Here is a 144179-nt window from a genome sequence, read left to right on the forward strand (position 1 = left end):
TTCCACCCACCAGTTCACTCCCCAAATGGCCCCAATAGCCAGGGCTGGGCCAGGCCCTAGTCAGGAGCCAGGAGCCAGGAGCCCGAAAGTGCAGGGGCTCAAGGACTTGGGCCATATTCCGCTGTTTTCCGAGGCACGTAACAGGGAGCTGGATCGGAAGCGGAGCAGCTAGGACTCAAATGTCGCCCACAGGGGATGCCGGCATTGCGGGCAGCAGCTTAACCCGCTACGCCACAATGCCAGCCAGCCCTTCCTTAACACTTTTCCAATATAGAACTTAATAGGTAGTATCTACAAATGAAGTGGTAAAACAGAAATATCCCAATACATTAAAACACCTAAAAATTGTTATTTTAGGTGAACAAGGGTAAAAACAAAGTGCTGTAAATGCTGTCATTTTAGCATGTACCGTCTGGGCTCTGCAAAAAGGCACGTCAGCTTTCTCTAACACGGACCAGTTAATATTCTACATATTTCCCATTAAAATTTAGATGTTCAATAAACGCCTATTCGATTGTTGGTGAGAAAGTCAATTTCTGGAAACCTTTTCATGCTTCCGTTAAGTAGAACATTTCTTTAATTTTTGTAAGGAAGCCAGAGAAAAGTTAACAACTTAGGTTAAGAGTGGATGGAGGGGCCAGGGCTGTGGCTTAGGGGACGAAGCCACCGCCTGCGCCTGCAGGCGGTGGCATCCCATTTGGGCGCTGGTCTGAGTCCCGGCTGCTCCACTTGGGATCCAGCTCGCTGCTGTGGTTTGGGAAAGCAGAAGATGGCCCAAGTCCTTGGGGGGGCCCCTGCACCTGCGTGGGAGACCCGGAAGAAGCTCCTGATCATCTAGCTCCTGCCAATGCGGCCATTTGGGGAGTGAACCAGAAGAGGGAAGACCTCTCTCTCTCCCCCAATAAATAAATCTTAAAAAAAAAAAAAGTGGATGGACCCACTAGCTTCGAAAAGCAGCGTCAAACTAGATATGTTTGTCTATCCGTTTGAAAACTTCAATTCTTTATGCACGCTGTAAAGAGGAAAAAGTGACTTAATAATTGAGTGCCCTTATAAATACCCCTTTAAATGCAGATGCTACCTACCTAAGAGAATGGACAACTAAACTATATTCGGAAGTTGACCCAGGGTTTACCGGGAGCTCCACCCAGGTCTGCCCCGGGGCTTCCCACTCCCCCACGACCTCAGGACCCGCTCCGCCCCCCGGAGTCCGCGCCTTCCCACTCCCCCACCACCTCAGGACCCGCTCCGCCGCCCCCCTGAGTCCGGCGCCTTCCCACTCCCCACCACCTCAGGACCCGCTCCGCCGCCCCCCTTAGTCCGGCGCCTTCCCACTCCCCACCACCTCAGGACCCGCTCCGCAGCCCCCCTGAGTCCGGCGCCTTCCCACTCCCCACCACCTCAGGACCCGCTCCGCAGCCCCCCTGAGTCCGGCGCCTTCCCACTCCCCCACCACCTCAGGACCCGCTCCGCCCCCCAGAGTCGGCGCCTTCCCACTCCCCCACCGCCTCAGCACCCGCTCCGCCCAGGGTCCGGCGGACCCCGCACGTCCCCAGCGGTCACTCGTCACTTCAGAAACGAGCGAGGCTCGGGAGGCGGGAAAAGCCGAGAGCAGGTCGCCTTCCGCCGGCCCCGCTAAGTCTTTCAGGAGCCCTAAGTTCTCGGCGCAGGGAACCCAGCCCTCGGCCGGACGCTCGCCCCCTGGGGCGGACGCCGGGCCCCGCGCACCCCGCGCACCCCGCGCCGGCGGCCGAGCGCCCCGGGCGGCCGAGCCCGGCGTTCAGCCCCGCGCGCCGCGCACTGCGCCTGCGCGCCCGGTCACGTGGCGAGGGGCCCGCGGCGCGCAAAGCGGGTTAAAAGTCGCGCCCGGTCGGCCGCCTCGGCTCTCTCCGAGCCCCTAAAGCCGAGTCTGACGGAGGCCGCTCCGCTGTTCTCGAACACCTCCCGGCCTCTCAGCTCCATGAGGCGAGCGGAGTCGCCTAGCGCCCTCCAGGGCGGAGGCGCGCGAAATCGCGGCTTTCAACTGACAATGAAGCCGCTCGGCGGCTCGGGGCGAATGGGCGCGAGGCCCGGAGGGGGAGGGGCGGGCCGTTGGGGAGGCGGCGGGCGGGGGCCAGCGCCGCCTCAGCTCGCGCCCCCATTGGCGGGCGCGGCGGCTCTGGGCCCGCCCCCTAACGGACCTGTCGCTTTGTGACAGGCGGAGGGGCCAGTTCCTGTTGGGCGGGGGGCGGGGCCAGAGGCTGGCCGAGCTCCGCCCGGCGCCAGGGCGCTCCTCCCCCTGCTCCTGTCGGCGGGGCGGGCGGCGGGCGTGAGGGGGAATGTCATTGCCTCTCCGGGCCGCGGGGCCGCCTGCGACTGCCGCTCTCCCTCCTCCGGCGCCCTCGTCCCGCCGCCGCCGCCGCGCCGGGCACACGCATGGCTAGTGGGGCGCGGGGGCCATCCGGGTCGAGAGCGCGGCGGTCGCGGCCGCTGCTGAGGCGGAGACTCCTCGCCGCCGCCTCCACCCCCCGTGCCCCGGCCTCGCGGCGCTGAGGGCGGGAGCGCGCAGAGCTCGTCCCTCCTCCTCTTTTTTTTTCTTCCTCCTCCTCCTCCTCCTCTCCTCCTCCTCGGGTCCCCGCCCAGCAGCCCTCGCACCAGGCGGCGGCGGCAGCGGCGGCGGCGGCCAGCGAGACCCGCCGCCGGGGCACAACATGGCGGAGCCCTCGGCCCCGGAGAGCAAGCACAAGTCGTCCCTCAACTCGTCCCCGTGGAGCGGCCTCATGGCCCTGGGGAACAGCCGGCAGGGCCACCACGGGCCCGGGGCCCAGTGCGCGCACAAGGCGGCGGGCGGCGCGGCGCCCACGAAGCCGGCCCCCGCGGGGCTGTCCGGGGGGCTGTCGCAGCCGGCCGGCTGGCAGTCGCTGCTGTCGTTCACCATCCTCTTCCTGGCCTGGCTGGCCGGCTTCAGCTCGCGCCTCTTCGCCGTCATCCGCTTCGAGAGCATCATCCACGAGTTCGACCCGTGGTGAGTGCCCGCCGCCCCTCCCCCGCCCGGGACCCCCGCGCCCCCCAGCGCCGCTGCCCGCCGGGGCGCTGCGCCGAGCCCCCCGCTCGCGTCCCGGAGCCGCAGGCGCGCCCCCTGCCCGTGGGCGAAGTTTGCCCCGAGCCGCCCGAGGCGGGGCAGGGGCGTGGGGGGTGGTCAAGCGGCGCAGCCTAGACCCCCGGCCGGGCCCGCCGGACTCGTGGCCGCCTCCCCGCCCGCGGCTTCCGTGGTGTGTGCTGCGCGCGGTGGGATCGGCCCGGGGGCTGCCCTGGTGCCCGCTGGAGGGGAGTCCGGAGGGGTCGGAGCCCCGTGCGCTGCGCCGCGCGCTGTGAGGCTGTCCTGCTCCCCCGATACGAGACGGGAAACGGAGAGGGTGGCGGCCGAGGCAAGGAAATAATACCCCTGAAAGTGATCTGAAAGCCGGCGACTCGTATTTATTCAGCATTAGGTATTTTCAAGAGTGGCTTTTTTTTTTCCCCCTAGGGCCTTAAGTGCACTCAGCACTTCAGTGTTCCACAGTCATCTTGGGTTGCTGTGTAGAGCCGGATCATTACTCTATTAGCCCAACTGCCTCCCTCCGTGTGCTGTGCACGCGATCCGAAAGCATTGCATTAGTTCCTGTATTGGCCACTGCAGGAAGGTTGTGGGTTAGAGAACCAACTGCAGCACCGTGATAGGAGCCCTGGGCTGTATCCGATCGCCAGGGTTCCCCCCGTGCGCGAGACCTGCGTGGTGTCGGTAGGACGCGACCCCGGCTCCCCAGCATCGAGCCAGTGTCGACACCCCGCTGCTCCGTGAGTTAGCTAGGTAGCAAGATTGCCTTCGCTTTCCCCAGCTCACGTTAAGTTTTTCCCACCTGAGAACATGCCTCCTAAACTAGTTAACCTATCAACCTTGAGCTCATCGTACTCCCTTTAATTAGACGTAACGAAACTTTAGGAGGTTTGTTTTCAGCATTTGAACTAAAGAGACCGCTCTTGAGAGTAACTAAATCTATAGATGTTTTGGAGTGAGTTCCCCATCTATTAACATGCCGGAGTTAACCGTCTGCTGTTATGGAGAGAAAAATTGATACCGCAACATCCAGTGAACACCAGAGGGTTCAGTTTGGATAAACAGTTAATTACTGTGACATTCTTCCCGAGATGTTTTTGATCCCTCTTTTTTTGAGGCTTTGGGTTTTTTTTTTTTTTCCCTAACACTTTGTTTAATAACCTTTCTATTACTTGGAATCACAGAAGAAAATATATTAATGTGGAGTATTTGTGAGCCTAAGAATACCTCTGAAACCTGTTAACGAAACACAGTATTCTGTGTAGTTTTGGCATTAAAACACTTAAGCAAATTAGATAAAAATGAAATTGGAACTAGAAAGTGAAAAACTGCTTACTGAACAGTGAGAACAGAGAAAGTTCTGTCTTTCCAAATTACAACAGAAGTGTATGGTTGACCAAACATTTTGGGTAACAAAAAAATTGTGAATTTTCAAAGACTACCATTTTTACAAGTGGAAGACTAACTACTGTTTAATTTAACTTTGAGGCTGAAATTAAAGATTGCAGAAAAATTCACAGATGAATGAGGATATGGTTTTTGTCATCTTTCCCTTATTTTGAAGGAAGGTTATAAATCTGCATCAGGTCAGCCAGAGCTCAAGACTAAAATTGCATAAGGTAATCATGACAAAGTTTACCTGGTTGTTTCATGGATAATGTAAATATATATCTAAATTTTCTTAAAGAGCACATGGCTAAGAACTAAAAGTTGATTTCATCAGTTTCAAGAATATCCTTGGAGGACATACTCATTCATTCACATGAAAATGGTTCACTCCTAAGTTTCTATGTATGAAAACACATTTCTGATACATTTCTGATTCTTCCTCTAAGTCTGTACCATTTGAATGCTAATTCATATATATCCACCTAAAAGTACAAATGTTTCTTTAGCCTTAAAGGACTCTTTAGGTATTCATATTGATAATAATATTACATATTTTAATGTTTACTTTTTTTAAAAAAGATTTATTTGAAATCAGAGTTACATAGAGAAGGAGGCAGAGAGGGAGAAGTCTTCCATCCGATGGTTCACTCCGCAAATGGCCATAACAGCTGGAGCTGGAGCTGGACTGATCCGGAGCCAGATTCTTCCCGGTCTCCCACGTGGGTGCAGGGGCCCAAGGACTTGGGCCATCTTCTGCTTTCCCAGGCCATAGCAGAGAGCTGGATCGAAAGTGGAGCAGCCGGGACTCGAACCGGCGCCCATATGGGATGCCGGCATTGCAGGCGGCTTTGTCCACTACACCACAGCACCAGCTCCCATTTATTCATTCTTGATTAAATGTTTATACTCATAATGTTAAGTAATTTTGGTTAGTAGGAAAAATATTTATGGACTGAGATCTGTCCCTGTACCTTGCTGTGAATGGAGGTTTGTCAGTATGAATCTATTGTGATGCCTGATTTGGGTGACTTGTGAAACAATCAGGTTTCAGATCCCAAAAAGTACTTTCTCCCCCTTCTTCTTCTTCTTTTTTTCTTTTTTTGAAGAGCTTAAGTGGTTAGACATGTCATTCATTCTTCTCATCTCATTCTTCTCATCATTCTCGTTGAGGAAATTTAAAATTGAGGGTGTGTAGATTGCCTAGCATCTTTGGATTTATAAAGCAGTTTTTCTCCAAAGCTTACTAATAGTACTAACAGTTTAATTGGTCTGAAGTCTGACATTTTAGTGTTGTGTGCTATATGAGAGGTGTTCAGATTACCATTTTATCATGTAGCAATGGCATACACCTTTAGTGATATTTAACTATTTCTCTCAAGTTTTGTGTGCACAAACCAAGTTGTGCAGGCTTACTCACACCTTCCCAAATCCCCTTTTTCATGTCTCTCACGGGTTTCATTTCTGAAGTCTTTAGTGAGAAGTTTTTCTTCCTTTGTGAGTTGTTTGTGTAATTTTTACAGTCGTTCTTGTATTGTGTAAATCTTAATGTTATACTTGTTTTTTAAAATTTGTCACCCAAGTTATTTTGTAAATCTTACCAGCTGTTATTATAAGGGGTGGCATATGATGTTTAATAACATGTTTATTGAACACTGTCCTTTTTCAGAATTTAGCAGTGTGTTAGAATTTAGCAGTGTTACAGTCTCACCACTTTAGGAGTTTTCCTCTCAGTTGAGTTGATCAGACATGAGGAAGCAGTTTGAGACTGTTTTACTTGCCAAACACTTGGTTGATCAACTAATTTAACAGTGCCTAGCTATACCTTTTTTTATTGGGAGCACAGTGTAATTTTTACATGTTTTTATTGTAACTATTAATACGTTTATATTATGTAAGCCAGGTCCACCTTTTCGATAACTGGTATCTTGTTAAATTGTTGTAGATTTTTCTGTAAAAGCTCCCTTTTAGTATAGAGCACTGTCTTTTTCCTGCTTTCACACGTTAAAGTGGGTCCTCCCTATAGAGAATTATGAGCCTTGGGTTTTGGCTGCATTTACCAGAAAAGCAGCAGATGCCTTTTTGGTAGGGCAGAAAGTTGTAAATTGAAAAATGGAGTGCAATTTTTCCCTAGAAACTCTGGTATAAAGATGCTAATTAGTACAAACATGTTTTCTTATTTTATTTTTTTTTTAAACTTGATATGTTTTATTCTTAATTCCTCTTCTTATTTATTTTTAATATTTTATTTATTTGAGAAGCAGAGTTCTATACAGAGAGAGAGACAGAAAGGTCTTGCATCTGCTGTTTCACTCCTCAAGTGGCCTCAAGAGCCAGAGCTGGGCCAATCCAAAACCAGGAGCTTCTTCCGGGTTTCCCACATGGGTGCAGGAGCCCAAGCACTTGGGCCATCTTCCACTGCTTTTGCAGGCCATAGGTAGAGAGCAGGATAGGAAGAGGACCAGCCAGGACTCAACCAATGCCCACATGAAACTCGGTCACTGCAGGCAGAGGCTCCGCATACTCCGCCACAGTGCCGGCCCAGTACAAACATGTTTTCAAAGGAATGATAAACCTTTGGGACATAAGCTGTTAGGGACAACTTCCTGTACTTTGAGCTCTCCATGTTTTTCTTTACTTTGCAGATGACAAAAAAGAAGCTTCAGACCTCAGTTCTGAAGAAGACTAAATGGATTAAAAAGAGTTTTAGAACATAAACAGCCCCAACTCTTAAAGTCACTTTGTGAGATTACTAGCAACAGTAGTCCAGCCACACTTCAGAATAAGTATACTACCATAGATTTCATTGTAATTTATAATTTTTCTAGGCTTTAGCATTTGAGGTCATTCTAGGTTTCAAGTACAGGCAGGGAAGAGGTGCAGGGAGTGCCTTGAACTGTTGGCTTGGATGGTGGAATTGAACCTGTTCTCATGCTGGGTCAGTGTGGTGGCTCCCATGGGTAGTAATCATGGAATGGGTCCTGGGGTAGTTAGGGTCTGTCTTCAGACAGTGTTCATCAGCACATGCATGCTTTCAGAAATAAAGAATGGAAAGGGTAATATTCTCAACCAAATCACATTTGTTTCTATTGAAAACTAGGTGATCTTAGGGAGCAACAATACTAAAACTAACTTGAAATACAAAGTATTAAAGTTTTCAAACATATTCGCAGGCTAAAAGAATTTTACAGTGAATACCCATGTGCTTGCCACCTAGATCCTATGTACTTATTGGGGCAGGCGTTTGGCACAGCAGTTGGGACTCCTACCATTGGTATTGGTTCCAATGTGTACCAGTCCTGGCTCATCTTCTGATTCCAGGTTTCTGATAAAGCACACATTGGGAGGCACTAAATGATGACTCAATTACTTGAGTCCCTGCCACTCATGTGGGAGACCCCGATTGAGTTCTGAACTCTTGGCCTTGGCCTGGCCCAGTCTTAGCTGTTGTGGACATCTGGAGAGTGAACCAGCCCATGGAAGATTTGTTTCTCTCTCTCTCTGCTGTCCAAATAAAATGAAAATAAATAACAATACTTTATCATATCTGTTCATTGCTGCTTTTAAATTCTGCTTAGACACCTGGCTCCTGGCTTCAGATTGGTGCGGCGTGGCGCGCCAGCTGTAGCAGCCATTTGGGGGATGAACCAATGGAAGGAAGACCTTTCTGTTTCTCTCACTGTCTAACTCTGCCTGTCCAAAAAAAAAAATTCTGCTTAGAGACAGACATAATGCGTTGTTAACTGTAATGTGAAGAATGATAATGCTTGTTCTCCATCTCCATAGTAAAGAGGATATCTTATTTTTGTGTAGCATTTGTGTTCTATAATGTTTGAACACTATGAGTATCAATACTGTTGTTTTTTTTTTTTTTTTTTTTTTTTTTTTTTTTTTTTTTTTTTCTTAAATCTATTGAAAGAGTTACAGAGATGAAGAGGTAGAGAGAGATCTTCCATCTGCTGATTGACTCCCCAGATGGCCACAATAGCCAGGGCTGGGACAGATGGAAGCCAGAAGATTCTTCCAGGCCCCCACGTGGGTGCAGGGGCCCAAGCACTTGGGCCATCCTCTGCTTCTTTGCCAGGTGCACCACTAGGGAGCTGGAACTGAAGTGGAGCAGCCTGGGCTCCACAGGCACCCACACAGAATGTTGTCGCAGTCAGTGACTTCCCACTACACACCACAACGCCAGCACCTAAATACTGTTTTTGTGTTGTCATTTGAACTGCAAGTTAAAATCAGATTGTATCATTACACGTTTTGGTTAGTAATTTGAGTATGTTATAAGTCAGTACATTAACTTTGGCCTGTTAAGTGACTTGACTTTGCTGAATCTGGTATCTTGGGTGAAACTCTGAAGTGTATTGATGTTGACTTTATTAGGATCAGTTTATGTGGTACTCCAGAATTGCTTTGAATTATTAGGGGGCTTTTATTGGCCAACCTGTTATGTCTGACATGTCTCATCCAGATGTAGTGTAACTGCAGAAATGGCTATTGTCAGACTACTAAACAGGAAAAAAAAAACACTTTCAGATAATAGAAGATGCACAAATACACTTTATGGGCCAAAGTCTGTTGGAAGCTGAAAAAATGTAAATGGCTAACCAGCTACTCTGTCTTCATCCCTCTGCTTTCTATGATTCTGGTGGATGCTTTATTTTTAAACCACTTTTAAAAAAAAAAAAAAAAGATTATACATTTGACAAGCAGAGTTAGAGGCAGAGAGATTTTCCATCCACTGGTTCATGCCCCAAAAGGCTGAACCTGGCTGAAGCCAGGAGCCAGGAGCTTCATCCAGGTCCCCCACGTGGGTGCAGGGTCCCAAGGACTTGGGCCATCTTTAGGTGCTTTCCCAGGCTCATTAGCAGGGAGCTGGATCAGAAGTGGAGCAGTGGGGAACTCAAACCAGTGCCCATATAGGATGCTGGTGCTGCCTGCTGCTTTACCCTCTATGCCTTAAACCACTTTTCTGAGAAGGTGGCTTTGTCCTGACTTTACCTACTTCTGACTATGAATAATTATCGGAATTTCAAAATGGATAGAAAGTGGCAATACAGTTTTTTAAAAAATAATTGTTAAAATAGGAGCAGTTGTCCTAAAAGCTCCCATATTTTAGGTAAATCTAGGTTAACCAACATTTGTAGACTTCTCAGGATATCTCACCATTATTTAGAATTTTTTGTCTGGAAAAATGCTTCATAGACTCCAGTGAGACATCTACACATATTTTAGAGCATAACTAGTACGTAAGCTGGTGGATGCTTTCATGTTTCCTGTTTTACTGTTTGTAGAAAGTCCAGTTCTAAAACTGACCACGTCATCTGGGACCATTTTTTCTTTCTGTGGACCTTAGTGTTACAGGTTAACTTTGTTTTAAGTGGTAATGCATAACATAATTTTCAGTGTCTTATACAATATGATAGTATCTTGGAATTAAGATGTTTTATTTCCATAGATGAAAATACAATTTGGTATTCCCCCACAAGAATTAAAGAATTCAGGTCTGACTCCAAAGCCTGTTTTATTTATTTATTTTTAAAATTGCACCTTCTGTCTTCAAGGCAACCTTAAATGAAAATGTCCTCCATTTAGTTTGTTTTTAAAATCATCTGCACTGATTTAAATCTTAAAATATTGCCCTATGAAGATGCCTGGTCACCATTCCTGCTCTATCCAACTGAGCTCACTAGTTGAATGATGGCTAATTACTTTGCTTTGATATAGGAAAGGGGGAGTAAAATTGATATGGCCCTTAAGTTTTTTGTTGTTGTTGTTCCTTTTTAAACCTGAATAAGGAGAATTTTTAGAAATGGGGCTTTTACTGGGAGTAGCTGAATGAATCCAATTGAATGTTTTTATTGAGATTTATTGTGTTGGTAAGAAAATGATAGTAAATAGATTGCAAGTATTAATAAGACATTCCTGTTAAGGGAGTTAGGAGGGGATAGCTGTACCTTCAGAGAAGGCTCAGGATTCTGCAGCCTGAAGAGTTTTTAGAGTATCTTTTGGGTTGCCTATGTAAACTGAGGACCAGAGGGATGAATGCCTAAGGTGGTATAGTTGTAGCCTGCCCAGATTCCTTATCCCCCCACCCCACCCCCCCGCCCTTTCTTGTTGTTGTTGTTGTTGTTTTGCACTGTGCTTACCTTGGAGGCAGTAGTTTGAGAAGTTGTTTGAAAATGTCAGATGAGGAGTTACTTTGTACCGCTCACTCTAAGTTGACAATTCAAGTTTAGGTAACCAAATAGAGCTTTGGGGTTTAGTTTAGCGTCCTTGGAATTGGTGATTTAAAAAATCGTGTGCACCTCGACTGTAATGACTGTTAATTAATAGTTTAAACTTTATTCTGTTCATTTTTTATTGAAAGGGAAATGTTATTGCATAAAGACATAGTTAAAGAAATTTTGTTTATATTAGGGAAATATTAAAAAATTAATGATTAATTGACAACCAGATTAATACTTTTTCTTTTGGAGTTATCTTAATTTTTTTCATGCTTTACAGGTTTATTATTTTCAAGTAGTTAAAGATTTCTCTTCAGGAGTGATATTCTTTTGTGATATCTAGCAGTCTTTCCAATCTACAAAAAACTCAAATGGATTTGTTTTCTAAAACTTGAAATACGGTATTTCTTTGTTTCCTTCAGTTATAAATAATGTAGCATATGATATATAGCCACCCTAATGTTGAAGTTAAAGTTTATGCTGTTGTCTACACAGTTAATAGTTAGAATGCAAATAGCAATTTGTAATTTATACATTCTGAAGTTTCAGTACATGCACAGCCTGAATTATTGTTTATTGCTGGTCAGATTTGTTTTAAGAAGATCATAGCCAAATTGACGGAGTAGGATTGGAGAAAAGGACCATGACTGGGAAAACTAACTTATGACCACCATTCCAATTTTGTTACTTCATTCCCATTCCTTTTTTTTTTTTTTCTTCAAAGATTGGTTGATTGATTAGAGCAAAGAGTGAACTTCTAGCCTCTGGTTCACTCCCCCAAATGGCTTCAGCAGCCAGTTTTGGGCCAGACCAAAGCCAGGAACCAGGAACACCATTCTGGTCTCCCGTGTGGGAGTTTTTAAGTAGCCCGAGTACTTAAACATCATTTGCTACCTTCTCAGGTGTGTTAACAGGGAGCTGGATCAAAAGTGGAACATCTGGGATTTAACCCGTACTCCGATAGGGAATGCCAGTATTGGAAAAGGTGGCTTAATCCATTGTGCCACAACCGCTGGCCCTTTCATGCCTATTCTTAGAACACTGGTAACTCCTATAAAGTAGACTATAATCTATTTAAGAAGGTGTTATTGTTACAGTAGATAATTATATCATCTTGTAATCTACAGCAAAAATAATGGAGTACAGGATTATTGGAAGGCAGGATTCTTGTAATCTTTGAGATAGTCTTTGAAAATAAGTCATAACATGTTTATATAAACAGCAGCCAAGAAATGTGTTCAGCAAAGGCTTTTCTTATGGGTGAAAAGGTATTCAGTTTTGGTCATTTTTTTTTTAGTGATAATTAACACATCCTGAAAGGTATAAGTCTGATGAACAGGAGAATGAATGCCTCCATGACCATTACCCAGATCAAGGTCACTGCACTCACTCAGAAGTCCTGGTGTTTGCTCTCTCAATCCCTTATCTCTTCTTCTCATAGGTGATAAAACTCTGAATTTCTAAGTAATATAATTTTATTTTGCCTTTTAAACAATTTTAAACCAATGGAATTATGACAAGCCTTGCTTTTTTGCTCAGCAATTGTTTTTGATTCATCTTTGTTAGTCAAAGGATTTTTGAGAGTATGTAGGTCATAAAATTCAGAAGTAATTTGACTTAACCAGGCTTTTTGTCCACCTGAGGCGGTTGCCTGCCCTTTTTCTTTTTTTTTTTTAAAGCTGGAACTGCTTGTTGGAAAGAGGAGAAGGCATCTTTCTCATCACTTGAGATAAAATTATCTGAAAGCTAGACTCTGGAACTTGAGTTTAAATTGTCTCCAGGTAACCTTGCCGTTTTCTGCTGGCACTAACTGACCAGAAAGATTGACTCTTTGGGTGGATACTGAGAATAAAGAAGCAGTGAGGGGGACATGTAACTGTCTTTCAAGAGACAAATGGTAATCTGATAAGTGCAAAATTACTAGTTTTTAAGTGATGCCTTTTGCCAACCACTGCTCATTTTAAAGTTTATGTTAAAACTGATTGGGCCAGCACTGTGGCATAGTAGGCTAAGTTTCCACCTGTTGCGCTGGCATCTCATATGGATGCCGGTTCAAGTCCTGGCTGCTCCTCTCCCAGTCCAGTTTCCTGCTATGGCCTGGGAAAGCAGCAGGAGATGGCTCAAGTCCTTGGGCCCCTATATCCAAGTCACAGACCTGAAAGAAACTCCTGGAACTCCTGGCTTTAGACTGGCCCAGCTCTGGCTATTGTGGCCATCTTGGGAGTGAACCAGCACATGGAAGATTTCTCTCTGTCTTACTGTCTCCTCTCTCTGTAAACTCTGCCTTTCAAATAAATAAATAAATCTTTAAAAAATAATACTAAGCATACTTCTTTTAGAAATAACAACCTAATATAGCATATTTGCCTTATGTGTGAAAGAAAGATACAGGTGTTTTTAGTCACAGTATAAAACAAACTTTAAATTTTGCTTAGAACTGTTCATTTGACTAAATAGAATGTACCATTTTGAAGAAGACATTAACACATAAAATGTAAAAACACACAAAGAGACCAAGTTGTCTGTTCTTGTTCTAATCATGTACTGTTGGGGAGTGGGAGTCGGGGTCCATGTGTGGGGTAGCTTTACGATGCCTCTTGGGATATCCACATCCCATAGAGGAGTGTCTGGGTTTGAGGCCTGGTGCTGCCTTCACTTCCTGCTTCCTGCTAACCTGTATCTTTGGAGGCAGCAGGTGATGGTTGGCTCAGTAGTTGGGTCCGGGTACCACATGAGAGGCCAGGGATTGAACTTTGAATTCCATTTTTTTGCCTGGCCCAGTCCTGGTATTTGGAGTGTGAACCAGCATATGGGAGATCTCTCTCATTTGTGTCTTTCTGCCTGCCTGCCTTTCCAAAAAAGAAGAAGAAAAAAGAAGCGCTGTGATGATTTTGTTCCTCCTTTCCTCTCTAATGAATAATACTAACTCATTGTCATTATCATTATACAGAAAAACTAAAGATCATTTATATTACCTATAATATCCTATATGGTATTAGTTACGTAGTACTCAAAGAAGATTCAGACAGACACTTTATCATTGATGATAAATACATTTTATGTTTTGGTAGTCAATAATATAGCAAGACTGTATCATGTACTACTTTGCCAAATCTTGGACTTGACTGTGATGCCAGTAAAATCATATGTGTAGTGAATGTGTATCATACTCTTACCTTTCATAAAGGTATCATTTTAACCTTACAAAAGTTAATGTTGAAGAAAGGAGATGATAATGCTTACAAGAGAATGATTTTTATGAGTATTGATTGTCTTCAGCGGTGGGAGATGAGTTGCTTAGATACCCTTGGAAGAGCTTTGATGGAGATTGTAGTTTCATGAGTATGCCTTCCAGGTACAAAAACTTGAGTTTAAATTGTTTTAACATCACTTTTAAGGAACTAGTTAATTAAGAGAAGACAGATTTGATAATATCTAAAAACCATACGAGCTCTAAAGGTTTCTTTGTCATTTTTGAGGTTATAAATGAAAGAAGACAATGTCAGTGATGGAGGTAAAAATTTAGAAGCTGGTATTTGAGTTGAGCATGAGCACTACATCCTAGTTTGAAGGAAAAATAAGAATTGAAGGCCGGCGCCGTGGCTCAACAGGCTAATCCTCCGCCTTGCGGCGCCGGCACACCGGGTTCTAGTCCCAGTTGGGGCGCTGGATTCTGTCCCGGTTGCCCCTCTTCCAGGCCAGCTCTCTGCTGTGGCCCAGGAGGGCAGTGGAGGATGGCCCAAGTGCTTGGGCCCTGCACCCGCATGGGAGACCAGGAGAAGCACTTGGCTCCTGGCTTCGGATCAGCGAGATGCGCCGGCTGCAGCGGCCATTGGAGGGTGAACCAACAGCAAAAAGGAAGACCTTTCTCTCTGTCTCTCTCACTGTCCACTCTGCTTGTCAAAAATAAAAAAAATTAAAAAGAATTGAAATGATTGTATGTATAGGCATTAGTTAGAATATACCAAATTGATGAAATGATGAATTTGGGTGGGGTTTGGGTTAATGAGCCATTTGGCTTACTGGGCTTTTGATTTAACTTTATTATAGGCAATTAGTATGCAAATTAAGCAACACCTTAAGGACCCATCGCAGCTATGACTGATCTCATTTAAACTTTACCATAAGAGGTTAAAGGATACTAAATTAAAGTAGTCATTAGGAATGAAGTGGGTTGCTTGTCTCCAGTAAAGTGTCTTTGCAATGGAAATAGCTTTGTCTGTGTCTAATTACTGGGGGGGAATCATTGAATATTGTAGATGCTGAGTGTCAAATAAGCCATTATATTCATTTTTTACCTTTGAACCTTGCAAAATGGCTGGTTGGTGCTTTAATTATGTATTATTCCATATAATAATAGCCATATAATAATCATGTGAGTCCTAAAACGGATATGCTGCAATGAGCTCAATTGTTTTTGCTTAAAAACTTAATAATGTGACTTAAACAATCTAATATGGAGCTGGCATTTGGCCCAGTGGCTAAGACCAGTTAGGATGTCTGAGTCTCAGATCAAAGTTCCTGTTTTTTGTTTTTTTAAATAATTAACCTATTGCATTCCTTTTTTTTTTTTTTTTTTGATTTATTTTATTTATTTGAAAGACAAAGATACAGAGAGAGAGGTCTTCATCTGTTGGTTCACTCCTCAGATGGCTGCAATGGCTGGAGCTGTGCCGATCTGAAGCCAGGAGCCAAGAGCTTCTTCCGGGTCTCCCATGTAGGTGCAGGGACCCAAGCACTTGGGCCATCTTCTACTGCTTCCCCAGGCCATAGCAGAGAGCTGGATTGGAAGAGAAGCATCTGGGACTAGAACCGACGCCCATGTGGGATGCGGGTGCTTCAGGCCAGGGGTTTAACCTGCTGTGCCACAGCACTGGCCCCTGTCCCTGTGTTGAAGTCCCAGCTTCATCTCTTAATTTCAGTTTACTGCTGATACAATAGGCAGTAGTGAGGGCTCATGTAATTGAGTCCTTGCTACATACGTGGGAGACCTGATTGAGTTCCCCACCCTGGTTCAGATTGGTGCTTCGTGGATCTTTGGTCAGTGAACCAGTGGATAGGAGCCTACTGCTGCACACTAATTTGTGCATGCTCTCTGCCTCTCAAGAAATTTTTTTGAATAAATAAAAATTTGAGAATCTATTGTTGAACAGTTGAATATATTGACACTTAAAACTTTGTTTTCTTAATTTTTAAAATTAACTTGCTCCACAGAAGTTTAATTTCAATCCTAAGATAATTTTTACTCTAGACATGACTAAAGAAGGCTTTTATTTTAACATGCTAAGCAGCTTTCTGGCATTTAAAGGAGCGGAATAATGAAACTATATGAGGTAGATGAAATAAATCTGATCTTAAAGCTGTAAAGGCCAATCATGTGTTCAAATAGAAAAATGAGCTTGAGCAACTAGAATCTGCTTAAATAAACGATTTCTTTGAAGGTTGTTAAAATGAGTCAGTTCATTAAAAAGGGAAACTTTTTCTCCTGTTTAGAATACTTTAGTTGGCTTAGAATTTACTATTTTTAAAATGAAATGTCCATTACAACCAGCCTTTATATGAAAAGTTTTCCTTTTGAAATAAAAACCATTCTGGATGTTTGTGTAACTTGGGTTTGATACTATAACTTTGGTATGACTCATAACAGTTGCAAATACATTCTTAATGCAGTATATTTTAAATGCAACATGACTATAAAATAGAATGTGTATACTGTCTGTTATTGTGAAACTTAATGAACACCTGTGAACCTCCTATCCAACTACCAAGCCCAGTGGTTATTACCAGTTTCACATCTATCCATGTTCTTCATGTACCCTATTCCCTTTGTTTTCCTAAGGCACCAGGAAATCATTATACTGAATTTTGTTTTAATATTTCCTTTCCCATACTTTAAAATGTCCTGGTGTGTATGTATCTGTAAGCAATAGATTGGTAAGTTTTACTTTGGCTATTAAAGGATAGTCTTCTATAAATACATTGTTTTTGACTTGCATTTTTACATTTATTAAGTATTTGGATTTTTTTTGCTATTAGGAACAGTGCTATTATGAATAGTAAAACTTTTCTGATGTGTGTGTGTGTTAGGATATATGACTGGGAGTAGAATTTTGTCATAATATATTAGATATTTATAAAAGTAATATCACCACCATAAAACTTAGTGACAGAGCAGCACTTTATTATTTTACAGTTCTGTAGGTTATGTGGGAAGTTCTGCTTCATATATCTGCTTGGGTGCTTGCATGACTACAGTAGTCTAGATACACCATAGGCTGCAGTCAGCTGGAGCCAGAATGTGTTGAATGCCTGGACAGCTGTCAGTCATCTAGAATCTTAATTGGTAGCTCAGCTAGGGACTTTGGCTGGTTTATGTAGCTGCTTGGGCTGCCTTGCAACATGGCTGCTGTGTTAGAAAAAAGGGAGCATTATGAGAGGGAGGAAGCTGGCAAGTCACTAAGGGCTTGAGTGGGTGTGTATATAGCATCATGTCCGCTGTAGGATACTGTTGAGAAATAGGTGTGCACTTGGCTCAGTGCCAGGAAAAGCAGGCTGCTTATGTAGGCAAGGTTGGGACTGCTGAGTGGCCATCTTTGGAGGCTCTTCCACAACATAGTTATTTTTATTTCCTCTGAAATATCTGTTCATGTCTTTCAACAATTTTTTTAAACTGAGTTTGCTTTTTTCTTATCTAGTGGAAAACTTTATACACACACACACACACACACACATATATATATATGTTGCAGATGTCTTATTCCAGTTTGTGGCTTATTGGTCCTTAAAACAGTCCTGAGAGATATTTTATTTCCCCTATTTTATACATGAGAAGAGGGAGTACTACTTGATATGTTAAACAATAAAGTCAACATCGAGAGTGACTTTATCTTTTCTAAAGATTTATTTATTTGAAAGGCAGTTATGGAGAGGTCTTCCATGGATGGTTCAATTCCCCAGATGGCCACAACTGCCAGAGCTGGGCCAATCCGAAGTTAGGAGCTTCTTCCGCGTCTCACATGGGTGCAAGGGCCCAAGCACTTGGGCTATTTTTTACTACTCTCCCAGGGCATGTGCTGGATCAGAAGAGGAGTAGCTGGGACTTGAACTTGTGCCCATATAGGATGCCTGCACTGCAGGTGGTGGCTTTACCCACTACGCCACAGCACAACCACCTGTTAGACCCATTCCTCTCTGAAAGATTGAGGCTTGGAAAAATTTTCAAGTGTTAATTTTATATTTTGGTCAGTTACAGTGTTTCAGAAAAAGGGAGACTTGTTATGAGGAGAATGAAGATAGGTACTGACTAAAGATGGTCCCTGACATGCCTAGAGTGACAGTCACAACCAGTGCTCAGCCCTAATTTTTTCTAGACTTACCGTTTTCCCCTCTAAATTATTCATTTGGATCAGTCCATCAAAATCTACCAGAACACTGAAAATCCTTATGTGTTTAGATAGAATAATTGCTATTGGTTTTCCCTCTCTGAGGATATGCTGGAGTTCCTAGAGAATAGAAAGGAATTGGCTAATACTTGATTTTCTAACCTCCTACCTGCAAATTTTGTCATATGGCAGGAGTTGAGATTCATTCTTTTTTTTCTTTTCTTTCTTTCTTTCTTTTTTTTTTTTTTTTCTTTTTTGACAGGCAGAGTGGATAGAAAGAAAGAAGTCTTCCTTTGCTGTTGATTCACCCTCCAATGGCTGCTGGGGCTGGCGCATCTCGCTGATCCGAAGGCAGGAGCCAGGTGCTTCTCCTGGTCTCCCATGCGGGTTCAGGGCCCAAGGACTTGCTTGGGCCATCCTCCACTGCCTTCCCGGGCCATAGCAGAGAGCTGGCCTAGAAGAGGGGCAACCGGGATAGAATCCGGCACCCCAACCGGGACTAGAACCCGGTGTGCCGGCGCTGCAAGGCGGAGGATTAGCCTGTTAAGCCACAGCGCCGGCCAGGAGTTAAGATTCTTAAGTGCTCTAATCAAAATATTTTTTCAAAAATTATAGTGGAAGCCAGAGATTCACAATTAGTATTTGCCTACACATTTTATAAAGACACTGAAGGCATGTGTCAGATGCAACTGAGTTGCTTCAGAACTGAAAATGCCATAGAACGATTTCAAATTCTAAAATAGAAGGCCTTGTATAAAATGAAACACCTTTCATTTCTGAACAAATACAAAAAGATAGAAATGAACTAAGATACTTGTTTACCTTAAAGTTAGGAAAATTTGTTCGATGGATGAAAGTATAGTTTCATGTTATTAGTTCTATATGTTAACCACTTTCTAGTGTAAAAGTGATGCTTTATGCAGCATGACTTCCTTTTAAAAATTTGGGCCCTTCCTCTTTCCCTCCTTTTCCTTTCTTCCTTTTTTTTTTTTTTTTTGAATTTTATTTAAGGAATACAAATTTCATGCATTTCATATATGCAAATTTGGGGACATAATGATTCTTCCCACCCTTCTTCCTCCTCCTTCACTTATTCCCATTCTTTTTTTTTTCCACAAAGATCTATTTTCAGTTAATTTAATTCATAAGATTAACCCTGCACTAAGTAAAGAGTTCAAAAAATAGTATGAAGAAAAAAAACAAAAAACTTCCTCAACAGTCAGAGTAAGAGCTGTTTAAAATCATTGCATCTCAAAGTGTCAATTTCACTCTTATAGGTTACCTTTTAAGTATGCTAATAGTTACTGCAGATCAGAGAGAATATATGGTGTTTGTCTTTTTGGGACTGGCTTATTTCACTAAGTATAATTGTTTCCAGATGCATCCATTTTGTTGCAAATGACAGGATTTCATTTTTTTTGTACTGCTGTATGATATCCCATGATGTACATATACTATAATTTCTTTATCCAGTCTTCAGTTGATAGATAGCTGGGTTGATTCCATATCTTAGCTATTTTGATTTGAGCTGCAATAAACAAGGGTATATGGGTAACTCTTTCATATTCTGATTTCTTTACATTTGGGTTAATTCCCAGGAGTGGGATGACTGGGTCATATGGTAGGTCTATATTCAGATTTCTGCAGTATCTGCATACTGTCTTCTACAGTGGTTTTACCAGTTTGCATTCCCACCAACAGTGGATTAGGGTACCTTTTCCCGCACATCCTGGCCAACATTTGTTGTTTGTTCATTTCTGAATGAGAGCCATTCTGAGGGGAAGTGGAACCTGCATATCTTAGTTTCATATCACCTTAATTTCTTGAATCTAAGATTCAGAGGCAGAAGTGGAAGTGATAATAGTGCATATAATGAAGGCTATTTGGAAAGTTTGTGGAAAATGTGTACTATGATAAAATCACACATGGATTAGATATTGGAGATGACCCCTTAAATATGTATGAAAATGTGGTCCCTTAAAGTTCCCCAGAAGTCCCCTCTGGGGTGCCACATATGTTATTGACATTTGGGGTGCCATACAATATCACCATATGTTTATTAATAAATCCCCAATATTAATAAGCGTGAGAGGGTTCTTGCCTAATATTTAGAGAAGAATTCTAAATACTGGCATAAATAAACGAAGCAGCATGGTACATTTTAAGTTTTTATTTTAAGCTTTTTTAAGTGAGAGAAATCATAGGAGAGTGAGAGCTTTATCTGAGAGAGAGAGGTAAATCTGGGTTCATACCGAGCACCAGGAACCAGCCACGTGGAGGAGCAGGTAAGCCAGGAAGCCTAGGGCGGATGGCCCAAAGGCCACGCGTCCTGGAGGCGCAGGGCTACAGCAAGCCCCCTCCTGGCAAGAGGCCAGGGAAAAGGAGCGCACAGACACACCATGTCCCAGGCTTTTAACCCACTTCCAAAGGGGAGTGGTTAACTAACCTGATTGGCCGGTGGGCACCCAGGTGTGGCCAGGTAGGGGCATGAGGTCACACAGGTGCATGGTGAAGGTATCAGGGCTTGGGGTCACACAGGGGCGTGGTGAAGGCGTGGTCTTCCAGCTCACAGACCTAATCGATTTTAAACTGTATGCCTGCCTACTTCAGATTTAGAAAATTCTTTCACCAAAATAAGTGTAATTCCATTTTCCACAAACTTTTTAAAGCATCTTTATACTTGTTGGAAGGGTTCTTTGACATGTAATGGGATATATAGCATCTTAAGGCTTTGACCCAAGAATATTTTCACACTGGTGGTTCCAGCCATTGCATGACTGAGCCTCTCATTCATTTTTATTCCTTCCTGCCCAAATTCTTAATCTTTTAGTGTCATAATTAGTTACTTTGTCTTCAGAAGTAAACAAGTATAACATCTTGGCTATAATGTTGATAGGTTACCGTGATAAAATGTTGTGTCAAAAAAATTATAACTGTAATGCTAGATTCTACCAGGTTGAGCGTGTATAATGCTATTTATAAAACATAGGGAAAAATTAAGTCCATCTGAAATTCTTTGAATGTATTTGTGACATTTATAATTCTCAAAATAAGTTTTAAAATGGAGTTGGTAAAATATGCTAATCTCTGAGGAGTTAATGTATTATTTTTCAGAAATGAATAAGGTTACTTTAAGTATGTTTGAGAATGCTAAGCTGTCATACAGTTTGATATTATCACCTTCTTCAACATGGTTAAACAGGTAGAGAAAACTAGTATATTCTCCTTGTATTCTTTTTAACTTGCTCTTTAGTATATTTGCTGATACTTTGTTAGAAAAAAATAAAAAACGGGATAGTTTTTCTAGAATGTAGAATGACTTTCATAACCGAAAAAAGAATGTAGAAATTAAGAGTGCTTGCCAAAGTGTGTTCTGCAGGTGATCCCAGAAATCGCATTTCAAAACAAATAACTTACAGTTATTTTAAATTTGAAAAAAACCTGCTTGCCACAATTTTAATGTATTCTGCTATTATAATATTCATATTTAGGAACACTGTAGGATTTTTTTAAAAAAATTGTAGTCCATTTTGTCTGCTATAACAGTATTTTGAGATGGGGTCACTTATAATGAACAGATTTATTTCTTAAAATATTGAGGCTGCAACTGATGAGGGCCCTGTTGCTGCATTACTGCGTGGTGGGAGGCGGAAGAGTAGGGGCAGAGAAGGAGAGTTTGGAGAAGGAGCTGAACTCATTTTTTTAATGTGTAACAAACGCACTGTGACTGAACCCTACCCTGTGGTAACATTAATCTTCATTTATGCATTTGCCTTTTGAAAGCATCTTCTTTTAAACACTCTTGGACTGGAGATTGAGTTTCCAGTGTGTGAACTTTGTAGGGCACCTGTAAACCATAGCAGTATTCCTTGCAATTCATTTTGGGAAAAGAATGATCTGGTTGCTTTATTTTGTGGATGAGGAGCCTGAAAATGTTAAGTGACTTTTCCGAGGAAAACTAGAACTGACAGCCTTGCAGGTTTTGTCTTGATTCATTTGAATTACTGCATTATTAAATGAAGCATATTCACATTATAATAGCATTTTTTAAAAGAGTATCACTTCAGATTTGTCTTTGTGATTCAGCTATCATGGCACTAAACTCTTAAACACTGTCAGCTTGTAAATATGCCTCCCCTTAAGTTTTAAAGGCTAAAGATGTCCCAGGAAGACTAAATATACATTGCTTATATTAAGTGATTATTTTAGTTGATCCCTTGTTAATTGCCCTACATGCCAGAATATTCTCTGCAGATTGTTGTTCGTTTCACTTTTGTGCTTATTAGTTGGCCAAGTGACTGTTTTTCTTTTCTTATAACAAGTTAAGGGTCATAGAATATTATTGCTATGAATGATGTTTCTTATAAATCTTGTATAGTATGATTATGTCCTTACATTTATTTACTATTTATTTGAAAGACAGAGTGACAGACACAGAAATCTTACATTCTTGGTTTACTCCCCAAATGGCTGCAACAGATGTGAATGGACCAGGCCAAAGCCAGAAGTCCAGAGCTCCTTCCAGGTCTACCATGTGGGTGTCAGGGCCATCATCTACCTACATTCCCAGGTGCATTATCTTTGAGCTGGATGGGAAGCCAAGCAGCTGGGACTGGAACCAGCAGTCCAACATGGGATGCTGGAATTGCTGTGTTGCAATACCAGTCCCCTAATGGCTCCTTAACTTACATTATTATAATACATGTTTATATATCTAATGACTCTTATAAATCCTATTTGTATAGTACATTATACATAATTATATAATGCCTAATGAGTTAGCTAGTACCTAATAATAGTAAATAAATGTAAATATAATGTTGATATTTTTCTGTAATATATGAATATGTTGATATGTATTTGTGCTATATAGAGAGAAAACACATAAGCCTGTCTCTTTGGCCTAGGTTTTTTAGATTGCAGTATTAGTTGGACTGAGCTGAGTAAAAAGTATCACTGGCAAAATTTTGTCAAGTATACTATTTTAAATGTGATCCTAGACTTTTTTCAGATTGTTTTTGAGGGGGGGTTAAAACACTATCATTTTCTTATTGATGTAAGTTTTTGTTATCTTCTCATTTTTTTTTCCTTCTTTCCAATTAGTTTATTACATGTGCTATACTTCTTAAGGTTTTTAAATGTGAGAGAGAGACTGAAAGCCCTTATACTGGTTCATTCCCCACATGCTTTCAATAGCTGAACTGGGCCAGAAGCTGGGAACTCAGTCTGGATCTCCCATGTGGTTGGTGGGACCATCTACATGGGCCATCACCACCGTCTCCTAGGGTGAGCATTAGCAGGAAGTTTGAATCAGATGGAGTCAGGACTTGAACCCAGGCACTCTGATGTGGGATACAGGTATCCTAAGTAGTGAATTAATCACTAGTTCAAATTCCCACTCCTAAAGTTCACTTTTGATTACATACTTTCACTAATTTTTTTGCAGTATCCACATACACCCACCCACGTGCTTGGAAGTTTTGTTGTTCTTTTTGATTTGTACATCTCACTTTAAGTGGGAAGATAGTAGCTGTAAAAAGTCTGCAAAATGTTTTTAGCATTTGAACAACTCTGATGCTTAAAAGTAGAGAAAGAAGTATTTTGTCTGATACATATAGCTTGCTCTCTGCTCATGGAAGATCTTGAATCCAAATGAGTCACATGTATGTAAGTGCAGAGGTTAGTGAGAGAGGCCTGAGACTCAGTTGCAGATGACTTGTACATAAATGAATACAGTATTCTTTCTGTGTATTTGGATCTTTTCCTTCAGAGTTGACCTAGTAAAAATTTTTAAAATTGATTATTCCTTAGGATTTGTATTGCTGTTGTTACCACCACTGATGTCTTTTTTTTTTTTTTTTTAAAGATTTATTTATTTACTTGAAAGGCAGAGATACAGAGAGAGGGTGAGACAGAGATCTTCTGTCTACTGGGTCACTCCCAAGATAGCCACAACAGCCAGGGCTGGGTCAAACCAAAGCCAGGAGCTTCATCCTAGTCTCCCAAGTGGATGGCAGGGGCCCAAGCAGTTGGGCTATCCTCCACTGCTTTCCCAGGCTGTTAGCAAGGAACTGGATCTGAAGTGGAACAGCCAGGGCATGTACAGGCATCAGCATCACAAACGACAGCTTTACTTGCTACACCACAACGCTGGCCGTACAACCATTTATGTTAAAGGTCTATAATTATACTAGGCTTGAACATATTCTCACATACGTTAACATACTTTAAGTTATAAAATAGGCTGTAGCGTGATTTTTTGGACAGTTTTCGTGTGATCACTTGGTGAGATGGGATTTAGATTGTTTTAATAAAATGTACCCCTGCCCCATGTGTATTTAATATATAGTTAATCCATCTGTCATGCTTATTTTTGTTCTGATCTGCCACTAGATGGCAGGATTTATAAAAGGTTGATTTAAACACAAAACTGTAGCTGGGTGACCTTTAACAGGTTTGCACTTTTTGTTTACCTTAGTTGCTTTCTGTCCCCATTAGTGATGAATTTTGGTTATACATGAATTCTCTGAACTAGGGAGACATAGCCCTGTACACAAGATTTGGTACTTTATGTAGCCTGACAGGGCTTAGTAACAGGGTAAAGGAAAAGGAATAGAAAACCTTTAATTCTTGAAGTGCTTACTGGTATTATAATATGCTTTTTTCACTTTTCTGCTTTTATTCTCCCTTTGTTGAATTTTACCCCTTACCTTTAGTTTTATTTCCTGATTGTCATGCATATGTTGTCATTCATAGTAGATAATTTCTGTTAGTGACGTTAGTATGTTTCCCATTTACTTGGTGAGTAACAGGTGTTTCAAAAGATTGTGGGGAAATGGAATTAAATATCAATTTATTTTAGTACAAAGAATTTGAAACTCTCAAAGAGTGTTAAAGTTCATGGAAAATGCATTTTATGAAAAACTACATGGATTTCAAAATTTTTTCATACTCAAATCAGCTTATCTTTTTTTTTTTTTAAAAGATTTTATTTATTTATTTGAGAGCTAGAGTTACAGACAATGAGAGGGAGAGGTGGAAAGAGAGGTCTTCCTTCCGTTGGTTCACTTCCCAGATGGCCACAAAGGCTGGAGCTGTGCCGATCCAAAGCCAGGAGCCAGGTGGTTCTTCCTCATCTCCCACGCAGGTGCAGGGGCCCAAGGACTTGGGCCATCTACTACTTTCCCAGGCAGTAGGAAAGAGCTGGATTGGAAGAGGGGCAGCCGTGACTAGAACCGGCAGCCATATGATATATGCCTGCACCGCAGGTGGAGGATTAACCTATTGTGCCACGGTGCCAGCCCCAGCTTATCTTTTATTTCTGTTTTTCTGTAAACTTTTTGAAGTACCCTCACATATGTTAACCTGGCAAGTTTTGATATCTATTTATGTAAAACATTAAGCTACACTTTGCAAACAAATTCTTGAAGTTCTAAGTGTCTATGTACATTTTTTAACAAGATGAATTCATTTCAGATAAGTATGTTTCTTGATAACTTTTGAATTTGAAGAACAAAGTAGTGTACGAAGTCTGGGTTGTTGGCTTATGTGAGTAACGTTCATGATTATGTGACATAATTCAACACGTGTCTTAATGGCTGTCTTGGACCAGACTATGCTTGCTGGTTTCATGAAACAAGCATCAGTATGAGTGAGGCCCATGCTCCAGGGATTAAAGACAGCCTCGCCTCTAAGATGCTCCAGTAAGAGACAAGGGCTTTTAGTCCTGTAGCTTCAGAGAAGTATTCTGTCTGAGACTTCAGTAAACTTAGAAGTGGATTCTCCCCTAATCAAGGGTGGGCACCATTTTTCTGGTAAGGGTGTTTTGCATATTTGTAATGTCATTTGTGGGCCATACAAAATTATCAACTTAAAAATTAGCCTGCTCTAGATATATTGAATTTTGAGACCTGCATTCAGTTGTTTTCGCAGGGCCAGGCCATGTGATTTCACAGGCCTTGGACATTCCCCACCCCTACATGAGAACCCAGCAGTGGAGACAACTTGATTGCAACCATGGGAGACCCTAAGCAGAAGATCTAGTTAAACTGTCTGGATTCCTGACATGAAATTATGAGATAATGAATGTTATATTTGTGGTAATTTGTTATGCAGCATTGGAAAAACTTGTAATAAAATACCCTTCAGAAACCTTTCTTCCTGTCTCTGAATGCTACTGCTTAACTTTGCCCCTGATTCCAGTAATCAAGAAATGTTTGTCAAATACTTCTCCTGTGCAAGGCACTGTGGATGTGGAGGTGTGAACCCAAATAGACCAGGGGAAATAGACTTGAAACAAATGACAGGCTCTGAAGGCACACAGGATAAAATGACAGCAATATAGTAAGGAGACGGAATTATCACAGGTAACCTTTTCAGGTCTTAATTTTTTTAAACTTGTGTTTCCTATGTTGCTTTCACACTTTTTTTTTTTTTTAAAGCATAATCCTGCCATCACAAAACTTGTTCTAGCTTTATTTTTGATAGCATTATAAAAACTACGTATGCGCATTTTTTAGCCCTTGTATACACTTTTTTCCTCTTAGACACTTCTGCTCTTTACCTATCATTTTGCTTAGTAATTCATCCAGGTTTAAGTTAGATGTCAGTTATAGGGGCCTCCCATAAGTCATTTAGACAAGCTTTTTTGAGAGCAGGACAGTCCTGTTTACCAGTATCTATAGCACCCAGTGCAATGTTAAGATTAGCCCTTAAAAACAAATATGATACAGAGCAACTGGAATTCTTAAATACTGCTGGTGGGAATCTGAATGGTAATTACTTCAAAAAACAATTCAGTAATTCCTTTTTTTTTTTTTTTTTAAAGACTTATTTAATCATTTGAGAGGCTGTCACAGACAGAAAGAGACTGGTCATCCATCTGCTTGTTCACTCCGTAAATGGCCGATCTGAAGCCAGGAGTGTCTTCTGGGTCTCCCGCACAGGTGCAGGGGCCCAAGCACTTGGACCATCTTCCACTGCTTTCCCAGGCCATCTGCAGAGTGCTGGATTGGAAGTGGAAAAGCCAGGACTTGAACCAGCATGCCCATGTGGGATGACAGAGACTTAACCTACCACAGCACTGGCCTTAGTAATTTTTTTTTTTTTTAAAGATTTACTTTTTACTTGAGAGAGTTACGCAGAGAGAGAGAGGTCTTCCATCCGATGGTTCACTCCCCAGTTGGCCCCAACGGCTGGAACTGTGCAGATCTGGAGCCAGAAGCTTCGTCTGGGTCTCCCACGTGGGTGCAGAGGCCCAAGGACTTGGGCCATCTTCTGCTATCCCAGGCCATAGCAGAGAGCTGGATTGGAAGTGGAGCAGCTGGGACTAGAGCCGGCGCCCATATGGGATGCTGGTGCTTCAGGACAGGGCATCAACCTGCTGCATCACAGCATCGGCCCCCTCAGTAGTTCTGTAACCTAGGAGTAAAATTGCTAAGTGTTTACCCAAAGAATGAAAACAGTTATTAAAAAGACCTTTCTAAGAGTGCTCATTTACATTTTATAAGAATGGACAGTCTTTTAAATTACTACTTCAACTGGAATCAACTCTCAGACCCTTCAACAGGAAAATGGATTGCAATGCTCATAAAATGGAATACTACCTAGGAGTAAGAAAGAATAGACTGCTACTTCGTGTGAATGAATCTCAGAAACATTAAGTGGAAGAAGCCAGACTCATATGCAAAAGTAGCATTCTGATTCCATTTATATAAAACCTGAAAACAAAATGAATTTGTGGTGAAGTACAACTATTTGAGAAAGAGCAAATGGATGGAAGAGTGCATGTGAGAAATTTCTGGGATGATGGTTTTGGGTAATACTTAAAGAGTGATGTTATGCATTACTTGTCAAAACATACTGAATCAAATATGTGATTATATATTTTAATATATAATTATATTTAAGTTTTTTAAAATGGGAGGAAAAATAGCAAGGTATCCATTGACTACCCCATTTGTTACCTTCTCTGCTTGATTGTATTTGCTTGTTGCCTCCTCTTCTTGAAAGATTGTTAACTTTGTGATGTCTGGGACTAGGCTTGCCTTTGATTCCTAATTAAAAATGTGTACCTCAGCCGGCGCTGTGGCTCAATAGGCTAATCCTTTGCCTGCGGCGCCGGCACACGGGGTTCTAGTCCCGGTCAGGGCACCGGATTCTGTCCCGGTTGCCCCTCTTCCAGGCCAGATCTCTGCTTTGGCCTGGGAATGCAGTGGAGGATGGCTGATGGCCCAAGTGCTTGGGCCCTGCACCCCATGGGAGACCAGGAGAAGCAGCTGGCTCCTGGCTTCGGATCAGGGCGATGCGCCGGCCGCAGAGCGGCGGCCATTGGAGGGTGAACCAATGGAAAAGGAAGACCTTTCTCTCTGTCTCTCTCTCTCTCACTGTCCATTCTACCTGTCCAAAAAAAAAAAAAAAGTGTACCTCTATGTGTCATGTCTAGGTTTATTGGCTTTGAGTGAAATGTTATTTGAAAACTTTTTAATTTATTTATAAGTTCATATCTATTTTATGATTGCCTTTACAAGAAAAATATTTGCATTGTTACAGAATCTTGTATTCAGTCCTATGCCTTGTGTAATTTTTTTAGTTTTTTCTGCTCCAGAATTTACAAAAGACATCTGTTTAAGTTTTGGCAGAGTAATCCTGCTCCAACTACAGTTTTGCCAACCACAGTTTGAGATAGTACGATACTATATTTGTAAACCAACTTTTTAAATTTTGATTTTAAAAAAGATGGTTTCTTTGACTCCCCAGAAACAAATGAAAACTCCATGTTAATCTAGGTTTCTTTTAAATCTCCGTCTGCTCTCCCTTCTTAGTTTTTGGAGACAGTGAAAAAAAAAAAAAAAAGACCAGATTTTTTTTTTTTAAATCTTTGATAGAAAAGCCCATAAACACAAGTGTAATTTGAAAAAGAATCAGATAGTTACATAGCATTTCTGCCTAATTAATACCATCCCTTGTTTCTGTATTTTTAGTTTTTCTGATGAAAATAATAATTTTTTTTTAAGAATTATTTATTTGAAAGAGTCATAGAAAGAGGTAGAGCCAGAGAGAGGTCTTCCATTCCACTGGTTCACTTCCCAAATGACTGCAGCGGCTAGAGATGAGTAGATCCGAAGCCAGGAGCTTCTTCCAGGTCTCCCACGTGGGTGCAGGGGCCCAAGGACTTGGGCCATCTTCCACTGCTTTCCCAGGCCATAGCAAAGAGCTGGATCGGAAGTGGAGCAGCCGGGACTCGAACTGGCACCCATTTTGGATGCCGGTGCTTCAGGCCAGGGTGTTAACCTGCTGCAACACAGCCAGCCCCAGTAATAAAAAATTTTAAATGATTGCATGACTGTGTCAAAAACTAAGTCTGGATTTCCCAAAACTGCCTTAGCAGTTTCTTCTCTTTCATAGGGGATAATTTTTCTGTCACTCTTAAAGAAGGTAAGTCAGGTTTTTTAGGTTTGTTTCTCAAATGTTTAACTTTTTATATATATATATATACACACACACACACACATATATATATATATATATATATATATATATATATAAAATATATTTATTTGAAAGGCAGAGTTAGAAAGTGCTTTATCTTCCATCTGGTAGTCCACTCCCCAAATGGCTGCAAGGACCAGGGCTGAGCCAGGCTGAAACCAGGAGCCTGAACTCCATCCAGGTATCTCACAAGGGTGCAGGGACCCAAGCACTTGGCTATCCTCTGCTGCCTTCCCAGGCAATTCAGCAAAGGAGCTGGATCAGAAGTGGAGTAGCCAGGACAGGAACTGGTGCTCATATGGGATGCCTGCATCGCAGGCAGCGACTTACCCGGCTGCACCACAATGCTGGTCCCGAAATTCTGCAAAGCTTTCTCATGCATTTTTCTGGTAAGAGAATCTGTATTTCCATCAGGTTCTTGGAAACTCTCATCCAGAAAGTTCAAAGACCCTGCCTTTGCCTCTGTTTTCTAGGAGATTTTTACATCATCAGCTGCTGTTTTTGTCAGCTTTTCAGAAACATAACCAACCCTAAGGTCAGTGAGAAATTATTCCATGTTGAGTGTTTACCTGAATACTGTCAACGTGTATTTGGTATGTTTGTTGGGTCTCTTCTTCATTGTTGTTTTCATTCTTTCTCTGACCTTTTTGGTTGCAGAACTGGATCATAATTACTGAGTTCCATTGTCTGGCCTTTGTTTTTGTGTTCCAAACCATTCCAGACATAGGGATAAGAATGATGGAGTAGCAGTATTCCCTTCAGCATACCTGATTTTTTTTTAATGGAATCTCTGATCAGAATATTGTTCTCAATTATTGCATTTTGATTTCTTTATTTTAGTTTAAGAATGTCACCAAATATCAATATACTTTCCATCAAAACTTACTTTGATTGAGGTGGTGGCATTTCTTATTCTTTCTTTCTATTGAAAGTTCTGTTACTCTTGCCTCTTTTTGGCTCTAATTAGTGGCAAATTCAGTTTTAACATTTAAACTCAGGCCCATATAACCTGTATTGTGTATTGCCTTATGCTTGTTCTGTAATCTGTATTACCTTTGTCTTTCTATGTATTTTGATGGAACAAGAAGATAATAAATCATCATGCAATTACAGTTTTTTGAAGTTTTTTTTAGTGGACTTTGGCATATCTGAACTATGGTAGAACAAATGCTTTTTAGGACTAACAATATCTTTAACATTCATTCACTTAGTAGTTACTATGTGATGAGTGTGCCCAGCACAGTAGGGTCTCTGTTGTAATGGAGCTTATTTTCCAAGAACAAAATAATTGATAAAGGCTGTGAAAAAAATAAAAATATTGCTAACTAGTGTCTAACGGGTGTTTGTAGAAAGTATGGGTAGGCCACCACCACTGTTGATATGAAATGAGAGAAGGGCTTTTTGAATTCTTGGAAGTAAAAGCAGAATGACAAGGAGTTGGTTCCGTGAAGATCTGGGTTGAGAGCTTTGCCTGCAGCAGAAAGAAGCCTGATAATGCTGAGGAATAAAACAAGGTCCTTATGGCCAGGCTGTGGTGAGAAACGTGGGATGGATAGTAAGACTGGATCACGTGCTGACATTGGGAATTGTGGAAATGAAGCCCGTTTTAGACTTTTCCTTTTAAAAGAATGAATGGAACAGAAATTGATTTGGCTGCAGCATGTTTTTCATTTCTGTGTGTAATGCTGAATGGTTTTGTGAGTGATATAGAGAGGATTGACGAAAGACTTTAGAGGCCAGAATATAAAGAAGGACCCAAATGGCATTGAATAAAGTATGTGGAGTGTTCATGAATGAAAATTTAATTAAACTAATTATACAGTTTTTTATTACTCTCTACCTGAATAGTGTATTGCTATAAAAATGGTGTAGTAGAAAGGGAATGTTAATGTTAACACATTAAACATTTTACACAACTCATAACCTCATACTAGCATAAAACATAGGATGCAGCTATAAAAAATGTTTTAAGCAAGGTTACATAAAAAAAAATTCTAGAGGAGTTTTAGCAGATATTTGCTAAGCTATTTAAACTCAAGGTACTGTACTTGGGTTTGGAAGATTGATTCGTATTTGCTTAGAGATGGAATCACATGAGATAAATTATCTTGACTTTGTAATTCATTAGTTGAATAACCTTGAACAAGTTATTTAACCTCTCTGTGCTTTTGTCTTCTCATCTGTAAATTGGGAATGGCAACTATACTGACCTCGAGTTGTGTTGAAGACTAAATGAGCTAGTAAAAATAAACATACCTATCGCAGTGCATCATGTGTAATAAGCACTCATTAAATGCTAACTGGTTTTGGCTTTATGATTCATTTAAGTTGGGGATTTCTGCTGTCAAGGACCTTCAGTGCAGTGAAGGAGATGAGTTGCAAATTAATACTACATACTGTATTGCAAAGAGTGGAATACGGAGTGCAAGATCCACTTAGGCCTGTGGAGGAGGGAGTGTCAGTGCTATCTAAAAAGGATAGTTAGGGACTAGAAAGAGGATTTACTATTCATTCAACAAAAACAGCGTATACACTGCGGGCTCCTCCTGCGAGGCCTGCACATTGTGGGATGTGGGGCGTCGGCGTTCTTTGACAAGCACTGGAGACAAGTTTCAGTGACCATGTCTGCTTTCTTAATGACCAAGCACGCCTTTTAAAGGGCAGGCAGAGGGGGCGTAACTAATTCTATAGGATGAGGCCTATATTGGGCGCCCCTCTGCTTCTCCAGTCAGCTTGAAGGTCACATAGTAGGATAGCTTTCCAGGTGGGCTTGGGCCACACACGGCAGCTGTTTACCTGTTTGGCCAGGATGGGGGAAATGTGACTGAGGCTTCTGCTGCCTGCCAGCAGTCAGATTGTGGAGTCCATCCCGGGAGGCATGGTGTGCCATGTCCTCTCAGCCTCCTGCATGGGCAGGGCAGACAGTCTCACAGGATCACCCACAATACTATATAAAAGTATGGGAAAACATTAATAGTACCAGCACATGCTGGTCCATGAGCAGGGAGCTGGATCAGAAGTGGAGCAGCCAGGACTCCAACCAGCACCCCTCTATGAGATATTACCATTGTAGTCCAACATAGGCCCCAGATTGTTGGCTTCTTTATATAATTTTTTTCTTAAAACAGAAGTCCAGCTGTTGTACTGTTTTCCAGTCTCTTATTGTAAAAGTAGTATGTCTCCCATATAGAAAGAAGATCAGAAAACTGAGGGCTCCAAATGAAGGTACAACTCATAATGTTGTTAATGATACTGTGTTTTCTCTATAAGAGAACAGTTGAAGATAACTAGTATTCAGAAGATTCTATGATACTTTCTGGGAATTTGAGATTTCAGAAATTTGCTTCATCGTGGTATAGAGATTATCATATAGCAAGTCAGTCTCTAAAGTACTAATGTGTATCCTGGGATCTGTGAGGTAAGTAAATAGATTGTATTAGAACTATCCTGTTTTGTTTTTTTAAAGATTTATTTATTTGAAAGTCATAGTTACAGAGAGAGAGAGAGAGGTCTTGCATCCGATGGTTCACTCCCCATTTGGCCGCAATGGCTGGAGCTGTGCTGATCCAAAGCCAGGAGCCAGTAGCAGCTTCTACACCACACCTTCCATGTGGGTGCAAGGGCCCGAGGACTTGGGCCATCTTCTACTGCTTTCCTAGGCCATAACAGAGAGCTGGATGGGAAGTAGAGTAGCCTGGTCTTGAACTGGCGCCTGTATGGGATGCCAGCGCTTCAGGCCAGGGCGTTAACCCTCTGCACCACAGCGCTGGCCCCAGAACTATCCTGTTAACTGTAAAGCATGAAATATGTCAGAAAAGGCAGTATTAAATGGAAAGAGAAAATAGTGGTCAATTTGAGGGACATAAATTACAGTACAAACCTTTGAGTGCTTGCCATAGGTGAAATGTATCGCATTTGGAATTCTGGTATTCAGATGTTCTCCATTAGAACAGAGTCAGGTTTTTTATATAGCTTACCCATACTTTGTTTTTTAGCTTGATTCTATAGATTTTCATATATATATATTTTAAATACTTTAGACATAATAAGGCACCTATTTCTATATTTATATTTGTTTAGCTGTAGATTTTCTTTTATTTATTTGAAAGGCAGAGTTAGAGAAAGGAGTCTTCTACCGAAATGACTGCAATGGCTTGGGTTGGGCCAGGCCAAGGTCAGGAGCTTCTTCCATGGATACAAAGGCATTTGGACCATCTTTCATTGCTTTCCCAGGTGCATTAGCAGGGAACTACGTCAGATATGGAGTAGCCAGGACTCGAACCTGCACCCGTATGGAATGCTGGCACTATAGGCAGTGGCTGAACCTGCTATGCCACAACACCAGAAATTGAATATCATTCAACCCAGGATTCTTTACAAAACACTGTAAAACCCTAAAATTAGAAAAATTTGTTTTTTTAAATTTATTTGTTTCGTAGAGTTACACAGAGAGAGAAGGAGAGGCAGAGAGAGAGAGAGAGAGAGAGAGAGAATTCCATCTGATGGTTCACTCCCCAGTTGGCTGCAACAGCTGGAGCTGCACCGATCTGAAGCCAGGAGCCCAGGAACTTCCTCTGGGTCTCCTACACTGGTGCAGGGGCCCAAGGACTTGGGCCATCTTCTGCTTTCCCAGGCCACAGCAGAGAGCTGGATTGGAAGTGGAGCAGCCGGGACTCTGACTGACACCCATATGGGATGCTGGCACTGCAGGTGGTAGCTTTACCTGCTATGCCACAGTGCCATCCCCCAAAAATCTCTTTTCTATAAAGCCAGTATATTTTTAAAGATAGTGGTTTTTCACAAGGTTTTCTTGTATCATTTTTCTTGCTACATTTGAAGAAGTAGGAAGAGTCTTTCTCCCCTTCTAGACTAATGCTGGAGGCTAGAAGAACAAATCTAGAAATGTGTAATGAAGGTGAACTTCCACTGCTTCCCTTAATGTGAGACCGAGACGTTACTTGTAAAATCTAATGAAAAGCTAAAGAAGCTACAAAGTTTTAGTATTTTTTCCTTCAGAAGGAGAAAATTACTTAAGACAAACTAAGTCTCAAGTGGGCTTTATTTCTTTGATTTTTGAATGTGAGTATATCAATAACTTTATCAGTAATAAGTAAATTGTTGAATGATTGAAGGAAAAACTGGGGGTAAAAGTAAAATGTGACTTTTGAAATTCAGTAAAGAAATTTATTGAATTATACTTAAAATTACTCTAAAGTTAGAAAGTACTTGATAAGGGGAAGGGGAAAAGATTCAGAACTAATTGTTACACTTTAAATCCCACAAATAGTCTGTCCAAATCAAAGTACTAACAGATGGTTATAGTAATAATCAATAATGAAAATTTATATCTCCTGGAAGATACTGCAATAATGACCAATAGCTCCAACTTCTTAACGTGCCTTCTTTCCTTCCCTGCATTCTTCTGCAGATAACGTTTTGATCCATTATTTAATAAAAGTAAACTGGCCTTTTTAGATCAAGTAGAAATTCTTAATTTTTACCTCATAAATAGGATTCTAAAAGCAGGAAGGAAAAATTCTGTGAGAATAAATGCTTTCTTATCCTTTCTTTTTATTACACATAGTACTGAAACAAAAGCAGATATTTTTATCATTAGACATTGTCACAAAGTAGTTCTTTAGTATTATGTTGCATGCTTCTCTGTGATGGTAGGAGAGTTTGGGATAAAACAAGCCTTTCTTGGGTGAGGAAGTAAGGTTTAGTAGAGTAAAAATTAGAAATCATAGCTTCCTTAAAAGAAAGAATTATCGGGAGACAGCAGTTGAATTGGTAAAGAAGGGGATAATTTTTAAAGCTCATAGAAAATGGAATTAAAGATTATTTTAGTGCAAAAAATTTTCAATCCATATATATTAGAAGTCTTTTTAAAAGTTTTTTGATATGTATATTGTGAAAACTATGAATTTCAAGTTTTTTTCCTTCCAAAAATAAATTTAACTTTCTTTAAGATTTATTTATTTGAAAGGTTAGATACAGAGAGGAAGAAGAGCAGAGAGAAAGAGCTTCCATAAACTAGTTCACTCCCTAAATGGCCATCATAATGGGGACTGGGCTAGGCTGAAACCAGGAGTCAGGAACTCCATTCAGGTCTCCCACGAGTATGGCAGGGGTCCAAGTACTTGGAGCATCTTCTGCCTTCCCAGGTGCATTAGCAGGGAATTAGATCAGAAGCAGAGCAACTGGGACTGGAACCTGCGCTCTCATATGGGATGCTGGCATCTTAGGCCACAGCTTAACTTGCTGGCCCACAATGTTGGCCCCTAAATTTGACTTTTTTAAAAAATTAATTATTTTATTTGAAAGGCAAAGTGACAGATCTTCCATTTGCTGTTTTACTCCCCAGATGCCTACAATAGTTGAGGCTGGTGCCAGGCTGAAGCCAGGAGCCTGAAATTCCATCCAGGATTCAACATAGGTGACAGGACCCCAAGTACTTGGGCCATCATCCACTGCCTTCCCAGGTGTATTAGCAGGAACCTGGATCCAGAAGCAGAGAGGCTAGGCCTTGAACTGGCATTCTGATGTGGCATACAAGCATCCCAAGTGGCAGTTTAACCTGCTGTGCCACAGTACCTGCCCCTGAATTTGATTTTTGGTAATGTTTTCCATGAACTTTATGAAGTATGCTCACATGAAGTACAGGAAAAGTCTCAAGACAGAAATTTTAGGCAGGGGGCTAGGGACCACTCACTTTACTTCTCCTTTGTGAGAATAGTACTTGAACATTTTGGTTAAAAAAAACACATAATTACGTGTGATCCTCCTTATAAGCAGTACTAGTAAAGGTTTCTAGCTGTGATTGTTGAAGAAGTATTATGTATGTACCAAAAAGTTGAAATCTGAAATGATAAGATCAAGCATATAGTGGACTCCTGTCCTTTTGTTTGCAAAGTAACTCAAAGAAGGCGTAAGCTTCAAGGTTCAAAGTTGTATCTTAACACATTTTAAGAGCATCATGCCAGTGTTTTTTATTTATATTTTACATGTGTACACCATTCTTTATTTCAGACATTTGTTTTAGCTTTTGAACCTTTTCATCAATTTAGAGTTTACAAAAGAGCTCAATATATAAACAACAAATGTAGATTAAATGAATGGTGCCCTATACCTCACCTTGTCAGAAGAGTATTCCCAGAGAAACCTTTGAAACCTTTATAGTCCCTGGGGTGTCCTGGGAACAGTTTGAAATGGCACTTTTAAGATTCATAGTGCCCAGAAGATAGTGCAAATGATTAATTGCTTTGATTTCTCTGTTGCTGTTTGGAATCATGTGATCATGCTTAAGAATGTGGGGACCAGAGTCAGTTGCCTGTTTCAAATCCCATCCTGACTACGTAACTGTTGAGTGACTTTGGACAAGTCATGTAACATACTTGTGCCCTGCTGTAGTCGTTTATCTCAAAGAGTTCTGTGGATAGTGGTGTGATGGTTTGGTGACTAAACTTATATGTTAGTGTCTGACAAATGTTAACATTAAAAAAAAAACCTGAAAATAAATAGTGCTCAAAATGTATCTTATTACCAGTCCACCTCTCGGACAACATTCTTTTCCTTAAAGATAACGGTGCTCCTCTCTCAAGGCCTTTGCATTTGGATGTTCTCTGCCTAGGACAGCTCTTTTCCCTAACTGAGTGATTGGCTCCTTTTAAAGGCCTCAGTAGATGTTATAAGATTTCATTTCTACCTTGTTTAAAGCCATCTCTACCTTTTTTTCTTTATGCCCATCTTACTTCGTTTCACCAGGCCTTTCCATATCTTCAAAAACTGTTGTTTTAATCTGTTGTTATCTGGTTTGTGTTGATTGCATTTAAGTTCCAGGAAAATAAATGATTACCATTTTGTAAAAGTAAAACCCAGTGCCAGACTTAGAATAACCCTTTATAGAGGCATATATTCTATTGTCAGGCATGATTTTGGGGGCGTGTTTTATTGATAAACTGTAAACATATGCTCTTTCTCTATCTGAAAGAAACAGCTGAGGGCCCTCATTTGGAATCCATGTAATCCTGATTTTTGATAGAAACTAGTTGACCCAGTATCTCAACCCAAAGCAAATTAAAAATCAGGTGATTCAAGGTTTTGCCCTGTCTTAAAGGGGACTTTGTTGACAGTGGTAAAGCAGTACTCCACCCACCTACCCCCTTTTACGTTACTGCTGTCTCTGTCTCTCTTGCCATCCTCTGTTTAAATGTGCTGCTCTTTATCACCATCATTGATCAAAAGCTTTCTGTCCTTAATTTTGTTTGTTTTTGCTGTATTGTGGTCCTGATTGTTTCTTTATTTCTTGGATTTTGTTTGGTTTGGAAGCGCTAAACTAGAAGTGTATTGGCTTGTGAAAATTAGATTTGAAAACAACACTTGTGGCATGTGGGTCACTTGTCTCCCAGTTCACTGCTCCCCATATTGAGTCTGTGTTTTCACTGCCAAAAACTTTCCTTTTGCCTTTGTTTTTTGATTACTTCCTAGTCTGAATTATTCTATGAAGCCTAGTTTCTAAACTACCAAGTTGTCTCCTGTATTCATCTCAATGTGTGTTAATCTTGGATCTATATATGAATGTAGTAAATGGGCCAGCTTTGTGGCACAGCAGGTAGCCACGCTGGTATCGCACATAAGAGCTGGTTCGAGTCCCAACTGCTCCACTTCTGATCCAGCTCAATGCTTATGTGCCTGGGAAAGTAGCAGAGGATTGGCCCCCTGCCACTCTTGTGGGAGACCCAGATGAAGCTCCTTGCTTCAGCCTGGCCCAGTCCCTGCCTTTCTGCCATCTGGGGAGTGAACCAGAGGATAGAAGATCCCCTCCCCAACCCTGTCTCCCTGTTTCTCCCTCTCTCTATAATTCTGCATTTCAAATACATTAATAAATACATAGAAAAGAATGTAGTAAAGAAGTAAAGAGGGTAAGAACTATTAAAACTGTTAACTATTATTTCTATTAAAAGAACTATTAAGACAATTTTCAGATAGTCATTTTAATCCAAGACTTCATTTTTTAAAAAATGCAGGGACCAGCATCATATATGGGCTCTGCTTGGAGGCCCAGGTGCTCCACTTTCAATCCAACTCCCTGCTGATGGCCTGGGAAAAGCAGTGGAAAACAGCCTAAGTGCTTGGGATCCTGCAACCAACCACTTGGGAGACCAGGAGGAAGCTCCTGGCTCTTGGGTTTGGAAAGGCAGAGTTACAGAGAGGGATGGAGGGAGACAGAGAATATTCCATCTCCTGGTTCATTCCCCAGATGGTCACAACTGCCAGGGCTTGGGCCAGACTGAAGCTGGGAGCTTCATCTGGGTCTCTCTTCATCTGGGTCTTGGTGCAGGGGCCCAAGGCTCCTTAGCAGAGAGCTGGATGGGAAGTGGAGCAGCCAGGACTTGAACTGGTGCCCATATGGAATACTGGCATCACAGGTATCAACTTTATCCTGTATGCCACAATGTTGGCCCCCTCTTCACTTTCTTTAGCATATGTATTTTTTTGTCTTTACTTAGCTATAAATTTCAAGCTCAAATTCTACACATGCCTTATATATTATGTTGAAACATTTAGAACATAATTATTTTATGAAATAAGTATATATGAAATGATTTTAAAAGCTCCCTTCAGGGGTCATGGGTGGCTTCAGTTTGATCATGGCGTTACAGCTAGTGATATACTGTTTTTCATTTTCTTTTCCAATTAATATTTCTAATACAGTTTTGTGTTTTAATAAGGACTGAAAATGTTAAACATACACAACCCTTTACTACCTCAAAGATTTCTTTTGATGCTATGGAAGCCTTAGGTTAATTTTAGGACTAATGCTTTCTTTTTAGAAAAAAGAAAACTTTCAAGGTTAAGGGTATATTGTATAGTATCTTGCGTGAGATAGATATATAGTCATGAGAGTGCTTTGTTGTGGCTTTGAGTATGTGTTAGGTATTTTAGTAAAATCTAGATGAAATAAATCTGGTACCAGATGCATCAGATGATTAAGTATTTAACAAAAACTGGTTCTTATTCAGGGGCAGCACTTGGTGACTTTCCCTCCTTTTTCATAAAAGCAGCCGTAGTTCGCAAATAGGTTTGTGCCTAGCCTTTGTTTTTCTTAAGGAATCAATACAGCATATATTGAATAAGTCTTAGACCAGCTCATCAAGCCCTGTTTAAGCTTTAATTGCTTTGAATCAGCATGGTACTAAATTGTTCTCAAGAATTGTAACCATTTCTCAACAGATGGAATTGCATAATTTTGTCTCCTGTTTCTACCTTAGGAGTTGGTCTGTTCTTCCTGAATCAAGTGCCTAGACTTTTCTTGGCCTAGACTTTTGTTGGGATGAAGAAATAAACCATGGGATTTACAAGAATTTTAAAAACATGTGGCTTCTAGCAAGTCCTTTATTCTTTTAACTGATTTGTTAAGTACAGGCAAAGGCAGTTGTAATGCAATGTATTTGAATAGCCAGTACACACAGTATTTCTAACATATGTTGCAGAAGAAAAAAAAGCTTATGTGTTTTAGCCTCTTTGTAAAGGAGAGTCTGTGAGACTTCTCCCAATTTGTAATATGGCTATTTCTCTTCCTTAATGCCTATATAAAAATCCATTTTATTATCTAACAATTTACATGTTTAAACTGTTTTATGGCTGTTTTCAAACTATGCATGTGACACTTAGTCATTTTTAATCTTTTCTCCATACATAGTTGGAATTGCAACATGGGCCTAGAGATGCAGATTGAGACAATTTAGGGGGGATATTCTCCTTTGAAACTTCTATGAAAATTTCAAATAAACCAAAAGTCTAGAGAAAACCATAATGAATCCCATATATCTACTAATATTTAATAGTTAACCTTTTATTGTAGTTAATGTCAATACAAATCCTTTTACTGTAGTTAAAATACTGAAAGTTGTTTTGACAGTATAAAAAGATATATGAAAATACTTCAAGTTAATGGAAAATGGAATCAAAAGCTAAGTTATTTTGGTGTACATTTTTTTTCATTTCCTGCATGTGAAATATCTTATATTCATGTAAAATGCATATATTTGGAAAACAGTATACTGATTTCAAAAAAATAAGCTTCTAATAGATTTTTCTACCAACTCTTTGAAGTACCCTCATATACACGTACATAATTTGCTGTGAAACATTTCAGATAGACAGAAAAGTAGAGCTAATACAGTGAGCCTCCTTGATATATGGCACTTATCCTCTGATTATACAATTACTATCCATCTATAACACCTCCTTTTCCTGGCTATTTAAATATTTTGTTTTTTTTTTTTTTTAAAGATTTTTATTTATTTGAGAGGTAGGGTTACAGACAGGGAGAGGGAGAGACAGAGAGAAAGGTCTTCCTTCCGTTGGTTCACTCCTCAAATGGCTGCAACAGCTGGAGCTGAGCCAATCAGGAGCCAGGAGCTTCCTCCCAGTCTCCCATGCAGGTGCATGGGCCCAAGGACCTGGGCCATCTTCCACTGCTTTCCCAGGCCATAGCAGAGTGCTGGACTGGAAGAGGAGCAACCGGGACTAGAACTGGCGCCCATATGGGATGCCGGTGTCGTGGGTGGAAGATTAACCTACCACGCCATGGCGTCGGCCCCTTAAATGTTTTTTAAAGTATGCAAATTGGCATACCAGTATTGGAGATCATTTTTGTGTTCATAATGGCTTGAGTTAAGTGAAGAGTGGGCAAAACTTTTAAGTCTGTTAATAGGAGTAATGGACTAAACAATTACTAATTAAACCTGAGGAGTTATGTGCCAGGAGCCATATCTCCAGGATGCAAAAAATAACTAAGAAAAGATACTCCTGTAAAGTGAGCTAAAGTAGAGGTTCTAACATGTTTTCAAAGCACAAATGAAAGTGGAATGGGAGGATAAGATATTAGAGAAGGCTTCTTCAGGAAAGGTTAGGAACTTCAGCTCTGAGATCATTGCCTGAGGGGATTTCATTGATAAGCATATAGTTTTCAAATGATTTACTATAATAGAAAAGAATATTTACACGGTCCGATGCTATTCATATTTGCTTTGGATTTCTTAAAAAAAATTTATTTTTTGAGAGCTAGCAAGACAGATACAGACAGATATTTCCCTGGCTCATTCCCCAAGTGCCTGCAAGTGCTGGCGCTGGGCCATAGTGGAGCCAGGAACTGCAGGGATCCACCTGCTTTGAATCATTACCACTACCTCCCATGGTGCACATCAGCAGGAAGCTAGGATGGGAAGAAGAGCTGGAACTTGAACCCAAGCGCTCAGATGTGAGATGTGGGCATCCTGAACAGCATCTTAACTGCTGCACCACCTGCAGCACCTGCTCCTGGTTGATGCCTTTATTAAGATGAACATACAAACTTGAGAATTTCTCTTTAGATCTTAAAATTTTTTTGTGATACTGTTTGTTTTGTGTTCTAATTGGATCTTCATTCATCCTTTATACTATTTATCCTTTTATGTTGATAATTATTTTTCTAATCAGTATCTTAAATATTAAATAGATCTTTGGAAGTGTTTCACTAATCATAGTTTTCAGAGTTCACTCATAACTACCTTATATGTATATAGTTTGGTTATCACTGTTTTGCAGATGAAGAATCTAAAATACAGAGAACATAAGTAACTTGTCCAGGACATAATAACCAGTAAGAATGGAAACAAGACTGAAATGAGTTTAGAACCTGTGCTCTTAGCCTCTAGGTTATACTTCCTCTCAGGCTGCTGTGGCTTGTATTAGTCCTCTGAAGATACTGGTTTTGTTTCCAGTGGCATTACTTTTCATATTTGCTGATTTTGGTACTTAGCTTTCATAGGGTGCTTATTTTTCTCAAATATTTGATTTTTGGATGTATACTTGTTTTAGTACTTGGCAGCTGTCTAAACATGCTATAGAGTTTGCGTCTACTGGTTGTTGAGGAGAGGATTATAACTTAGAGCTGGAAAGGATTTTGGGTATGAGGATTTTCTTAAAGATTGTTTTTTTGTTTGTTTGTTTGTTTTAATTTATTTGAAAGATAGAGTTACAGAGAGAAGTAGAGTCAGAAAGAGAGAGGTCTTCTATTCTGCTGGTTCACTTCCCAAATGACTGCAACGACCAGAGCTGAGCTGATCCAAAGCCAGGAGCTTCTTCAGGTCTGTCACACGGGTGCAGGACCCCAAGGAGTTGGGCCATCGCCTGCTTTCCCAGGCCATAGCAGAGGGCTGACTCTGAGAGGACCAGCTGGGACTTGAACCGGTGCCCATCTGTGATGCTGGCGCTACAGGTGGGGCTTTAACCCACTGCACCACAGTGCCAGCCTCGGGTGTGAGGGTTTTCTGTGAATTCTGTTTGTGTACAGTACTGCTCAGCTTGTTGACGCATTTGGCTGTGTGTAATACTCCTGCCTCCGGTAGACACTTGATACCCACTCCTTGCTTGGCAGCAGAGAAGGGATTCCATCTTCCAGGTTGTTCTGAATGCCTTTACCCTGAGGATTGCTCCATGGTTCTCCTCTGCCTCTTTACCCCATAATAGCTGCTTTTCACTAGGCATGCAAAGTCTCTGGAATTCCCTCCACAGTTTAGTTTTCTTGTGCTTGCATTTTAGACTTTGGTTTCTCCAGTTTCATTTCTTCTTGTCTCTTTGTCTTTTAGAAATTATCTCTTTCTTTAAGGCCATATTCTTATTTTACAATATTGATAAAGTCTGTTTTTTAGTGCTGTTTATTATTCCTGTAATTTTTAGAGTTATGGGATTGTGAGTATTTAGATCCCATATATATGTTCCTTCCGTTTTGATGCTGTCTTCTGTCATTGCTTAATCTTTTGACAGTCGTGTACTTCATTGAGCATTGATGAAATTTGTAAACCCTCACCTCCCTTTTTCATCCAGATTTGTAGCCCTGTATCACCTGAACTCCAAACAATAGCCAAATGTCAATTTACACATTACTAGTTTTGTAGATGTATTCTTGTAAGGGGAAAGGGGAGTTATTTTTAGTTATATGTTAGAGGCAAAAGTATATTCCTTTGATATTTTCAGGCTGCCTACCTGTTATTGAAGATTACTTTGGAAGAGATATTTAAGTAGCTGCAGTTTAAAGAAAGCTATTCTTCTCCATTAACCAGTTTTATAACATTTCTTTTTTTCTCTCTTCTCTAGGTTTAACTATAGATCAACACATCATCTTGCATCTCATGGGTTCTATGAATTTTTAAATTGGTTTGATGAAAGAGCATGGTATCCACTAGGAAGAATAGTAGGTGGTACTGTAAGTATTAGCAGTTATATATGTTAATTATGAAATTTTACAGTTATTTAGTTATTAGTTGCTGAGATCATAAGATTCTTGAAAATTTTGTGTAGGTAATGTATTTTTCCATGGCTGATTATCTTATATTTAATTTACTTAGGCTCTACTTGTGACACACACACATCCTCCTATACTCCTGCCTGTTTTTGGGTTATTTCACCCTAGCCACTATTTCTGACAAGTAGTGAAGACTGGATAAGGATCTACTGTCACAGTGTATTTTGAATTCAGATTATTTGTATGTTTTTGTTTTATTCTGTAGCAACTTGGTTTGAAAAAAAATTTTGGAAGGACATAGAAATTCAATATAACCAGATACTTCTAATTTTTTTGTAATTATTTCTTTGGGAGACAGCATGCTTGCCTGTGCATGGAGAGAAATGTGTACTTCCCCTCTTTGCATTCATATCCCCTGGCTCCCAAATACACAGTACATGTCCTAAGTCCAGGTTTCCCATGTACCTGGCAAAAACCCAATTACTTGAGCCTTCACTACTACTGCCTTCTAGGATCTACATTAGTAGGAGGGCTGGAGTCTGGAGCCAGGAATCCAACCCATGTCCTACAGAGTGGAACAAGTTATCTCTACTGACATCTTAACTGCGAGGCAGAATGCCTGCTGTGTATAATTCCAATTTTTCAAACCTCAGATCTCCTAAGTATTAGGTAACTAAGTATTGTCTAGACTTCATGGAGAATTCTGAGATATAAGGAGAATTTAGAAGAACAGGTGAAGGGCAAGGCAGCTATAAGGGAGATAAAACATGTATTTATTATGTTTTTCCTTGATGAACATTGCCACAGGTTTATCAATTTTATTAGCCGTTTTTCTTAGCCTGAAGAAACATTTTACTCTGATTATCTGTTATTTCTGTTTTACTAATTTCAGTTTATTCTTTCCTTCTATTTTATTGAGTTTATTCTGATGCTTGACTTGCTTGTAAACCTTTATTCACTACTGATGCATAAATTTCTTTAAAAATAATTATTTATTTATTTTGAAAGGTGGAGTTAGAGCACTTCCATCCACTGGTTCATTCTCCAGATGGCCACAACAGCCAGCAGTGGGCCGACTGGAGCCAGGAGCTTCAGCTGGGTCTCCCACATGCGTGGCAGGTCCCCAAACACTTGGACAATCTGCTGCTGCTTTTCCCAGACCATTAGCAAGGAGCTGGATCAAAGTGGAACAGCTGAGTCTTGAACTGGTGCTCTCATGTGAGATACCAGCACAGATGTTCATCAAGTAGAAACTTTCCTAGCTTTGCATTTCTTACACCCAGTATTATAGATGTGCAATGTACATTCACACACATTTGAATGAGTTCTTTTTCGTTCAAAGCTTGGAAGGAACGAAGCTTGCTTCCCTTGATGGTTAGGTAGAATTTGTCTACTATACTTTCATAAACAGCCTGACTTTGTGTTGGGAATTACATCTTAGCCCAATGTTTTGGGTGAAAACTCCCCAACCTCCCATCCTTACAACCGTTATCAGGCCTGGGTTTTTTGGGGTTTTTTCTCTTCCTCTGTGTGGGCTTCCATTACATCAGTTACCTACTTTGAATTTCCTCTTCATTTTTGGCATCTGAAGAATTCTTGTGAGGTTGAATATACCTTTGTGGTGTTGTTGCTTTGTTTTTGGTCCTTTTAAATTCATCCTAGTCCCATTTGTGCTGTTTTTTGTGTATTAGCTCAGTCTGCCATATATTTTACTCTATAGGTATGTTGGTCTACCTTGAAAGATGTTTTCAAATTTTCTTTGAATATTATTAGCAGAGTCATGTTCTGGGACCTAGAATAGAATGTAAAATGAAACAATTTTTATTTTTAAGCACGATGCTGAATTAATGTACTTTTTTCCTTCCCTCCATCTATAATTATTTTTGAAAAAGCAGAGAAAGAGACAGACTAACACAGAGATCTTTCCATCTGCTGGTTCACTCTCAAAATGCCCCCACAACCAGGGATGAGCTGGGACAAATCCAGGAACCTAAAGTCCATCCAGGTCTCCCATGTGTGGACAGTGGACAGTTACTTAAGTACTTGACCCATTGCCAGTGCCTCCCAGAGGGCACATTAGGAAGAATCTGGATTGGAAGTGGAAGAGCTAGAATTCAGACTGGGCACTCTGATAAGAGATGCAAATACCAAGGGACTTTGTAACCCCAGTGCCAAATACCCTGCTTCTCTGAAATTCAGTCTCTTTCCTTCCCATACATTCAGTAGGTATTGAGCATCTGTTTCATGTCAGTTAATGTTAAAGACTAGGGAAAAAATTCTTGCTATTCTAGAGCTTATATTCTTGTAAAGGTGAGCAGTTAGTTGATAATATATAAGTAAAACAGTTTTAAGCATTGTGGGAAAAAGTGGGTTAAAGATCATGGTGGGGGTGGCCTTGAAGTTTCTAATTCTGTCTGTTAAAAAATAATAATAATATAGCCAAGAAAAGAAATTCTTAACATAACTGCAGTTTCAGTACTGGAGTGGAATAAGAAAGCAGATGTAAATGCACATTTTTTTAAAAGATTTATTTGAAAGGCAGAGTTACAAAAAGAGGGAGAGGCAGAGTCAAAAAGATCATTCATCTACTGGTTCATCTGCCAGTTGGCCACAACACCCAGGATGGGGCAGATGGTAGCCAGGGGCTTCACCTGGGTCTCCCACGTGGGTACAGGGATCCAAGCACCTGAGCCACCCTCTGCTGCTTTTATTTATTTATTTATTTATTTTTGACAGGCAGAGTGGACAGTGAGAGAGACAGAAAGAAAGGTCTTCCTTTTCCATTGGTTCACCCCACAATGGCCGCTGCGGCCGGTGCACCGCGCTGATCCGAAGCCAGGAGCCAGCTGCTTCTCCTGGTCTCCCATGCGGGTGCAAGGCCCGAGCACCTGGGCCATCCTCCACTGCCTTCCTGGGCCACAGCAGAGAGCTGGACTGGAAGAGGAGCAACCGGGACAGAATCTGGCGCCCCGACCGGAACCAGAACCCGGTGTGCTGGCGCCACAGGCAGAGGATTAGCCTGTTGAGCCACAGCGCTGACCCCGCTGCTTTCTTAAACCATTAGCAGGGAGCTAGATCAGAAGTAGAACATCCAGGACATGAACCAGTGCCTATATGGGATGCCAGCATCATAGGCGACAGCTTAACCCAATATACCCTGTAAGTGCACATTTTGATTACTGAGTAGTAGCTCAAAAATAGTATCCTATTTAATGTTTTTTTTTTTTTCTTAAAGATTTATTTTGTGTTTGAAAGACAGTTACAGAGAGAGGTAGAGACAGAGAGAGGTCTACCACTCACTAGTTCATTCCTCAGATGGCTGCAACTGCTGGAACTGAGATGATATGAAGCCAGCAGCTTCTTCCAGGTCTCCCACATGGGTGCAGAGGCCCAAGGAATTGGGCCATCCTCTGTTGCTTTCCCAGGTGCATTAGCAGGGAGCTGGATCAGAAGTGGAACAGCTGGGACTCAAACCGGCACCCATATGGGATGCTGCCACTGCAGGCCTGAGGCTTTAACCTGCTGTGCCACAGTGCCGGCCCCTATGGTTCTTTTAATCTTCTTATTGTTTTGTTATTTTCTTCTTCCGTAAGGGTGAGTATAACTGTTACCTGGTTCTTCTGTTACCTGATTCTTCTATTTTGTTTTTTTATTTTATTTTATTTTTTTTTTGACAGGCAGAGTGGACAGTAGAGGGAGACAGAGAGAAAGGTCTTCCTTTTTGCCATTGGTTCACCCTCCAATGGCTGCTGCGGCCGGCGCATCTCGCTGATCCGAAGGCAGGAGCCAGGTGCTTCTCCTGGTCTCCCATGGGGTGCAGGGCCGAAGGACTTGGGCCATCCTCCACTGCCTTCCCGGGCCATAGCAGAGAGCTGGCCTGGAAGAGGGGCAACTGGGATAGAATCCAGCGCCCCAACCGGGACTAGAACCCTGTGTGCCGGCGCCACAAGGCGGAGGATTAGCTGTTGAGCCACGGCGCCGGCCGATTCTTCTATTTTATTATATTCCTTCTGTTCCTAAGACCTTTAAGTGGTGTAAAAACCTTAAGCTTTCAAGAGTCTCAGAACATCTCTAAGTTGACCATCTGAATGGTCTTCTTTTCCTAGAGTTGTTTACATTTCAAATCTTGAGCTTGAGAAGAGGGGAGAGTTATTTATGAATACACTTTATTGTGCTTTCTCCTTTTCTCATTCCCTTAGACATAAACAAGTATGAAAAGAATGGATTGTATTATAACCCCAACCTTGAAGATAAGTTAGAGTTAGGACACTGTTGAGGGCTGAAAAAGTTATGAGATCAATGAGAAAGTGATCTATAGTTTAACATTGTTAAAACTCTTCCATCTGAGTTTCATAGGCACTCTGATCTTTTATTTAGATGTGTTTTCCTCCATATATGACGTAACTTTTAACAATGGAAAAATGAAACTAAAAGATGCATTGGCGTGGGCATTGTGCATAGTGGTTAGGATCCCACTTGGGATACCTGCATCCATATCAGAGTGCCTGGATTTGAACACCAGCTCTACTGCTTCTTCCAGCTTCCTGCTCTTGTGCATCTTAGGATGTAGCAAGTGATTGCTCAAGAGGTTCTCAGATGAGTTCACTGTGCCTGGGTTTGTCTTGGACCCATTCTGGCAGTTGGAGGCATTTGGAAAGTGAACCAACAGATGGGAGATCTGTCTATTTCTTTCAAGTGAATTTTTCTTTTTTTACATACTTTTCAGTTTATTTTATATTCATAAGACTAACCCTCCACTAAGTAAAGAATTCAACAAATACTAAGAAAAAAATCACTACTCCTCAGCAGTAGAGACAAGGGCCATAAATAACAATATAAATCCCCAAAATGTCCATTTTGCTCATATACATCACTTTTTAGTGCTCTTTTAGTTACCACAGATCAGAGAAAACACACAGTATTTCTCTTTTTGGGATTATCTTATTTCACTAAGTATAATGATTTCTATTTGCATCCATTTTGTTGCAAAAGACAGGATTTCATTATTTTTTACAGCTGAGTATAGTATTCACATTGTATATTTACCACATTTCTTTATACAATCATCAGCTTATAGACATCTGGGTTGATTCCTTATCTTAGCTATTCTGAATTAAGCTGCAGTAAACAAGGGGGCACAGATAACTCTTTCACATGCTGATTTGGGGGAGGGGGTGCTAAATTCCCAGGAGTGGGATTGCTGAGTCATATGGTAAATCTGTTTTCAGATTTCTGAGGAATCTCCATACTGAATTTCACCATGGCTAAACTAGTTTGCATTCCCACCAACAGTGGATTTGGGTGCCTTTTTCTCCACATCTTTGGCAGCGTTTATTGCTTTCTGATATCTGTATGAGAGCCATTCTAGCTGGGGTGAGATAAAACCTCATTGTGGTTTTCATTTGTTTGTATTTCCTTGATGACTAGTGATCTAAGCATTTTTTCATGAGTCTGTCAGCCGATAATTTTTTCTTTTGAGAAATGTCTGTTCAAGACCTTTGCCCATTTCTTAACTGGTTTGTTTGTTTTGTTTTTGAGTTTCTTGAGCTCTTTATAGATTCTGGATACTTAGTCCTTTACCAGTCATAGTTTGCAAATATTTTCTCTCAATCTGTTGCCGCTTCACTTTTTTGGATGTTTCCTTTGCAATGCAGAAGCTTCCTAGCTTCATGGAATCCCATTTGTTTTTGCCTTTATTGCCTGTGTTTTTGGAATGTTTTCTAAGAAGTTTTGTGCCAATGTCTTTCTTCTAGTAATTTGTTTTCTTCTAGTAATTTGATGGTATCAGGTCATAGATTTAAATCCTTACCCATTTTGATCTGATTTTTGTGTATGGTATAAGGTTGGGGTTTTGTTTTGTACTTTTGCTTCCAGAGATCCAGTTTTCGCAGCATCTTTTGTTGAAGACACTGTCCTTTCTCCAGTGATTGATTTTAGCTCCTTTGTCAGAGATTAGTTGGTTGCAGATGAATGGATTGATTTCTGGGGTTTCTATTCTGTTTCATTCATCTATGTGTCTGTTTTTGTGCTGGTACCAGGCTGTTTTGATTGTAACTACCCTGTAGTCTGTCTTGAAATCTGATACTGTGATGAGGTTGGCATTATTTTTGTTGTTTAAGATTGCTTTAGCTATGTAGAGTCTCTTGTGTTTCCATATGAATTTTAGTTTAGTATCATTTGTTCTTGATCTGAGAATAATATCATTGATATTTTGAATTGTATCACATTAAATCTATAAATTAGTTTCATAATATGAGCATCTTAATTAATTAATTCTTGCAATCCACTAACATGGAAGATTTTTCCCTGTTTTGTGTCTTCTTTTTTTTTTTCTTCAATGGCTTGTAATTTTCATTGTAGAGATCTTTCACCTCTTTGGTTAAATTTATTCCAAGGTATTTAATTTTTTGTAGCTATTTATTGTGAACAGAATTGATTTTAGAAATTTTCTCAGCTGTGGCATTGTCTGTACACAAAAGGTATTGATTTGTTTGTTGATTTTATATCCTTCAACTTTACCAAAGTCTTTTATGAGTTCTAGTAGCCTCTTAGTGGTGTTTTTTGGTTCCCCTATACGTAGGATCATTCATCTGTAAAAAAAGGATAGTTTGACGACTTCTTTTCCAATTTGTATCCCTTTGATTTCTTTCTCTTGCCTAATGGCTCTGCCTAAAACTTCCAGAACTCTATAGAATAGCAGTGGTGAGAGTGGACATCCTTGTCTGGTTCTGGATCTTAATGAGAATGCTTCCAACTTTTCCCCATTCAATAGGATGCTGGACTTGGGTTTGTGATAAATTGCTATGACTATGTTGAGGAATGTTACTTCCTTTTTTTTTTTTTTTTTTTTTTTACAGGCAGAGTGGACAGTAGAGGGAGACAGAGAGAAAGGTCTTCCTTTTGCCATTGGTTCACCCTCACATGGCCGCCACGGTAGGCGCGCTGCGGCCGGCCCACCGCGCTGATCCCAAGCCAGGAGCCAGGTGCTTCTCCTGGTCTCCCATGGGGTGCAGGGCCCAAGCACTTGGGCCATCCTCCACTGCACTCCCTGGCCACAGCAGAGAGCTGGCCTGGAAGAGGGGCAACCGGGACAGGATCGGTGCCCCGACCGGGACTAGAACCTGGTGTGCCGGCACCGCAAGGCGGAGGATTAGCCTAGTGAGCTGCGGCGCCGGCTAGAGGAATGTTACTTCTATGCCCAGTTTGCTTATAGTTTTCATCATGAAATGGTGTTGGATTTTTCAGATGCTTTCTCGGCATCTGTTGAGACAACCATATGGTTTTTATTCTTCAGTTTGGTAATGTGATGTATCAGAACGATTGATTTGCCAACGTTGAACCATCCCTGCATACCAGGGATAAAATCCCACTTGGTCCAGGTGAATGATCTTGCTGATATGTTGCAGGATTCGATTAACTAGTATTTTGTTGAGGATTTTTGCATCTATGTTCATTATTGATCTATAGTTCTCTTTCTTTGTGTTATCTTTTTCCAGTTTTGGAATTAAAGTAATGTTGGCTTCATAGACGGAGTTTGGGAAGATTGCCTCCCTTTCAGTTGTTTTGCACAGTTTGAGAAGAATTGGAGTTACTTCTTGTTAAAGTCTGGTAGAATTCAGCAGTGAAACCATCCAGTTCTGGGCTTTTCTTTGTTGGGAGGGTCTTGTTTACTGATTCTGTCTCCATCTTGGTTATTGGTCTCTTTAGGTTTTCTTTCTTCCTGACTCAATTTTGTTAGATTATGTGTGTCTAAAATCTGTCCATTTCTTCTAGATTTTCCTTTGTTGGCAGACAGCTCCTTAGTAATTACTGATGGTTCTTTTTATTTCTGTGGTGTCTTGTTATGTTTCCTTTTTAATATTTGATTTTATTGATTTGGGTCTTTTCCCTTATTTTTTTGGCATACAGCTCTTTGTAGTAATTCCTGATGGTTCTTTTTATTTTTATGGTGTCTGTTGTTATATTTCTTTTTTTAAAATCTCTCATTTTATTGATTTAGATCTTTTCCCTTTTCCCTTTTTTTTTTTTTTTTGATGGGTCAATAAGTGTATCGGTTTTGTTTATTTTTTCAAAAAGCCAGCTTTTGATTTCATTGATCTACTGTATTTTTTTGTTTCAATTTTGTTTATTTCTTTATATCTTTCCTGCTAATTGTGGTTTTGATTTTGTTGTTGTTTTTCTGGGCCTTGATATGACATTGATAGTTAATGTATTTTATGCTTTTCCAATTTCTTGATGTAGGCACTGACCTGCTATAAATTTCCCTCTTGATACTGCTGTTGCTGTACCCCCCAAGTTTTGATATGTGTATTGTCATCTTCATTAGTTTGCAGGAAATTTTTGGATTTCCCTTTTTATTTCTTCTGTGGCTCACTGTTCATTCAAGAGCATGTTGTTCAGTTTTCATGTGTTTACATATTTTCTAGAGATTTTTAAGGTGTTGATTTCTAGCTTCATTTCATTGTAGTCAGTGTACATGGTATGATTTTGATTTTTTTGAATTTGCTAAGATTTGCTTTTTGTCCTGGTATATGATCTATCCTAGAGAAAGTTCCATTAACTTAAAAAGAATATTATTCAGGCCGACGCAGTGGCTCAACGGGCTAATCCTCCATCTTGCAGCGCCGGCACACCAGGTTTTAGTCCCGGTCGGGGTGCCAGATTCAGTCCCGGTTGCCCCTCTTCCCAGGCCAGCCCAGCTCTCTGCTGTGGCCCAGGAGTGCAGTGGAGGATGGCCCAAGTGCTTGGGCCCTGCACCCCATGGGAGACCGGGATAAGCACCTGGCTACTGGCTTCGGTTCAGCACGGTGCCTATCTCTCTGTCTCTCTCTCTCTCACTGTCCACTCTGCCTGTCAAAAATAAACAAATAGGCCGGCGCTGTGGCTCACTAGGCTAATCCTCCGCCTTGTGGTGCCAGCACACCAGGTTCTAGTCCCGGTCGGGGCACCGATCCTGTCCCGGTTGCCCCTCTTCCAGGCCAGCTCTCTGCTGTGGCCAGGGAGTGCAGTGGAGGATGGCCCAAGTGCTTGGGCCCTGCACCCCATGGGAGACCAGGAGAAGCACCTGGCTCCTGGCTTGGATCAGCGCGGTGCGCCGGCCGCGGCGGCCATGTGAGGGTGAACCAACGGCAAAGGAAGACCTTTCTCTCTGTCTCTCTCTCTCACTGTCCACTCTGCCTGTCAAAAAATAAAAATAAATAAATAAATAAATAAAAGAATATTATTCAGCTACGGAATAAAATGTTCTGTAGATATCAATTAGGTCCGTTTATCCCATAGAGTAGATTGGCTCTCTTTTTTTGTTGTTGATTTTCTATCTAGTTGATCTGTCCATTATTCAAATGGAGCGTTAAAGCCCTCTGTTACTGTCTTATTGGAGTCTGTTCTCCCTTTAACTCTATTAACAATTGTTTTAAATAGTCAGACATCCTGGCATTGGGTCAGATACATTTATTAAAAGTCACATGTTCCTTTTGAATAGATCACTTAATCATTACATAGTAGCCTTCTTTGTCTCTTAAAAATTTTTGTTTTAAAGTCTATTTTGTCTGATACTAGCATGGCTACACCTCTTTTTTAATTTCCATTAGCATGGAATATCTTTTTCCATCCTTTCGCTTTCAGTTTGCATGTATCTGTTGGTGAGATGTGTTTCTTATAGGCAGCAGATAGCTGGGTCTTGTTTTTAAATTCATTTAGACAGTATGTTTCCTTTAATTGGAGAATTTAGGCCATTTACATTCAATTTCTGTTTTCTATGGAAGTTTATTTCATGTACATTCATAAATGAGAGTTTTTCAGGGTACAGTATTATGGGTTGACAGTTTTTTTCTTTTAGGACTTGGATTATGTCTCTCCATTCTCTCCTAGCCTTTAGGGTTTCTGATGAGAAATCAGCTGTCAGTCTAATTGGAAATCCTCTGAAGGTAATCTGGCGTTTCTCTCGTGCATATTTTAGAATCTTTTTTTTCTATATTTTACTGTTAAAAGTTTGCCTGTTATGTGTCATGGTGAAGATCTTTTCTGGTCATGTCTATTAGGAGTTCTATGTGCTTCCTGAATTTGGATGTCCCTTTCTCCAAATTAGGATAGTTTTCTGTGATTACACTTAATAGGCTTTCTGATTCATTCTTTCTTTCCATACCTTTAGGAACTCAAGACCCCTATGTTGGGTCATTTTATAGTATCCCATAAATCTCAGATGCTGTTTTTAATTGTTCTTTTTTATTTCTTCTTTTTTCTTTTTCTTTTAATCTATCAGATATTTCTTCTTTTTTATCTATCAGATATTTCCAAAGATTTGTCTTCTAGCTTGAATACTTTTTCTTTTTTGCCTCACCAAGTCCATTAAGGCATTCCACTGCAATTTTTTTTTTTTTTTTTTTGACAGGCAGAGTGGACAGTGAGAGAGAGAGACAGAAAGAAAGGTCTTCCTTTTCCATTGGTTCACCTCCCAATGGCCGCTGTGGCCGGTGCACCGCGCTGATCCGAAGCCAGGAGCCAGGTGCTTCCTCCTGGTCTCCAGTGCAGGTGCAGGGCCAAAGCACTTGGGCCATCCTCCACTGCCTTCCTGGGCCACAGTAGAGAGCTGGACTGGAAGAGGAGCAACCGGGACAGAATCCGGCGCCCCAACCAGGACTAGAACCCAGTGTGCCTGCGCCGCATGCGGAGGATTAGCCTATTGAGCCACGGCGCCGGCCAAGTAATTTTTATTTAAGATATATTGTGGCTGGTGCTGTGTGCAGTGTGTTAGAGCCCCAGCCTGAAGTGCCTGCATCCCATATGGGCACCGATTCAAGTCCCAGCTGCTCCTTTTCTGATCCAGCTCTCTACTATGGCCTGGTCAAGCAGTAGAAGATGGCCCAGGTCCTTGGGCCCCTGCACCTGTGTAGGAGACCTGGAAGAAGCTCCTGGCTTCAGAATCGCAGCTCCAGCCATTGCAGCCATTTGGAGAGTGAACCATCAGATGGAAGACCTCTCTCTCTCTGCCTCTCTGTAACTCTTAACTTTCAAATAAATAAATAAATTTTAAAAAGATTTTTTAAAAAATTTATTTATTTATATGAGAGGTTGAATTATAGAGAGAGGGAGAGAGAGCAAGACAGAGGTCTTCCATCCACTGGTTCACTCCACAAATGACCGTAACGGCTGAAGCTGGGCCAATCGGAAGCCAGGAGCTTCTTTTGAGTCTCCCATGTGGATGCAGGGTCCCCACCTCTTGGTCCATCTTCAGCTGCTTTCTCAGGCCATTGGCAGAGAGCTGGATTGAAAGAGGAGCAGCTTTGACATGAACTGGGGCCCATATGAGATGCCAGTGCTGCAGGCAGTGGCCTAGCCTACTATGCCACACTACCAGACCTTCCACTGTGTTTTTTCATTTGAGATAGTCATTTCTTCTTTTCTAATTTCAATTTGATTTTTCTTCAAAATGTCAATCTTGTGGGAAAATATTTCCTCCATTTCATGAATGGATATCTTTAACTCATGAATTTATTTCTCATTGCTTCTGAGTATTCAATAATCATTCTTTTTAATTCCTTTCAGGCATTTCATCAGTCTCTTCATCTTTATGTTCTAATTTTGTAGTGTTGTGTTCCTTCGGGGGAGTCATATTGTCTTCCTTGTTCTTGTTTCTTGTACTTCTATACTTATTTTTAGGCATTTGTGGAAACACTTGTTGGTTTTCTCCACTGATGTGTTTTATCTCTAAACTATATCTCTGTGGCTTAGTGGAGTGTCTGCTACTTCAGTGAATTCCTGAGGTGTGTACTGGGTGGGGCCAGGGAGCTCTGGTCAGTGCTTAAGTATGGGTTGACAATCCGGGGTGACAGCCATGTTGGCATTGTAGGTCTTCTCTGTTGTCTGCAGAGGGCAGAGTTTGATCCGGCCTGTGGTGTAATCTCAGCATTGCCTCCTCTCTTCTAAGGTGATCAGTGCCCAGCTTTAGCCACAGCAGGTACAACTCTCACCCACGCGGCCCAACAACCGCATGAAGGATCTGCGCAGTCTTCAGTGTGAACACATAACCCTGTGCACTGACCCACTGCAAACAGTCAGGGAGCGCTCAGCAGTCGACACCAGGCAGTTATTGCCCAGAGCCCAGCTAACCGCATACCCTGTTGTGCAGACACAGAATTCCCACAGTCACAGTGCGCAAGGCTCTCGTAGTTATGGAATGTAGAGGATCCCCTCTCAGCCCACAAGTCTGCCCATCCAGAGAGACAGCGACAATTCCCAGAGCAAACTGCCTGTGGGTGCTCCACCTTGGCAGTTTGTGCTCAGAGCAGAGCTGTGATCGGTTGAGAGGATGGGAGCACCTCCGAATCCTGAGTGGATGCTTGGCCCCCTGTCAACCCTCTCAGGGAGACTCGAAGTCACTGGGAACTAGATTTTTCCCTCTGGTAAAAATACCCTGGCTGCAGGTGAGAGCTGCCACAACCTCTGCTGGTATCAAGATAGCACCTTCCCTCTGGTGATTGCTGGGCGTCCTTGTGGAGGGATGTGGTTAAAGAAATGTGCTTCTCTCCCCCACCCCCCACCCCCAACCTCAGGGCTCCAGACTGGGCTCAAAGTTTACGTGATCCTCAAGGCCCTCCCTAATCCAGTGGCATAGGCTACCACAGTCTGCACTCACCTCGCTCTCAGAAGCTGGAGTCTCCTCCAGCCCCCAGCCACAGATGTCATGTGTGGTGTCCCTGCCCACAGCCTTGCATCCACTCTGTCCACGCTGCTCCACAGTGTCCTCCTTCCTTCTGTAGAATTCCCACTGCAAACTTTCCTTGAACTCTCCCCTGGGAATGCATTTCTTCCCCTTTCTTCTGCTGTCTTCCCCTGTAATTCAGAAGGTTTCCTGGAGCCCCTCAGCAGAAGAGCACACGTGACAGTGGTATATCCCAATGTGTTCTGCAGGAGCAGTACCTCTAAGTGAAGTCCATGGGAGAAGAGAGACTCTTAAATAAATTTTTGATGCAGAGCATTGCATAGTTGTTTTCATAGTGCACTTTTTGTGAAGACCCAATCTACGCATGAATTACAAAATGGTTTGCACCAAAGTAAATATCTTTTGTAACCATTTTCCATGAACTTTTTGAAGTATTTTATTCTTTATATTTTTGTATTCCATCTAAAAAAGATTTTATTTTGTAGTATAAAAAGAAGGCAAACTGTTCTGATGTCTTAAATTTACTATAAGTAATATGTAATTATAAAAAAGAGTAGATATATTCAGTTACATCATTTTATATGTAATTATCAATTTTTTTCTTCTAGGTTTATCCAGGGTTAATGATAACTGCTGGCCTTATCCATTGGATTTTAAATACATTGAACATAACGGTTCACATAAGAGATGTATGTGTGTTCCTTGCACCAACTTTTAGCGGCCTTACGTCTATATCTACTTTCCTGCTTACCAGAGAACTTTGGAACCAAGGAGCAGGACTTTTAGCTGCCTGTTTTATTGCAATAGTGCCAGGTTATATATCTCGGTCAGTAGCTGGATCCTTTGATAATGAAGGCATTGCCATTTTTGCACTTCAGTTCACATACTACTTGTGGGTAAGTAACACTTAATATGTTGTTACCATTAATACCATATGACCTTTCTGCTGAAATGCTTTAAGTTGTACACTTGTCTCTTAACAATTTTAGTTGCATACAGATAGCTATCTTGCTGTTATAATAAATATAATAAAGGGTACCATTTTAAAATACATCAGGTACTGTTTTCTTTCTTTAGTTATAGATGTAACTTTAATGTTATGCCTGATTTACAGATAATGATTATCTCCATAATAGGGGCTATTAAAAAGTAACTTGTTGATTTTATTTGTTTCTTGGTTTGTTTTCAGAGAGAGGGGTAGAAATAGTTACCTAGGAAAATTGACACATGGTTTGATGGCTTGAGATTTTAAAACATTTAAATATTTTTAGACAACTAGATAAATGGCAGCGTAATTTTTTTTGCTAATATTTTATGACTTAAAACCAATTGAGTAGTAGACATTTTTGTTTTGATGTGTAATTCTAGAATGTTGATAAAGCCAATGTAAACAATCTCTTAATGTTGACTTTAAAGAAAAACACCTATGAAAATGAAGATTAGGGCAGGCTTTTGGCACAGTGGTTATGATGCTTCTTGGGAGGCCTTTGTCTTTTAATGGAATGCCAGGTTCATGTTCTGGGTCTGCTTCTGATCCAGCTAATACTCAAAACTTCAGAAAGCATCAGATGATGCCGAAGATACTGGGGCCCTTCCCAACCATGTGGAAGACCAGGATTAAGTTCTGGCTTCTGGCTTCCCCCTGGCCCAGCCCTAGCTGTTGGAGGTATTTGGGCAGTGAACCAAGGGATGGTGTTTCTGTCTGTCTGTCTCTCTCTCTCTCTCTCTCATTCTACCTTTCAAATAAATAAATCTTAAAAATAAATAAAAAGAGCAAAACAGGCCCCTCGTCACTCTTTGGCTTCCTCTCATCATTGTGATCTCTTCCTCTGGCATGTCCTTGTGCCCTGATGCCCTCTACCATGTGACATATCCGAAGGGGACTCTCACTATAGCTCCATGCTTTTAAACTTCCAAAACTGTAGTAAACATCTTTTCTGGTGCTTTTTGACCAGTGTTATATATATATATACATATACATATATATATATTTTTTAGAAATACTTGTTCAAGACCTTTCCAGTTTTGAGTTGGGTTCTTTGTTCTTTTTTATTGTTGAATTTTAGGAGTATTGCATATATTTGTGATATTAAGCCCTTATTAGATACATGATTGGCACATATTTTCTCCCTTTCTGTGGGTTGCCATTTTGCTCTGTTGAAAATTTTCATGAGGTCCAGTTTGTGTTGTCTTTTGTTCCCATGTCGTTAGTGTTATATCCAGAAATCATGGTAAGTTTCAGTATTGTGAAACTTTTGTTCTATGTTTTTAAGAGTTTCTTAATTTTAATTCTTACATTTAGGTCATTCTTATATCTTGAGTTAATTTTTTTATGTGATACTATGTGAAGGCCTAGATTCTTTTTTTAAAATTTATCTTATTTATTTGAAAGAGTTAGAGAGAGATTTTCTATCTACTGGTTCACTCCCTAGAATGACTGCAATGGCCAGAGCTGAGCCTAATCAGAGCTAGGAGCTTCTAGGTCTTCCAGGTGGGTGCAGGGGCCCAAGGACTTGGGCCTTCCTTATCCAGGCACATTAGCAGGGAGCTGGATTGGAAGTCGAGCAGCTGGGACTTGAACTGGCGCCCGTTTGGGATGCCGGCGCTGCAGGCCAGGGCTTTAACCCGCTGCGCCACAGCACCAGCCCCCAGATTCATTCTTTTATAGGTAGACTTTCAGTTTTCACTATTTGTTGAAAACATTGTCATTTCTCTGTTGAATGATCTTGGCATGCTTATTAAAACCCACCATGTGGGGTCTGGCATTGTGGTGTAGTGGGCTAAGCCTCTGCCTCTGGCTCCAATATCCCATATGGTTGCCAGTTCTAGTCCTGGCCGTTCCTCTTCCAATCCAACTCTTTGCTGTGGCCTGGGAAAGCAGTAGAAGATGACCCAACTGCTTGGAGCCGTGCACCTGCGTGGAAGACACAGAAGAAGCTCCTAGCTTTACATCTGCCCAGCTTTAGCTGTTGTGGCCTTTTGGGGAGAAAACCAATGGATGGAATACCTCTCTCTCTCTTCCCCCCTCTCTCTGTAACTCTACTCCTCAAATAAATAGTAACATACATGGTCAGTTTTTTTAATTAAATATTTTATTTTTGAGCTCTGTGTTCTGTTTCTTTTATCTATATGGAGGTACTTCAAATGGCCGATGAAAAGATTGAATTATGAGTATTTTGGATAAAAAATTTTGAAATCCACATGTAGCTTTTCCATAATATGCATTTCTGTGAACTTTTGGAAAATCTTTTATACATGCATTGCACCAAAATAAACTTATTTTTTAATTCTATTTTCCATGAATTTTTGAGGTACTATCATATGTCTCTCTTTATGCCAGTACTATACTGTTTGATACTGTACCTTTGGTAGTATAATTTTAAAATCATGAATTGTTGAGTCTTCCAGCTTTGCCTTTTTTAAGTTTGTTTTGAGTATTTGGGGTTCCTTGAAACTCTATATGAGTTTTAGGATGAGTTTTTCCTGTAAAAATAAGTTTTTAGAATTTTTAGTAGGGATTACCTTGAATCAGTAGATCACTTTGGTTGTGTTGCAATCTTAACATTATTAAATTTTCCAGTCTGTAAAGATGAGATGGATGTATTTTCATTAGCGTATGTCTTTAACTTCTTTCAGCAGTATTACAATTTTCATTGTATAGGTCTTCCAAACCCTGGTTACCTTAATTACTAAATGTTTCATTCTCTTTAATGCTATTGTATATGGAATTGTTTTCTGAATTCAGTTTTCAAACTTCTCATTTTTAGTGTATAGAAATGCAGCTGATTTTTGTTGAGTTTGTGTCCTGTTGATTTTCCAAATTCACTTATTCTAAAAGGTTTTTTGTGGCATCTTTCATGTTTTTTAGCTATAACCTCATTGGAAAACACGGCTTTTATTTCTTTGTCTTGCCTAATTGTTTTTGCTAGAACTTTAGTGCTAGGTTGAATAGAATTTGTGGAAGCATCATCCTTGCCTTGTTCCTGATCTTAGAGGAAAAGCTTTTATTTTATGTAATTTTTTTTTAAAGTTAGAATTTATTCTATTGTCATGACTAGAAACATTACAGGGCAAGATGAGTAAACAAGACACATAAAGCAAACACTGTTTCTCCCCCTGTATAACCAGAAGCAGTATTTTGGAGTTTTTATGATGTGCAGGTTGGGTTTAATTCAAGATGGATTAAAAGCTGGCAACAGCAAGTCTTCTGCAATTTAGTTTTCCTTCATGGCTACTCCGTGTGCCTTAATTCCTAAAATACACTGTGAGCTCTGAAATGGTGTTCACAGCTACATTCTTGAAGGTTTCACATCTTAATCTGACACATCTTATTCAAAGAAGAAACTAATTATTAAAAACTATTTCCCTTTTTGCTAACACAGACCTACCTTCAATCTTCACTGTTATTTTATAAAAATAAAGTTGTGCTCCCAGTCATTGATTGCAACTGTTGTGCACAGATACCTTGTCTGAGCATTAACTCCCTGAGAGAAAAAAATCTCTCACCAATTGCTTTCATAAACAGAGACCCCAGTACTGTGTACATAATGTCTTTTACAGCAAAAATTAAGTAGTCAGGTAACCCTGATCTTCTGGCTAGTTTTTTGTTATTTACCATCAGGTATATTTAAAGCTGATTCTAGACCAAGTATTGTACCCAGGATCCCAAGAAATTGTTCAGTTTTACCTGATTCTAGAGCAAGCTGAGAAATCTCAAAGCAAAGAGTAATAATGGCTCCTCATCATTTACAAGTGAGAGGAAAACACCAAGGAGGAAGAGATGAAAGTCCCTTTTCTCATCAAATTCAGTGGCTACCTTCATAACCTTAGTTGGCAAACTCTAGAAGCCCTCAACTTCCTGATTTGAGTAATCAGTCCATTTTCAAGGTGATCATTCAAGGTCAAGAAGAGTTTTCAGACTTTGTTTTTCATGGCTCTCCGAAGCCCAGTCTTTCAAAAAGAATCTCTGCTTTCTTTTTTTCTGAACATCCTGCTGGTAACTCTTAAAGAGTCAGTGCACAGATCCAGGATCTAGAGGCTTTCCCTTGGAGGAACTTTTTAGCAACCTCAAATTGAAGCACTAGTCATATTCAGGCTTCACGTCGGTAACTTCTTTCCTTCCTGGTGCTATTTGTGGTGATGGCTGCGTCTAAAGGAAAGCTTTCAATTATTCACCACTGAGTGTTCATGGTAGGCTGTCTGTATAGGTTTCATTATGTTGGGATGATTTCCTTCTATTCCTGGTTTCTTGTTTTTTGTTTTCTATATTTATTCAAGATTCAGAGACAAATTCCTGTCTGCTGGTTCCTTCCCTGAATGCCCACAATGGCCAGGACTGATCAGGTTGAGGTGTGGAATTCAGTCCACATCTCCAATATGGATGGCAGGGAACCAAATATTTAAGCCACACTTGCTGCATTGGTAGGAAGCTGGAATCAGAATCCAGATGCAGGTGTCCTAACTGGCATATTAACCACTAGACCAAGTGCCTGCTTCTACTAAGCATTTTTATCATGAAAGGCTGTTGAAAATATTTTCTAGTTTTTTTTTCCTTTATAAATTGAGATGGTCATGTGGTGACCCCGCCCCTCTTCATTCTTCTAAGATGGTATCCTCATTGATTGATTTTTGTTGAACCATCCTTGCATTCATTCAGGAATAAGTACCACTTGGTTGCAGTGTATAATTCTTTTAATATGCTACTGAATTTGGTTTGTTAGTATTTTGTTGTATTCATGGTCTCAGCACCATTTGTTGAAAAACTACTCTTTTCGAGTCAAAGGGATCACACAAACAAGACTAGTGTCTTCTAATACTAACTGATAAAACCAAAAAGGGAGAGAAGGATCCAACATGGGAAGGGGGAGACACAGCAGACTCATAGAATGGCAGATGTCCTAAATAGCACTCTGGCCTCAGAATCAGCCCTTAAGGCATTTGGATCTGGCTGAAGAGCCTATGAGAATATTTTAGGCATGGAAAGCCAAGACACTCTGGGGAAAAAAAAAAGACGACGACGACCTAAATGAAGGATCTCAGCGAGTGTGATCCCAGTGGAAGGAACGGGGCCATCAAGGTAGGAGGTACCTTTCTCTGAAAGGAGGAGACAACTTCCACTTTGACTATGACCCTGTCGGAATAAGATCAAAGTTGGCAAACCCTAAAGGCTTCCATAGCCTCAGCAACTCATGACTAGAGCCTAGGTAGGGAGATTACTGACGCCATAAACAAGAGTGTTAAATTGTTAAATCAACATCAAGAGTCACTGTGTACTTACATCCCATGTGGGATCTGTCCTTAATGGGTTGTCCAAGGTGAAGTAATGATATAGCTAGTACTGAAACAGTATTTTTACACCTTGTGTTTCTGTGTGGGTGCAAACCGATGAAATCTTTACTTAGTATATACTGAATCGATCTTCTGTATATAAAGATAATTGAAAATGAAGAAAAAAAACTTGGTGTTAAATTGGAAATTACATAGAAAATTAATCAATTTTAAAAAAAAAACATCATGTAGGATCTCTGTCATTAATGTGCTGTACACTGTTATTTAATGCTATAACTGTTACTCGAACAGTATTTTTTCACTTTGTGTTGCTATGTGAGGGCAAACTGTTGAAATCTTTATATCTACTAAACTGATTTTCTGTATATAAAGAGAATTGAAAATGAATCTTGATGTGAATGGAAGGGGAGAGCAAGTGGCAAAGGGGAGGGTTGCGGGTGGGAGGGAAGTTATTGAGGGGGGGAGCCATTGTAATCCATAAGCTGTACTTTGGAAATTTAGATTCATTAAATAAAAGATTAAAAAAAAAAAAAAGAAAAGAAAAACTACTCTTTTCCCAATGGATGGTCTTAGCACCCTTGTCAAAAGTCAGTTGACCATAGATGTATAGTTTTTTCCCCTTGAGCACTCAATGCCATTTCATTCCCATCTATATTTCTGGCTGTGTTTATGCCAAAACTCAGTTTGTGCTTACTGTAGTTTGCAGTGAGTTTTGAAATCAGGAAGTATAAGTCTTCCAACTTCGTCTGCTTTTTCAGAAATGTTTTAAGTCTTTGAGGATAGTTTGAAATTCCGTATGAATGTTAGGATTAATTTCTCCATTATATCACATTTTTTAAAATGGTATACTATTCTTTTATTCATTCAGCAGACATTTCTCTAGAATGTAGTATGAAACAGATGCTGTTTAAATGTTAAGTTGATAACCTGGAAAGAGAAATAATGGGTATTTGTATTGCTTTGAGGGATTATAGGTTGACAGAATAATATTCTCAGAAACCAGAATGTTGTGAGATTTTTGTTGTTCTTTTAAAGCAAGATTGAGTAAATTGGGTTTAAAGTAGAAATAGCTTCAGTTTTTCAGATTAGAAGAATTGTGTTTGAGTTCTGACAAAAAAATTACTTTTCTGACTCTTGACAACTTGTTTGACACTTTTGAATCTCATTCTTGTTTGTTCATAAGTAAGACAGATAAAATGTTTTGGCCTAGAATTAAATATGTAATTGATATTTAGAGTTAGATTATTATCCATTGAAAATGAAAATGATTATAGTTCTAACTACTTTGAGAAGTTGTTTTAGCCAAGATGAGGTTATGAAGGTGAAAGCAGTTTGTATTTGCTAAAATAGAAATCTACATTGTCTAGTTCTTCATCTGATGTTTTTATTTTTAAACTATTAGACCTTTTTTGCAAGGTAGATGTTTTTAAAATTTAAAAGAGGAAGTATTCTGTCATTATTTTTAAAAGCATTATTGCTTTTAAGAGGCTGGTGTTTATACACATTTTTGTATCTATTTTCATCAGGATCCAGTAAATTACAGTTCAGTCTGGGGCCAAACCACCATGGTTTGGTTACCTTTCGGTTTGATTTCCAGCTCTACCACTTGAAGTTGTTTAAACCCACACCCTGTGCCTGTTTAATTAACTGTAAAATGGAAATAATAATGGTACCTCTCTCATGGCTTAAGTGAGTTAATACATGTAAAGTTATAGCACATGGTGGGGACATGTTGAGAGATGAGTACATTTCACCAACATCAAAGCACACAGTTTAGAAAAGTGCTTAACTAATGCAGATAAAATAGTACTTGGAATGGTGTTTATCATATTGCCTCTGTCAGTTGCTTTTGTTTTTGTTTTTTTAGGTTCCCTGCTATGCCTTTGTAATCAGTCCTTTCCTTAGCTCATATTTCTGGCAACCCTGATAGGATTTCTGTTTGTTTACGGCTTTCAAGGGTTTCTTTTCCAGAATGCCACATAAATAGAAACAGTAGAGAACCCTTTGTGTCTGTGGCTTCCTTCACTTAATATAATCATCCGTGTTGCTGCATGGTTTAGAAATGTGTTACTTTCTGTTGTAGTATTCCATTGTATGGACATACTACAGTTTCATTTTGGGGCAAAAATTATTTTATCAAAGAGAATATAAATACTTACATACGAATCTTTGTGTGCAGATGTTCTGCTATTCCTCTTATGTAAGTGTTTAGGCAGGAATGCTGATTTTTAATGATAGGTATATGTTTAACTTATATTAAAAGATGTCAAATATTTTTTCAGATTGCTTTCATTTTGCATTTCCTCTACCATTACGTGAGAGTAGTACTTACTCTGTTTACCTAGCACATAGTATGTCAGATTTTTAAATTTTAGCCATCCTGGTGGGTAAGTCATGGTATCTCATGGTTTTAGTTTGCTTTTCCTCAGTGGTTGATTAGCATATTTCCATATGCTTATTTGCCTTCCCTATGCTTGGATGATGTCAGTTCAAGTCTTTTTGTCCATGTTTTGATTAGATTGGTTTCTTTTATTTTGAATTCTAAGAGTTCTTTATATATCCTAAAAATAAGTCCTTTATCTAGGTATGTGTTTCACAAACATTTTTCTACCAATGTGTGGCTTACCTTTTTAAAATTTTAATTTGGTAAAGTCTAATGTATCAGTGTATCTTTTTAATCTTGGTACCAAAATAGACATCCAAATCTATAATTAACACAAAGTTAATTGATTTCGATAAGGCTACTATGGTAGGTAAGTCTGGGGAAAGGATTATCTTTCCAACACAATGTTAGAACAGAGGCTGACACTGTGGCTTAGCAGGGAAAGCTGCCACCCGCGGTGCTGGCATCCCACATGGGCCCCGGTTCATATCCCAGCTGCTTCACTTCCAATCTAGCTCCCTGCTAATGCACCCACGAAAGCATTGGAGGATGGCCCAAGTCCTTAGGCCCCTGCCCATGGGTGGGAGACTCAGAAGAAGCTCCTGGCTCTTGATGGGCCCACCTCTAACCATTGCAGGCATTTGGGACTGAACTAGCGGATGGAAAACTCTCTCTCTTTCTCTCTCTCTCTCTGCCTCTGCCTTTCAAATAAATAAATCTTTTTTAAAGAAAGATGTTAGAGCCACCAGATTTCCACATCCCACAAAAAAGGACCCTCAACCCTTATCTTGCACAGAAACATAATCAACTCAATGTGGCTCACAGATATGAACATGAAACTTAAAGTTACTTTCTAGAAATAAACATATGAGAATATCTTTGTGACTTTGGAGTAGGCAAATATTTCTCAAATAAGACATCAAAACCAAGATTCTGTTTTGTCTTCTGTTGGTCTGTATGTATCTGTCATTACAGCAGGATGCAATGTTCTGAGTACTTTGTATTAACTCTTAAAATCTTTCAGAAAATATACTTGGACTGTTATCTGAATTCACTTAAATTTTTACTGGATTTTTACATTAGAAAGGAGCCAACCTATTTGTAGATTTTATGTCATGTCCGAACTATAGCTAGAGTTTACTTTTATTAAAATTTTGATTCTTTTTGGAGTTTAAACTTTTTAATTTTAATGATGGGTTGTCCATTTGAGGTTATATCTTTAAAAAGAAAATTCATCACCAAACCCAGAGTTACTCAGATTTCTATGTTTTCTAGGAATTTTATAGTTTTACATTTTAGATTTATGAGTTAATGGGTTAATTTAAGGTCTCTGTCTAGATTGACTTTTTTCAAAAATATGTGCATGTCCAGTTGTTTTGATACCATACTATCTTTCCTCTATTGAATTGCCTTTGCTGCTCTGTCAAAGGTCAGTTTATATTCATGTGGCCATATTTCTGGGCATTTTACTAGTCCATTTATATATTGTTTTCCCAGTCCCAAAGTGTTTCAATTATTGTAGTTGTATTGATAATATCAATCCTGTGATTTGTTCTTGTTCTTTAATATGTTGACCGTTCTGGGTCTTTTGCCTTTCCATGTAAGCTTTCAAATGAGCGTCTTCATATAAACATATACTATCATTCCATTTGTTTAGATCTTTGATTTCTTTGAGTTTTTCTATATGGATTCTATACCTCAGTATTGCCACATTTTTATGTGCTAAATGGTATGTGTCTTAAATTCCAGTTCACTGCTGGTATGTTAAATTGGCTTATACTAATTAACCTTATATTTTTCAATGTTGTCTGTAATGGCTTCTCAATTCTGGTAGTTTTGTTTGATGCTTTGTGATTTTCTACATAGATCGTCATATTATCTGGGAGGAAAAAAAGCTTTATGCTTCCATCCTAATGTATAGACCTTCCCAATCTATGTACCTTTTCTTTTCTTTTCTTTTCTTTTCTTTTCTTTTCTTTTCTTTTCTTTTCTTTTCTTTTCTTTTCTTTTCTTTTCTTTTCTTGTGTTATTGCTTGTGGTAGGTGTTCCAGTACAATGCTGAATAAAAAGGTTTGAAAATGGACATTCTTGCCTTGTCTTGATCTGAAGGGGAAATCATGGGTTTAGTTTTGGACTTTATTCTGTTCCTTTGGTCTAAATAGCTATACTTAGAAAATTGGCACACTGTTTGCATACTACACTTTAAAATTTGGAAAACTATAGATTTTTATATATTGTTCATATGTATCCTGTGACCTTACTGAAAGCTTTCCTATTAAAATTTGCTTTCTAGTTTTTGGATTCCAGAGAATTAGTTATATACAAGATCACATTACCAGAAAGTATTTTGCTGCTTACTGTCCAATCTGTGTACAGTACTTGTTTCCTTGCTTGGTTATATTGGCAAAAACCTTTAAGTCAGAGTTGAATGCAAGTGGTAAGAATGGACATTCTCTCCTGTTCTGGCTTTAAGTTGAGGGAGTTCTTTATCATTATGGTGTTAGTTATAGTTTCTGGACAGGTGACCTTCATCATATTCTAAATACTTTTCTGAACTTTTCTTACAATTTGAGTGGTTTTATGATGAAGGGATATTTTCTCCAGTGCTTTTTTGTTTGTTTTTATCTATTGAGGTGATGACATGGTTTTCTCATTTTATTAATTTCAGGATTTCTCAACTTCAACAGTATTGACATTTTGGGCTGGCAGTTGTTGTGCGTTATATATATCTTGTATATCGTAGGGTGTTTAGCAGCATCACTTGCCCTTACATTCTGAATGCCAGTAGTATTCTCTACCTCCCAGTTTTTACAACTGAAAATGTCTTCAACCATTGTGTCCCCTGAGCGTCAAAATCACTCCCAATGGGGAAGCAGTTCATTGGTTTATTTTCAGATGTGAAAATAGTTTTGCCGGAGATAAATTCCAGTTTCACTTGTTCATAGTGAATCATCCTTTGTTTACACTTTCCTCGATTTGTATTGCTTATATTATGCCAGTTCTGTATTGATGACAGATATCAGCCTGTAGGGCTTTTTTTTTTTTTTACCATTATAATATATATTTTAAGCAGTATATCTATGAAAAATTGTTTTATAACATTCTACCTCCTTTAATTATATTATAGTAATAAAAATTATCAGTATTACTATCTAGCATGTATTGAGTGCTTACCATATACCTTTTATTATTCTGAGGTTTTTCATACACCAACTCATGTATTTCTCACACTAGTATTATCCTATTTTATATATGTGGGGACTGAGGTGCAGACAGGCTAAGTAACTTATCCAGAGTCTTTCCACCTTAATTTGTGATATATTCTGAGCTAAAACATTCTGCTCCAAAGTCAGTACTTTCTGTCATCTTCAGTTGCCTCACAGAGTGCTAAAAAATGAAATGCTTTTTTTTGGCTCGTATTACTGTTCTCACCTAAACTTACTTATTAGTGATAATAAGAAGTTGTGATGCTGTAAATTGGTAACAAAAATCTGACTAAAAACTATTTTAATCTAGTTTCTACTGACTTATATCCTGCAACCTCTGGCACAGGGAAATTATACATAATATTAGAAATACTTAAGTGGATGTTATACTAGGTAAATGCCAACAACAGCAACAAAAAAAACCCTGTTCCACTTTCCTAAATGAGTGTTGAAATCCTTCATTCAGAATCCTAAGAGGGTGACCATCAAGGCTTAGCCCATACTGCTTGCAATCCCCAACCAATCAAGAAAGAGCAATTATTTGTCCTTGCCTGCTATCCTCCCATCCTCAAACCTTGCCCACTTCATGCTTCACATTGTCTCACCTTATCTGTATATACTTGTCATGTACAACTATTAAAAAATGATGATGTTTTATTTTCTTAGCTAACAGATTAGAAAGTTACATTCCTATGGATTGGTTTGCCCAGGTCCACAAGTTGCAGTGCATAGCACAGAATGGTTTTCCTTGCTCTGTGTCATCTGCAGCCTCATGTGGGAAGGCTGAGGCTGGAGTTACTCGGGTGATCTGGATTTCTCTGGCGTGTAATCTGCAACTCGGTCTGTAGTTTTCTTTTCTTGTGAAATTTTTGTCCATCTTTGGTATCCAGGTTATACTGGGCTCCAGAAATTAGTTGGGATAGTATGTCCTCTATTTTCTGAAAGAGTTTTTTTTTTTTTAGAATTACTATTATATTATTTTTTTAACTTTTTTTTTTTTTTAATATTTATTTATTTGAAAGAGAGAAGGAGAGGCAGAGAGAGAGAGAAAGAGGTCTTCCATCCGCTGGTTCAATCCTCAAATGGCCGCAACTGCCAGAGCTGCGCCAATCCAAAACCAGGAGCCAGGAGCTTCTTCCGGGTCTTCCCAGGGACTTGGGCCATCTTTGACTGCTTTCCCAGGCCCTAGCTATGCCACAGCACTGGCCCCTCTGTCTTAGTATTCACCGTTGAAACTGACTGGACTCAGAAATATTTTTAATAATTCAGTTTTTGCATTATATGGTTCCGTTGTAATTTCTTAAATGAGTTTACTAATATGTATATTTCAAAATTTTTTATTTCCTCTAAATAGTTTTAATTTGTTGGCACAAATTACTCCATTTTCCTTTATATCTTCTCTCTTAGTGTAGCTAATTTTTATTCACCTTCTGGTTTTGTTGAGTTTTTTCCTATGTTGGTTTCTGTTTCTTATTGTAACATTTATTTACTAGACAGAGAATGTGAATGCACACATGCTCACATCACTGGTTCACAGTCCAAATGCCTGCAACAGCCAGGGCACAGTTGAGGCTGAAGCTGTGAGTGGGTAGAGGCTGAAGCCAGGAACCCAGGAACTTAATCGAAGTCTCCCATGTAGGTGGCAGGGACCCAACTACTTGGAGTCACCTGCTTCTTCCCAGGATGTGCGTTGGCAGGAAATTGGGCGACCAGATTAAAGCCAGGACTTGAACTCAGGCCCTCTTGGTATGGATAGGGGCATCCCAGGCAGTATCTTGATGCTGGGCCAGATGCCCGCTGGTCTTTATTTTTTCCTTCTGCTTCGCATTGGTTTGCTCTTTTCTGATGTACTGAGGTTGATTCCTGTTATTTTGCCTATCCCCAATTTTCTCATATAGCCATTTAAAGTTATATTCTAATCATGTTTCAGCTCTATTCTGTGTATTTTAAAAGCTTGTATTTCATTTTCATGCATTTGAAAAATTTTTTAGTTGATAATTTCTTCTTTAACATGTGTTTCTTTGGATGTCACTTAATGTCCAAATATTGGGGATTTCTCCAGCATACTCTTTCTCATTGACTTATGATTTCCTTGTTAAAGAACAGCCTGCATGGCTAAATGCAGTGGGACTTGGGACCAGCACTGCACAGCAGGTTAAGCTGCTACTCCCAAATCCAACATCCCACATGGGCCCCGGTTCGTATCCCAGCTGCTTCACTTCCAATCTAGCTCCCTGCTAATGCACCCACGAAAGCATTGGAGGATGGCCCAAGTACTTGGGCCCCTGTACCCACGTGGCAGACCTAGAAGAAGCTCCTGGCTTCGGCCTGGCCCCTCCCTGGCCATTCACTCCATTTGGGGAGTGAACCAATGGATGGAAGATTCTCTTTTTCTCTGTTGCTTTGACTACTTTCAAATAAATAAACAGATAATCCTTTTTTAAAAATGTAATCAGATTTGTTTTATGGTACAGCTTAGGAATCTGTGAATTATGGCTTTACAGACAAGCCACCTGCTTTAGTAAATAAAGTTTTAGATTGGCTGTAGCTGCTTTTGCACTGCAATGGTAGAACTGCACGGTTGTGACAGCTAGGGCCTCCAAGCCTAAATACATAGTCTTTTTATAAAAAGATTTCTACGTGTGGTCTATCCTGAAGACTTTATTTATTTATTTATTTATTTTAATTTTTTTTTTCTTTCTGACAGGCAGAGTGGATAGTGAGAGAGAGAGACAAAGAGAAAGGTCTTCCTTTTTGCCATTGGTTTACCCTCCAATGGCCGCTGGGGCTGGCGCATCTCACTGATCCGAAGCCAGGAGCCAGGTGCTTCTCCTGGTCTCCCATGCGGGTGCAGGGCCCAAGCACTTGGGCCATCCTCCACTACCTTCCCGGGCCATAGCAGAGAGCTGGCCTGGAAGAGGGGCAACCGGGATAGAATCCGGCACCCCAACCGGGACTAGAACCTGGTGTGCCAGCGCCGCAAGGCGGAGGATTAGCCTGTTAAGCCAGCCAATCCTGAAGACTTTAAAAAAATGTATATTCTACTGTTTGTGGTTGAATATTCCAAATTAATGATCAGATCAAGTTGGGTATGTTGTTCAAGTCTTCTGTGTATTCTGTTTCTCTTAAAAAAGTTCTGTCAATCACTGAGATGTTAATCTGCAGCTTTAAATGAATTATCTGTTTCTGCTTTTAGTTTCTGATTTATGTCTTTAATATGTCCCTATATATTTCAGCTTTTTTCTAATTTTTGTCAAAACACTGTTTAAAAATTACCCATCCAAACTGACCATCTGTTGGCCTTTCTCTTCCCCATTAATGGGTAGTACAACAAGCCAGGAAACTGGAAGTTACCAGCTTTTTTTGTCCATTACTCCAAATCTTATAGCTTCCTTTGTGTTGCTACTACTTGAACTTTAGAGCTCAAAACTCTTATCTTCCTAGCCAAGTCTTTTATCTCTTAATAAAGTTATATCCTGATCTATTCTTTACTTTTACTGGAGTTACCTTTTGTAATAGCGTATCTGAACAGGCTACTTTCCTATTTTCGAGGCTGCATTAATGGGCTCCGTATGGTTCATAAATGAAGACCAAATCCTGATCATAACATACAAAGTCCCAGTCTGTCTCCCAGACAACATTTTCTAAAAGACGTCTCGGTTCCTTCTGAATGGTTCAAGTGCTGTTCTCCACTTTATTTCCTGTTACTGATTCCTCTTCCCCATTTAGAATCCTTCAAGGCTTGCCTCTTTGAAACCTTACTCATTCGTTAAGTTAGGTTTTGTTACTCTGATTTTTCTCAGCAGGCTTATACTATCTGCCTCTGTTTCAGCATTTCATCTATGTGTGTGCTATTTGTCATCAGTTCCCAAGACATAAACATTCCCCTCATATTTTAGCATCTCTGAAATTAAGATGTGGTAATTATAGATTCTATGAAGTATGGTACGAATTACTTCTCTATTTATAGTCATCTCTAGATTGTGGATTTTTCGTTAGTTCATAATTTAAAGTCCTATGTACCTGTGCTACTTCTACGTGTGTACCTGCCACTGAATTCCTTGTGAGTAGATGGATGCCTTGCATCATTCCTTCTTCATCGCCCTCAAGGTTTTGTTCCAGTTCAGTAGACATCTTGTGATGTAATTAATTAGATCAGAAAGGCAGACAATCAGGGATCTTGCATATGTTAATTTACTTCCCAAATCCCCACAACTGCCAAAGTTGGGCTAGGCAGAAGCCGCCAGCCAGAAGACTCATTTACTTCTCCCATATCAGTGGCAGGCACCCAAGTACATGGGCCATCATATGTTGCCTTCCAGGGTTTGCATTGACAGGAAGCTGGAATTAGAAGTGGAATCAGGACCCAGGCACTATAAATGGTGTGAAGCATCCCAAGTGATGTCTTAACCTTTGTACCAAATATCTTCTCCTTTATACTTAGATATTTTTTCTTTACTTATTTGATAGGCAGAGAGACAGAGAAACTTCTTAAATTTTATCCCAGCCAAAATTGTTGTACTGCCATTGGCATTCAGGATCTGTAGTGAAGATGGCCCAAGTGTTTGGGCCCCTGCCACCCATGTGGGAGACCCGGATGAAGCTCCTGGCTTCAACCTGGCCCAACCCTGACTGTTGTGGCCATCTGGGATATGAGCCAGCAGGTGGAAGATCTCTCTGTGCCTCTTCCTCTCTCTCTCTCTCTGTCACTCTAACTTTCAAGTAAATAAATCTTTAAAAAACGTTCTTAATTCAATGGGGAAAAAAAAACTTTAGAAATCTTAGCTATGATAGAAGAGCTACTAAGAGGGAAATTGGTATCCGAGGACAAACTTGGGAAGTGTTCATGTATCATTGAGTGGGGTGTGCTTCTGCCCTTTGGCAGTAGAGAGTTAAGTGGTTTGGTCAAACTGGAGCTGATTCGGAGCTGGTGAACAAACAGTAAAACAGCAGTGGAGTGGCCGTGGCAGGGGAGAGAAGTTTGAAGTGGGAGCTGATGACCTTTGTGGCTTGGTGTGCAGTGGAGGCCAGCTGTCAGTGGAGCAGGTAGCTTTCAAAGTGGTCATGGAAGGTCTGGATACTGGATCAGGAAAGGCGATCACCAGATCAAGGCTGCAAAGTTACAGAAGGGCTGTGTTCTGGGTCCGTGGTTGGGATCAGCTCCACTAGATGTCCTGACAACCCCTTGGCCAAACCTCAACCATGTCTGACATAAGAGAGCCCTTCTTCTATATTCCTGCAATGCCCTCTACTGAGAAGGCTTAACATTGTTCTCACTTTAAGAGAAGACTTCTGGAAACTCTTTTCTATTACCTGATGTACCTGCTAGCCTCCCTGGAAATTATCTTTTGGTTTGGGTGTTCCTTTGGTCTCTGTCAGATTTTGGCAACATCACTGTGTTTCTTCTTCTTCTCCTCCAGTCCCTTTGGAGATTAGATATCAGGAGTAATCTCTGATAGCCTCGGGGAGTTTTCTCACTTATTCACATTTTGGGCTAGAGCCCACTTTATTTTTCTGTCAGATAGCCACTAGCTCTTCTGCTGAGAAAATCAAGGGATTTTAAAATACATATTTAGGAAATATATATGGTCATATACATTCTGTGTTGAATTTAAAGCAAATTGTCTTTAGTGTTTTTAACTTTCACTAGTTAAAAAGAATTCAGCCTGATACATTTTTAAGTGCTATAAACAGGAGATATAATTCTTTCTTCCAAAGTTCATATGTCACCTGTAGCTTGTTACAATCCAGTAGTAGAGACCAATTCTAAGGGTAAATAATTTCTTGAAATGTTCTCTGTAGACACTAAAATTTGAGCTTACCTATCAGGTACAAGGATTTAAAAGAGGTAACTGTTAATACAGAATTACTTGTATTAGGACTTCTAGTGGTACACACTCATATTAAAGACATGGCCTTTTGCCATTGGCATAAGTATTTAGATCTTGTGTTTCCGAAATCTTTAAAAAAAAAAAAGTTTTCTGAAGGTGTTTGTTTTGCTTTTAGAAATGGAAAGATGAACTTTTATTTGGGAATGACTTTAATTAACTTTTTAAGACAGTATAAATTTGTCCACTTTTTGAACTTCAATTTCATGCAGTTTACCTTCCTGATCCAGAATAATTGAAAATAGTACTTAATATCGTCAGGTCTTCTCAAAAAATATTTTCAGTATATAAATTTCCTGAATATTGGTTGTAGTTTCTGAACATTTCTGATTGTAATGATGAAAAGTTTTTAAAAGCAGATGGCTCAGAGTTAATGTGAGATGTATGTTATCACAATATTCAAATGAAGAAAAATTATGTATCAAGGTGTGGTATGTAAACAAATCAGCCTTATGAAAATGTACATTTACTGAACAAATTTGTTCTTTAGTTAGATCCCCAATTCATTAATATTAATCAATGTGAGATAGAAAAGTAATTTGTTCCTTTTAAGCTGATTCCTCTTACTGAGAACTGTAACCAGAAGGGAGGTATTCTTGAAATAGCTTTGAGTGTTAAATATGCATATATGAAGTAGATCTGGGTATCTGAATAACCTCTGTATTTTTTTTTTTTTTTTGCAATAAGACATTTGCTATTTGTAACACAAGTTTACTAACCAACTTTTTGAAGTTAGAGGATTATTGATAAACATTTGTATTATATCAGTTGCTTGTTTTGTTTTTTAGGTAAAATCTGTAAAAACTGGTTCAGTTTTTTGGACAATGTGCTGCTGTTTATCCTATTTCTATATGGTAAGATTTCTTAATTTGAAGCTATCTGAGGCTAACAGGTCTTTGACTATTAGAACAAATTCTCATCCAGGGCTAGTTTTCCACTTCCCGTTTCTTGAAGTCTTGAGGATTTTGATGCTGTTGAGTGTACTCTTTCATTACTGTCATCCTTTTCCCTAGTCTTAGCCCTAGGACTTGTGTAGACTTAAGCTTTGGTGGGGAAGGCAGTGTTCAATCCCTCTAATATAATTTTCACAGCAAGTGAAGCAGAACATTTTCTTCCTACATGCACAACCCTCAGAGTATTTGAACGTTTTAAGTATTATTTTTCTTTTGTTTCTATTTTATTTTTTCAGTTGCTCTGATAAATAAAATGTAGTCTAAGTTAGATTACAGGCTGGTGCCTCAGCTCACTAAGCTAATCCTCCACCTGTGGCACCAGTACCCCGGGTTCTAGTCCTGGTTGGGGCTCCGGATTCTGTCCCAGTTGGGGCGCCAGATTCTGTCCTGGTTGCTCCTCTTCCAGTCCAGCTCTCTGCTGTGGCCCAGGAAGGCAGTGGAGGATGGCCCAGGTGCTTGGGCCCTGCACCCGCGTGGGAGACCTGGAGGAAGTACCTGGCTCCTGGTTTCGGATCAGCGTGGTGTGCCGGCCATGTGAGCCATTTGAGGGGCTAACCAATGGAAGGAGGACCTTTTCTCTGCCTCTCTCTCACTGTCTAACTCTGCCTGTCAAAAAAAAAGAAAGAAAGAAAGAAAGGAAGGAAGAAAGAAAGAAATTAATGATAATTTTAGCCAACTTTTTTTTTTTTACTTTTAAAGTGTAATGTCAGAGAATAAATACAGGCGTCTTCAAAAAGTTTGTAGAAAATGTTTATAATTTTAAAAAATGCATGGATTTCAGAATTATTTTTGCCCCCAAATAAATTTATCTTTTAATATGATTTTTCTGCAAACCTTTTGAAGTACTGTCACATGAGCATCCAAGTTATTTGTGCCTAATTTAAAGTGGTGAAATCTTGGGACACATTCAGTTCAGTTGTGCTCAGCAATAGCAAACCCCTTCTCTAGGACCAGTGCTAAATCAGGAACACATTGTTTTAGTGAAAAATAATATGTGAACTACAGTAATAAACTGGTGTTCTTGTATCCCTTATAAAATACTGGCACCTCCTTACAGGGTATTCTGAAACATTTTAGATATGTGGACATACACTCTCTCTCCTAAAGTAACTGTTGGGACAAATAATTCTATCAAGCTTTTATTAGAGTACGTCCTGACCTTGAAAAGACGATACTGCCCATTATTATGCACTAAAGCAACTAGCCCTTTTAATTTTGAGAATTTCAAAGCATATCCAGGTTATCTTAATAGTCCTTTTAGTTGTTGTTGCTAAGTGCTAATATTCATTATTCTTTCAGTCAAGCATCTTGCAATGAATTTACTCTCAAAAATGAGTAAAATAAAAGCACTTTGATCTATAACTTAAAACTCCTTATCTCTGTAAGAGTTTGGTTAGTGCCAATTCACAAATAATAATGTTCTTTAGATTTTGTATTAAATGAATCTAATTTGAACATTTCTCCAGTGAATTTTGAAAAGCATATTTGACTTATGAAATCAATATAATTATTAATAAAAGTAAGGAGATAGGTCACTTATAGGTTAAATAAATGCATAAATGTCTCTCAACATTGCTAAAAATCCTAATGTGTTATGTTTGCTCAGTATTTGATTTAACTTAGCATTTCTTTCCCCATAGGTCTCTGCTTGGGGTGGTTATGTATTTATCATCAACCTTATTCCACTGCATGTATTTGTATTATTACTAATGCAGAGATACAGCAAAAGGGTCTACATAGGTAAGTGATTTGACTTAAAAATGTCACTAAGGAGTGTTTCATACACATACATTCGTTTCATTGGACAGATATTTCTGTTTTGATCTGTTTTACACATGAAATGATAAAAAACAATGCTTGGGCCGGCACCGCGGCTCACTAGGCTAATCCTCCACCTGCGGTACTGGCACACCGGGTTCTAGTCCTGGTCGGGGTGCCAGATTCTGTCCCGGTTGCCCCTCTTCCAGGCTAACTCTCTGCTGTGGCCCGGGAGTGCAGTGGAGGATGGTCCAAGTGCAAAAAAAAAAAAAAAAAAAGCAATGCTTGATATTAAAAAGGAAGGTCCCTGTTTTTACATATATATTTAAATTTACATATATATTTAGGCATCTGCTTTTCTTGTTGAGTTTTGTCTTTATAGAAATTAGCCTGGTTTTAAAACTTGTGAACCTCTTCTCTTAATTTTGAGGACTAGACATATATTTTACAGAAATCATTCTTATTTTTGTATCACACTTAGATTCAGCTTATTTGCCACAAGAGATTTATATCAAGGCAAATAGTTGAGTAAGCTTTTTGAAAGTTTTTGTTTGAAAGGCAGAGAGAGGGAAGGAAAGGGCTGGCACCATGGCTCACTTGGCTAATCCTCCACTTGCGGCGCCGGCACCCTGGGTTCTAGTCCCGGTTGGGGCTCCGGATTCTGTCCCAGTTGCTCCTCTTCCGGTCCAGCTCTCTGCTGTGGCCCGGGAAGGCAGTGGAGGGTGGCCCAGGTGCTTGGGCCCTGCACCCGCATGGGAGACCAGGAGGAAGCACCTGGCTCCTGGCTCCGGATCAGCGCAGCACGCTGGCCGTAGCAGCCATTTGGGGGGTGAACCAGTGGAAAGGAAGACCTTTCTCTCTCTCTCTCTCTCTTTCACTGTGTAACTCTGCCTGTCAAAAAAAAAAAAAAAAGAGAGGGAGAGGGTGAGGTAGAGAGAGAAAATGAATCTTCCATCTGCTGGTTCACTTCCCAGATGCCTGCAACAGCCAGGGATAGGCCAGAGCCAGGAACTCCATCTGTATTGTCCATGTGAGGGCAGTAATCCAAGCACGTAAGCCATCATCTGCTGCCTTCCATACGCGTTAACAGGAAGCTGGAGTGGAAGCAGGGCTGGGACTTGATCCCGGGTTTTCCAGTGTGAGATTCAGGCTTCCTAAGTAGCAGCTTAACCTGCTGCGTCACCTTTCCTGCTCCTAAATAAACTTGTAAAAGCCCTGGTTTAGTCTGTTTTCATGAACACCTTATAACCAGTCCTTTGACTAAGATGCTTAGTGGTAGAGCATATCTTGCCTTTCAGAGTTCATTTTCTGTGATAAATCTAGAACTTTTATAGGTTGAATGAATCAGAGCAATTGTGATTTGAAACCAGTATCTATATTATAGTATCTATTATTATAATGATGTTGGGAAATAGTAACAAAGATAAAGCTTGGTTTCTTAAATCGGTTCATTTTTTGAAGTGTCAAAAAGTTTACCATAGAGGCCGGCGCCGCGGCTCAAGAGGCTAATCCTCCGCCTTGCAGCACCGGCACACTGGGTTCTAGTCCCAGTCGGGGCGCCGGACTCTGTCCCAGTTGCCCTTCTTCCAGGCCAGCTCTCTGCTTTGGCCCGGGAGTGCAGTGGAGGATGGCCCAAGTGCTTGGGTCCTGCACCCCATGGGAGACCAGGAGAAGGCACCTGGCTCCTGGCTTGGGATCAGCGCTGTGTGCCGGCCACAGCATGCCGGCCGCGGCGGCCGTTGGAGGGTGAACCAATGGCAAAGGACGACCTTTCTCTCTGTCTCTCTCTCTCACTGTCCACTCTGCCTGTCAAAATAAATAAATAAATAAAATTTTTAAAAAAGTTTACCATAGAGTTCCCATATGTCCAGTCAGTTCCACTTCTAAGTATTTGCCCAAGAGAACAGAAAATATATGTAAAATTATACTATTTAGTATTCCTAATAACAAAAAAAAGTCGTACATAAAAGATTACATAGGATAGGATTCTGTTTGTGTGCCGTGTCCAGAAGAGGCAAATCTATAGAGACAAGAGAACATCTTAGTGTTTGCCGGAGGTTTGGGGAGGCAAAGAATGGTAGAGAGGAGAGTATAGGAGTGACTGCCACTAGATACAGGTGTTTATAGCATAGGAATTGTTTATCAAGAAAATTAGAAGTAAATAAAAACAAAATTTGTAAATTATGTGTAGCTGTTCAGTATAGTTTATAGTAATTTCCATTGAAATAATATGTATTAAATTCTTACTATGTACCACAAGCTACTCTCAGTTCTTTACAAGTATTCACCTCATGTAATATTCATAATGAGAAAACAGGAAGAAACAACATGAACTAGTAATGAAGTGAGCCCATGATGCTAAACTATGTTCCTCCTGTATAGTTGAATATCATTCTATAATACCTGTTGACCCTGAAATTACAATGTACAATAATTGGTATCCAGAAGAAAGAAGGGTAGCTTAAAATATAATCCTGAGAGCTTTGGTGTTAAAAAACTTTTTAAGTTAAATACTTACAGTTGAGGAGCTAAGTTTTTTGGTTGATTTACAGTTTGGGTGGGGAGTGTCCTGTGATGTAATGATCAGGGAAATAGAGTAGGAAGATGCATTTTTATATCTGGTCCTTGCCACCCACTGTGTGAAAAGTGAATTGAGTTCTTGACTCCGGGCTTTGGCCTGGCTCATCCCTGTTTTTTGTGGACCTTTGAGAGTATGCCAGCAGATAAAAGATACCTATCTCTTACACTGTTTCAAGTAAAATAAATAAATAAAAATTAGAAAAAAATGGAAAGAGATGTACTTTTTTGAAATGCCCATAGGTCAGGAAGAGCCGAAAGAGACATTAGAAGTAGTCTGGGACTGGGTAAGCCTGCGCCTGTGATGCTGGCATCCCTTGTGGGCACTGGTTCAAGGTCCTGACTGCTCCATGTCCAGTCCAGCTCCCTGCTAACGGCCTAGGATAAGCAGTGTAAGATGGCCCGAGAGCTCAGGCCCCTGCCACCCACCTGGGGGACTCGGAACAGGCTCCCGGCTTCAGCCTGACTCAGCCCAGGCTATTCGCAGCCATCTAGGGAGCAAACCTGCAGATGGAAGCCCTCTCTGGTCTCTCTTCTCTCTGTACCTCTAACTTCCAAATAAATAAATCCTAAAGAGAACAAAAAGTTAGTAGTCTGATAAATATTTTTTCTAGTGATCAAATGGAAATATTTTCTACATAAAGTTTAAAGCACAAGAAGTGTCCAGCTCCCCTCAGATATTTTACCTAAAAATGTGAAAATTGAGAAAGGACTTTGGCTCTTGAAAATATTCTTTCATAGGAAAGAAAAATAAAATGGTTTAGGGATGTATGTGTGTGTGTATGTGTACATATATATATACATAAAATTAGTAAACATCTCAAATAATCCTTATCGTGTTCAGATTCTCCACTCTACCTTGCTTATTTCATCTCTTTAACTATAATTAAGAATGTTTTTGGTGATTTTTACTTTCATTGGGTATACTTTTAAATAGATGGAAAGTAGTTTTAAAAAGCAAGTGTTTCTTTCATTCAAAATGTCTCAGGATTTGAATATAGTTTCTCCTAATTTAATGGTCCTGATAAATCTGGAAGCATCATAAAGTGTGTGTACAGGTTGTTAGTTTTAGCACTTAACATCCTTTTCTATAGTTTTCACTTCCATTATGCAGAAATAATTAGATAAACAACAATTGGTAAGTGACAAGGTTATATTAATCAGAAGTTTGGTTGTATCGTAAGTATCAAATTAATTTAAAATGAATTTAATGGAAATTCATTTTAATGGTTTTGTTCTAAGATGTTAAATCCTGTAAATGGCTGCCTGGTTTTATATTAGCGGCAGGTTAAGTTTTACCAAGATGACATTAATGTTATAACCTACTTACAAGGATTAAATATGTCTGTGTAACATTCAAATGATTTTTCTAAGCTATCTGGAATGTTATCAGTGATGCTCTAACTTAAGTTACTTGTTTTGGATTTCTTTTAAATTGTACCTTCAGGGTATATGAGCCAAGAGTAGACAGGCAAACAGGACAACCATAACTACTCTCCCCTATTTTTTTCCCTAGGTTTGCTTTAAAATTAGAAGTTTTACCATATTGATTATGTAAAGCTAGGTTTCCAGATCAATGTTGTAATGGGCATTGGAGCTAGTTGCAGGAAAGGTCTAGGGGATTTTCCTTAGACTTGTTTCTCCAACTTAAGGATCTCCTTGTAGCTTTGTCAGTTAGAGTTCTAGAGGTTATCTAGGGGAAAAAATCCCTGTCCAGTGCACATGCAAATGGAAGATGTTGCTGCTGCTTTCCCCATACCATTAGTGTCACTCCGTATTTAGTTTCTGTGTTAAGATTCAAACTATTTAGAGCAAGGGTCCTACCTATACTAGTAATCATTGGCTTGATCAAAAAGTCTTTTTTCAGTGAATTGGAATAATGTTCTACAAACTGAACAGATGTGATAAGTCATTTGGTACTCAGACAAATAGTCGTGGTTGGGATTTCTTTTAAGTATCTTAGTCCAGAAGAATTAACTTCTATATAGACATTAAAGGAGTCTTAGTGGTATTACATGAATTTAGGAACCCAATTTATGGTAATACACTAATTTAGAATTTAAAAAGGATATGGTAGAGGCCTACACTGTGGCATAGTGGGCTAAGCCTCCACCTGTGGATGCCAGCATCCCATATGAGCACCGGTTCATATCTCGGCTGCTCCTCTTCCGATGAAGCTCCTGGCTCTTGGCTCCTGGCTCCTGGCTCCTAGCTCTGGATCGTCCCAGCTCTGGTCATTGCAGCCATTTAGGGAGTGAACCAGTGGATGGAAGACCTTTCTGTCTCTCCCTCTCTCTAACTCTACCTCTCAAATAAATAAAGTCTTTAAAAAGAAAAAAAGATATGGTACAAAGGACAATAGTAACGTGGTTTGTGATTTCATGTAGTTGCTTCAACATGATAAAACTAGAATTTTAATCCAGATGCATTTTGACAAAAGTTTTTTCTATACAATTATTGTTTTCATTGTAGATATCAGTATGAGATATATGTGCTATTTTTTTAATGTTGTGCTTATCTCAGGTGTTTTTAAACAAGTCTTTGTTTTTGCAAATCTGGAGCTTAAGTTAATCTTATGTTTCCCTCTGCTGCTCAAGAAAAACGAGTTCTTATGTTTTATGTGTCAGTAGGTTGAATCTTTAATACATGTCAATTTCTTTCCATTTTCCATCCTGCATATTTACTAAGGTTCGAGTCACCAAAAATGATCACAAAGTCATAAGACATCTTATTAATAAGTTGGCCATTCTTACAAATCTTGAATCATATTTGTTAATGAAGCAAAACTGATTGGATTTTACTGTATTTCCCCACTGTGTTTCTTTTGATTGATGCCATTTTGGTTGAGAGTGAAATTGGATAGCAAAGGCATATTTTATTGGCTATTTCCATTAAATATCAACCAGGAGATAAAGCAGCTCCAAAATGCTAATGTGATGTCAACAAGGGTTTAAATTAATGGGAATATAATAATCACATAACCTAAATTTTGTTTACATAAAAGGAAGTGTAACAGTAACCTAGGAGTGTGAGGAGTTCTGCCCAGCATGTGTTGTAATGCTCTTTCAGAGAGAAGACAGTTAAAGCTTAGTTTGGAGAACAGCAGAAACTTCGTTAATACTTAATTTTCGGTGGAACTTGAACCAGACTTTTTGGTGTCGTTTGTTGTACAGAACAATTTGTTTGAGCATATTAAGTGAAGGGCAGTGGTATATTGCCTCTGGATTATAAAATAAGTACAGCACTTTAAAAATATGTCTAGGCTATGTTTAAATTATTTTTTGTCTGTTCTAGATGGAAAACATTTTTATTTTTTCTTTGGTTAAAAATAATTCAATTGAATGATGCATGTGTGTGTGTGTTTACACATATGTGAGGGAGTTTTCAGAAAATTTATGGGAAATGCATATTATGAAAATGCAAGGATTTCAAAAAATGTTTGCAACAAAGTATATCCTTTATCTTTTATTTATTTCTAACACATTAGAAGGCTAATTTGTAGTGATGAATGCCAGTAACTGTGCTTCCACAGGATGGCAGTGTGGTAACATTTTCATGATGTAATAAGTGATTTACAACATTAATGGCGGTGTACATTTTCTTAGAACTCACCACTTTGATGGAGTGCTTTATTCTTCTGGTTTAAAGGGTAAGAAAAATAAATTAACATGGTTGGTTTAAAAGTTGGAGTAGTTCAGGGATAATAGTTTGGCCATGGTTTCTAGAAAGTTCTTAAGAATTGGTAGAGGATGATTGCTATGGATTTCTGTTGGGAGTTTTTGAGACCATTAGAGATCAATATATTTGTTGTCAACTGCCTCTTCCATACCCATGTCAAAAGCAAAAGAAAGCTCCCCCAAACCCTATTTAAATTTTTATAGGGTATTTTTTTTCTTCCACCAATATTGCATATACTTGTTTCATTGTATTATGGTTGTGTACATCTCTGCTTTACCAGCTTCTAGAGGAAAGGATTGATGATAATAGATTTTTCTGTTTTTAAAATGACTTGACCATCGTGCATGTAAAGTTAATGTTTAAATGCATAGGTTAAGTAATTCAAAAGTATTAGATGCTGTAGTACAAAGTCGGGACAAAAACAGTGGGGATACGTTGTGGTTAAGACTTGAATTATTTCTCCATTTTTATTGATGTGCTAGTTTCTTTTTTTATAATTGTTTTTATTTTAAAGTTTTGTTTTATTTATTTGAAAGAGAGTTAACAGAGAGGGAGAGACAGAGAAACAGAGAGATCCTCCATCCTCTGGTTTACTCCACAAATGTTTGCAACAGCTGGAGCTGTACTGAGTGAAGCCAGGACCTGAAACTCCATCCTGGTCTTCCACAAGGGTAGCAGGGGCCCAAGCACTTGAGCCATCATCAGCTATCTTCCCAGGTGCATTAGCAGAGAGCTGGATTGGAAGTAGATCATCCAGAATCCCAGTCTGTACTCAGGGATGCTGGTGCTGCTTAACCGCATGGGCCACAACACTGGCCCCTAGTTTGTTTCTTTTTGTGGTTTGGAGGACATGCATCCCTATGTAAATGATTAGAATCATTGATCCAAAAAAATGGGAATGATTTGGGTCTAGTTTCTGGAAAATGTTCATCTTTGAATTATTGCAGATATCACATTTATTAGATTGGTTTAGTTGTTGCATGTAAGCAGGTATAAATGAACCTAATAGGGTAGTTTCAGTGGTACCATATATTTGAAACCTTGTCTATTTCTGTTAATTCACCTTTATTTGACTTTAAGCTATATTTATGATGTGATACAAATAAAGTCCCACCTGGCTTTTTGATTGCCTGTATTTTCTTGAACCATCTCCATCACTTATTAACTTTAACTCCAGGACATCTGCTTCTATAAAGTATTTTCTTTACTAATGAAAGTGAATGTTCCTGCAAAGTTGCATAAAAGTGTTGATTTGTGAATATTATCAGGCTTATGTTTCTCCCTTTGTGTATGCCTGGAAATGAACCTACACTTATGTCTCAGAAGGAACTCTATTTGTCAAGCAGATGATTACTGAAATGCTTACATTGTCAAGCAAAGTGTGATCCCAGTTGGAAAGAGAATATGATAATGAATGTGTCTATGCCTTCTATACCTTCTAGTGTTTATTACTGGAGAATGGGATGTAGCAGGAAATAAATGGAGTGAAGACTTCTAGTTTTTTTGTTTTTTTTTTGTTGTTGTTGTTGTTGTTGTTGTTGTTTTTGTTTTTTTTTGACAGGCAGAGTGGACAGTGAGAGAGAGAAAGGTCTTCCTTTTACTGTTAGTTCATCCTCCAATGGCCGATGCGGCCGGCGCACCGCGCTGATCTGAAGGCAGGAGCCAGGTGCTTCTGGTCTCCCATGCGGGTGCAGGATTTTACCCGTTTTCTTTGTTTATAGTCAATTTGCAATATTTGTCATAAATTGAGTCCAAATACTGTGACAATGCTACAGCATTCAGTGTTCATTTGTATTTATAAGTAAGAGAAATGCAACCTCTAGTGATTATGGTGTTTGGATACGAGTGGACTTAACCATAACGAAAACCCAGAAATGATGTAAGATATTGTCAGGGCTAGTCTTTCTAGTTGTGCTGTGTGTGCAATATTTGTCTTGGTTTGTTTTTTCAGCTCTGGATATCTTAAAGGCCTTGTTGTTGGAGGGATCTTAAAATTTTTGTCCGATACTCATTTTTGTTCTAAGAAAACAAACTTGTGTGTTAAGTTGTTAAGTGATTGTTTGAGATCTTGTTTCCCTTTTTTTCTGATTCTGCCTCTGTGACTCTGTTTAGGCTTCAACATGAGGTTGATTTGTAAAAGAAACATTAATATTGCAAGACCTATCAACCAAATTGGTTGACAATTCGTATCATGACAGAGATTCTTATTTTCTTCATTTTCATTAGGTTCAAGTACCATGTAGAGGGCAATTCCATTCCAACATTAATATGTGTGGAAGTTCATTGATGGATAGATTCCATGTGCCATCTTCTGTAGATAGCTTGAGGTCACGAGAAGCATGATTGACATACTTTGATCCATCCTATTAAATCAATGAGCTTCTTACCCTTTTCCTAACATTGTAGCCATCTCTTATCAGATAGCTTAGGAGGCAGCTTAACATTTAAGCCCATTATCTATGATTTATCTTCTGTAGATGGGATTCTTTTTCTTTTTAAACTTGTTTGAGAGGTAGAGTTACAGACAATGAGAGGGAGAAACAGAAAGGTCTTCCGTCCGATGGTTCACTCCCCAGTGGCTGCAACAGTCAGAGCTGCGCCGATCTGAAGCCATGAGCCAGGTGCTTCTTCCTGTCTCCCACTTGGATGCAGGGGTCCAAGAACTTGGCCCATCTTCCACTGCTTTCCTAGGCCATAGCAGAGAGCTGGATTGGAAGAGGAGCAGCCAGGACTAGAACCAGCGCCCATATGGGATGCTGGCACCTCAGGTGGAGGATCAGCCTACTGCACCACAGTGCCAGCCCCAGGATTCTTTTTAAAAGCAAATAAATATTCTTTATCATCTTTATCATCTAAGTTAGGTGAAGAGAAGTGTAGGCTGAAGATATACTACGCTGTTTAGTACATAGTACACAGAGATGGCCTGCTTTCTAATTAATGTTATTACAGCGATTCCAGGTGGTCAAGTTTATCCTTGAGCAACTTGTCTGATAGCGATCTGAATATGTAAATACAAAACAAGTCTTTCACACAAGCTATAACCTCTCCCCGAATTTAAGTATACAGGTTTTTTTAAAAGATTTATTTATTTATTTGAAATGCAGAGTTGCTGAGAGGCAGAGGCACAGAGAGGTCTTCCATCTGCTGGTTCATTTCCCAAATGGCTGTAATGGCCAGAGAGCAGGGCTGATCTTGGAAGCTAGGAGCCAGAGCTTCTTCTGGGTCTCCTACACAGTTAAAGGCTCCCAAGGACTTGGGCCATCTTCTACTGCTTTCCCAGGCTATAACAGAGAGCTGGATCAGAAGTGATCAAGGACTCAAACACCAAGTGCCCATGTTGGGTGCCGGCACTGCAAGTGGTGGCCCCAAAGTATACATTTAAATAAGCCGAGAATGGAATATTGTAGTGATACTCAGTAATAATTACAACTGAGATTCATTTCTAAAACACTTAAGTTCAATAACCTACTTATATTTAGTTCTTTTCTTTTAATCACAGAAAACTTGGTGGATATGGGATTTTTTTTTAACCTGTGAGTATCATGCAGAAAATACTGTGAGATTATAAACAAGTTGTGAAATACCTGAGAGCTTTTGAGATAATAGCAAGTTCTCAGATACATATTTATTAGGTCATATATATTTTGGGTTAATATCTGGAAGAAATATTTCTCACTTCACATTTACTGATTTAAAATTTTTTAAATCCTTGCCTAGTTCTTTCCATTGATACATTTCCATTAACTTTTTGAAAAGCAGAGAAAGATAAACAGAAATCTCCATCTGCTTGTTTGTTCCCTGAATACCTGCAACAGCTGCGGGTGGGCCAGGCTGAGTCAGGACCCCAGCACTCAACCCGAGTCACCCTGCTATGGGATGCTGGCCTCTCAGCTGCTGTGCCAACTACTCGTCCCACCATTAACGTTTTGGAAAACCTTCTTATATGTGGATCTCAAATTGTTTGCACCTAAATTAACTTCTTTTAATTACATTTTCTATAATCTGTATGAAATTCCTTCATGTATATTACATGGCTTCTTGGTTCATGTCAATGATTATTGATGGAAGATGGAAAAAAAGTTAATACATTTGTGGGAAAGGAAGGCAGTTCAAGTATCCTAAACTATTATAAATCATGTTTTTTAAAATAAGGTACTTAAGATTTTACAACTGGACAGACTGTTCATGATTTATCATATGTGGCTAAGAAATGCATTAGCATTCACTCTAAGATTCTGTTCTTAAAGTAAGTTCATTGAAAACTTTGGTTTAAAAAAGATTTGTGCATGTACCTGTGTTTTCAAAACTTAATGTTAGTAAATTATCCTTTTTTTATTTTGTCTTTATAGCATATAGCACCTTCTACATTGTGGGTTTAATATTATCCATGCAAATACCTTTTGTGGGATTCCAGCCAATCAGAACAAGTGAACACATGGCAGCTGCAGGTATTAAAAAAATACACTTATTTTCCTTCTTCTAAAAGAATATGTGAATGTGTGATTGGCCAGTATTCCAAGGAAATAACAGGTTTTTACTAATACTTAGGTGGTGGTGGTGGTTTTTAATTTTCAGCAATCACCAAATAACCCTAGTCACAATTATGGGATATCTGTCAAACTTTATCAGAGATTCTCAATACAAGGAAGACCATGGGTAGTCATTTTATTTGTCACATTTTGTAAATGCCAATCTGCATTATATAACTTTTTGAAGTGATATCCCACAACATTTATCGTCAGATTCTCAGTGAAACTTGAACCATCCTTCATCCCCTTGCCAAGAAAGGTAGTAACTTCTACCGTGCTGTTTCTTAGCACTTTAAGACCATGGACTGTTTTCTGATAAATATATATTCAGTGTTGAAAAATGTATGGCAATGCTATATAGATACACAATCACCTGTCTTTATATTTCCAAAATTTGAATCTTTGATAATGCATACTTAACCTAAAATGGATGTTTTAAAGTCCTTGAGATTACATTTATTTTTAAAAATCAGTATTTCAGATGGATTATGGTTCTCATATCCTGTTTGAAGATTTACATCTAGTGTTTTTGTATAATGTTTTGTACATTTTGTCAATTACATATAATTTTCTTCTATTGCTTTAATTTTTTCCTTTGTTGTCACCTTTATATTTACTGATGTATGGAAGAAAATATTAGTATGTTTTCCTCAGTGTCATAAGGCGAATAACGGAGACCCCATTACAAGAGACAGTTTAATGACAGAAAAGCGTACAGGTTTATTTAATATTAGTATAGGTTTTACATGAAATTAAAATACAAGGAAAAAGTAGACAGTCATGTACAGTGTAGTTAGACAAAATGATGTGCTATCTAATGGTCATAAACTAAGGAAAAGTTGGCCAGTCTGGTTTGTTCAACTGTTTCTGGCCATCTGTGTCCTCATCCATTTCTTCTGGTACCAGGAAGGTCCCTCTGGAAGGAGGAGCTTATGAGTTTCCTATAGGGCAGTCAGAATTCTTTGATGACCTGTTCCAGGGGACGTGTTAGGAGTGAGACTTTTGTTCTGTTTTCGCAAATGCTGTATTTCAGGCTCGCATGTCCTGAACTCCAGCTCTACATTAGAAATTTATTGAAGTGTGTATATAAGGTCACAGCCCATCATTCATTCATTCATTCATCACATCCTATCACACATCTTGCTCTTCATTCTGAAAAGTAAGTAGTTCAGAATTCTCCTGATTCAGGTCATTTGAATCCTTCAGGAAAGCACATTTTTGGAATTTTAAGTGACAATTTTATCTCTCCCCCTCAACATGTCACTATAAGATAAGGGAAAGGAAGGAACTGAATATGTTAAATAGGCTTCCATCATTCAAATAGGATTTCTTTTGTCTTTTGCAAGTGTGGGGACTCTGATCATTATGAAGTGATGTGTAATGGAATTTTTTTGAACATATTAATTGGCTATTTAATTCATTTGAGAAAGGAATGAGATGTTAACAAGATGAAGTAATTAGTCTGGTATGAATGGTTCAGAGTATTGTATGAGCTCTTTCAAATAGAAGGTTTTAAATGCCTTATAAAAGTGTTGGGTTCATTATTTATATGACCTGTTTCTTTAATTAGGTGTCTTTGCTTTGCTACAAGCTTATGCTTTCTTGCAATATCTGAGAGACCGATTAACAAAACAAGAATTCCAGACTCTTTTCTTTTTGGGTGTATCACTGGCTGCTGGTGCTGTGTTCCTTAGTGTCATCTATCTGACGTATACAGGTAGGTATCATAACTTGTTGGATATGAATTGCATCTAGATTATTATTCAAAAAGCTGCTTCTATGAAATGTTTACCTATTCCATTTATCTTAGTAGGTCAGATACTGTGGTGGTTTTCTGTATGAGCAAAATAAAAAGAATAGTCAAAGTTTTAAAATCTGAAAAGTATTTCTACAAATTGTGATTTTTTTTTTTAAACCAAAGTTATTTCTGCTGCAGCAGATTCTCATAAATCCACATTCACACCTCCTCCTGTTGGATGAAAAGGCCTAAACTTAAAGAAAAAAAATCAAGACCTTCTAGTGTTAACCCTGCTCCATGTTCACTCTCTCTTGTGTACATATATTTTCTCTTCCTATAAATAGTGAATCCAGTTTCAGTTGTTTGGATTCTAAGTTTCTTATCCTTATTTCATCGTTCCTTAGAAACAAATTAAATTCTTTCTACACATATTCCATCTCTCAAGTTAACGTAACAGCATAGCTCATAAAATCATGAAGAATTGACAAGAATAAACAGTATAAATGTGAAAAGCATTTTTGTAATTATTTGGTAGGCTTTAGCATTCTGGATTGTGTCATTTGGATACCTCACCATTTTAAAAATTATCTAATAACATCTTACCTTCTTTTACTAATAAAAGCTTAAGAGAGAATTGGAAGGCATTTTATCTGTGAACTTAAGTGTGTATTTCTGTGGAAACAAGATCTCCATGGATTTAGTTTTCTTGGTTCACTACCTTATTAACTAACTACTGGCCATATGAATATGTTAGTACCTATAAAAGAAAACTGAAATTCTTTGAGCATTAGTTTACTGTTACTTATGGATTTATTTAAACTGAAAGCCAAAACAATAAAAACATAAAAGTTTTTGGCATTTTTCTTTCCAAGGTTACATTGCACCGTGGAGTGGAAGGTTTTATTCTTTGTGGGACACTGGGTAAGTGCAGATAAGTTATTTGACTTCATATTATATTACTCTTTTTGCACCTCTCTCTATTCTTGCTTTGTTAGCATTTTAATCAGCACTTGGGAAGCATTTCTAAAGTACCTAGAAGGTATATGTATATGTATTTGTATAGGATACATATATAATACTTATTTTGAATGCGCTTTTAGTCCTGTATTTCTGTTCTGCATGACCAGCTCCTTATTTTCGTATTATTTGTTGGAACATTCAGATAACATTTGTACTTTTGTCTATATATAAAATTTTCATCTTTTAATGCTAATTGCTAAGGAGAGATGCTACTTTACAAGGCTATATGCCATAGATACGAAGAAAACAGTTTGTTTCTAATATCTCATGATCTAAGTTTCTGGTTTTTTCTTCATTTTTGTTTTTCATCTGTGCAGTACACTAATGAATATCTGTTGCATTTCTCTTTGGAATGCTACTCTAAAAAAACATTTTTTAAACATTGGTTTTTAAATTGCACAGCCATTCCAATAGAACTTGTAAATCTCTAAAATATTTTCCTAAGGTTGAGAAAGTACTGGGTGATAATTTACCTCCCTCCCTTCCTGCAGGTCTGTCTCTTTTGTTACTCTCTGGGGGACCCAATAAGAAGCCTACCACAGTTTATTGAACACACCTTTGGATGTGATCCCAAAAAGGCTCATGTCCAGGTTGATTTAAAGGGCATAAGCAAATGACTGACACTAACAGTTGCGCACATACTTCCAGGAGTTCGTCCTCTGGATCCACTAGGGGGTTTGAGGGAAAGCCCCTGTTGCAGAGGATTCTGATTAGGTTAAATCATTGGCTTAGCGTTTGTTGGTTATACTTGATCCTGCTTTTTACACTCTAAAGTTTGACTATGTTGGAATTGCAATATATTTCAGGAATAATTTGTCTATTCCTTTCCAATTCCTTTACCTTCGTCCATGCCAGCTCTTTGTTAAAAGCAAAGCATTGTAGCAATCTTACTCAGTAAGGTATTTCTCCCTCAGCTAATTCTAAAACTTCAAATTCATTGATATAAACATTGGAGATGTTGAGATAAACTACAAATTTGAGCAAAAATTTTTGTATTAGAAGTCTCAAAGGCAATAGTTTTATGATGGTTTCTAGATAATTCTCTCAATTTTTTTTTTTAAATTTTTTTATTTTTGACAGGCAGAGTGGACACTGAGAGAGAGAGAGACAGAGAGAAAGGTCTTCCCTTGCCGTTGGTTCACCCTCCAATGGCCGCCGCGGTAGTGCGCTGCGGCCGGCGCACCGCGCTGTTCCGATGGCAGGAGCCAGGTGCTTATCCTGGTCTCCCATGGGGTGCAGAGCCCAAACACTTGGGCCATCCTCCACTGCACTCCCTGGCCACAGCAGAGAGCTGGCCTGGAAGAGGGGCAACCGGGACAGGATCGGTGCCCCGACCGGGACTAGAACCCGGTGTAATTCTCTCAATTTTATGTAGGACATACTAGTATCAGTTTTACTAGTGTGAACCAAACATAAATTTCCAGTACAGCTGGTTACATTGGAATGCCCAGTTAAACAAAAAGGAGTATGGAGTAGGAACCATATCTACAATCAAAATGATCTCTTCATCTAAAAGGAACTCCTGTTTTATCATTTAGTTGTAAAAATATTAACTTTTTTAATACCAGGTATGCAAAAATACACATTCCAATTATTGCATCAGTGTCTGAACATCAGCCTACGACTTGGGTGTCTTTCTTCTTTGATCTACATATTCTTGTATGTACCTTCCCAGCAGGCCTATGGTTCTGCATCAAAAATATCAACGACGAAAGAGTATTTGGTAAGAGAGATTTTTAATGAGTACTTTGATTTAAAAAAATTATTTCCCTTTTGGGGATTATTACTTCACTGTAAATATGGTTTTTCTTTGCTTCAGTCTGTATATTCAGGATTAATTTTCTCTTAATTTTGCATAGGTGCTTAACCAAGAAAAATTCATTGAATTTGCCTTATAAACATTCTAATTATTAGCTGTTTAACTTAGACCTAGCATTTAAATTTTACAGTTTGTATATTTTGGTTTTCTGAGCGGTTAATATTACTATAGTCTTATGTTGACTTCATTTTCTTTTTTTAAGATTTATTTGTTAAAAGTTTTCTATTAAAAAAAGATTTATTTATTTGAAAAGCAGAGTTACAGAGACAGATGGAGAGACAGAAATCTTCCATCTGCTGATTCACTCCCCAAGCGGCCACAATGGCCGGGCTGGGCCAGGCTGAAGTCAGGAATCTGGAACTCAGTCTGGGTCTCTGCTGCTTTCCCAGACACGTTAGCAGGGAGCTGGATCAGGAGTAGAGCAGCTGGGACTCAACTCTGCACTCAGAGGATGCCTGCATTGCAGGTGCTGGCCACTTCACTCACTGCACAGTAACAGCAGGCCCAATTTCACTTTCTAAGTTAGGTTTGATTAAGTAGCAGGAAGTTTTCAGTGGTATCCATTCTCCCAAGCTTCAAAGCAAAGAACACTTTATAATGGAATGAGGATCACCTTTGAGTGAACACCATCTTCACTGGTAGTTTGTTTCCAACTAACAGAATGAAAATGCAAAATACTTACAAGTTAATGGTTGGGGCAGGTGTTCTGGTATAGTGGCTTATGTTGCTGCTTGAGGTGAATGTCTCTGTCCCCTGTCACAGTGCTGAGTCCTGGATACTCTGATCCAGCTCAGCTCCCTGATGATGTGCCTGGGTAGCAGCAGATGGCTCAAGTACTTGAGTTCCTGCCACCCATGTGGGAGAACCGATGAAATTCCTGACCCCTGCGTCCTGTCCTATCCCCAGCTGTAGCAGCCACTTGGAGAGAGAGCGAGCCTACAGATAGATCTCTCTGTCTGTCTCTTTGTCACTTTGCCTTTAAAATAAATAAATCTCTAAAATAACTAAAAGCTACATGATAATCAAAATATGAATAGGTAAAAATGAGCAAATATCAATGGCTTCTGTGTGATTTAATCATCACAGTAGGTGATGCCGGGCTATTTTACGTTTGATAAAAACTGATGCTGAGAAAAACTTTGTAGTGTGCACAGGGTCACACAAGCAAACACTTTATAGTATTAGGACTTGAACAAGTATGGGACCTTGTCACTCATGTGAGTGAAACCTCAGGTTATTCCAGAGTGAAGTCTGGCAAGAAAAAACATCACCACAAGAGTTCTGACTACACCATAACACTTCTCTATTTTATCTAGGTTAATGGTCTCTGCTAAGGCCACGTTAATTGAAAACTTTAACTTAAACGTATACCCACCTGGGTTTTAGGAATGGACCAAGCAATCTCATCCCCGATATGTGTCCACGAGAAGAGAGTGCATGTAGTCACAAAGTATATATTAAAGAGTTCACATAGCAATTTTACCCCTAAGAGCCCCAAATTAGAAACGTTTCAAAGGTTGTTAGCAGAGAATAGGTTAAGAAAAAGTTTTTATATATTTATACACTGCAATACAATGGGCAGTTAATAAATGAATCATATGAGTAAAAATAACAGAGCCCAGTAAGTCCAAATACAGTCCAAAGTAATAGCCTTTAGCCAGAAATGGTGAAGCCTTTTCTTGTGGTTAGCACATTATCTAGGAGGCTCTGGTTGTTGGAAACTTGTTTCAGATTTTTAAAGAAGTTTCTTGGTAGTAACTTCACAGGTTCTTCCTTTGATTAATAATTTAATATTCTCATCCTCTTCTTGATTCAAAGCACACTTTTGGGAGATATTGGCACTGCCTTATCAAAACTCTGCCTATTGATATAATACAGAGATGTTTTGGTTTGTCATCTATAGATGTTATAATGTACAAGGGGTCTTCAAAACGTTCATGGAAATTCATATTATGAAAAAGCTATACATGGATTTCAAGTATTATTTTGCACCAAAATAGGCTTTTACTAACATGTTATGTCTGCACAGGATTTAGCTTGAGACACTAGGAAGGAGAAGACTGAGTTTGAAAAGAGTCCCTATCAGAGAAACATGAATTCCACTAAAAGTAAAGCAAGAACAAGCATACGATTTGTGATGGAGTATGGGTAGAAAAGTGGTAAAATCATTGCTTTACACAAAGTTTATGGAAAAAGTGTGACAAATCAGCAGTTTACAAATGGGTAACTTGTTTTACAAAAAGACTATGTTGAAGATGAAAACTCACAGTGGCAGAGCATCTACATCAATTTGGGAGAAGGGAGGATTAATCTTGTTCATGCTCTAATTGAAGAGACTGGCAATCAGATATCTCAATTGATTCAGCTTACACCTTTTTTTCTTTTTTTAATTTATTTGAAAGTCAAAATTACAGAGAGAGAGAGATCTTCCATCTACTAATTCACTCCCCAGATGGCTGCAGTGGCCAGGGCTAGTCCAGGCTGAAGTCAGGAGCCACATCTGGATCTCCCATGTGGGTGCAGGGGCCATCTTCTGCTGCTTTCCCAGGCCATTAGCAGGGAGCTGATTGGAAGTGGAACAGTCGGGACATGAGCTGACCCCAGTGTGGAATGCCAGCATTGCAGGCAGTGGCTTCACTGGCTATACTACATGCAGCCCCAGCTTACTCAATGCTGATGGAAAAATTAAAGCGGAGCAGACTTTCTGCTGCATGGTGCCAAACTGTTGTGCCCAGATCTGCAGATGAGAGAAGAGCTTTGAATGGAAATTTTGAACAAGTGGGATCAAGATCCTGAAACAGTTCCTTGAAGAATTTTAATAGGAGATGAAACATGGCTTTATTAGTATAATTCCTGAAGACACACCACAATCAGAGCATGAACTTCCAAGAGGTGGGATTGGTGCAGTCAAAGCAAGAAAAGAGCAAAGGTCATGGCAAGAGCTTCTGCCCAAGGGACTTTGCTGATTGACTTTCTGGTGGGCCAGATAACCCTGACCTCTGCTGTTTTATGAGTGTTTTGAGAAAGCTGGCTACAGCTTCAGCAGAAAAACTCCTGGGAAGGGTCACCAGAGAGCTCTCCTGCATGACAGTGCGCTGGTCAGTTCCTCTCCCCAGACAGTGCCAGCTTTGTGGAAGTTTGGATGGAAGTCAGCGGGCATCCACCTTGTTAGCTGTCATCTTCTGTAAAGGACACCCATTTCTCTTTAGTCCATAATGTAAAAATGCAATAATGTTAAAAAGACTGCATTGACGTAGGTAAATGCCCAGGACGCTCATTTCTTTAGGTATTGACCGCATAGCTAGTATCAGTTACAGAAATGTCTTGAACTTGATGTATATTACGCTGAAGCTTTATAAGTATATGTGTGTATAAGTATATATACATATCTTTATTCTGTTTTCTCCTGAGCCTTTTGAAGTCCCCTCATGTGATGCTATTGATAAATAATAATAAATTAAGTGTAAACTCCCTATATCTGTAATTTTAGTCATGATAACCCTTTTTGGTACTTTTGATGTGTAGTTTTATTTACTCAACATTAATAATCTCTAAATATGGCTTAATTAATTGATAAGTATTAACTAATTTAAAAACAGTTCTTTTGTGAAACAGTTGTCTGCTTTTAGACTTGTGTACTGTGGTGTCAGCTTTTACGTTTCCTGGGAACATTTTTGACTCTGAAGTGTGGTAAGAGAATTTGTCTTTGCAGTTGCACTGTACGCGATCAGCGCTGTCTACTTTGCTGGAGTGATGGTGCGACTGATGTTGACTTTGACTCCAGTTGTCTGCATGCTGTCTGCAATTGCCTTCTCAAATGTTTTTGAGCACTATTTGGGGGATGACTTGAAAAGGGAAAATCCACCTGTGGAAGACAGCAGTGACGAGGATGACAAAAGAAATCCAGGAAATTTGTATGATAAGGTGGGAAATTAAAGTAAGACCTTTAGAAATTTCATGTGCTTTTTTAATTTTTTCACTGTTGTAAGAGCTATGTAAAAATGTGGTTAATTTGAAGATTGAGAGAAAATATGTTTCTAGTTCATCACTTAACTGCCTCAAAATTTAAATCCCATTAGGGCTTTTATCTCAAGTAAGAAATTAGAATGTAATCATAGAAGAAATTCTTTGTTTTGGTCAGTTGTTACCCAAAAAACTTGAAGTTTTTTTTTTTTTAATGTTTGGTTTTTAATTACTAATTTCACTTACAGAATCAAGAAATCGTACTTTTGAATAGTTGGAACACTCCTTGCAGAGTCGATATGTTTTCTGATGATGGATCCCTTGTAGATCCCCACAATATATTAAATGATAGTAATTTTTTTTGAGAGGCAGAGTGGACAGTGAGAGAGAGATACAGAGAGAAAAGTCTTTTTTTTCCGTTGGCTCACCCCCCCCAATGGCCACTGTGGCCAGCGCACCGCGCTGATCCAAAGCCAGGAGCCAGGTGTTTCTCCCGGTCTCCCGTGCGGGTACAAGGCCCAAGGACCTGGGCCATCCTCCACTGCACTCTCAGGCCACAGCAGAGAACTGGACTGGAAGAGAAGCAACCAGGACAGAATCCTGCCCCCCGACTGGGACTAGAACCCGGTGTGCTGGCGCCGCAGGCGGAGGATTAGCCTGTTGAGCCGTAGCGCTGGCCAAAACTTGAAGTTTTTAATAACCTTCCATTTTTGAGAGTCTACTAAATTGCATATATTTGGCATTATCAACCCCTTTTGAAACCATGTGGATAAGTACTTGTCATTGAAATCCACATTTACTGCTAAGCTTTAAAATGGTATTTGAAAGATGTTTCAAAGTGATATTTGGTTGATTAGTGAAAAATACCAGGAATAAAGCTCCCATACAATGTAAAGCATTTTTAACCTGTTATCTTTCAGATTTATAACAGCAGTATTGTATTTGCTACAAGTATAGAAAAACTTGTAAAAATTGAAGTACTTGCCTTGGATGACATATTAAACTTGTTTTAATATTGAGTGGATTTTAGGCCAGCGCCGCAGCTCACTAGACTAATCCTTCACCTGCGGCGTTCGTATTCCGGATTCTAGTCCTGGTTGGGGCGCTGGTTCTGTCCCGGTTGCTCCTCTTCCAGTCCAGCTCTCTGCTGTGGCCCGGGAAGGCAGTGGAGGATGGCCCAGGTGTTTGTGCCTTGCACCCGCATAGAAGACCGGGAGGAAGCACCTGGCTCCTGGCTTCGGATTGGCACAGTGTGCCGGCCTTAGCGGCCATTTGTGGGGTGAACCAACGGAAGGAAGACCTTTCTCTGTCTCTCTCTTACTGTCTAACTCTGCCTGTTTAAAAAATATATATATATATATTGAGTGCATTTTTAAATAGTAATAAGCAGTGAAACTTCTTTCCTTATTGTAAGATCAGGATAATTCACAAAGATTTGTTTTAATAAAACACATACCTGTGTTTGTGTGTGTTGTTAATTTTTCATAGTTTTTTTATGGTTTCTGCACTAGCTTTGTAATGTGGAACTTGATGAGCATAGACCTGTCCTCTTTCCCTTGTTTGGGATGGTGCTGTTTTTTGATGGTGCTGTCATGTTTTGTTTTGTTTTGTTTTTCTGTAAGGTAATTTTGAGTTTTAACAAGTCTTGGTTTTAGGATTTGGAAATTGAAAGATGATTCTAGAAAGCAAATACAACTTTTTCCTACATTAAAGCTCTCTGTGGTCTGGATTAGAGCTGGGCATCTATTTTAAGGATATGAAATTAAAATTAAGGATTTATATATTAAGATTTTATATTGCAGGAATAGAGCCATTTGGTTTTCTTCTTTGTATTTAATTAAAACATAAGTACAACCGGGCTTGAAAGCAGCCTTTCGCTGAAGGCCCTGTTTTGCTGCAGAGCTAGCTTCTAGGTTGGGCACATGCCCAGGAAACGATTGGCCTTTTAGAATCCATTTGGTTGGTTTTTAGCAAACACTTCATCACTCACGGAAGAGTGTCTAATGGTTGTACCTTTCCTAAGTCATAGAATGAAAGTGATAGATGAACATGTCTAACCAGTTTTTGTATTTTTCAGGCAGGTAAAGTGAGGAAACATGTAACTGAACAGGAGAAAACTGAAGAGGGCTTAGGCCCTAACATAAAAAGCATTGTCACCATGTTGATGCTGATGTTGCTGATGATGTTTGCAGTCCACTGTACCTGGGTTACCAGCAATGCCTACTCTAGTCCAAGTGTGGTCCTCGCCTCTTACAATCACGATGGGTAAGGAAATAACTCGACTGCAACAAGATTTTATAATCACCCTTTCTTTTTTTCCTTTGTTATGAAAGGTAGAATTCAAAGATGAGTATTGTTCGTGAGGCTCTGCATTTTGGATCTACTTTTTCTTTTTCCTTCATGCCCTCAGTTTTTCTCCGTGTGGTCCTATGACACACAGTATCATCATTACCATGCAACTAAATTCACACTTTAGCCACACACTAAGCCTGCTAAGTCAGAAACCTGGGGGTAGAACACAAGAATCTGTGGTTCAGCAGGGACAGGTGCAGCTAACTTCCGTGTTGCCTTGGCCTCCTACCTTCTCTTTCACTTGGGAGCTGATTAGACTTGTAGAATATCAAGCCCTACCCCAGAACTGAGAGAATCACTTTTTGGTAAGATATGTGAGAGATGTGTGTGCATATTAGTTTGAGAAGCATTACTCTAGCTTTTGTGGATTTTTCTCCCCTTATAGGGAAGCAGTTTTAACTATCATCCTTAAAGTATGAAATTTAGTGGTTTAGCACCTCAAGATTTTTAGTTATCCACTTCACATTTATAAGATCTCATTTAAATTGATATTGTTCTTTTCAGCACGAGGAATATCTTAGATGATTTTAGAGAAGCTTACTTTTGGCTGAGACAAAATACAGATGAACATGCGCGGGTGATGTCTTGGTGGGATTATGGCTATCAGATAGCTGGAATGGCTAACAGAACTACTTTGGTGGATAATAACACCTGGAATAACAGTCACATCGCTCTGGTAAGGATTTAATAAACAGAAATATTTATCAGTCTTCACTTAGGATTGAACATGAAAGATGTAGGTGAAAGGACTCTTTGCCTACTGAATTCTCAAAATATTTCTTTACACATGTATCCAATAAAGTTAGTTCAAAATATGCTTGTTTACTTTGTTTTTAAGAATAGTATTTAAGCAGAATTATAGCCTGATTTCTGGTAGATTTCATAATACAGTTAGCTTACTGGAAAGTTAGGCAAAATTGGAAACTTTAAAAATGTTTGACTTTCTGTTTTATAAACCAAGAAGGTTATTTGCAAATATGTAAAGCAAAGGCAATGTATTTGGTTGTTATGCAAATGGTATTTTCTTTATTAAAAATAGTTTGCAGAAATTAAGATAATCACCTCATTGTACTTTAAATATTTTGTATTGATAACCAGGTTTTATTTAACTAAAGTAATTTTTGTTAGTGTTTTACCTAGTAATCAGCTGGCTGCTACACTTGATAGAAGAATGTATATACATGTGCTAGCAAGATCACTGGCCAGCTGTGGCCTGGGATTGTAAGAAATTGTCTATTTTGAGCTTGTCTCTTTGATTTTAATATGTTAATCTCCTAAAACTTAATTACTAGCAAACTATTGGAACACATTTTGATTTTGACATATCTGCTATAAATTGGTTATAGTAGGTGAGATGTTTATACATTTTAGTAAGTTTGTTGAATTTATAGTAAGTAGTTTCTGCAAAAATATAAAAGTTGAGTTTCATCTTGAGGTAAAAGTGTATGTTCATTTTAATTTTATTTTCTAGGTGGGAAAAGCTATGTCTTCTAATGAAACAGCAGCCTATAAAATAATGAGGACTCTGGATGTAGATTATGTTTTGGTTATTTTTGGAGGGGTTATTGGCTATTCTGGTGATGATATCAACAAGTTTCTCTGGATGGTTAGGATAGCTGAAGGGGAACATCCAAAAGACATTCGGGTAAGATAATTCACGTATATGAAAAACAGCTTACAATGTCCAAGGAATTCCTTATCTTGCGAATTATATTTATTTTCATCCCACCCCCAAATTAGTCACTTACTCTGACTATTTATTAACCATACTGGAAACATTTCCTAGACTGAACAGTTTGAAACTCACCCCTGATACTTCGCGTTCTACCCTGTGAAGGGATCCCTTGAAACTGCCGTCTTTGCTTTCGTTTTGTTTCCTCTCCCAGTGTAATATGACACTGATCATTAAACACTTCCTGGCCTAGAAGCCTACAGCAGATTATGGAGAAAGACCTTAAAACCAGACAGATGTGTTAAGAATGGAAACTCTGTCAGCTTGGTACTGTGTGCAAGTTAATTTTTTTTTTTATTGATTTTTATTTATTTATTTGAAGTTAGAAGCAGAGGTGGAGTGAGAGAGAGGTCTTCCAACTGCTGGTTCACTACCCAGATGGCTGCAACGGCCAGAATTGCGCTGATCCAAAGCCAGGAGCTTCTTCTAGGTCTCCCTTAAAGGGTACAGGGGCCCAAGGATTTGGGCCATCTTCTACTGCTTCCCCAGGCCATAGCAAAGTGCTGGAAGGGAAGTGGAGCAGCTGGGACTTGAACTGGCGCCCACATGGAATGCCAGCACTTCAGGCAGTGGCCTTACCCACTATGCCACAGCACCAGTCCTCTGTGTACAAGTTAATTTAAGCCAGTCAGCATATGTGCTTTGAGTGCTGGATCTTGTTCCAGTATCTGGAGATATAGAGTGATAATGCAGACCAGGTTATCAGTAATGGACAGATCAAGAATTTGTAGTGCTGTTTAGTAATGTGGATGAAGCCTCAGCCTACTGGCTGATACAAAATAGAATATTCTCTATGATGAAACATTGTAACTAGTCCAAATGCCTTAACATGAAATACAAGCCTCTTTTTTAAGATTTGTTTGAGAAACAGAGTTACAGAGAGAGGGAGGGAGGGAGAGAGAGAAAACGGTCTTCCATGCACTGGTTCACTCCCCAGATGGCCACAATGGCCAGAGTTGGGCCATTCCAAAGCCAGGAGCCAGGAGCTTCTTCCGATCTCCCAAGTGGGGGTAGGAGCCCAAGGACTTGGGCCATCCTCCACTGCTTTCCCAGGCTATTCTCAGGGAGCTGGGTTGGAAGTGGAGCTGCTGGGTCATAGTGGAGGCTTAATCTAATAATGCCATAGTGCTGGCCCCCATGGGCCTTGTTATGCTTCGCTTTCCTTTGCTGATCTCTTCTTCTTCCACCAGCTTTTTCCCCACTATGCCAATATACTGTCCCCTGAAGTGCACCTGTGGCTTCTTTTCTCAGTTGATCTGCTACATTTGTTTTTACTGTCTCCTTTTTGGACTCCTGACCTCCCATAGACTTGTTACCTCTCTGGAAACCTGTTTTGGAACACCCATGTCTATACTCAACGTTAGATTGCATATTTATGTAGTCAGATTTTATCTTCTCTCTCCTACTCACCTGAGAGCTGTTAACGAGAATGGTCACGCAACAACAACAACAAAAAAAGATGAGAGTAAAATTTGCTATTGATCCAGTATAATAGAGTCATTCAGGGGAAAATCATTTGTTTTAGTGACGAACATGAATTAAAGCCCTGGATTTTCTGGTCAGATGTGTTGATTTTCCTAAATTGTGATAATGAGCATTATTGCCTCATATTAAATGAATCTATTAAAACTGAACTCTTGGTTTGAGATTTTCATTTGTGGATGTGCCTTAGCAATGCTAAGTTATGATGTGGAAGATGATAGATCACTGTTTCCAAATACATGCTTTGACATTTCATATATGTAGAAATCCTAAATTTCTGTGCTTTCTAAATTAATTTTTAAACTTTATGAATCAATACATTCGCTCAAAAAGTAGAGATATGTAGCAAATATTTAGCTCCCCCAAAAAGAAAAAATAGCCTTTCTATAATTAATACTAACAATAAATTTTTAAGTATTCTCACCACAAGTACTTCAATGTGTGAGGTAATGTATGTCTTTTCCCAATTTTTATTTGGAATCTGTGGCTAATTCCTTATGAGACAAGCAGGGTTGGGGCAGAGTTGGGGCTGCAACTCCAACCGTGCTGTGTGCTCTCTCACTCACTCTGAATCCTCACTTGTGACCTTAAATTTGCTTAATTTAGCTATTCCACCATGTATGTGTTTTTCAAAACATGATGTACACTGGAAATTTATAGGTTTTTTTTGTTTGTTTTTTTTTTGTTTTTTTTTTTTTTTTTTTGACAGGCAGAGTGGACAGTGAGAGAGAGAGAGACAGAGAGAAAGGTCTTCCTTTGCCGTTGGTTCACCCTCCAGTGGCCGCCATGGCCGGTGCGCTGCGGCCTGCGCACCGCGCTGATCCAAAGGCAGGAGCCAGGTGCTTCTCCTGGTCTCCCATGGGGTGCAGGGCCCAAGGACTTGGGCCATCCTCCACTTCACTCCCGGGCCATAGCAGAGAGCTGGCCTGGAAGAGGGGCAACCAGGACAGAATCCGGTGCCCTGACCCGGGACTAGAACCCGGTGTGCCGGCGCCGCAAGGCAGAGGATTAGCCTGTTGAGCCACAGCGCCGGCCTAGGATTTTTGTCAGTTAAAAAAGAAAAACATTCCTGGTAATCACTGCTGCTTTGTGTGGTTCTTATTCAAACAGATAACTAGTAGCAAGATGTATAACCTGTGCATAATACATCTTGACAATCTTTCCTTATTAGAATATGGAGAACTTTGTTCCTTTTTTTACTTTTGCACAGTGTGTTCCATTTCGTGTGGCTATGATTGATTTCACTTGTCCCTGTTCATGGGCATTTGAGTGGTTTCCCGTGTAAGTAGTTTCAAAAGGATACAATAAATGACTTCCTACATTCATTGTTTCAGCCATTTACCTGCAGGGTAAATTCCTAAATGAGGAATTTGGGTCAGAAATTAGAATAAGCTATATTGCCAATTTGTAACTTAACCTGATTGAAATTACTGAGAGTTTACTAAACATTCCCTTCCCTAACTGAAGAAGTAATTTTAAGAGTCTGTATGGAAAAATTTTGGAACAACATTTAAAGGAATTCAAAAAGAGTAATGGAGATAAGGGCAGGACAGTTGTTGGGAAGAGCCAGCCCACCTGACGCTAAACCATGGCATGGGTGTCATTCAACGTACCAAAGCTTCATAACATGGGTAAAAATCTGGGTTTTTTAGTTGTAACGGAATATAGCTTTAAAGACACCTCAAAAACTGATTTCTTGCTTTGAATGTGTTAAACTGAACTGACAAGGCAATTTTTGGTTTGTTTCTTATAGGAAAGTGACTATTTCACCCCACAGGGAGAATTCCGGGTAGACAAAGCAGGATCCCCTACCTTGTTGAATTGCCTTATGTATAAAATGTCATACTACAGATTTGGAGAAATGCAGGTTAGTTAAATTGGTTTCCCTGTGATCTTTATTCAAAAGAATATTTTCTAAAAATCTTTGTGTCTAGGAAACAAGATAATGTTTTTGATGATGTTTTTGACTGCACTGTATAAGAAATGTACTTATCTAAATATTGACTTTTTCGTTGAATTTAGATTTCTGAGACTTTCGTGTGAGAAATTAGAAAGGAGAATTGTAGATCAAAGACTTCTTTCCAAAATGTTTATTAACACTAGTCTCAAGTGTAGCTTTTGCTTGCCACCCCCCCTTTTGACCTCATGTTGTTGGAAGGCATTGTTCTCCAGGGCAGAGGGCTCCCAGCTGGGAAATAGTGTTATGTAAGTCACTTTGCTGCTTGGTGGGGAAAAAGTCCGAAATTAGATTGAAATGTGTAGTCACTTCAGCTGTCCACTGGTATTCTCTATTACCACAGATGGCTAGAACTGTCTGGCTCAAAGTGTCCCATTAAATTAGAAGGATGTGATAGAAAAGCTTAAAAGTCTGCAAAATGAATACGCAAAGAGGCATTGTGGCAGAAAAAAAGAGCAATAGACTTGATGTCATAATTCCTGTGTTGGAGATCTGGCCCTGTCAATTTGTGCAACCCTCACATTTGGAGCCTCCCAAGACTTGTTAGTTTTCATCTATAAATCATGGGGATTTGGACAGAATATTCCTTTATGGCATAAAAATTTTTGAGACAAAGGCAGTTGCAAAGCATCAAATGGAGAAAAAAACTATCCAAAAGGCAAGATACAAATTCTCCTTTCCTAAAGACAATTTCAGACTCTTAACCAGCCCAGCGAAGGCACCAGAGGAATCTACATCATTGCATTAGTTTCTTAATTACGTTACTCACTTTTCTGCCTTGGATGCCTAAAACCACTTTCCTCTGTCATTTCTCTACAAACTCACGCTATTCTGAGCTGTAGTTCTAAGCTACTCTTGAGTTTGATTTTTTTGAGATTTTTCTTAAGTGTGAGGTGCACAGCCCATGTTTCTGAACTTTGTTTTTCTCTTGTTAATATATTGATGAAAACTCACAAGGCTTGAGGTAAATAGTATTTCCCTCATCAACCATTTCAAAGATTTTTTTACTAGCTTTTAGATTACATGACTATATACCAGGTTACTACCTTCATACCAAGAATTCAGTGAAAATGGCTCAATTCCAAGTTGCTTTGTGGGTAAGTTGATTATCTAAAATCAGAGCATAAATTGCTTGTGTAATTTTTATGCTGTCACCAAGGCCCAATCTAACTATCCAAATTGAAGGGGGTTGACAAACCTCAATTTGTGAAATAAGTTTTATTCTTGTGTAAAATATCACTGTAGCTCTATAAAGCACTTAGTTTTTTAGAAAATTTGCTTATTGCTCTGTTCTTGCTCAGAGCATCGCTTCAAGGTAGATATCTACTGTTAGATGTCTGTCATAATTATTCACCTGGAATTACCCTGCAGATAGAGGACACACCCAAAACATGAAAATCTAGATTTAGGTTTTGGGGTTTTTGTTTCTTTTGTAGGCCATTGCCTGGTCTGCAAACTCATGCTGAGAAGGAAACACCACATGTTAAGAATTTCTGGCATTAACCATTAGTTTCTCTGTTCACTAATGATTGCATTGAAGGCCCCTTTTACCTCTCTTATTAGCAATTTTAAAGTCCTGTTTCTAGTATGTGTTCAGTTTTGATGCCTGCTCTACTCAAGAATAATATAGGGTTAAAATGGAACTACAGATTCTGTTATGTGGATAAATAAGAACAAGTCCTTCAGCTTTGGAATAGAGTTGATGTAGTTTCCCTCTGCACTCTGTTTCTTTTCTTCTTTGTTTTTGGGAATCAATCCTCCTGTTGGTTGGCTTGTTAATCTATAGTTCCCATTTTCAGGATACAGTATTGTTGCTTCCTTTTGTATTTATTTAAGAAATAACACTGGGAGATAAGGCTGTACTTCTAAGATAAAGCATCATGTAGCTGGAGAATACAAATAACGTTAAAATACATAAAAATGTTAGCAGTGAATGCCCATAGAATAAAAGTACAAGGTATGTAAGGAAGTAATGGGAAAGACTTATCAATCATCAACCTCAGGAACACAGAGATGCATCTGGGCTAAAATCAGGGCACGAGCCAGTCATGCCAAAGAACTGAAAAAAGGACATGTCAGGCAGACAGGAGGCAGAGCAGGACGCCCTTCTGAGTGCCAGCTTTGTGTACTTACACAAGAGTTTTGATGAAAGTCATTTTGGGTGGTTTTTGTTTTTTTGTTTCCTCTGTGTGTGTGTGTGTGTACACATATATACATGCACATGTGGGTTTTTGAAAGAGCAGGCTCCCACCTGCATGTTTAGTCTCCAAGTGTCCATGATAGCTGAAGCTGAACCCAGGCTCCCCAGATGCTATCCAGATCTCCCAAGTAGGTGGCATGCACCCGGTTGCTTGAACCATCACTGCTGCTGTCAGGGTGTGTGTTTGCAGGAGTGGTGGTAGGACCTGGAAACGGGGTCAAACCCAGGTACTCCAGTGTTGAATGCAGTGTCTTAATCACATGTCCAACGACTGCTCAGGTGTCTCGGTGTCTCTGTGACTGTAGGCTGCTCCTCTGCTCTTAGGCATTCTGGGAATTTCTTATTCTGATGTGTTTAGTTCTTCCTGATTTCTACCTATCTGGGTAGGAGTATTTGAGAACAGTTAAGATGTATGACTTGATTCTCTTTTCCTTGTTTAAGGAAAGAGCCTTGCTCTAATGATAGCATTTGCTACCTTCTAACATTGTGTTATCCAAATGGTTAACATCCAATACTAATGTTACTTTTGCAGCTGGATTTTCGTACACCCCCAGGTTTTGACCGAACACGTAATGCTGAGATTGGGAACAAGGACATTAAATTCAAACACTTAGAAGAAGCCTTTACATCAGAACATTGGCTTGTCAGGATATATAAAGTGAAAGCTCCTGATAACAGGGAGACACTGGATCACAAACCTCGAGTCACCAACATCTTCCCAAAACAGAAGTATTTGTCAAAGAAGGTGCGTGTCAAGTGAAGTCATGCCCTCCCCCCGTATTGCCTGCCTTCCCTCCTTCCAACTTCCCTTCATGATTTCTTTCTTTTAAAGATTTATTTACTTATTTGAAAGTCAAAGTTACAGAGTGAAAGATGGAGAGAGAGAGAGGTCTTCATCCTCTGGTTTCTCTCCCCACATGGCTGCAATGACCAGGGCTGAGCCAGGCTCAAGCCAGGAGCCTCATCCAGGTCTCCCACGTGGGTGGCAGGAGTCCAAGTACTTCTGCCATCTTGCGCTGCTTTCTCAGTCCATTAGCAAGGAGCTGGATTGGAAGTGGAGCAGCCGGGACACAAACCAGCACCTATACGGAGATGGGACATGCCAGCCTCCCAGGCAGCAGCTTAACCTCCTACATATAACGCCAGCCCCAAGTGAAGCCATCTCTATAAAAGAGTAAGTCAAGATTGGTTGTGTATGAAGAGTTACTGAAAAATAGGCTTACATACAAGCTAAATACCAGACTCCCCTGTCCATTATTACAAAGCAGCAGCTTCTGGCTGGCATGGTAGTAGTCAGTGAATTAAGCTGAGATTTTTCTAGAAATATTGTGGCTTTAGTTTATGCCATTCTCATTAGTAAGATTTATTTATAAACTAAGCTGTATCTGTCCATCATTTTCCAAACCTTTGTGAAAGTAAAAATATCAAATTGTCAATCAGTAAAATTTTGATAAAAAAGTTTATATTACATCTTCATGTTCCATTCTTAGTATGTTACTATACTATTCATTGAATAAAGAATGGACTCGAGGGGCCAGCACTGTGGCATAGTGGGTACAGCAGCCGCCTGAAGCGCCAGCATCCCATACGGGTGCTGGTTCAAGTCTCAGCTGCTCTTCTTCCAATCCATCCCCCTGCTGGTAGCCTGGGAAAGCAGTAGAACATGGCCCAAGTACTTGGGCCTCTGCACCCACTTGGGAGCCAGAAGAAGCTCCTAGCTCCTACCTCCTGGCTCCTGGCTTCAGATCAACCCACCTCGGGCTGTTGCAACCATTTGGAGGGGGAACCAGCGGGTGGAAGAACTTTCTGTCTGCCCCCTTTCCATCTGTAACCCTGCCTCTCAACTAACTAAATAAATAAATCTTTTTTAAAAAATGGACTTCAGTTAGGTGAGTCCTTCTAAGGCAAAAAAACAATTTCTCTTAACATTAATTATTTTTAATGTGATCATTGACAGAATATAGCAAGGGTTTATGAGACTATTGAAATCCTTTAATAAATATTTAATAAGTTGAAGTATTTTATTGGGGGTCATTATTACTCTAATCTTCGCTATGAAAGATTACTAAAAATGGATATTAATATAGGTTGTGGAGCTGTGGGAGATTGGAAATAATGAGTAGTGAAAATATTAAAATGTAAGGTACAGCTTTAATTATACTGATTATTATTAGACTGATTTCAGTCTTTCTGAAGGGGCATTTACTTTTATGTAAGGTGGATCAGCTATTTTAAGTCATAGAAGCAACTGTCTTGTCCCTTTGCCACTTAAAATATACATCAAATTTATTCAGTATACAGATGACTTCAGTTTGTACTGTATAACAGTGATGACTAGTGCTATGATACGTAAATAGAAACTTTTTGTATGAGTATTTTCTGTGCCAGATAAAGACTACCATATCTATACTAATGTATTTAAAGATATCACATACAGCTGACCCTTGTTGTGTTTGTGCTGTCAAATTCACTTGCCAGTCTTCAGATCAAACGACAAATCAAATGATCTGGGTTTCCATAGGCTTGAAGATAGGACAGACTAGTGAGTCACACCAGTGCAAAAGTCAGAGCAGGTGCTGCTTGTCCCAGAGCAGTTACTCCAAAGGCATCATAACCTGGTCAAAAATCTATTTTTTCTGGAAAAAAAATACAAAAGATGTGGGGGGTGCTGTTGAACTTCCTAACTGATGATGTAGTATAAAGTTTCTTATTCTGAACTTTTATCTTCCTACCATATATAAATTAAGTATGAAAGGGTAAATAAAGATTTGTGTGCTTAGAACATATATTCTAGTAGCTAGTAACGTGGACTTTGAATTTCTGTTTAAGCATTTATAGTCTCTTGTTTTGAATTTGTCTTCCTTTCCAAACCAAAGTTTTGACTTTGGAGAAAGGTTTTGATTTTTGAGGTTGTGGGTACAGCAGTCATTCTGGGAGTTTTCCTTCCACCACAAAGCTGGCATGGCTGAGGAACTAGGATTGCAGTCCAGGTTTGCATGGTTCACTTCCAGAGCAGGGGAGGGGATACCCTGAGGGCTCAGTTACATTCTTGCACAGTCCTGAGACACGTTACAAGATCTTAGAGAAAATATTTCTTATTAGAAATCTGTATGTAGGAGCTAGCATTGTGACATCACAGGCTAAGTTTCTGTCTGCAGTGCCAACATCCCATATGGGTGCAGGTTCAAGTCCCTGCTGCTCCACTTCTGATCCAGCTCCCTGTTAATGCACCTGGGAACGCAGCAGAAGATGGCCCAAGTGCTTGGACCCCTGTACCCTTGTAGAAGACCCAGAAGGAGCTCCAGGCTTCTGCCTCCAGCCTACCACAGCCTCAGCCATTGAAGCCATTTGAGGAGTGAACCAGTGGGTGGAAGATCTGTCTCTCCCCTCTCTCTGTAAACTCTGCCTTTCAAAGTAATACTAATTTTTAAAAGAAATCTGTGTGTAATGAAAACAAAGGAAATAACTCCCTGTCCTAGTTGTTAATTTGGAAAGTTGTGTTCTCCAACTTTTTTTCCTTTTTGTCTAAATTTGCTTAATAATAAGGTGACCTATTTGGTTAACAAGTTAGCAATGGCTAATTTATGTGATCTTAAGGGTTTGTTTTGCCTTGTGTTCTTTTCCTTGTTAGAAAAAATTGTTTTGAACTGAACATCATGAATACAAAGAAACATGCAGCATTTACCCTAAGTTTCTGACACATCATCTAGGCATTGTATATAAATGTGAAAATTGAATAATCTCTTGAGTCTTTCAGCCTTTCCTAACCTAGCACTTTTGTTCATTAAATCTCTTATTTCCAAAAAATAAATTATCTAGGAATGTGTGTCAGATTGGTAGGCATGTGTGCCTATTTGATCAGTGAATATTTTTTGCACGTAATTTCTACCAGATTTGCATTATTTTTTTTTTCTTAATTTATTTGAGAGATAAACAGAGAAAGCTCCACTCGACTGATTCACTCCCCAAATGTCTGCAGCAGCCCCAGGTTGGGTTGGGACGATGCCAGGAGCTGGGAGCTGAATCCAGATCTCCATGTGGGTGGCAGGAACCCAGTCCCTTGAGTCTTCACTGCTGCCTCTTATTGGTTTGCATTAGCAGGATGCTGAAGTCAAAATCCAGGGCCAAGTACAGAATCCAGGCACCCTGCTATGGAGTGTGGGCGTCTCAGCTGCAAGTAATTTGTTACATGTGTTGGGAAAGTATGTTAGTATAGGCAGGTGTTGGGCAGAGTGGATCAGATGCCCCTGAGGGTGCTCACATCGCATAATGGAATGGCTGGGTTTGAGTCCCAGCTCATTCTCAAGCACATTCTGGGAGACAGCAGACAATGACACAGTTACCTGGGCTGCAGCCCCTCACTTTGCCTTGGCTCTGCCCTGGCCATTCCAGGCATTTGAGGAATGAAGCAGCAGATGGGAAATGTCTGTGGCTGGCTGGCTGGCTGGCTGTCTCTCTCTCTCTCTCTCTCTGTGCCTTTCAAATAAATAAATTTTAATAAAGCAAAAAGTCCGCCAAAAGCTAACTCCCTTTAGCCAAAGACCAGATAAGGGGCTTTGTAGCAAGATGGAGAACTTTAACAAAACAAAGGGAAAATCATAGTGGGATACTGAATTGCTGTGAAAAGTGAATTTCAGATACCTGTAAGAATCAAGGAATGTTGGTTTTCATTTTTAAGTCCTTATTTTCCTACCTAAAAGAGGATTATTTTGTGGAGTTTGTCTTTCAGTTTTGTAGAAAAGTGCAGTCATCCCTGGGCTCTAAAAGTTACTAAGTTAAATTGAATTTCTGAATTTCGTTTATTTGGAAGGCAGGTAGACAGAGATCGATCGGCTGGCTCACTTTCCAGATTTCTACAAAAGCTGGGATTGGGCCAGGACAAGGCTCAATCCACATCTCCCCCATGGGTGACAGGGACACAGTTGAGCTTTTACCTGCTGCCTCCCAGGGTGCACATTAGCTGGAAGTCGGAAGTATAGCTGGGACTCAAACCCGGGTGCCTCCTGTAACAGATGCAGGTGTTTCCGAGTGGAGTCTTAACTACCATGCCTACCCCTGACCTGTATTTTGGAGGTACAACTAATTCCCTAGAGACTGAACCAGGAGTAGCATTCCCATTTTCTAAGTCCTTAGTCTAGTGTTATATTATGTCCTGTTTGGAAATTTGATTAATCATTATTGCTGATTTAGTGGTGAGGTTCACTCATGTGTGATGTGCATTTGAGAAATGCTCTGGTCGTTCTTTGGTCTTAAAGTTAGGGACCCAGTACTAGTCATCTTGAACTTCTCAGTGTAATCAGTGTAAAACAGTGGTGCTCACTGTTCAAGGAGTCCAGTCATAGGAAAAGCTAAGAGTTTATGAAAATACTCTGATGTGATCACCAAAATTTTAGTCTAGAAAACCTGCACTTAACACCATATGTTCTTTTTTTCTTTTTAGACTACCAAAAGGAAGCGTGGCTACATTAAAAATAAGCTAGTTTTTAAAAAAGGCAAGAAAATATCTAAGAAGACTGTTTAAACACAATGTTCTGGTTCCTGACTTGAAGCAGTTGTCCTTGTGAGAACCGGTCTTTGCCTTTTGCTCATGTCGTGTTTCACAGCAACAGAGGGTACAGAACCATCACTGGTCCAGGTTAATGTACAAAATTTTCTGGCAATGCCTGATTTAAGAAATAAAATTGGCTTATTGAGAACAGCTGTTGTTAATTTGTAGTGTGAAGCAAGACAGAGCACTGCTGCACACGTCTAGCAGCAGATTTTTTTTATTGGTACATAGTATCCTTCCAATCTGAGAATTTGGACTAACTGCACCAAAGAACCCTCCGATTTGGTCCCTGGCACATGCGTACTTGTCAATGTTTTTATTCTTTTACAAGACCTGGATTTTATTTGAATTACCCAAATAGCAATATGTAAAATACAAATGACAAAATGTGATGAGAGCTTGTTGAACCAGTAAAGTAGTACATGTATGAGGAAGAGGTATTAGAAAAGTAATTATACTTCTTTGAACTATATTTATTTTCATGTTTCTCCAGTGCAAAGAATGTTTCATCAAATGTACATTTTCTATTATTGTGTGCTCTTTGAAAGATGGGCCTCTGAATAGCTATTTGATTCCAATAGTTTATGTTGATGCATTATTACAGCTGTTGGCATATGTTTTCACCAGGTACGTACAGAGCAGATTGCATACATTATTGTTCATTCAAGGGCTAAATTCATATCCTTTGGAAATCATGGCAACTGCACAGAATGTTGCTTACCAAGATGAAGTTTAGCAGTTTGTACGGAGATTAGCACTATGTTTACATGCAAGATTTAGGAAGACACCTTTCAGGTGGAAAGGTATCCAAAGTTCATCTTCTGTGTGACTCTATAGAATGACAAAGGATTTGTAAACTTTGCCTGGATTTTTTTTCATCTTACAGTAGTTCCATCCATTAGTGATTTTGTTCTCTGCTCCATATTTTTTAATACCTTTACCATTTGATGAAACACTCTTTAGTGCTATATGCATTTTCTTACTTTTATTAAGTATGACAGTTGTCAAAAAATGCACTAAAATATAAATGGAGATTGAACATGTTCACTTTCCAGCTTATAGGCAACTTTATACAGACTTGAAAAATTTCTCCAGTTGTTTAGTGAAAGAGAAAAGGTTTTTCCTGCCACAGGATATAACTTTTTTTTATATATATATATATAACAAGCATAACACACCACTGCTTTTGGTGGAAAAGTGCAGAATAGTATGTACCTTTTATGAAGAAAACTGTAATTTACAATGTTCAGTGAGAATGTTACTGCTGATTTTCTTTTTCAAGGTGTAGAATATTCTTTGATTTATAGAATTCCTTTTTTGACCCAGATGATGGTTCTTTTACAGACCAATAAAATGGCTGAACATTTTCACAAATAAAGTGTAACTAAATCTGGATTTCTGATACCTTGACATTTGGGGGATTTTATTTTACTTTGTTGCTTTAAAATTCAAATGCAGAGAAGTTGTTGACTGTAGGGGAAATAAAATTAATTCAAATTTTGTGTTAAGTGTTGTCTTTGACAAATGTTTGTGAAAGGAGTTACAAACATCCTTCCTTGTTCACTTTTACAAAGGTTAATCACTAGAACTCCACACTGTAATGGTGCAGTTTTAGTTTGAATTCATTGGCATACAGGATGGTCGGCTTGGAACATTGTTTAGAGCTCCAAATTCATTTGATGTATGATCACTGAAATTGTGTATCACAGAGGAATTTGAAGATTGTGACCATGACGTTTTTAAACTGTAAAATAGCTTTTAGGCTGTAGTGCTTTATAGTATAAATAGGGCAGGGAGGCAGAGGTCAGGTCCAAAGACACAATTCAGTGTTTAGACTTACATTATTACTACTTGAGTTTGTAGTTGTAGAGTTTTAATTCTTTTAGTCCGCTAGGCCATGATCGGAATTCTATTGGATTTAGAGGAGCATCCTGTTTCTAAAGAAAAGGGGCCATAAGATCGTAAAATTTGGAGCTGCTCCATTAAAACAAAAAGTTACAAAATGCACGTAAAATTGACTAATCATAGTGAAGTGTAGAGTTTGGTAGTATTAAGTACATTGTTTTGCAACCAGTCTTCAGAGCTGTTTGTCTTGCTGGAGCTGCTGCTGCTGAATGGGAGTTTTGACAGGCTTCTGCCTTGCTGCTCGGAACCCTCAGTGGAGGTAGGTGGAGTATAGTGATGTATTTTGCATTACCGTAACAAGTACCTGAAACTGGGTAGTCTTACAAGGAAAAGAAGCTTATTTGGTTTATGGTTCTACAGGTTCAAGGCCAAGGGGCTGCCATGCAGTCTCAAGGCCGTGCAGGCATCCCATGGCAAGAAACGAGGAGCATGGGTTGCGTGTGTGTCACTTGGACTCTGCTCTAATGATTTTTATCTAATCCAAATTGTCCCTTAAAGGCTGTGTGTCAAAACACTTCGGTTGATGGCATCTCCAACCTCTTAATACATCACATCAGGGGTTAGCAAGGAGGGGGGGTTAACATTTCAACACATGAACCCTTGGGGAAAACACTCAAATCCTAGCCAAACCGTAAGATCGAGGGACAGATAAACTCAAGAGCTCAAAAGCAATCTGCAATTACAATAGTAGGAGAGAAAGCACACAGTAAGGAAATGGTCATGATCTAATTTTTATTGAAAAAACATAAAATGTATACCTTAGTATAACCACGACCCAGATCAGGAGCCAGGGGAGACTGCTGTTCCACATGCTCCCTCCCCAGTGGCTGTGCTACCCTCTTCCTGGTGCAGGAGGCAGTCTACCTGGCTGGTTTTCACTTTGTACTGGTAATTGCTCTGATGTTGCTACCACTTAAACACTTCTTGTTTTTTTGTTTTTTTGTTTTTTTGTTTTTTTTGACAGGCAGAGTGGATAGAGAGAGAGAAAGGTCTTCCTTTTTGCCGTTAGTTCACCCTCCAATGGCCACTGCGGCCCGCGCATCTCACTGATCCGAAGCCAGGAGCCAGGTGCTTCTCCTGGTCTCCCATGCGGGTGCAGGGCCCAAGGACTTGGGCCATCCTCCACTGCCTTCCCGGGCCATAGCAGAGAGCTGGCCTGGAAAGGGGGCAACTGGGATAGAATCTGGCGCCCCAACCGGGACTAGAATCCGGTGTGCCGGCGCCACAAGGCAGAGGATTAGCCTGTTAAGCCATGGCGCCGGCCCACTTAAACATTTCTAAACATGCTTAGGTGCACTTGTCCTGTGAACTGTAAACCAAAAGAGGGGAATTTATATATACACATATATATGATCTTTTGTTGCTCAGTATTTGTGAAATTCATCCAGGTTCTTGGATGCACCTATTGTTACTCATCTACATTGCTGTGTAGTATTCCCCATGTCTTCCTAGCTCCTTCTCACACAGTATTCGATTGCTGATGGATATATATTTGCAGCTTCCAGTTTTTCAGAAATTACAAATACGGCTTTAAGAATATTGTGGAGTATTTTTACATTTGAATGTTTATGTGCATGCATTTCTGTGGGTATTTACATAAAAGTGGAACCATCAATGAAGGTAGGAAAGTTTTTGTTGCTTCCACACGTTAATCAGCCTTTGTCATTTTTTAATTTTGCTTTTCTGATTTCTCACTGTATTTAGTTTGCCTTTCCAGGTTATAAATAAGTTTGGCCATTTGTAAATTCCTCTTTTATAAAGTGCTTTGATTAGAGTCCATATTTCCATTGGTCTTTTAAAAAATCAATAACATTAGTAGGATTTCTTTGTCTTGTATGTGACCCCTTCATTTGCCTTGCAAATTGCCTAAGAATTTTAACGTATATGTAGCATTTTAGAATGTCTTATTTGCCTGTGTCCTGCCACAGCACCAGCCCCATGTCTGATTTATCTATGCCCTGCTTTAAATTTTTTTTCCCAAAACGAGAGCTACAAAGAGAATTTCTTTTGGTATTCTCCAGAAAATTGTGTGACCTATTTAGTTTTGCAGTCCACTTGTTTAGTGTGAATTGTTTTTATTGTGTGTGTGGTCTTGTTGGCATGTTTATACCTAATTATAGCAGCACCAAACAGTGAAGAGACTCCTTTTAATGTTGCTCTGGAGTACCCCTTTGCAACAGATCATATTCCATATGGTTTATTACATTCCAGAGAGTTGTGTATTGACTTAATATAGCCTTAAAGATAAGAGCCTTATCCTTTAAGTTACAGAGAAAAACCTTGTGGAGCATTTGATTATTATTGAAGCTATAGATTAGTTTTGGGGAAATCAACACTTAAAATACTGAGCCTTCTGTCCATGAATTTGGCCATGAATTCAGTTAATAGAGGTTATCTTTAGTTTGTTTCATAGTTTGTTTTTTTTTTTGTTTGTTTGTTTTTAAGATTCATTTATTTACTTGAAAGAGTTACACAGAGAGAGAAGGAGAGGCAGAGAGAGGGAGGTCTTCCATCCACTGGTTCACTCCCCAGATGGCCGCAACAGCCGGAGCTGCGCCAATCAGGAGCCAGGAGCTTCTTCGGGTCCCAAGGACTTGGGCCATTTTCTACTGCTTTCCCAGGCAGAGAGCTAGATTGGAAGTGGAGCTGCTGGGACTCAAAACTGGCGCCCATATGGGATGTCAGCACTGCAGGCGGTGGCTTTACCTGCTACACCACAGTGCTGGCCCCTAGAAAACTTTTATTACAAAATGTGCTTTTATACTATCTTACAAAGTTTTTTCCTAATTGTCAAAACTTTTTTTGTGAACTTTATCATACATCATAACATAGAGCATCAGAATGGCATTTATTGTGTTTGCTGTGGTACACTGGCTAAGACATCCAGTGTTATTTCTGCATGGGAAAGTCAGCTGCTCTATTTCAAAGGGAATGCTTACAATCTTTCACCTTTCAGTATTTTGCTATCTGGTGAATTACAGACTTGTTCACAGGGTTAAACTGGACTTACCTATTTTGGTAAGATTTACTGGTGAAATCATTTTTTGAGTGTAGAGGTTTTAAGTTGTAGATTTGATTTTATAGGCACAGGATTATTTCAGATATTTTTGGTATATGCTTTGGTTTTCATAAATTGTGTTTTTAAAATAATTTATCCCTGTCATCTAAATTTTCAGTTAGGTTAATATAAAATTGTTGATAAACATCACTTAATGATTGTTTCAGTGCCTGCAGGTTCTTTGACTATGACTTTTCATTATTGAGCATTTTTATTCCTTTGCATTAATCCTTCCCCCACTGCCACCCTTGCTACCTAATTTCCCTGCCAGTTTTTAAGATTGATTCTCCTGGCTTGCTTTTTTCCCCTCACTATTGCCAAAGAGCACATATTGCTTTCACCGAGATGGTAATATATTTAAATAAATATTTTACTGACTTCCCCACCACCACCAATATGTTCCTGAAAACAATTTATTTCAGGGATATATGGAAATAGATTTTTAAGTTTATATGAGGAGACTTGAAAACGTTTGTGGAAAATGGAGTTAAAATGTTCGTTTTGGCTTAAAATTTTTTTAATGTATGCATATATATACATATATATACATACACACACACATACATACATACATACATATAAAGTCTTCAAAAAGTTCATGGAGAATGCATAGTATGAAAAACCTGAGAGGCTAGCACTGTGGCACAGCAAGTAAAGCCGCCACCTGCAGTGCTGGCATACCACATAGGCGCCAGTTCGAGTCCCGGCTACTCCATTTCCAATCCAACTCTGCTATGGCTTGGGGAAGCAGAAGATGGCCCAAGTCCTTGGGTCCCTGCACCCGCGTGGGAGACTCCTGGCTTTGGACCAGCTCAGCTCTGGCTGTTGTAGCCATCTGTGGGAGTAAACCAGTGGAGGCAGAATTCCAATCCAGTCACTCCAGGGGATGTTCCAAATAGCATCTTAACCAGTGTACCAAACACTTGCCCCTAAACTTCACTTCTTAATTCCTTGGTTCCTCAAACTTTATTTTGTGGATATTTTTCTTACATTCCTGAAAGCAATGTGAGTTCTTCTGGCAGTTGTTAAACATGTTTGACTCTTACGTAACTACTGTTTCTTCTGTTACTAAGAGGGATGTATTGAAACTTGTTCATTGAAACTTAAGGTTTTTGGAAGTAACATTTTCAGTAATGCTTGTTAAAAGAGCCTATTTTGTCTGGTTAATAATAGCATACCAGCTTTTTTAATGGTATTTGCATAATGAGGTTTCTTCAAAAAGTTTGTGGAAAATGGAATTAAAGGATAGCTTTTACTGCAAATTTTTATAATCTGCATTTTCTGTGAACATTTCTGAAGAACTCATACATGGATTTCAAAGTATTTTATACCAAATGAAACTACCCTCAGGTAAGTTTTCTGAAGTCTTCTCCAGCCTCACTGTTCAGCAGCTGAGCATTGCCAATCCTAATTTGTGGCTCCGAATATTTACATAGAAAACATTTTTTTGGAATGCTGTTTATTTTTCCCCCAGAAACCTTTTATTTAAGGAATTAAAAACAATTCATTTTATAATTACAACATTAGGGGCATACTGATACTTCCCACACTACCCGTCCTCCTATCCCTCTTCCTCTTCCCTCTCCTACTCCCATTTTTTAATAAGATCTATTTTCAATTAATTTATATACATATGATTAACTATGTTAAGAGTTCAACAAATAGTATGGGGAAGAAAACTGTTCCAAGAGTTGAGACAGGGGTTTTTCAAAGTTATTCCTCAAAGTGTCAATTTCAGTTCTATAAATTGCCTTTTAGGTGCTCTATTAGTTATCAGAGGTCAGGGAGAACGTACGGTATATGTCCCTTTGGGAGTTTATTTCACTAAGTGTGAGGTTTTCTAGTTTCATCCATTTTGTTCCAAACCACCAGATTTTGTTTTCCTTACTGTTGTGTAGTATTGCATAGTGTACATGTCCCATAACTTCTTTATCCAGTCTTCAGTTGATGGGCATTTGGATTGATTCCACATCTTAGCTATTTTCAACTGAGTGCAGTAAATATGGGGGTACAGGTAACTCTTTCATATGCTGATTTCATTTCCCTTGGGTAAATTCCCAAGCGGATGCCTGGGTCATATGGTAGATCTATATTCAGATTTCTGGGGTATCTCCAGTGGTGTTACCAGCTTACATTCCCACCAACAGTTGATTATGGTACCTTTTGGTCTGCATCCTCACCAGCATTTGTTGTTTGTTGATTTCTGTTTGAAAGCCGTTCTAACTGGGGCGACGTGAAACCTCATTGTGGTTTTGATTTGCATTTCCCTGATGGCTAGTGATCCCAAGCATTTTTTCATGTGTCTGTCGGCTGTATGGATTTCCTCTTTTGCGAGATGCCTGTTTAAGTCCTTGGCCCATTTCTTCACTGGGTTGTTTTGTCGAGTATTTTGATCCCTTTATATATTTTGGTTATTAAACCTCTACCAGTTGCATAGTTTGCCTCTTCACTTTGCTGAGTGTTTCTTTTTTGATGTAATCCCATTTGTTAATTTTGGCTTTGATTGCCTGTGCTGCTGGGATCTTCTGCAAGTATTCTTTGCCTACCGCCTATGTTAATGTCTTGCAGGGTTTCCCCAAAGTTCTCTAATTTGATGGTATCAAGTCATAAATTTAGGTCTTTAATCCATTTTCAATGGATTTTTGTGTCAGGTGTAAGGTAGGGGTCTTTCTTCATACTCTGCATGTGGAGGTCGTTTTTCTTATTCTGTTGAGTTCTTCATTTCAAAGATTTCATTTTGATTTCTGGCATTTCTTCAGTCTTCACATTCTATTATTGAAGTATTGTATTCTTTTAGGGGCATCATATTATTTTCCATATTCTTGTTCCTTGAATTGCTGCATTTATCATTAGGCATTTGTGGAGACACTTGTTTTTTCCCTTGTGGTGGGCTTTATCTTTAGACTGCCTCTGTGGCTTAGTGGAATGTCTGCTTTTTCAGTGAATACCCAGAGGCCTGTGCTGGGTGTGGCCAGGGAGCTCTGTTCAGCACTCCAAGGTGAAGGGAGTGTTCAAGGTGACACCCAAGTTGGGCTAAATCAGGGGAGGTTTGTTCTGCTCTGTTGTCATAGTCTAACTCCTCTGGGCACAATATTTGTCTGGTGCTCTAAGAACCACACAAAGGATTTATGCAGTCCTCAGTATAAGCATAGCTCCCACAGCAATGACCCTCACCAGGGAGTCCTGAGTGTGTAGAGCTGCCCACAGTGACTGCCAAAGTCCCAGCCACACCCTGTGCCCTCAGGCAGACACAGTGCCTGGCATTCAAGCCACCTCCAGTCATGAGCACCCAGCCCCCTGCCATTTCTCTCAGACTTAGGCATCTGGTTGCTGAGTGTGGGACTGAGCTGGCACAGCTATATGTATGTCCAAAATGGCACCTGCCCCATCTTGGCTTGTTACCCCGGTGCAGTGTGGTTGGGGAGAGTAAAATGCCTGTTTCTCTCCTCCAGGTTGGCAGGTAGTGTCAGCCAGACTCGTGCCAGGCTCTTCCTGCAGCTTTATCACCAGAGGCTTGGGCTGCTGCAGTTTGGTCTCACCTCACTCCAAAGCTGGTGCTGGAGCTCTCTGCTGCTGGGGTCCCGAGTTGTGCACATCCACACCCCCTACCTAGGTCCACAGTGTACCTCTGATTTGGAGTTTGCTCTGGCGGTTTCTCCCTGACTCCCCTGAGACTGCTCTCCACTTTCTTTGAAGTATCTCCTAAACTGGAGCAGTATGCACCCTCCCTATTCCACCTTCTTGGACCGGGACTTGGAATGCTGTTAATAGGTCGTTTAAAGGAGTCTGCAGGCATTTTGGTTAGAATATCCACTGTCTGCCTTTGTGAGATGGGCTTAGGTGAAAGGTAGAATCATCAGGCTGACAACCCAAGCCCACAGGGTAGCCAGAGTGACTGACGACAGTGCATTGTCTTGTAACCTCAGCCCTATCTTCATATTGTTCAAATAGGTGGTATAGATGAAATGTGTTCCTTTGGCAAAATAAGATTAATATGGATTGGAGTTTAATGACTGTAGCTTGTTAATGAAAAGACTTGTCAGGTGCTAGTCAAGTTATTACTCCCTTTCTTCCAAGGAATATAAGTAGCAACAACCTGTCTGGGCAAACCTCAGTTCATATTATATACAAAGTCACCTTTTACACTTGAGTTTGTACCATATTTGGTACAATTATATTTGTATATAATATTTTGTATATTAGCTGTTTTTTTTTTCTAAATTCAGTTGATCAGCATTTGTTTGAACATTATTTTCCATCATTTAACTGTCACCTTTATGAAAAAAATGATATAAAATCTACTTCTGGACTCTTACGTTCCATTGATGTATTTAGTGTCTAATACTAGGTATTTTGGTTACTATATCTTTAGTCTGAAATGAGATTATACAGGTTTTCTACATCTTTTATTCAATATAATTTTATTAATGTGGAGCCACAGATATGTACTAGGTATATTGAACAAATAGGGCTGTATTTTCACCAACTCTGTAATTGACAAATATCCAGCATATATAAATAGACTGACAGAAGGAGAAATCGAAATGGCCCACATGTACATGAAAAGTTTAAAATATACAAATCAGTCTTAGGGTGTGCAACAATGAAATCTCAGACATGGTTAGTTACACCTACCCTGTGTCCCTGCAGTTCTCAAAAGTCTTCCAGAAAGAGGTCATTGGTAGCAGTATGTTCATATAATCAAACAGTACACAAGGAGGGACATGTTCCTTTACTAGGAAAAATAATGAAAGCATAATTTGAATTAAAAGCCAAGCAAAATATTTGTTTTCACTTACATATAGTACAAAACTATTTTGTTTAGAGGTGCATAGTATTAGTTATGGCAAACTTGGTTAATCCTCCACCAGCAGCGCCGGCATCCCATATGGGCACTGGGTTCTAGTCCCGGTTGCTCCTCTTCCAGTCCTGCTGTGCCCCAGGAGGGCAGTGGAGGATGGCCCAAGTGCCTGGGCTCCTGCAACCGCGTGGGAGACCGGGAAGAAGCTCCTGGCTTCAGATCTGTGCAGCTCCAGCTGTAGTAGCCATATGGGGAGTGAACCAACAGAAGGAAGACCTTTCTGTCTATAAATCTACCTGTCAAATAAATAAAGAAGGACAGCATGGCTCAGAATTAAGAATAAACGGGAGGGAGCACTGGAGATGTCTATAGGGAATTTAGAGTAGTGCCGTGTTACATTTCTGGAGTTGGATTGTGGCTACATATGCCTAATTATACTGTTTTGTTTTTGCACTGCTTGGGCTGCTCTGCACTATGAAAAAAGGGAGAGATGACAAACTAAGAAGCTGTAGGTCCTCATCTTTCCAAGAAAACATTAATAAGGCAACTAAAAGGTTACCTTTAACGTGCATATTTTTAAAGGAAAAAAAAAAAAAGGAGTGTTGGAAAGCGTAGACCTGGAAAAACCAAGAATTTCCTCCAATCAAAAACTACTCAAAATGGCAGCAAATTCTGTTTTGTTTTCCAATTCCTCTTTCTCCACACCCTCTCCTAGGTGTGGTGCAGTTGGAAAGATACAAGGAACTCAGTTCCAACATCCAGAGGTGAGCAGAGTAGACTTCACTTGGAACAGTCTCACCTGGGGGGAAGGGGGGTGGCAGCTACATGAAGAACTAGCCTGTTTTGTCTAGCTTGGAGTTTCGACAAGGAAAAGTAACAGCATGGAGTTTAAGGTGGGGAAAGCTGTGAAAACTGGCAGGCATTACATAAAGGCTGCAGGAGTTCTACAAGAAATACACAGGTAGAGGGATACAATGCAACCAAGGCCCAAAATGGACAGTCCGATGCGACACATACCGGAGTCCCGAGAACTCGCCTCCGTGAGCCTGGGCAGAATCCGAGGTTCAGAGCATAATTTACACCGAAGCCTTGCTTAGCATGGAGCCAGTATGCAACAATGAGGAGACGTGGTTGTTTTTTCAAAGGCCCAAACAAAACAAAAGGTATATGAAGAAACAAAACATGGCCCATTAAAAGGAAGAAAACAGGCCTCCGCCTGTGGCACCAGCATCCCATTTGGGCACCAGTTCATGTCCCAGTTGCTCCTCTTCTGATCCAGCTCTCTACTTAGGGCCTGGGAAGGTGGTGGAAGACGGCCCAAGTCCTTGGGCCTCTGCACCCGAGTGGGAGAGGCAGAAGCAGCTCCTGGCTTCAGATCAGTTCAGCTCCAGCAATTGCAGCCATTTGGGGAGTGAAATCTCAAGTAAATAAAATCTTTTTAAAAAATTGTCCATCACAAGTATTAGACATACTAGATACAGACTTTAAAACAACTTTATTAAATATGCTCAAAGAACTAAAGGAGAACATGGGAAAGGAACTAAAACTACTTGAAAGCTGAAAAGCAACAACTGGAATGTTGACTCCATGGACTTAGCTGCAGCCCCAAATAGGAAGCAGAATCATGAACACAGCCATTTGACTTTGAGAAGAAAAGGTACATGTGAACAGAGCCTCAGGAACCTGGGAGACACCGGCAAGCAGATGACCATAAGCGCTAAGGGAGCTCCAGGAGGAGCAGAGTCAGTGAGTGAGGAAACACGGCTGAGAATTTAACCAAATTAGCAGACAGACATGAATCTACAAATTCCAGTCCAATTAACTCCAAGTAGGGGGAACCAGAGGGGTTGACGCTGGACATGACCATCAAACTGTTAGAAGCCAAAGAGCAAATTCAGGAAGCAGCAAGAGACGCTACTTGTCAGTAAGCTCACCATCAGATTCCTCCTCAGAAACCTGAGTTAGCCCAGCCAGCAGTGTGAGGCATTTGAAGCACGAAGTGTGTGTGTTGGGTGGTGTGCACCAAGGACTCTGTGTCTGGGAGAAACTGACATCCTCAGATACAGACGGGGCTGAGGGAGACTCCCTGACCCCCAGAATTTCTCAATCACTGGGGAAGTCCTTCCAGTTGAAATGAAAGCCTCAGACAGTATACAGAACCGTAAAGTAATACATGGACAAATATAAAAGAGGGTATTGTACTTCTTTTAATATTTTTTGAGAGTTACACAGAGAAAGAAGCAGAGAGGTCTTTCATCTGCTGGTTCACTCAGTTGGTTGCAATGGCTGGAGCTGTGCTGATCCAAAGCCAGGTTCTTCTGGGTCTCCCACACAGGTGCAGGGGCTCAAGCACTAGGGCCAACTTCCACTGCTTTCCTAGGCCATAGCAGAGACCTGGATCGGAACTGGAGCAGCCATATGAGATGCCGACACTGTAGGCAGTAGCTTTACCCACTAGGCCACAGTGCCAGCCCCTGGTATTGTACTTTTGATTCATAGCTCTACTGTTTATATGGTTTTGAAAAGGCATCATTACAAATATTTTAATGAGCACACAGTATATAAATGCAGCTTGAGCAGAGCTGTACAGGCCTGGTTTTTGTATGTGATTGAAGGTAAACAGCATCAATTTAAAAGACTATTACTTTAAGATGGTATATGTGGGGCGGGCGCTGTGGCGCAGTGGGTTAACACCCTGGCCTGAAGCGCCAACATCCCATATGTAAGCCGGTTCGAGACCCGGCAGCTTCACTTCCCATCCAGCTCTCTGCTATGGCCTGAGAAAGCAGTAGAAGATGGCCCATGCACCCGCATGGGAGACCCAGAAGAAGCTCCTGGCTTCAGATCGGCACAGCTCCGGCCATTGCGGTCAACTAGGGAGTGTACCAGCAGATGGAAGACCTCTCTCTCTCTGCCTCTCCTCTTTCTGTGTACCTCTTTCAAATAAATAAATCTTTTAAAAAAAGATTTTATATGTAATCCCTCTGGCAATCAAAATGAAGATAACTGTAGAATATACACTAGACCAAAAAAAAAAAAGTCAACCAAACACAAAATGAAGGACAGTAAGAAAAATAACAAAATTACAAATGTCAGTTCTTCCCTCCATAGAGGTAATGTCTTTAAACATGAAACTCCTCAATCAGCAGAATGAATTAGAACACCATATACCACAAGCGAGCAGTTGTCAGGAGAAGTATACGGTCAAAGGGAAGGGTAGAAAAAGTAGAGTAGTTCCCATTTATCCATGGGGGATCTATTCCAAATTGGACAGTACAGAACGCTATAAATACTGTGTGTTTTTTTTTCCTTTGCATACGTACCCATAAATGTAGCTATGATAATAAAGTAGGCATGAGGTTAGTAATAAAACAATTGCATACTGTAATTCCTTCCATGACTGTGCTCTCACACTTGCTTGCTCTCTCCATATCTTATTCTACTATATTTGTCCTCGTGATAATGTGATGATACAGTGCCTATGTGAGGAGATGCAGTGAATGATGTAGGCACATGACACACAGTCATAGCTGATACAGAAGAGGAGATTGAACCCAGACAGCTACTTAACTATTAATGGGCAGGCAGCATGTGTAGGATGGAGATGCTTGGACAAACCAGTAATTTATACCCAGGAAGGACGAGACTAGAGCTACTGAGATCCACTCATGCTACTCGAAATTCTACACAAGTCCATGAGTTCATTTCTGTAGTTTCCCACTTAATAGTTGACTGCAGGTAACCACGGAAAGTGAGACCACTGACGAGGTCATGACCCCATAATCAAAGAGTACTGATATTAGGCAAAATTAAAAGGAATCCAACATCAGTGCTTCAGAATACACAAACATGGGCAGAACTGACAGGAGAAATAGACCATTATACACCAGTAAGTAGAAGACCTCCATACCCCACCTTCAGATCTGAGCAACAGTGGAGTCTAAATGGCCCTCACGTGTGTAACACAAATCGTTCCAGCCAACAACACAGAGAGCATTCATGTGTGCATGAACATTCTCTGGGACAGATGCTGTTACGCAATTCTTAATGAAAAATTCTTAAGAAATATCCTACAAAGGAAGAACTCAAACTATCCCTCTTTGCAGATGATATAATTCTTTATTTAGGGGATCCAAAGAACTCTGCTAAGAGACTATTGGAACTCATAGAAGAGCTTGGCAAAGTAGCAGAATATAAAATCAATGCACAAAAATCAACATCCTTTGTATATAAAGGCAATACCATGGCTGAGAAAGAACTTCTAAGATCAATCCCATTCACAATAGCTACAAAAACAATCAAATACCTTGGAATAAACTTAACCAAGGATGTTAAAGATCTCTACGATGAAAATTACAAAACTTTAAAGAAAGAAATAGAAGTGGATACCAACAAATAGAAAAATCTTCCATGCTCATGGACTGGAAGAATCAACATCATCAAAATGTCAATTCTCCCAAAGACATTCTTATCAGATCTGGAAAAAATGATGCTGAAATTCATATGGAGATACAGGAGACCTCGAATAGCTAAAGCAATCTTGTACAACAAAAAGCCGGAAGCGTCACAATACCAGATTTCAGGACATAATACAGGGCAGTTGTTATCAAAACAGCATGGTACTGGTACAGAAACAGATGGATAGACCAATGGAACAGAATAGAAACACCAGAAATCAATCCAAACATCTACAGCCAACTTATATTTGATCAAGGATCATCAATCCAAACATCTACAGCCAACTTATATTTGATCAAGGATCCAAAACCAATCCCTGGAGTAAGGACAGTCTATTCAATAAATGGTGCTGGGAAAATTGGATTTCCGCGTGCAGAAGCATGAAGCAAGACCCCTACCTTTCACCTCACACAAAAATCCACTCAACGTGGATTAAAGACTTAAATCTACGACCCAACACCATCAAATTATTAGAGAACATTGGAGAAACCCTGGAAGATATTGGTACCGGCAAAGACTTCTTGGAAAAGACTCTGGAGGCACAGGCAGTCAAAGCCAAAATTAACTATTGGGATTGCATCAAATTGAGAAGTTTTTGTACTGCAAAAGAAACAGGAAAGTGAAGAGGCAACCGACAGAATGGGAAAAAAAAATATTTGCAAACTATGCAACAGATAAAGGGCTGATAATCAGAATCTACAAAGAAATCAAGAAACTCCACAACATCAAAACAAACAACCCAGTTAAGAAATGGGCCAAGGACCTCAATAGACATTTTTCAAAAGAGGAAATCCAAATGGCCAACGGACACATGAAAAAATGTTCAAGATCACTAGCAATCAGAGAAAAGCAAATCAAAACCACAATGAGGTTTCACCTCACCCCGGTTAGAATGGCTCACATTCAGAAATCTATCAACAATAGATGCTGGACAGGATGTGGGGAAAAAGGGACACTAACCCACTGTTGGTGGGAATGCAAACTGGTAAAGCCACTAAGGAAGTCAGTCTGGAGATTCCTCAGAAACCTGAATATAACCCTACCATACAACCCAGCCATCCCACTCCTTGGAATTTATCCAAAGGAAATTAAATTGGCAAATAAAAGAGCCATCTGCACCTCAATGTTTATTGCAGCTCAATTCACAATAGCTAAGACCTGGAACCAACCCCAATGCCCATCAACAGTAGACTGGATAAAGAAATTATGGGACATGTACTCTATAGAATACTATACAGCAGTCAAAAACAGTGAAATCCGGTCATTTGCAACAAAATGGAGGAATCTGGAAAACATGCTGAGTGAATTAAGCCAGTCCCAAAGGGACAAATATATGTTCTCCATGATCGTGGACAACTAAGCACCAAAGGGGAAACCTGTTGAAGTGAAATGGACACTATGAGAAACAGTGACTTGATCAGCCCTTGTCCTGTTGATGTACAATGTAATACTTTATCCCTTTTAGTATTTTTTTGTTGTTGTTCTAGTACTATTGGTTGAACTCTGTAATTAACACGCAATTATTCTTAGGTGTTTAAATTTAACTGAAAAGTGATCCCTGTTAAATATAAGAGTGGGAATAAGAGAGGGAGGAGATGTACAATTTGGGACATGCTCAATCGGACTTGCCCCAAATGGTGGAGTTAGAAAAGTGCCAGGGGATTCCAATACAATCCCATCAAGGTGGCATGTACCAATGCCATCTCACTAGTCCAAGTGATCAACTTCAGTTCACAATTGATCACACTGATAGGTCTAAGAGTCAAAGGGATCACACAAACAAGACTAGTGTCTGCTAATACTAACTGATAGAATCAAAAAGGGAGAGAAAGATCCAACATGGGAAGTGGGATACACAGCAGACTCATAGAATGACAGAGGCTCTAAACAGCACTCTGGCCTCAGAATCAGCCCTTAAGGCATTCAGATCTGGCTGAAGAGCCCATGAAAGTATTTTAGGCATGGAAAGCCAAGACACTCTGGCAAAAGAAAAAAAAAGTCCTAAATGAAAGATCTCTGCGAGTGAGATCCCAGTGGAAAGAACGGGGCCATCAAGGTAGGAGGTACCTTTCTCTGAAGGGAGGAGAGAACTTCCACTTTGACTATGACCCTGTTGGAATAAGATTGAAGTCGGCAAACTCAAAAGGCTTCCATAGCCTTGGCAATTCATGACTAGAGCCTAGGGAGATTAGTGACGCCATAAACAAGAGTGTCAAATTGTTAAGTCAACAATAGGAGGCACTGTGTACTTACTCTTCATGTGGGATCTGTCCTTAATGTGTTGTCCAATGTGAAGTAATGCTATAACTAGTACTGAAACAGTATTTTATACTCTGTGTTTCTGTGTGGGTGCAAACTGATGAAATCTTTACTTAATATATACTAAATCGATCTTCTGTATATAAAGATAATTGAAAATGAATCTTGATGTGAATGGAATGGGAGCGGGAGATGGGAGGGGTGCGAGTGGGAGGGAAATTATGGGAGGGGGAAGCCACTGTAATCCATAAACTGTAATTTGGAAATTTATATTTACTAAATAAAAGTTAAACAAAAAAAAAAAAAAGGAAATATCCTACAAAAGCACCTTTCTTTAATAATATAATGAAACTAAACACAAGGAAACACTGAAAAAAACCCACAAATGAGGAAATTAACATGCTTCTAACAGGTAAAAGAAGAAATCACAAGGGAAATTAGCAAAAACACAAAGATGGTATGCCATGAAAACAATGCCCAATAGGAAACATACTTCCATAGCTATAGACGGTTTTTAGATCGCGACAGCCTAAGTTTACCATTTGAGGAACTAGGAACTAATCCCAATGTTAGCAACAGGAAGGAAATAAAGATCAGAGCGAAAATAAAAAAATGTAAAAGTTAATTTTTTAAAAAGAACAATATGGACTAATAAAAACAGTAACAATGGGGCCAGCACTGTGACTTAGCAAGTAAAGCCGCTGCCTGCAGTGCCAGCATCCCATATGGGCACCGGTTCGAGACCTGGCTACTCTACTTCTGCTCCAGCTCTCTGCTGTGGCCTGGGAAAGCAGTAGAAGATGACCCAAGTCCTTGGGCCCCTGCACCCGTATGGCAGACCCAGAAGTTGTTCCTGGCTTCTGGTTTCAGAACGGCCCAGCTGTTGTGGCCATTTGGGAAGTGAACCGGTGGATAGAATAATCTCTGCCTCTGCCTTTCAATTTTTTAAAGAAAAACTAAAATGAGAAATGAAAGAGGACATTACTACTAATTCTACAAAAATATAAAGAATTTATAGGACTACTTTAATTTTATGCCATCAAACTGGATAACCCAGATAAAATGGACAAATTCCAAGCTTTCAGGCCTGAATCATGTAGAAGTGGAAAATCTAAACAAACCTGTACTCAGTCAGAAATTGGATCAGTAATTATAAACCACCTAACAAAAGCCTGGACCAGATGGCTTCACACAGTAAACGCTACCAAACATGTAAAGAATAAACACTGGTCCTTCTCAATTTTCCAAAAAAAATAAGAGAATCTTCTAACTTAAGAGAACTGCAATGTCCTGACATCAGAACAGAAAAAGTACAAGAAAACTACACCCCAATATCCCTTAGAAGTGATCCAAAAATCTTGAATACTAACAAATTTAATATATTTAGGGGCCGGTGCTGTGGCGCAGCGGGTTAACCACTGGCCTGAAGCATCGGCATCCCATATGGGAGCTCGTTCGAGACCAGGCTGATCCACTTCCCATCCAGCTCTCTGCTATGGCCTGGGAAAGCAGTAGAAGATGACCCAAGTCCTTGGGCCCCTGCATCCGCATGGGGGACCCGGAAGAAGCTCCTGGCTCCTGGCTTTGGATCGGCGTAGCTCTGGCCGTGACAGCCAACTGGGGAGTGAATCAGTGGATGAAGACAACCCTCCCTCCCACCTCTCCTTCTCTCTCTTTTAAATGAACAAATCTTTTAAAAAACATTTAAATTATTATATACACTGCAACAAAGTGGGATTTATTTGTGTAAAGCAAGTGTGGTTCAAAATATGAGTATCAGTGTAATCAACCACACATTAAAATAGACAGGGAGGAAAAAAAAATCACACAATCATCTCAACTCACGCAGGAGAAAAGGCAAGTAACAAGATTCAATGCCATTTCATAAAAGCCCTCAACAAACTAGAAGGAAACTACCTCAACATGATGAACCCCCATGTGAGGACCCAGAGCCAATATCCTGGGAAAAGGCTAAAAGTTTTTCTGTTAAGATCAGATACAACCCAAGAACAGCTGCTTCCACCACATCTGTTCTACAGAGTATTGAGAATTCCAGCCAGCTCAATTAGACAAACACGAGAAATAAAGCTGGGCACTTGGTACAGCAGTTACGTCTCCACGTAGGACATCTTGCATCCTGTATCGGAGTGCTTGCTCAAGTCCCAGCTATGCTGCTTTCAATCCGATTTCCAGCTAATGCACACCCTGGGAGGCAGCACATGATGGCTTAAGTATTTCGATCCCTGCCACTCATGTAGGAGACCCAGACCGACCTTTGGGCTCCAGCATTGGCTTGGCCCAGCTCTGGCTGTTGCAGGTATCTAGGGAATGAACCGGAGGATGGAAGATCTCTCCATCTTTCTGTCTCACTGCCTTTCAAATAAAAATCAAAATAAAAAGTTAAAATACATAAGAACAAGAAAAGGTATCCAAACCAGAAAAGCAAACATCTTTTTTGCCAATGGCATAATGTTATCTAAAAATTCTAGATTCTACAGAATTAGGATAAACACATTCAGCAAAGGTGCATGGTTCAAAATCAATGTACAAAATTCCAGTTTTTTATGCAGCAACAATAACCAAACTGAAAAGGAAATTGAGAAAATTCCATTTATACCAAAAAGAGTGAAATACTTAGAAATCCACTTAACCAAGGAGGTGAAAAACTTGTACAATAAAAACCATAAAGCATTGAAGAAAGAAATTAAGGTGGACATAAATAAACGGAAACACATGCTGTGCTCATGAACTAGTCTTATTGCTAAGATGACAGCTCAGCCAAAGTGATCTGAGTTAATCCAATCCCCATCAAAATCCCAATGACTTTTTTTTTTTTACAATAAGAGAAAATCCAATTCTAAAGTCACATGGAAACTCAAGGAAGCCTGATGACCAAACCAACTGAAGAAAAAAAAAAAAGCAGCAGCAAGGTAGTGTGGGTTTAACGACAGACACAGACCCATGGAATAGAATAGAGTACAGAAACCAGGGCTCCTGTATGCAGCAAAGGGTTTTCAACAGGATAGCAACATCAGTCAGTGGGCAAAAGACAGTCCTTCAACAAATGTCAGAGAGCCGGATATCCTCTAAAACTGACAAAGTGACCTACATGCAGGGCCTAACACTAAGAGAAAACAAAAAGCAGGGCGAAGGTTTCACAGCATTAATGCTTTCTTGGATATAACCTCAAAAACACAGGCCACAAAAGGAAAAAAAGAGGTAAATAAAGTCATTAAAATTAAAAACTTCTGTGCATCAAGTGTCCCTGTCAATGGAGTGAAAAGACAGCCCACGGATTACAAGGGAAGTATCTGGAAATCACTCATCTGGTAAGACTTCCATCCAGAATGTGTAAGGAGTTCCTACAGTTCACCAGCAAGCACTCCCATGCGAACGTGGGCCAGGGACTTGAGCAGACAGGTCTCCAAAGGAGACACAAATGAGCGCAAACACAGGGAAGCAGCGCAGTAGCACAAGTCATCAGGGAAATGCAAACCAAAACCACGGGGAGAGTGCACATCCCAACCCTCAGGGTGGTTCCTATGTAGAACAACAACCAAAGAGGAAGAACCAGCACTGGTGACGATGTGGAGAAAGGAGAACGCTTATGCCGGCTGGGTTGCAAACAGGTCCAGCCAGCCACCATGACCAACAGCAGGCAGTGCCTCGGAACTGAATTTTCATCTGATCCAGTGATTCCACGGCTGGTTAAATACCCAAACCATTTGAAAGCAGAAAATCAGAAATTTGTACACCTAACAAGTAACTGCATGAGTAATATTTGTGTGTGTGTGTAATAGCCTCAAAACCAAAGGCAATTCTGACACACCCACTACAGCATGAACCTCGAACACACTGTGCTAAGTGAAATAAGCCAGACATGGAAGCCAAGTGTTGGGCCTGGCCTGTGGCGCAGCAGGTTAAGCCGCTGGCAATGCTGACATCCCGTATATACAGGTGAGGTCCATAGGGTGGTCCAGTCCAGAGGGATGGAATATAAGGTGGCTGCTGCCAGGACTGGGCAGGGGGGCAGTGGGGAGAACACCAGGAAGTTATCTATTATGGGAACAGTTTCATTTAGGAGCATGTAACCACATCTCCAGGTGGATGGTAGTATCAGTTGCACAAAAATACCAACGCACTTTAATGCTAATGAACTGTGCACTGAAAGTTAAAATGGCAAGCTGTTATTTTGTACCACAATTAAAAAAAAAAAACTGAATTCAGCAAAAGAGAATCAAATAGAGCAACTTATAGCAACATGGATTGACCTGGAATAAAATGGTGGCCCAAATAAACCGATAGTGTGACACAGTAGGAGTCCATTTGTGCAAAGTCCAAAACCAGGTACAACCAAAATGCTGCGTACAAATACACAAATAGTCTTACACAGCAGCAACAATCCCCAAAGGGGCACCCTGGAAGGTCTTGGAGGGCCACACAATTGTGTGGGGCCCAACGGTGGCTTTTAAAATACTGGCAAACTTAGGTCTTGTAAGTACATGAGTCGGGGAGTACATGAGTGTTTATTACTACTACTGGAGCTGAACTTATTTTATATAACTCTCCCAACATGTGATATTTCACAGTTTTTATAATGCAAAATTCACACCCACCCACCCTAAAAGCAAAGCGAGATGGTTAATGCTTTGTTAAGACTGCAAGAGCCAAAATCACCACAGTGGGTAGTTTTCAGTCTTCTCATTGAGAGTCCCCTACACACTCACACCTCAAAACAGCATCTGCTCTGCTCTCCCCACAGCAAAACGAGGTCCCAACACTCCATTCACACAGGTGTTTTAAGGCTATGCCCTATAGAGGCACAATGTGATGCCTTCCGGCTGCAGCTCCACACAAAACAAAACACTGCACACACCTTAGACGTTCCCTCGGGGAAGGTGTTCGGGCCCTGGCTCCTCTGCCTCCAGTCTAGCTTCCTGGGAATGCGCACCCTGGGAGACAGCAGGTACTTGGCTCCCTGCCATCCCCTGGTAGACCTGGATGGAGCTCCAGGCTCCAGGCCACACCTGGCCCAGTCAGTCCTGGCAGGCATTTGGGGAGCAAACCGGTGAAAGGAAGATCTCCATTTCTCTCTCTGCCTTTCAAATACGCACTTGCAAAAACACCCTACATAATGCTTATCCGTTGGATTTTTCTATGTGTTGGCATTAAATAAGACACTGTGTTGACATGGATATGGTTGCTATTCATATCAATAACTGGCAACATCTACCCAAGAAAACAAGTTATTCAGAGCCACCGATTTATGAGAACTTTTGAATCCCAGAAAACACAATGCAGACACACAGGTAAGTATAGTATTTAATCGAAATATATTTGTCTAATATCTACAAAGTGTGAACAATTGGTCTTAAGAAATCAGACAAAAGGCACAAAATTAGTATTACTACAGAGAAGCGTTCATGCTATTGGATTTTATAAATATCATTGGAGTGGTACAATAAAAAATAAATTAAGCATTGAGCAAAAATCAAGTCATTTTTTCCCTTGATTTTTATCTTGGTCATGTCTTTGATCTCAATGTCAAGGCTGCAGACTAAAATTCAGCTGAAACCATGGAGCACATGTATGTAGGTTTTATGTATGTTCTCATCACAGTGGCTTTTGTGTGTGTGTGTGTGTGTGTGTAGTTTGGATCAAACCAGAGAGATGCACTTAAGACACAAAATTTGCAGGAAGTTATTTTGTTGTTCCCCGAACTGCATATAAGTTTGGGGTGGTGGCTGTGCGTGTTTGTATGTGCTTGTGTGTATTTGACTTCTAAAGCCCTTTTTTTCATCATGAAAGTAGTGACGTCTCCTTATGATTTTGTTTTTCTGTAAATGAAACAGCTTCTGAAAAACATATGACCAGTGCTTTGAGACACTGTCCCAGAGAAACATTGTGGGGCCTGGCTCATCTCCCAAGGGGCTCAGGTACAAACCCTGGACAGTTCCTGCTACCCCCCTCCAGCAGTAACCGTCCTTATTGAGAATGGACAAGATGCTAAGGCAGAGAGAGAGGTCAGAATCATAACAATAATTTTGACTTGATCGCCCCCCAAACTTTTACCAGGAATGAGCCACTTTCTACCACGTGGACATCAGCTGGACTGCGCCAATCCAGAACAATTTGGTAAGTGCAAAACGTTTTTGGCAAAGTGAAAAATAGAAAAATCCAAACTTCATTGATAAAAAGCTTATGGTGACTCACTTAAACCCTGGTGAGTGCAGTATTTACATGTGTCATAACACTCAGCAGGTGTATCATCCCGTGTGTGTGTGTGTGTGTGTGGACACAGTATGAACACACACATGCCCCAATGGCTCTTGAAGAGATCCGATGTTCCAGCGGAGTTTGCAGGTGCAGTTTCACAGTAGATAACCTCCGTTACCATTTCTCGAATGCTAACAAGAGTTTTCAGCAAGTGCCAACGGAACCGTGATCCTGTACCACTTTTAATTCCTCCCCGAAATAGGGCTGTCTCAGAAAACTCTGCTCTCTTCCTGGTCAGTGTGCCTTCCAGAGGGGACTGAGGTACACCCAGCCGTCGCCCTGTAGAAGGAGGAAGGAGACATTACACGGAGCCCTCTCCGTGGGATGTGCAGAGAGCCGGGAGTGGACGCCGAGGGTGGCCGCCAGCCTGGGGGGCTGCCCTGTCCCTCACATCCCAGCACCCAGGCCAGGCCGCTGTTCCTGCCGCCCCTCCTCAGCCTGCTGCTTCGACAGCCCCGAGGATCTTCCTTTCTTGGTCTTTCAGGAGGAAACCAAGACCCAAAATGACCAAACATACAAGCAGGCTCTGTGGGCTTACATCAAGGAAGACGGCTTGACAAAAAAAACAAAAATAACGACAAGAACAACAAAACACTCTGAGATGGACAAGGGCAAGAGGGCGACTGGCTGAGTGGCCAGGCAGGAAAAGCTGAGGGTTTGCACACGGGGACTATGCCCAGACACTGACAGGCCCCCAGCCCTCAGGGCAAGGCCCACCAAAGCCTCGCTCCAGGAGGCAGCCACCGGAAATCGGCCACACGACCACCACCGCTTATCAAACAGCACGTGAGAAAAAGCCGAGAATCGGATGGGCAAATCCAGTGCGGTGCTCAACTGGAAGGGCGTATGCCCAGCGGTGACGGCTCTGGTGGAAGGGAGAACATGAGTTGTGGGCACAGGTCCCCAAGTCTCCTACACAGTGGCTCTAAAGGAAGCCAGGCAAATCAGCCGTCTCAGAGAGACCAAAACCACAGAGAAGGATGCTTCGAGGGGTTTCCTCTCCTGGGTCCCTACTCCATGACCCAGAAAGCCACAGCATCCCCAAGCCGCCTTCCGGTACGAGCCACAAGTCTCGGTCCACAGCCCTGCATTCCTGACTGTGGGGAGAAGCGGCGGCAGCTTCCTGCCCCTGGCCCAAGTCCACCTCCAGCTCCCTACGTGGCCCGAATCCACCCCACAGCCTGTGTCTGCACAGGACAAGCCCTGCCTCAGAGATGAGCAGCAGCTGGGCTAAAGACAGACCCACAGATACACCTCCATGGCTCCTGGGTGTGAAAGTTTTAAACACCCTGAACACTGTGCAAGTATCAGACTTCTGACTTCTCATCAAGAATGAGATGGCCAATTGGCCGGCGCCATGGCTCACGAGGCTAATCCTCCGCCTGTGGCGCTGGCACCCTGGGTTCTAGTCCTGGTTGGGGCGCTGGATTCTGTCCCAGTTGCCCCTCTTCCAGTCCAGCTCTCTGCTGTGGCCCGGGAAGGCAGTGGAGGATAGCCCAAGTCCTTGCGCCCTGCACCCCATGGGAGACCAGTAGAAGCACCTGGCTCCTGGCTTCGGATTGGCGCTGTGCGCTGGCTGTAGCAGCCATTTGGGGGGGTGAACCAATGGAAGGAAGACCTCTATCTCTGTCTCTGTCTCTCGCTGTCTAACTCAACCTGTCCAAAAAAAAAAAAAAAAAAAAAAGAATGAGATGGCCAAGTGCATGGCCACCTGGAGATGAGCAGCATCACCCTCCTCAGAGGTGGACTCCTGCCTTCTCCCCTCCTGGTTGGGGACTCCTGCCTTCTCCCCTCCTGGTTGGGGACTCCTGCCTTCCTTCTCCCCTCCTGGTTGGGGACTCCTGCCTTCTCCCCTCCTGGTTGGGGACTCCTGCCTTCTCCCCTCCTGGTTGGGGACTCCCGCCTTCTCCCCTCCTGGTTGGGGACTCCTGCCTTCCTTCTCCCCTCCTGGTTGGGGACTCCTGCCTTCTCCCCTCCTGGTTGGGGACTCCTGCCTTCTCCCCTCCTGGTTGGGGACTCCTGCCTTCTCCCCTCCTGGTTGGGGACTCCTCAGGGCCTGTGCTAAAAACTGTGGCTCCCACGCTTTCGTAACTGCCCATTCTTCTTCCCAGAATGCCTCCCAATTACTCCATGAACTTCCTCCAGAGCACTAGGGCCTCCGCAAGGCATGCAGTGGGCGGCCACGTGGATGTCATTTCTGCCTCGCCATGACACTTTGCTGGGTACCAGCAGCAGCTTGTTAGGCACAAGGCGTACGCAGGTGTGTCCACCCTGCCGAGGAAGGCAAAGCCATGCACGGCAGCTGTCCATCACCCTGGCAGGTGTGGAGGTGGGCTCTGAGGCACTTCAGGCTAATCAGTGCTACTGATACAGCCATCGGGATGATGAATGACTTTCTTTTAAAAACCAAAACAGTACCCAGGCCTGCAACCTGCAGGCTGGCAGTCGGTGGAGAGAGGGGACGTGTCAGTTGCACAGTTCAGCCCTTGAGATAGTGTGAGGCCTCCAGACATCATCGCGAACACATCAGCAGAAAAGCTTCCCTAGAGCCAGCCTGGTCCCGGACTGCAGCCCCCAGCCCGCCCCAGGGCCTCTGCTGCCCACCTGTCCCCATTCATCCAGCTGCTTGGCTAGCAGGAACGCCCATCTGCCCTCCCGCCCGGACACGCTCTCAAGGGCAGGGGCCCAGGGACAGGGGACAGGGTTACCTCCTGGATAAAATACTTGGGTCGCCATGGTGCGCGCAGGTTCTCTCTCTTCCGCTCCTCCACTCGCTGTTTCTCCTCCAGGCGCCGCTTCTGCTCCGTGGCTGCATCGATGTCCCCCAGCCGCAGGTATCGGGTCACCTCCCGCCAGAGGTTCCTGGGAACACACGGAGAGGCACCCATCAGGTGGGGCCGGCTGGCTGGGAGCAGCCAGAGCCGGGAAGCAGCACCCAGGCGAGCCCTCCCCAGGGACGGCTCTCTGAGGACCAGGAGCTGCATCCTGGGATCTGCTTGAGGACCAATCTGGAAATGGGAGTGGTCAGCATACAGATGCTGTTTTACCATCGTCTGCGCGAAAACCAAGGCTCACGTGACCTTAAGCGACCGGCCCAACACCGCCAAGCAGGTAAGCGGTGAACAACACCTGCTTCTCCAGCAGGCGCATGCCCTCCGCCTCTGCACAGACAGCTGCTTCCCGCCGTGTTCGTTCGCCATGCAGGGCAGCCTGCAGGAATCCCAGAACCCCTGCCTGGCTTGGAGGAGGTGCCACGTGTACCCCCGGGGGCGAGTGACAAACACAAGGGTAGCTGCACACTGCCCTGTCCCGGGGCCCACCGTGATCCCGCTGTAGGGATATGCAGAGAGCACAAGGCTTTGGCCCCCACTGTCTCATAGAAGCTTCTAGACCCGAGTTACACGGCCCTTTGTGCTGTGCCCTGACAGCTCAGATGAGGGGCTGGCCAGCACCGCGAAGGGAGGTGAGGGCAGGAAACACAAGGAGTGGTGACTGGGGCTGGGCACGTGGACAGACACAGAAGTCCCAGCCCAAGACAGAGGCCCAAGTTTCGAGGACACAGAATCCCAAGGACTGGAGACGAGGGTGGTGGGAGCAGAACCAGCCCACGGATGAAGTCTCCCCCAGCCGGGCACAGGGTCCCCAACCAAAGCAAAGGGAGGCCTCAGGGAGCTCTCTCAGAGGAGGGGTCAGCCAGGCAAAGTGTTGGGGAGGAGCTGCAGCCTCTTAGCTGTGAGGAGTGACGGGCCCTGGTCTAGACCGGACCTTGCTCAGACCAAGCTCAAAGAGCACATTTTGCAGGCGTGGCCAGACAAGAGGATAACTTGGCTCTGCCGCCTTCCAAGAGGGCTCACTGGGGCCTGGGGGCCTGGCCAGGGCTAGGCGCCACCACGAGGAAACAGACAACAGGTCTCCCACTGACACACCTGCCACACCGATGGCCCACCTTCCCCCAGCTCTACCTTTGCAGACAAGGCCCTGGAGACCTGCTGGGGAGAACGGGAGCCCTTGGGGCAGCTGCCACACTTCTAAAGGGAGCAAGGGTTTGGGCTCCATTCCTCCATAGCTCAGTGAGAGTCCACATCACTGGACAGAGAGCGGGGCATGGGAAGTCCTGATGTGGAGCAGCTACTCAGCTCAATATGCCCGAGAGGACAACCAGCAGGCAATCAGGTTCGTTCCCAGCAACCAGGCAGGCCAGGATGGAGCCTCCAGGGCTCCTCCTTCGAGGAACGCCCCCTGGGAGGCAGAGCGCGCAGGGGGACCCGTATCTTTGCCTTGTTCTGCTCCTGTTGCCCTCCAGGCTGGGCTGGAACAATGACTGATAAGAGTCTGTGCTGTCCAGGTGGACACAGGGAAGGGTGCCTTTGCTGTTCCGGAACCAACAGATCCAAAGGAAGAGGGCACTAAGCCTACTACAAAGCCGGGGTTCGGGGCCACTGGGGCTCCTCTTTGTGTTAGGTTCAGCCTTAGTAGATTGCTCTGCGTGTCACACAGCCTTGCTGGGCTTCCTCCTCATCAGCATGCCTTCCTCTGGGCCACAGGCTCCCCCAGTCAGAGCCGACCCGGCCCCAGAACCGGCTGTAATTTCACCTTAGCCCAATGATGGCTTCGGTGCAGGCGCTCACCTGCCAACCTGTGTGGGAACCGTAATTCCTCAGCGCAGCAGCAGCGTGGGGAGCTGGGGCCCGGTGGGAGGTGTCTGTGTCATGGGGTGGAGCCCCCTCTTGCCAGACATCCTCAAGGGAGGGGGCGAACGGCTGGAGCAGGCTGTGACAAAGCAAGGGTGCCCCACTGCACATCCACTTTCTGCCATGTGTTGAAGCAGCACAAGGCCCTCACCAGAATCCAAGACAATGCTGGCTCTTAAACTTTCTGGCTTGGGGCCAGTGCTGTGCCATAGCAGGTAAAGCTGCCGTCTGCAGTGCCGGCATCCCATATGGGTGCTGGTTCAAGTCCCGGCTGCTCCACTTCCAATTTAGCTCTCTATTATGGCCTGGGAAAGCAGTAGAGGATGGCCCAAGTCCTTGGCCCCTGCACCTGCGTGGGAGACCCAGAAGAAGCTGCTGGCTCCGGATTGGCGCAGCTTCATCCATTGTGGCCATCTGGGGAGTGAACTAGCGGATGGAAAATCGATCTCTCTTTCTCTCTCTCTCTCTGTGCCTCTCCTCTCTCTGTGTAACTCTGACTTTCAAATAAATAAATCTTTAAAAAAAAAAAAAAACTGTATTTACAAAATCAGCCACAGACTGAATTGGGCCCATGGACTATACTTTGCTAATATCCTAGATTTAAAATTAAAATAGCATATACCCAGAAGATCCTGCTTGTACACCTGCGTAAATATCATTTTAAGTGGCTGTTTTATATTTATCCCACAGAGTGGCTATAGTAATAGAGGGGCTACTCCATCATTTAAGTATTTCAAACAAGCTATTTCAAACACAGGTGGCTTCTCTTTCTTCTATTGTTTTTTTGTTTGTTTGTTTGTTTTTGTTTTTGTTTCTTTTTGTTTTGTTTTGTTTTCTCTTTCAATCTGTTCTGAATCTCAGAATTCTCCCCTAGAGTCCGGGAAGTAGAATACAAGATGTAAGTGAATTCGCGAGTTGAAAGCTACCAATCCAGGCCCACACTGCGGCTGGAAGCACAGGGTGGACTGTGCATTTCCCCACTCCTTCGCCAGCATTATTGAAAGATTGGGTGCTGGCAATCTGGTAATCTGGTAAGAAGAAAAACAGAAGCTCAGGGCGTGACTGCAGAGTTCTGTGATGACAGCAATTCTCTGCACTTAACTTTGCAGTCAGCAACGTAGCAGTTGACATGACAAGCATTAAAAATTCACTGCAGGGGCACGTGTTGTGGCACAGTGAATTAAGCCAGCATCCCATAGCACAGCCCAATTCAAGCCCCAGCTGCTCCACTTCCAACCCAGCTCCCTGCTAATGCACCCAGGAAAGCAGTAGATGATGGCTCAAGTGCTTGGGCCCCTCCCATCCATGTGGTAGATCCGATGGAATTCCTGGCTTCTGGCTTTGGCTAGCCCAGCCCTGACTGTTGCAGCCATGTAGGGAGTGAACCAGCAAGTGCAAGATCTCTGTCTCTCCCTCTATCTCATCTTCTCTATCATGCTGCATTTCAAATAAATTTTTTTGTAACTAAAAGGCTTCTGTAGACTGTCTTCACACCCCACCCCATAAATACAGAATGACTTAACTGAAGTCGAAGCAACTGACACCTTAGTGACGCACGACAGAAAGTTCTAAAGCAGCCAGAGGACCGTGACCCGCTGCCATCTCCATTGGCTAAGCTGTCAACCACGCCCCCTGCGTGTCTCTCTCAAGTCCAGCTCTGAAGCCCACCAAGCTGGAGAGAGGGACCGTGGGGCCTCACCTGGACTCCATGGGCCCCTGCTTCTCGAGAGGCCGGATCCTCTTGGGGTACACCGGCAAGGTGGCCGTGTCAATGACTCTGGTTTCTCCGTTGCTGTAGGTGAACTCCAGGGAGCCGTTCCATTCCCCGTGGGCTTTACAGACAATGGTGTTGGTCGGGTTGTGCTTCACTTCTGCCGTGACCCTGAAGCAACAAGCGAGTCAGGTGAACACGCTTTGCAAGCGCATCCAAAGCCACACTCCCACACACAGGTGCTCCCGTGTGGGCTCAGCAGAAGGGGCTGGTTTTTCGGTTTTGGGTGTTTTTTTTTGCAGTTCATTCAAAGACTAACTCTTAAAATAGCATCTACCGTCCTCAAACAGAAAAAAGGTGGCGTTGGTGAAATCTGAATAGTCTGCAGATTAGCTAATAGTAAGCAGCACTGTTTGTTTCTTAGCTTTGATAAACACACAATGGTTATAGAAAAGGTTATCACTGGTGTGGACAATGAGCAATTCAGTTTAAATAAAACAGGACACTATCTCTCTTCCCCACGATGGCATCTAACAGCAGTACAGCTTAACTGTGCCCAGAGTGGGAGAAGAGCTGCCCAGTCCTTCCACGAGGCCAGTTCTGCATGTGGGTTCAACTCGGCTGCTCCCCACCGGTTCAGCCTGGCAGCCACGCATCCCCTCAATGAAGCCAGAGCAGAACCGAGACCCCTGGCCTCTCACCAGCACCCTCCCTCTCATCGTGGCAGCTCGGAGGGCCAACCTCCACCCTCGCTCTGAAAGGGCCTTTGTGGAGATCCGCGACCTCTCGCTCGCTTGGTGTTTGGGGACCCCAGGTCTCCCCACTCCCCCTCCACCTGGGCCCTATCTGCACAGGCAGGCCCCGCTTTGTCTCAAGGCCCAGCTCAGGCTGAATTCAGAGTTTTCCAGAAAGGCTTGGAAGCCTTCTCTCTGGGCCTGGAGACGGTCACAGTTCCAAGGTGGGGCAGCAGGTGTGAGGGGTGCACACAACCAAAGGGTACGTAGTAGCGGTGTGCTAGGAACCACTGTGGAATGGCTGTCTCTGGCGAAGGGGGAGATCCTAACTTCAACATTTGCCCACCTCTGTGGCTGACGCCACCACCAACACGGGTGGCATCCCTGGGCATGGAGCTGGGGAGAAATACACACCATCCGCTCTCATGAGCCAGTGTGCTGACTCCAGCCACCTCTGCATGCCAGGGCCACAATCTGACGGCCTTGTGGGGCCCTGCTTTCCAGGGAACAGGCCAAGGTGGCAGCTCACCTTCCCAGCAGATTTGCTCTGATGGAGGGATCGTTTGCTTGAACAGCTGGGGGAACCGAAATACTTGGTGCTCCTCCAAACAGCAAACTTCTCCTCCTATTTCTTAGACGTGGTCCCAAGTAGGGAAAAGACCTTGTCTCTGTATCTCAGTCTGCAACTCAGCCCGTTGCTGGAAGCCAACTTCCTATTGCAGCAAGGAAACCCAGGGCCCCGGACGAGACCGAGCCAGGGGCTGGCGGCCATCTCCTACCTGTGCACCTTGCCCCCGTAGAACGGCTTCGTGTGGAAGATCACTGTCGCCGAGTACCCGGTCTTGGCACAGCTGATGCTGACTTTGCCTCCCAGCTCTACCCAGGGAATGGTGAGGATGGACCGGGCGTAGGCACTCGGCAGGGTGAACACATACTCCTCCCCATGCTCCAGCAGCCGCAGCACGCCTCGGGGGAGAGAGGAGGGAGTGAGACACACAGACCCGGGAGCACGAGACGTGACGGCCACCTGCCAGAGCGCCACGACTCCTGCCCTGCAGCGGCCAGCTGCGGGGTCAGCCGTGCTCTGCTGGGTGCCAGGCACCGTGGGAGGAACCTGGAACACCATGGTGAACAGGAAGGGGGCAGAGCCATCTTCTGCCCCCAGGGAGCATACCAGAAAGGTGGACAAGAATTAGTCTCCAAATGAGCAGCCAATTGTTACTGTGCTACAGGTGGGAGGGAGGCGAGCCCAAGGCCTGGAGGAGTTGCAGGTCTCCCGAGGAAAGGGCACTTGAGCTGAGCTAGCAAAGAGCTGAGACAAGGAAGAGGAGAAGTGAGAGTATGCCAGGCAGCACGGAGGGCACACGCCAAGGCCCTGCAGTGGAACAGAGCCTGGTGATTAGGAAGACCCGCCTGTGGGAGGCAGACCAGATGTGTGATGGGCAGACCACACCAGCAGGGGCCGGACCTCTGCAAAGCCGGTTCCAGAATTCTGTCTTTATCCTGAGAGCCACGGAGAGCACCTCAACGGTCCCCATGGCATCAGACAGGGCAGACTGTACACCTGCTGTCAGAACCCCCTGGGAGACACCTGCCCAGAACAGGAGGGGGCTCTCTCCAACCACCGGCCCCCGGATCATGGCTGTCTCCATCCCGGACCCAGAGGTCAGGCTGGGTGGGATCTTAACCTTCCTGAAACAACGCAGAATCGGACATGCGTGCCTGTTCTTCTAGAGGAAACAGCCACGTTTTCACCCCATGCTCAAAGACTGACTTGGCAACACTGAATGCAGAACCTCGCGGGGCTGCTGTCTGGTTTGTATGCAGAGAACTGGTCCTACAGCTCCCTGAGAAGGCACCTGCTCAGCAAACACACACACAGCTCTGCTCCAGTCATCCCAGGGCTCACCGTGATCAAGGGCTGTGAGCCACAGGACGGGCAGTTCTGCCCTCCGTCCTCACACAGGTGACCAGAGCAGGGTGGCTGGCAACCTCGCCCGCCCCGAGGGTTCCACTAGACAGGCAGGAGACTGCGGTCAGCAGATCCCACCGGTCAGCAGGTTCTGGCTGGCAGGCTTCCCAGAGAGAAAGCATCTTCCATCTAATGCCCACAACAGCCAGGGCTGGCCAGGCCAACGTCACCAGCCAAGAATTCCATCCGGGTCTCCCACGTGGTGGCAGGGACCAAGTACTTAGCCATCACCTGCTGCTCCTCAGTGTGGCCATTTGCAGGAAACCGATCAGAAGCAGAGGAGCCAGGAGGCAAACCAGGCACCCCAACATGGAACGTGGGTGTGCCAGAGACCTCACTGTGGGGCAATGCCTGCCCCAGCACATAAATTAGTAAAATGGAAATGAGGTACAAGGAACCGAAGCTGCAAGGGGTCAGGTCACTCAGCTGGTCCGTACGCCTCTCTGAGCCTGCACGAGCATCTTCGCATTGGAGCTAGAACTGACCAGGAGAGGGGCAGGGTGGGGACAGACTCTGGTCCCAACCAGCCTGCCGGGGACGGGAAGGAGCGATGAGGCTCAATGCAGAGTCCTGCCTGCTGGCAGCTTCGAACACTAAGGTGCATTCAACTCTAACTCGGTTTTCTCTTGCAGACCCCTTTATCTGCTCCTGAGCTACAACGTGTGAAACACACCAGGCTCGTGTGGGACCAGAGCTCACTCAGTGCCGCCCATTAGAGGCAGCTCCGACAC

At 41.0% G+C, this 144179-nt stretch overlaps 2 protein-coding genes across 4 annotated transcripts in view; one reads left to right on the top strand and one right to left on the bottom strand.

Annotated features, from left to right (window-relative positions):
• The first annotated feature begins 2637 nt into the window (after positions 1 to 2637).
• STT3B (STT3 oligosaccharyltransferase complex catalytic subunit B) lies at positions 2638 to 111731 on the top strand. 2 transcript variants are annotated; one of them, XM_062215682.1, is made up of 17 exons: positions 2638 to 3004; positions 43704 to 43812; positions 57121 to 57408; positions 75066 to 75131; positions 76871 to 76970; positions 87593 to 87691; positions 89343 to 89489; positions 90383 to 90431; positions 92099 to 92253; positions 96062 to 96273; positions 98390 to 98577; positions 99169 to 99340; positions 100136 to 100309; positions 103632 to 103745; positions 106568 to 106780; positions 107064 to 107209; positions 111476 to 111731. In XM_062215682.1, the coding sequence occupies exons 1-17, from the start codon at positions 2691 to 2693 to the stop codon at positions 111513 to 111515; spliced, it is 2586 nt and encodes an 861-aa protein (XP_062071666.1). In that variant the 5' UTR covers positions 2638 to 2690; the 3' UTR covers positions 111516 to 111731. The 2 variants fall into 2 exon arrangements, with proteins under 2 accessions (XP_062071666.1, XP_062071674.1); XM_062215690.1 differs by lacking the exon at positions 107064 to 107209 and having other exon boundaries at positions 2642 to 3004.
• A 21660-nt stretch (positions 111732 to 133391) lies between these two features.
• The window catches only part of OSBPL10 (oxysterol binding protein like 10), a 302134-nt gene continuing 291346 nt past the window's right edge, over positions 133392 to 144179 (bottom strand). Inside the window, exons 8-11 of one of the 2 annotated variants that reach the window (XM_062215708.1) lie at positions 142256 to 142442; positions 140731 to 140913; positions 137049 to 137202; positions 133392 to 134619 (exon numbers count right to left, since the gene is read on the bottom strand). In XM_062215708.1, the coding sequence (XP_062071692.1) occupies positions 134575 to 134619; positions 137049 to 137202; positions 140731 to 140913; positions 142256 to 142442 (569 nt within the window). In that variant the 3' untranslated portion in view covers positions 133392 to 134574. The remainder of the gene's footprint in view (positions 134620 to 137048; positions 137203 to 140730; positions 140914 to 142255; positions 142443 to 144179) is intronic. The other variant, XM_062215700.1, reaches the window with a different exon arrangement.

This window comes from Lepus europaeus, chromosome 2 (genome assembly GCF_033115175.1).
Source record: "Lepus europaeus isolate LE1 chromosome 2, mLepTim1.pri, whole genome shotgun sequence".
NCBI lineage: Eukaryota > Metazoa > Chordata > Mammalia > Lagomorpha > Leporidae > Lepus > Lepus europaeus.

Bases quoted from the DNA above. Each gene is read 5' to 3' on its own strand.
- STT3B (XM_062215682.1), top strand. From the start codon at position 2,691: ATGGCGGAGCCCTCGGCCCCGGAGAGCAAGCACAAGTCGTCCCTCAAC. The intron at 90,432-92,098 runs GTAAGTGCAGAT...TTTTAATACCAG, and splicing joins TATTCTTTGTGGGACACTGG to GTATGCAAAAATACACATTC. The intron at 92,254-96,061 runs GTAAGAGAGATT...TTGTCTTTGCAG, and splicing joins CAACGACGAAAGAGTATTTG to TTGCACTGTACGCGATCAGC.